General features: G+C 33.1%; 4 protein-coding genes across 6 annotated transcripts; 1 reads left to right on the forward strand and 3 right to left on the reverse strand.

Annotated features, from left to right (window-relative positions):
- Nucleotides 1-9,009: 9,009 nt before the first annotated feature.
- On the reverse strand, nt 9,010-12,030 carry LOC136975261 (uncharacterized). Its single transcript, XM_067270295.1, has 2 exons — nt 11,498-12,030; nt 9,010-10,346 (listed from the first exon to the last, which is right to left on the reverse strand). Exons 1-2 carry the CDS (start codon nt 11,950-11,952, stop codon nt 9,569-9,571), a joined length of 1,233 nt encoding a protein of 410 aa, XP_067126396.1. The 5' UTR covers nt 11,953-12,030; the 3' UTR covers nt 9,010-9,568.
- A 3,379-nt stretch (nt 12,031-15,409) lies between these two features.
- Nucleotides 15,410-23,828, forward strand: LOC136975241 (cyclin-dependent kinase 2-associated protein 1-like). Of its 3 annotated transcripts, XM_067270272.1 has the most exons (3): nt 15,411-15,477; nt 22,072-22,159; nt 23,420-23,828. In XM_067270272.1, exon 3 carries the CDS (start codon nt 23,424-23,426, stop codon nt 23,772-23,774), a length of 351 nt encoding a protein of 116 aa, XP_067126373.1. In that variant the 5' UTR covers nt 15,411-15,477; nt 22,072-22,159; nt 23,420-23,423; the 3' UTR covers nt 23,775-23,828. The 3 variants fall into 3 exon arrangements, with proteins under 3 accessions (XP_067126372.1, XP_067126373.1, XP_067126371.1); XM_067270271.1 differs by lacking the exon at nt 22,072-22,159 and having other exon boundaries at nt 15,410-15,477; XM_067270270.1 differs by lacking the exons at nt 15,411-15,477; nt 22,072-22,159 and adding an exon at nt 21,230-21,282.
- An 82-nt stretch (nt 23,829-23,910) lies between these two features.
- Nucleotides 23,911-88,540, reverse strand: LOC136975240 (uncharacterized). Its single transcript, XM_067270269.1, is given in 34 exon segments — nt 23,911-26,141; nt 26,213-26,375; nt 26,586-26,679; nt 26,743-26,839; nt 26,929-27,014; nt 27,087-27,210; nt 27,308-27,383; nt 30,855-30,974; nt 33,956-34,068; nt 37,650-37,798; nt 37,871-38,008; nt 39,718-39,782; nt 39,850-40,006; nt 40,130-40,157; nt 40,159-40,245; nt 40,348-40,437; nt 40,516-40,638; nt 42,720-42,911; nt 42,994-43,113; nt 43,181-43,261; nt 43,327-43,418; nt 43,498-43,591; nt 43,675-43,706; nt 45,923-46,024; nt 49,598-49,679; nt 50,121-50,204; nt 51,255-51,352; nt 51,435-51,552; nt 52,835-52,940; nt 53,759-53,889; nt 53,991-54,095; nt 54,709-54,786; nt 63,259-63,332; nt 88,324-88,540. Coding segments are annotated over 33 exon segments (3,531 nt in total). The 5' UTR covers nt 63,286-63,332; nt 88,324-88,540; the 3' UTR covers nt 23,911-25,862.
- A 14,603-nt stretch (nt 88,541-103,143) lies between these two features.
- LOC136975229 (E3 ubiquitin-protein ligase SIAH1A-like) lies at nt 103,144-104,022 on the reverse strand. The gene has a single exon (XM_067270258.1). It carries the CDS (start codon nt 104,020-104,022, stop codon nt 103,144-103,146), a length of 879 nt encoding a protein of 292 aa, XP_067126359.1.
- Between the last annotated feature and the right edge of the window lie 4,332 nt (nt 104,023-108,354).

Raw genomic sequence — 108,354 nt, forward strand, 5'->3', positions numbered from 1 at the left:
ACCTTAGGTAGCCAAGATGGTGGCTTGTCTGTAATTCCAGCAAGGAAACAGTGGGATGCATGTTCTAACCTAACCTAACCTAAACCTAACCTATTCTAATAATTTGGTTGCTAATAATTATGGTAATTTATTAGAATAGGTTAGGTTAGGTTAGGTTAGAACGTGCGTCCCACTGTTTCCTTGCTGGAATTAGAGACGAGCCGCCATCTTGGCTACCTAAGGTAACATTAACTGGTGGATAAATTGGCTCTGTGATTGTTCAACCACATTGAGAGGACAAAAGGAGAATTGTTGAAAACAACATACATGGGAAGTATGGTAGGGGAAAGCTGAGAAAGTTTTGGTGGAACAAGTGGATGAGTATCTGAAAGAATGTAAGGTGTTGAGTGAAAGAGAATGTAAAAAAGTGTGTTTAGAAGAGGCACAGATGTGTCTGAAATAAAAGAGGTGTATCTGCACAGAAATGGGTACAGAAAGTTGATGAATGGATTTATAGGATTGTAGTCTCTTTTTATCTGCTGTTCACCCTTTTCAGATTATGAGTTTGGGTGTGTGTGTGTGTGTGTGTGTGTGTGTGTGTGTGTGTGTGTGTGTTCAGTTTTTGGAAACCTCTTTGCTGATTGCATAATCTCTGACAGAATTTGGCCTACTTAGTCTCCAGACCTCACTCCCCTGGATTATGGGAAGTTTTACATACAATATTGCAATTTTTCCTACAGCAAATACCAGAAATATCCCCAGAGGTTCCCTTGATTATGGGACCTCTGAGGACATTTCTGGTATTTGCTGTCGGAAAGATTGCAATATTGTATGTAAAACTTCACTTTTATTAACCTCAGAAGAGTTGCATGTCAAGTTGATCCTTAGTATTACAGATGAGGTAAAAACAAAGGGACTTCTGAAAGCTAGACAGAAGTTATATTTCTGGCAATCTCCTTGTGAAGGGCAGACAGCCTTCTATTGTATGTAACTGCCATGTAGATGGTGTCATGGGAGCAATCTCTGGTCTATCAATTGTGGCAATTGTGTAATGGAAGCATATGATGTCCTGAGAGTAGCCATGTTGTCTGGCATATTGGGTGATAGTTTGCAGCTCATTATTCCTGTAGCTAATAAATTAGTTGTATTTGTCAGTTCTATAATAATAATAATTTCTTGTTAGATTTAATTAAATATTAAATCTACTAATGGTTAGTGAAAAATATATTAAGTGGTTCTTAAAATATGACTAAGACAAATAAATGCTTCTCTGGAAGATTCAGTCAGATTCTAGAAATTTCCATATATAGCCTGGCTTGGATATATTGGACAATATTCTTCATTTGGTCATCCAATTGTATAATGGCCAAATCCATGATAGGTATGTTAAAATGCACCCTAATATTTAAGAATTTATATAGAGGGTGTTTCAAAAGGCAAGAAACAAATATAGAGCAAAAATGTATAATAGTAAAGTCTTTATACGGTTGGTTTGGTGCAGTGAGGTTCTGTCTTCCACAGACTAATCTACTTCGAAAGAAGGTATTATTAGTGAAGAAAACAGGACTTTAGCAATTAGGAATATTGAGATATATATTACATGTATAGTTTTCAACAACACAAACAACTGTATATAAGTAAGTTAAGCACCAAAAAATTTATCAGGAAAATGTTAATAAACAGCTAGCAAGCATTTTCTTGTTTTATTATTATTATTGTACAGGTTAATAATGCTTAAGCATTTTCCTGTGCCCAAACTTTTCTTCTCCATTCTGTTTTGTCTTGACAATCCTCCTCTGTCAGTCCTTTGTGCTCCATAGCTTTTGTTACTTCCTCTATCATGTAGTCCACGGCCTTCTTCTCCTCCTGCCTGCCGGAATCCATTTCAATATCTGTTGTGATAGTCTACTAGTCTACCTTCTTCCATCCTCTGAACATGGTCTTGCCAGATTGTTTGTTATGGATATAGTTGACTATAGAGTTTTGATAATCCATTTTTTTCTTAATTTCCACATTTCTCACTTTATCTAGTTTTGAACATTGAGTGGATCTTCTCAAAAAGTCCATTTCTGTGGATTCTAATTTAGATTTAAATTTTGAATTTAATACCCACACTTCTGCTCTGTATGTTATCACACTTAGAACTAATGATTTATATATGTTTATTTTTGTTATTTTAAAGATTTGCTTATCCCATAGGATTCCATTTAACATTCTTATCATAGATTTTCCTTTCATAATTCTGTCCCTAATTTCAATTTCCATCCAACCATCATTAGTAATTTTTGTTCCTAAATATTTAAATTCATCACATCCTTTAATCAGTTCAATTTTTCCATTTTCCTCTAAAACTAAATCATGTATATCTTTGTTCCAATTACTATATAATTAGTTTTTTCCATATTTATATTTAGTCCCCAGTTATTGTATTCTTCTTTCAGCTTTCTGGTCATCTGCAAACAATAATGTATATACAGTATTGTCTCCAACCATTAGACCCATACTACTACATTTTCTCTTCCACATTTCCATAGCCTTTTGAATGTAAATTTTAAATAATGTTGGGGAAATACAACAACTTGGCATAAACCTTTAGTAACCAGAAATCCTTCAGATAATCTTGTTGCTGTTATAATTTTAACAATAGAGTTATGATATAATTTTTTAATATTATTTATTATTTTCCTATTTGTTGTTGTGTTATCCAATACTTGCCATAATATTTTTAATTGGTATACTATTGTATGCCTTTTCTAAGTCAATAAATAATAAATGTGGAGTTTGATTTCTAGCAACTTTTTTCTCAATAAGATCAAGTGTGGATCTTCCACTCCTAAAACCTGCTTGTTCCTCATTTTCCATATCTTTGTATTCCTCTTCTAGATAATATTTTAATAATTTTCCATATATCCTGCTGAATGTACTGTACATGTAACAGTAATACCTCTGTAATTCTTACACTCATCTTTTTTGCCTTTTTTGTATATTGGTGACAGATATCCAACATTATAGTCTTGTGGGATATCTTCTTCATTTATACATCATTCCATTAAGTTTTTGCAAATTCTAAGTAACTTATCAGATCTACACTTAATTAGCTCTGCTGGTATTTCACCAATGCCACTAGCTTTATTATTTTTTAAAGATTTAATTATACTTTCAATAAGTTTCTTGTTTTAAATTGCCAATTTCAAGCTAATGATCTTCAAAAACTCTGCAGAAACTGATAAAAAAAAAAAAAAAAACCATTCAAACACTGAAGGTTCTCAGGATTGATGGTCACTGTCCGTGTGATATTGTGTGTGATGAGAGAGAGAGAGTAAACCTAAATGCCATAGACTGTCTTTCATGCCAAGTGGAACTGTGTTAAAGTTGATTTGCCACATTTTTTCTAGCTGCTTTTAAATCTTCCCCTTCAAATATTTAAACTGCTTCTTGCAGGAAGTGTGATGTTGTTAAGACACGCACGTGGTGATTTATGATCTAACAAAGAAATACCAAGAATAATATAAAAAACGGTTTTTATTTACACCCGTGGTCTGTACAATAGTCAGGATTCCTATAAATTCCGATGCTCCTCGTAAACCGTTCGTACGCTTGTACAATCAATTAACACTAAACCCAGACAGAGCTCATTTACGCGATTCCCGCGACAAAAAATAAAAGATAAACGATCAATATAGATCTATCGCGGTACAAAGAAGTCTTATATCTAAAAACTAAACTAAATTATGCTAATGAAAGAAAAAGAGAAGAAGGAGAAGGATAGAGAATAGGATGAGACAAGACGGGTACCCAATATTGGTGAACACTCTGGTGGTGGTGGTGGCCGAAATACTTCTTTCTTGAGGGTTGAGGGAAAATGTTGTGAATATCTTCAATCAAAAACTTTCCTATATCTTTTGAGAAGTCCTGAGATCAAACTATTCAGTCTTAGCTTGACTAATGTCTCTCCAACTGATGCTAAAACAGTCTGGAGAACACTGCACTGCGTCTTCTTCCTCCGACGCCCCAGCCAAAAGTAGCTTATCCTTCCTTACTTTTACCCTCAGGGTTACCACCTTTCTTTTGTTTTCGAAGTAGGTGACTCACCACCCATATTAAGAAGCTTCTAGAAGTTGAAAGACAAAAGAATCGAGAACAAAGAAAGAAGAAAGTATAGAAATATATACATATATATTAGAAATATACAAATAAATACTGGTGTACTACCACAATGTAGAAGGTGGACTTTGTCAAAATGTACCTGAACATCATGGTTAGTGTCATATATTGCCAGGGCTGTAACAGTAAGTCCTTTATTGAAAGAGTCCCAATATTCCTTGAGGTGGATCCTTAGTGGTCACCCTGTAGCTCCAGCACACACCAAGTTGTGGTTAGATCTATGATCAGTAAGGTGGATAGTATAACCCCAAGGAGGAGCCACATGTTGAATCGATCTGTAGAGTTATGGAGGAGGGTGAAAACAGACTTCTGAAAGTCAGGCAGAAGTTATTCTGGCAATCTCCTTGTGAAGGGCAGACAGCCTTCTATTATATGTGACCATCTTGTACATAGTGTTGCAAGAGTGATATTAAGTCATGTTAGTTGAGCTGGAATGGAGGAGTATGATAGTTCAGCTCATTATTCCTGTCTAGAGCATCGTCTTAAGGAACTCGCCATGCAAAGTCCTGTATATGTTACAGTTTGTGACTACATTATATCTCTTGCAAGGAGAAACTTAAATATTTAGAGAAGTGGGAGATTTATAAAGCAGCTGGAAAAAATGCAGCAATCAACTTTCCAGGGAAGAACTTTGCCTCTAATGGAAGACATTCTATGACAGTCAGGTTTATTTTCTCCTCCTGCATCATCCATAGTGTCACATGGATGGTGATACCAATTTTGAAGACTTATAAGTATTTGAACTATTTTTTATCAGGTGTGCCCAAGTTTTCGAATGTCATTAGGCTGATTATGACCATTTAACATGGAAGAAAACATTTGCTAGTCATTTATTAACATTTTCCTACTGTATTTTTTGGTGCTTAATATAAAGTTTTTGTGATAGAAATGGTACAATAGTTGAAAGGTGGTATCTTATGATTCCTCTGACTGAGAAGACAACCTCATAGATGAGTGTGTGAGGCTTCACATTGAAGGTTGGCAAATAGGTGTATTTCAGCCACATCATCATGTTAGTTATCCATGACTCAATGTTGGTGAGAGGAGATTCTTGATATGTGAAAACCTTTCTAGTACCTTACACCTTCCATGTTGCATTGACTTATTACACAACAGTTTGGTGACTCATTCCAATTGCCTCTTGTACAAGAATTAGTGTCATAAGATCATCTCCAGCCTTGTCAATACTGTTGATGGCTGTTAAACAAGACAGATAAGAAAATCTGATTCATGTGTAATGTCTTGTGAACAGACAAAGCATCATTTATAAGTAATAAACACAACTTTTGATCTGCACTTTGATCACCAAAGAATCCTCATGCAACACAAGCCATCATTTTATCACTGATTCAATATCAATACTGGGCAGGTATTAACAGTTTATTAGGTCCTTTCATAGTGTAAGATAGAATCAGCAGTTCCAAATATCTGGATTTTCTTGAACAAATTTGGATTGTATGAAGGAAGTATACAGTTCTAAGATAGAAAGTAAGGAACAACTTACAGAAAAAATTCATGCTACTGCAGACTAGCAAAAGTATGACAGTATCAGTTGCTGAACAACATTCAACATTTAGTTTGTCAGTATGCCAAAATGTGTTTGCATGAGAGAGGATGGAAATTTTTTTAAATCTGCTCCATTAATTAATTAAATTCAAACGTTTTGATAGAGTATTTCCTGTTTTGTAAACTAGAAGCATGCATCTGCTTATTCAGTTTTTAATGATTAAAATGATTACATAATCTTTGAAGCATTGTATTTACTAAACCACAGAACCACAAAAACTTTCTATATATTATTTATGCTGCACAAACTCCCCTATTACTTCCTACTTGGTTGACCTTACCATTTTGAAACACTATATATTTTATGGTTGAAGTCTGGTGCAACAGTAATCCTAGACTTATCTGAAAAAACCTAGTACCCAGTTCAGTTTGCAAAGCTTAAGATAATTTGATTTTAGATTTGCTCATCTTGCAGCAAATCTAAAATCTTGCATCTCCTCATGCTGTATTTATGCAGATGTGAGAAGAAAACAAGCAAAAGAAAACTTTTGGAATCAGAATTTGCACTCTTGATGCAGTAGAGGGAAAGAGACTTCTTGCATGTAATGCATGAGAAATGCAATTCAACCTGTTGAATTTTCCCTTGTATCTTTCTCTCCTCTCCTGAGTTGATGCACACAGTAGTTCAGGAGAAATGCTTCCATGCAACAATAACAATAAAATGGTGTGGAGCATCCTGGAAATCTGTCAAACGTGAAGAAAATGGCCCAAGAAGGTGTAATAAACACTGGGAGGCCATAAATAAAAGGACGGAAATTTTAATATGGTAGTTTTGTTTTATTTTTCTTTAACTTATTTAACTTTTGTTCTAAAACTTATCAGACTTTCTATTCCTGCTTTTGCATGAATGCAAAAGAGAGGAAAAACAAGAACTCCTGTAGACATGCAATCTTGGTTCACTCAGTTTCCCCCTTTTCTCTCTTCTCTTGAATTTGCATAAATGAAGCTTTAGGTTTACCGACATGTACTAAGCAATCTGCAGATTGTCTTATTATTCAGACTATTGCTCTACTAACTATTCTAGACGATTTCAAGTGAAGTGTAGAGTGCACATTCATTCAGACATTAGAACCTAAAAATTTCTTCCAGTATTTACTCCATCACCATCAAACATCTGCTATTTGTTTTTCTGTCAGTTCATTCTCTTATTGTCTACATTAACTTTTTTTAATACTTGAAATCAAATTCAATCCTGCAACTATTTGGTAAATATTCATGATCCAGATAGTGTAGTCTAGAGAGAGATCCTGCCTTCAAGATCCACTCTCCTTTCAATCCTGGCATCAAGCTGCTCTTCTTGTTCCTTTCTCCCTATCCTCCTCTCTACTGTAGAAGCTCATTTTCCTACATGTTCTCATCTCCTGTGTTTCCTCCTGCATCCTGCTGGTTTGTGAGGAAACAGGCTCACACCTCTATCCTCCTGACTTGGGGAGCTAATACTGTAAGATGATTACAGATCTTTCCAAGATGGGCCACTGATAATTGCCAAACTGGTAATAAACTCATAAATATTGCAAACTCTGACACATACAAACCAGGAAATTCAAGAAAAATACATAAAAATGGATCAAAGATTGGAGGCCAGGGTTTCTTAATACTGTATCATAATAATGTCATAATCATACATGACATCACTCATTATTAGGAGTCAAGATCTGGAGAAACTTTAGCCACAATAGGACAATTGCAAATTTTTCAATGTCTTGGGCATATTGCCGAGGTTGTCTGTTGCAAGTTGGACAAAAGTATTTTGCATTACACAATCCAATGATTACTACTGAACCAGGCTTTGACCATATCATATATGGAAAAAGATTTTATATCATCTCATTGATGTATATAAGTCCTAAGAGTCTGATCAATAGCAAAAAGATAAAAAATATTTTAATACAGTAAACCCACTAATAGGAGGTGAAGGTTGTCCAAGTTAGAAAGATGTTTTCCCTGACATGATAAACAAGGTGGATATACAATACAGCACAGTAATTTATTAGTCAGTTCTACACAAAAGTTTTACCGAACTTTAGTTGGTTATACTGCTGAATTTATTACAGGAAATGGGCTCAAAAAATTTCATGCAGCATGATCTACTGTAATTTAGTCTCTAGTAACTTACTGACTACAGTAACATAATGTACTGTATCACAAAGATTGCCAAATACTATAAATAATTGTTAATGGTAATCAATTAAAGAGAAAAAATCCAAACTGGAACAATGTAAATATTAGTCGTGTCGGTAACCTTTGTTTTATTCCAGTATTTCTTAAAAATGACATGTTTTTGAATAGGTTGACCGTCCTACTTTGGATCCATTAGTTTTAAAATTTAATACAGTAAATTTCGAATATAATTGAAATTTAAATTCGGTTTGAATGTAGAAAACAATAGAATAAGCTTTCTAAATGGAACCCGAGTGATGGACCTGAAGCAAGATGGTCAAACTGTTTGAAAACATTTGTCGTTTTTAAGAAATACCAGAATAAAACAAAGTTTACCAATGTGATTAATAATTAATTATAATTTTTCTACGGTAAAAAAAAAGTTACTGTACTGTACAATTTTTCAAAAAATTGTCTGAATTCGTTAGGGTTTACCATATTTCATTTTCATAATTGTTTGTCAACTTCAATTATGATGTGTCCAAAATAATAATTTATAATAATATGCTAGTTTAAATTCCATTGAAAAGAAATATTAAAAAGATTTATCATCAATTCATGTAAAAAAAACCACAGATTGTCATGAATTTTGTTTTAATGTCTAATTTTTTCTATGGCTTCTGAAATTGAAATAACTTATATGACATAATGGTGTAATTATTATATAAAAGTTGTGTTCAAAATGAAGCAGTAGTGTGCTCTAGAGTGCTATAATTGGTGGTATAACTATTATTAAATGCAGTTAGGTAACACTTAAGGGCTCTGTGACGTAAGGGGCAGTTTCTTCAGAATAGTGTAAATATGGGAATTTAATTACTGTAATTTTTGCACCTAAAATTTATCTGGAAATCAGAATGCCTCTTACATTGTGAAGAATATTTTTTCCCAATAACTCTACACAAAAAATCTCATCTTATAAAGCAAAAGTATGAATATTTTTTGTGTTCTGACTAGAAACGATTCGTTTTAAATACAGTAAACTTATGCTATATTTCTAAACAGTGTAAGTTTATATTTTTCTGATTATGTCATTAATTTGCTTGTTGCACAATGACAACACTACACTATATTATAACAGTATATTAAATAAATAACAAAATATTGCCTACTTTTGTGATTCTTTATGATTTATTTTTTTTATCTTTGTTACAATTAATAATTTCCATTTTTTTTTTTTTTTTTTAGATTACTTTTGGAATGATTTTCCTTTTTTGCTTGACATTAACTTTGCTTACCACAGAAGAAACTTTTAATGTAATTACTGACAATTTAAAACTTTTATTTAATTTCCTAAACTTTTGTGAATATAGAGGTGCTATGCCATAAACTTTAGGGAACCCTTTACAATATTTTAGTCCTGTAAACAACTGCACCAAATGAAAGCTGGTATCTATTAGAGCAAATTGTTCTCTCAACTACAAAAACCTAAGTGTGTGCCAATTTTAGGGTTGCTAATGCAAATAGCTTATTGCACTCTTGTGTTCAACTTGAACTTTGTTACTACATCAGATATATTGTAAATATAACCATGGAACAAGTTTGAAACTTAACTTGAAGTTAATTTTAATAGCATAAATATTTTGTGAGGTGATCATTATTACTTTTATATTATTTACATATTAATACAGTAGTTTTTAATATGGCTAATGGTACATTCAAATGCTATATGATACAACCAAAAAATTATTCAATTATAATGCTAAGAATTGAATAACTGATCGGCTATAGAATTTCTTTTTTCAATTCCTTGAACGTCGGTAAGTATTGCACATTCAAAACTATTGTAATCATTGTCTATGTCAGTTACGTCTATTAAATCGTCATTCATGATACACACATTATGGATAACGCAAGTAGTTTTTAAGCAGGATGGAATTAAATCCAACCTGTTCATGTCTAACATTTTTAAACGTTGGAATCGTGTCATTAACAACTTCAATGCTTTGCTGATAGGTCTGTGCGCTTCAGTCAATGCATTATTTAAATGTTCGTGTTCTGCGATCAGTTGTTCTCCTTGATATGGTGTGATTAGCCATGTGTGAAGTGGATAACTGCACGGTCCGACTAGGTAAGATCCTTCGGGAAACATGCTTTGATCATCATTAGCTTGTTTAGATAATTCGGAACTTTCGAATGCTTGTTCGGCCGTTAATGATCCAGGTGATTTAGTACTGCAACTAGTAAACATCATCTTGTGATTGCAAGTTGCTTGAAGAACCACAGTTGTAAGTCCTTTGCTATTATTATAAAATTCCGGTAAGGCACGTGATGATTTTATATTTACGTGAATATTATCGATGGCACCTAATACCTTTGGAAGTCCAGATATTTCTTTAAATGCTAACATTTCATCGGTGGCTTCTTTATCTCTCGGCCATTTTATAATATCTGGACTAACTTGATCCATCAAAAATATAATTCTCTTGAAGCAGCTTTCAATAGTTGATTTTGGTACCACAAACCTTTCTGATATAATTCTGGAATAGAGGAAAAGCATAGTTATTATTATATTCATAATATTCTTATATATAACAAGCATATTCTATTTATTTTCTAACTTCACAAACAGTAATAAGAACTTCAGAAATCTAATTTTTATTGTGGATTAATTAATTAATTACCTACGAGTAAAATGCAAATGTGTAAAAATGCTAATCAATGGATTATCTCGGACTATAACTCAGCTAATCCAATGGAACTTGTACTAAAGTAAGGCCACTATTTTGTGTTAACATTAGTTATTACATTAAATTTTGAATGTTCTGGAACAGTTAATCTATTCCGGAAGAATTGACTTGAATCCATAACTGCTTATTGTGTAGCTGCATTACCATTTCTGTACTAAATAATACCACAAAAATGTATTTACTAAATATATTCTGGTTGGAATTTTATATGTTTACTGTTTATAAGGTTAAAAATTACTTATAATTACTTCCTCCACCACTTGAGCACTTTTCCAGCAACATTTTTCTTCTTGACAAACATTTTTGGCTCCCTCAATAAGCCTGTCTCAGGTCTGTCAAGATTTTTAGCTTCAATGGAGCTGAAAATTTTTGTTGAGAAGAAAAACATTGCTGGAAAAGCACTGAAAAGTGCATTTTTATGATTTAAACACTTTTCTGACTTTGATTCTTTTAAAGGTAATTTGTAGTAGTGAATATGTAAAAAATCCTTATATGCGATAGTTTGTACATTATCTTTCTTTTTTAAACATAAACTTATATACAGTGAACCGCCATATAACGCTCTCCTCTAGAATGCGACTAAAACTCATACAAAATTCTAATTTTGTCATCCAAGGTATCTTCAACTTCCACGCTAGGTTTAAACTTGCATAAATCATCCGATAATGCACCTTCTTATAACACAGAACCAGTCCCGCATTGTACGAGACTCCGCCATATTTCACTTTTAGTTTTAGTTGAGTGTCTTTTATCATTAACGTGGGATTGCTTACTTTGTGGGAATATTGTCATATACGTTCATATAAACAATAAACTTATATGTTAAAATTTTGTGACAATACCTGCATATTTCTCTTTAATGTTCACAAATGATTTATTATTCATAATTAAAAAGGAAAACGAAGATGTTCAAATTACAGACTACTAAAAAGATTTTATACCTAAATGGTTCTTGATTAACCAGCATCCACACCACAATAAGCAATTGTTTGGTGAAGGGGACGGCAGGTCTTCCAGATTTTCTCTCAATTTCGTGATTATAGCGAAGGGCCTGAATTAATTTTTCGAATGTTGTAGTTGTCATTTTGAACTGAACTTTAAAATCACTCAACAGTTCTAAAGATATCAAAGGTTGAGAGGCTTTATCAGTTTTCTTTCTGTTCTTTGATATTCTCCTCCGCTTAACCGCACTCTTTAACTCTTTATCGCTTGATTCACATACTTTTTCAATGTTTTTACCCGCATCACTTTTAACACGTGCTGCCTTTAATAATTCATCCGCGCTGTAAAAGACGAATTCCTCCTCTTCGTCGTTATCTTCGATAAAACACTGATTGAAAATCGTTTCGGTCTTTATTAACGTAGCAATTACGGTACCTAACACGTCTACATCCATTATAAAATCTCGTATAAACGGCAAAATCTATAAACGAGTAACACAAACGTGAAAGCCGCCATTTTGTTTTCACTGTTAAAAAAAGTTGGCAAAACAATAAACGGAATAATTTTAAAATATATAAAGAAATTTTTCCTGTTTTATTACTCGAATTTATAATATTAAATTATAGTTAATATTAATTTATAAAAATATTTCTATTGTTTTTTAATTGTAAAAAAAGGTTATTTCCAGCAGGATGCGCTTTATAACCAGAGTAGAGAAGACAGAAGAATAGAAGGCCGCGTTTCTTTATGCAGCGAGAGTGTAGCGAAATGACGTCACGAGCAGTATTGGCCAATTAGAAACCAGTTTCAGTGTGTTCGCTATATAGCGCTTCTCAAGCGCTGCATAAAGAAACGCGGCCGTAGTAGAAGACAGTGAGAACACTTTCCCCGGTTTAGATGAGCCGCGTTTCTTTATGCAGCGCTCGAGAAGCGCTTTACAGCGAACACACTGGAACTGGTTTCTAATTGGCCAAAACTGCTTGTGACGTCATTTCGCTACACTCTCGCTGAAGAAACGCGGCCATGGCATTACCATGAAGATTCTCAAAGCTTTCGACAACAAGGCCAAATGCCAATTACTTAACATTTACAATAAAATCTGGACAACAGGCACCATCCCCAATGAAATGAACAAAGCAATCATTCCCATACGTAAACCAGGTAAAGACACGACGAATGTCGCCAATTACCGTCCGATTGCCTCGACATCAACAATCTCTAAAACCTTCGAACGCGTGATCATCAAACGTTGGCATAATCTTGCTCATCAACAACAATGGTTCAACTATAAACACTTTGGAGGCCTTCCGGGCAAGGGGACAAGAGACCTCCTTACCCACATGATGATCCAGATACACACACTGCGCAAAAGAGGTCAATTCCTCGACATCCTCACCCTTGACATACGCAAAGCTTTCGACTCTGTCAAACACCATCACATTCTTCGCAAAGCCATTGCCAAAGGCCTCAAAGGCAATTCTCTTATATGGTTAAAAAATTTATTATATAACAGACAGGTTATGGTTAAATCGCCGCTTCCACAAACGCATCATTAAACAATACTGCACTTACATCAAGAAAGCTACTTCTGACCTCCTCTTCCAATCCATTATTCAGAACATTCACGACAATTCAGGTGCCTCCCTTGTTAAGATTCTGTTCATTCACTTCACCCGCTCCTGACTTCTCCTGCATAGCTTCAACCTTCCAATTTTCCATCAAAGGCTAAGTACACATTAGGCGTTGGGCGTTGCGTTAACACGCGTTTACCTCGGCGTTTGACGACCGTTAGTAGGGCGTGCGCACAGGCTCAGTTTGGAAATGGATGTGAAAGTGATTGCTTGTGCGTAGCTCCTCTATCGTCGCTATAAAAGACGACGGCAGAGGCAAAGAGAATTTTGGGTGCACCCAATATTACGAGATAGACTGACGCATGGAATGTTTGTGACGTTGTATCCAAAACTAAGACAACATGAACCCAAGGTTTTTAATTATTTTAGAATGTCTATAAAATCATTTGACGACTTACTCCATATTATAAAAGTGGATATTACTGGTGAATCAACAAATTTAAGAGACTCAATTTCTCCAGAAGAAAAACTCGTTATAACGTTAACGTGCGTCCACTCTACCCGAAAGCGCGCGATCGAATGTATACAACAAAATGGTAGCGCATGTATCTCAAAGCGCGCAGCTGACGCCCGCGCAACGCGCGTTCTAACCAAAATCTGTCAACGTGCGCTTGGCCAGAAGCGCGCGTTTACGAGTGTATACCTATGTGGAAGTCTCGGTTCTTTAAAACGCGCGCTTCAAAACGCCTAATGTGAAAATAGCCAAATGTCGTTTAACATCACCAATGCTTCCAACCACAACATCCATCTCGACGACCTTGCATTCCAAAATTCCAATCTCCCTGACACATTCATCCAACAGTCCTTTAAGAAATGAAAAGCCCACCAAAGCATCAACACCATAGTTGCCACTGACGGGTCGAAAACCACCAACACCGTGACAGAGGCTTTTGTTGACTCTAAAAACAACATCACGGCCCACTTCTCTCTCTACATCGAGGCCACGATTTTCACTGCGGAAGGATATGCAATCCTTCAAGCAATCCATCATATCTCGCTCAAAAAGTCAGATGCCATCATTTGTTCAGACTTGAAATCGGTTCTTAAGGCTCTCCACGCTCAACACGATAAGTCTCCTACCTTAATCCAAATCATTAATACCATCCTCAACCTTCAGACCAAACTTATCTGGACCCCGGCTCACAAAGGCATTCCCATCAACGAACAAGCTGACAAACTCGCCAAAACCAACCCCCTCAACTCTAACATCACCCACTACATAACCCCGAAGACCTCAACACGCTCATCAAGTCCGACAACGAGAAACACATGAACAACAGATGGAACACCTACCCCAAAAACTATCTCTACCCTTGGTTTTCTAACACATCAGATATTTCTATTGCTGATATCACTAACCGCCGCATCAACGTCCTCGTCAACCGCGCAAGAACCAACTCTTTACTTACGAACCACTTTCTTTTTACTTGCAACATCTGCACCACCGACCAGTGCCAGCACCGGATCCAATAGTTGCGAGGCCCGATTGAATTTTTTTTTTTTTTTTGCGGGGCCCCTCAAACTTTAAATAACAACATCGATTAACAGTTAATTTACATATTGAAATATGTTGTTTTATTTTTCATAACAATATACCTAGATATTTATTTTAAATATCTAGGTATATTGTTATTTTAAATATCTAGGTATTTTAAATATCTAGGTATAAAAAATATTATTAACATGTACTATTTTTAAATATATAAATTTTGATGTGATGCGGGGCCCCTTCAAGCGCGGGCCCGATTGGCACCAATCGCTCCAATCGCCTCAAATCCGGCTCTGACCAGTGCAATTACTGTCCAAACAAAACAGACACAACCACACATCGCCTCAACAAGTGTTCAAAATTCGACATCAGTAAAAAAATCCTCTCCAATAAGTCTTACAAAAAATCATCTACAGTACTCAATATCAGCGACTGCCTTCAATTTTTTTTTTTTTTTTTTTTTATAACTCTTTCCGCCCTGTGGGCACTAAGAGGGCCTTTTATGGCAAGCCCATTATGGGTTCGGCCAGGCCTACAATGGGCGGCCGGGTGGTGAGGGACGGGGACCGACATATGACTGCCTTCAATTAAACCCGAAAGACGTTTGCCTTCAATCCTTATCCATCTTTTTTAATGAATAAAAAAATTCCTACAACTACTAAATCAATCTTTTTCTCACATCTGTTTGACTGCCAACGGACAACAAACATGTTTTCATCCACTTTTTTTTTTCCCGACGTTGCTCACTTATTATAGCCAACGTAGCTAACGCCTAACTTCACCACCAGAGGGCGGCAAGCAAGCAAGACGGTGAGGAGGGAAAGTGTTTGTTTGGAATCATGAAGTTAATTAATTAAAAGTAAGTAGTAATTTAATGTTGAATTCGTGTTTTTTATAATGTTTTTTTAATTGTAACGGGATATTAAGTTAATTAATTAGTATTTATTTGTGTATTCTAACAGTTTTTATTGCCCAAAATGGAGGCAATGTCAGTTTAATTACCTTTGAAAGGGGGGGAACAGCCAATGTTAATGAATGATACATATAATTTGTAAACATGGAAACACATTTAATGATCTCATTTACATAAACAAAATTAAAAGTTTCAATACATAAAATTTTAATATCTATGTTTAAAAGTCAAGTGTCAAAATGAAGTCGATCAATTGACATTCATTATAGGCAAGCGCCAAATCCGACAGAGGGCGCTCAAGATGGCTGCCGAAACAGGTAAGGAACCGACCGTGTGTTTGTTCAATGCCTGAGCCGATTCAGTTTCCATCGGTGACGACTACTGCGATGATCAAATGGAGAACAAATCATTGAATTTATAAAGTAAATAATTAATAAAAAGTACATGGCCGGCGTTATTTACATTTAATAAATATATAAAAATATAAATACGACTATACAAAGATAAAACTTTGCTTCTGTTTTTCAAAAGCAAGTTTTATCTTTGTATAGTCGTATTTATATTTTTATATATTTATTAAATACATTGAATTTATGTCAAATTCTAGACTGTATCGGCGACAGGAAACGTTGTCTTGTAGAAGGTGAAGCCGTTTTGGATGCTGGACATATCGTATTTTGTGGATTAAACTCTAACAACAACACTGAAAGTTCATGTTGTTGCTTTAGTGTTGCAATCTCAGATATTGTCATTTTAATACATCTCAATTACGGGGAGAATGCACGTGCAAAGAGGGGCTGTCTGGTTTTCGTAAACATGTGATAGCCGAACATAATACTAAAATGAAAACAGAAAACGTAAATTAACTTATATTTTCAATTAAGAATATTTTTAAAAATTTGACTGGAAAGTTATCTCGACATATGTATATGAAGATAGAAAATTTACCTATTTTCTTTCCGATCTGCGTACAAAAACAATTTTTCGACAGGCATGTCCATTTACAAAAAAAAAAATTAGACATTTTTTTCTTTTTATGTGGACGGCTTCAGATTTTCAAGAGAATAATTTTCAAACTTGAATAGGAATATTACTGCTACGTCATGACTACATAAAAATTATTATTTAAAAATAAAATAAAAGACTATCGTGTGTAGAATTAAAACACTTCTCACCTGTTAACGTGTAACAGGTGAGAAGTGTTTAAATATTTTAAGCAGTATACACCATGTTCTAATATAAAAACATAACTATTATGATAAATAAAACTATGTTCAGTGTTGTTTGTTGTTGTTAGAGTTTAATCCACAAAATACGATGTGTCCAGCATCCAAAACGGTTTCACCTTCTACAAGACAACGTTTCCTGTCGGCTTCTTACCTGTTTCGGCAGCCATTTTGAGCGCCCTCTGTCGGATTTGGCGCTTGCCAATACATTACTGAGTTTACCGAAAGAACCGATGCAAGGTACGGATTCGGCTCTGAAAGAGGCGGTTGGAACCTTGACAGAACCATAGACCGTGCCTGCGGGAGTAAAATAGTCAAAGATGCAAACTTTTGGGTTAATGTTGCCTATGGTTCCAAAATGGCGGCTCGTCTCTGATTCCAGCAAATAGAAGAAAGGAAACAGTGGGGACGCGCGTTCTAACCTAACCTAACCTATTCTAATAATTTTGTTGGTAATAATTATGGTAATTAGAATAGGTTAGGTTAGAACGTGTCCCCACTGTTTCCTTTCTTCTATTTGGTGGAATCGAAGACGAGCCGCCATTTTGAAACCATAGGTAAACCAACTTTTGCAAGATAGCCCACTGAAATTAGCCTGTCTGGAATTTGGAAGACACCCAAAGAAGGGGGTAAATTTTGTAAGTGAAAAAATCCGGAAGTGTTCCTCAAAACAAGGCAAAAAATTTCTTTGTAAAAAGGGCTGGCAGAATTACAATTTAATAAAAAGTAAAAAAACATTACAGATGGATACTAGTCCAATCTTCACTGTAATGTTTTTTTACTTTTTATTAAAAAGGCAAAAAATTGACTGTTTTCCACTTTACTACAGACTATTAATTAAGGGTTTGTAAAACACTGAATACTTCCGGCATGGCAATTAAAGTTGTGCCGTGCACTCCATTATGCCTGCTGCATATTTAATCGACAGTCATTGAAAAAACTGGAGGCGACTGTCTCGCCGATGGTCACAATTAGAGATGATCCTTTGACTTTTGGTCGTCTGGGGAACTAAAATGTTGGGGAGTCCAAACTCCCATTCTGAACTGCACTTTTACCCAAAACGATGCTAGCCTTGCCAAACACTTATTTCGTAAATTACTATTCAATAGCCACAAATACGTTTGTGGATCGTTTATCCCCACTTTGGAGTAAAATTTTATTAATATATTGTTCGTATCGGCTCCGACAAGACGGTTTAATCGGTTAACTGAGCACAGTACATACTTGCTAATCCAGTTTCTCAGTTATTCAGCATACCCCCATTGTAATATGGTACAGCATAAAGAATCGGTACTGAAGGCTGAGCCGTGTCATTCATTGCCTTTAGCCTAAACACACTAGCACTTTCATTAACCTGGCATCTTTTTGTGTAATGAATGGCCAGATTAGTAAGAATCTAGTATGGTTGTTAGCTGAGGATGATCAGACGCTTAGTTAGCCAATACTTTTTATCTGCATTTTATTGAATTCAGCTTAAAAGAAGACAACCTTCATCAATTCCAGCAAATGCTTTAATTAAATAGACAAACATTTTTGGCCCCTAACATCTTCGAGTGTAGCTGTTGTGCGAATCTATATGCATTATTATTAATGTGTGTTAAGAACTTGTCAATGTTTGGTTTAGAATTGCTTAATTATAATTGCCAGTGGCAATGCTAGCCAATATATATTGGAAGCTAGCATCAGAATCAGGGCAAAATTGAATTTATTATTAAAATTTGAAAATCTAAATCAAACAAGTAATTCAGTTTTTTTTCTGTTTATAACAGAGGGAAGGTATGGCAATTGGTCAAAAAATGACCCCCAAGATTTTTACATTTTAAAACTTGCGACCTTGAAATGTCAACAAATGCAAAAGAATTTGGGCAGTTTTTCTGTATGTATGGATGTTTGTATGTGAGGGAGGTACTATTTTGTTCACCCCCTTTCAAGTTTCATAACTCCTGTGTCTTTTGTCAAAAATTTCTGAAATTTTGCAAGGAGGTTTGTATATTAGGGACATTGATGCTATTAAATTTTGGTGGTTAATTAAATTAATTAATATTAATTAATGCTTCTAGTTGTTTAAATATTATTTTATTAATCTATTGTGACTATAATGTATTAAAATAGGATTTATTATGCTGATTTATTAACTTGCGGATGAAATTAGAGATTGAATCAGTCTTAGTTTGAATGGATAGATTTTTATTTGCACCTGCATACAAAATTTTCTTGGTTGCATCAGCTAACATTCAGAACGCGTTATAGCTTTTCTTAATCACTACAATGTGTTGTGGTCAAATATCACGAAAGCCACAACACGAATTTTGAGTTAGCCACAATGCATGTGCCCATTTTTTTCACTCAATGAGCGATTTTGGTCTTTGAGCCTAACAGATATAGGCCTACTTCACGTTTAACGAAATGTGTACCTTTCACTATTGACTCTAACATTGCTAGAATTCACCTTATCTTTTTTTGAGAACTAAATATTTTGACCAGTTAATATATTACAAATATTTTAATGCTTTATTTATCAAGATTGACTTTCACTTCAAATTCCGTCGGGAAAACTTCGTTCGTTTACCTACATTTTTACTCCTTTTTATTGTCTAAATAATAATTACTATAAAATGGCAAAAAGCTTGAGATTTTGTTATAAAAGCTTTTTTTTTATAACAGATGGGACCCCACACAATTTTATTAAATTATATTGTGATTAAAATTTAGAAAATAACTTTTATAAGATCTCATAATAGTCGGGAAAGTTATGCAATCCTTTGCCAGATTTTTTTTCTTTCCCTGTTGTCGTGTTTAAATAGTACTATTGTTAAGATGCCCTCTATAAATATAATTGTTATTTCATGTCGGATGTATTTCTTTTCTATTATTATCATTAATAAAGAAGTTGTGTTATAACTGATTCTCTTATTATTTCATGTCCGTTCTCATTGCAGCAACATGCTTCTGTGTTTGCATAATTTTTCTGAACTGATCTTATATGTTCTTTAATTCTTATTCCCAATTTTCTTTTTCCTATATTTAAATGAAATAAAAGGAGGAAGAGTGGTTTAACCTTTTTTTTTTTATTTGATCTGGTATTAAATTTATATTTTCTCATTATTATTATTTCATTTATCCATTCTTCTAACTTTTTTCTTGGATATTCATTTGATAAAAATATTTTTAGTAAATTATTTTCCTGGCTCTATTATACATAACAAAGGGAAAGTACAGTGATTGGTAAAAAAAATTACCCTCTTCCCAAAATTTTTAGTTTTGGACTTGGGAAACCTTGAGAAATACAGGAAAAAACCCCAAATTTTATTACTTGTGGGAGGGCACTATTTTGTTCATCCAGTTTACTAATAACTCCTGAAATTTTGCAGGGAGGTTTGTTGATTAGAGGGATCAATGCTATTAAAGTTTGGTGGTGAAAGGTTGCAAAGGGTGGGATAATAATAATAATAGTCTGTATCTCTGGTAGGGTTGGACTTAATGACAATTTTAGTTGTTATTAACATTTATACTTTTTTTTTTATATATAAAACCTACAAAATTGAGCATTTTGCCATTTTGAAATATATTTTTTATCATAGTTATAAGCTTTTTCTTAATATATAACAGATGGCATTGCAAAAATTTTAAATGTTGCTAGATTTTGCTTTCTCTTTTTCTTGTAGTTCTTACAATCATCTACATTCCTGTTATAAAATTTAATCCCCTCTATCTCTGGTGAAGTATTGTTTGAAATCTTGTATGTGAAAACTTGTTAATAAATATTAAAATAATGAAATTAGGTATTGATTTGCAAATTCTTTTTTATGTTTTAAAATAAATTTTTCTTTATAGTTTTGCTAGGCATTTTCATTTCATATATTGTTAGAAAAGTCTTTTATTTTATTTTGACGTCTTTATTCTAAACCTTTGTCACCAATGTTAGATCTTTTTTTATATTTTACAAATAATTGTGATGTTACCAATAAAAATAATTAAAAGTTTAGTAGTCTGCTTGATTTAAAGTCAAAAACACTATAATTACGTGTGGCATTGCATGCGATTCTAAGTGCATCCTATAAGAATTGCGTGCAAAGGCATTGAGCAATGATGTTCACTCTTTCTAAAGATTTTACACTGTACGTGTTAGCCTTGGCCGACGAGACGAATCGGTGGCGGTGTTTTGTCGAGTCGGCTCAGATTTAGTGCTCTGCCCTCCGCGAGATTCGGACGACCTAAGCCAATTTACCATTAATAATGATTAAGCAAAATTGATTGCGAAAGAATATATCTACGCATTGTAGTCGCATAAATTTGAAAGATTAGATTTTATTTTTCTGCCATACTATCTTACTTATCTAAAATTGGTATTTTGGTAGAAAACACTAGATTATCTGTTGCTCTGAATTGTGTATTTATATGCATTATGTTCAATGAGTTGTGTTTGAATGAACCATTTTGCACAATACTAATATGCAAACTCATTTCTTTAGGTGCAATTGTGGATGCCATACTTATCTTCAAAATTCCCTCCATTTTCTGAGAAGTATGTTGTTTTCCTGCTTAACAAAATTAAGTTTAACTAGAATTTAGTTTCTTTGAAATAAATTGTGAAGTAATAATGCACTGACAGAGAATGCAAACAGTGTTGAAACTTTTTCTTCTTTTTGCCAAATTAACTTGGTAAACACTTTCTTTGATGGACAGACATTGGCAGTTAGCTTATGAATAAAAAAATATTGAACTTATTGTTCTACTTTACAAATTCTGGTTTATTTTTCTAATTTTGCATGTATAGAAGTAAAACGTTAATTCACATCTGTATCGGTTTCAGTTCAAACTTAAATTTATTCTGTGATGCATTTGAAGCGGTAGCTTATGTGGGTAAACACTAATCGATTACTTTCTTCACAAACTTTCAAATTGTTTATGTAGGGTTAGTTTAGACGAAATATATTGACCATTCCTCGAAGTAGTGCCATACACATTTGTTATTATATACCGGATATTTGAAAAGTTACCATGCAGTGAGAAATTTGTAATGACATTGCATGCGACATTTGTAATTTAAAGAGAGGTTGCAGCTGACGTTCAGCACTGCCTTCACTGTCAAACTTCTAGGCTTATAGGGAATTTGGAATGTCGAGCAGGATTGACAATGGCGTTTGGAACATCAGTGGAAACTTCAGCGCCATCTTCCTGTAAGTCTAGAACGTCTGCTGTTCACGTTTTCTCGACGAAAATGTCAGCCGTAACCTCTCTTAAATGTCATACGTATAAGTTGTATGTCCCGCATTTCCACTTTGTAGTAGACTGTGTTAATGCTTGCTTGCAGACGTTCCAGTTTTTGGAAGACAAGTCTGTTGATTGTGCGATCTCTGGACCTTGCTCTCTCGGCATTTGCCATAGGAGACTGCAACATTGTAAGTAAAACTTCGCTTAAACCTATTCCACTGCATGGTTTTCAAATCCCATATAATATGTTCATTATTCTTTATTTTTGCAAAGTTTTGTTAGATTTTATTAGAATTGTAATGAAAACTTATGCTCATTAATTTTGTCTTGTTTTAGAAAAATATTGTTGCCGATTAGTTCTGAGGCTGTCAGTAAAAGCTTGCATTACAAAATTCTACAGTTGGCATCCGAGAAATTCTAATTAAATTCACCGTATCAAATGAAAAGGATTTAGATTTTCTGCTTAAATATGTAAAAATGTTACTTCGGAATACATTAAACTCTTATTAGCCGACAAAATTCAGTTAAAAACATTTTACTCCTCAGGTATCACATTGGTAAAATGATATCTATAGACTATTCAGAGAATAGCCCAAATATCAGTTTAACACCAGAATCGTAAAAAAGAAAGTAAAATGGCTTCTCTTGTAAGAAGCTATTCAATTTGGAAAACTACTAGCCACAAAAATCATATCATTAAATGATGATGGTATTCAGAATATATAAATATATACATTGTTAATATTTTGGGTAAGTAATTTGCATTTTATATCACCAAATTATCCAAGAATACAACTTCAAACACAATAGTTATTTATTAGCGATGTGTCAACTAGAATTACAAAGATGAATGTCTGGTGACTTATCCAAGGAATTCTAGCAACAAGTGCTACTTTCCACCATTATATACTGTATATTAATTCCAGCTGCAGCAGACAATAAGTGTTGAACAGATATGTATTTCCTTTAGCCATCCATAGGATACATTCATTTTATATGAGGTGCATCTACTGGAATTTAAAAAAAAGTGTTTGGCAGAAATGATTCAATTTAGTGTCATCTACAAAAATCACAGAGGAATGTAATTTTTGGAATGCACTGAAGTTCCCTTCGGTTTCTGAAACCATCTCCTTTTTCCCAAATTAAAATTTGCTCTAAAAGGGAGACCATTTTGGATTTCTGACATCAACCAAAATTCCAACACTCACTGCTGTCTTTTAAACATTCATCAATTACTGAACATTGGCTTATTTCCTTTTTGGGATGATAACTGTCTTTGCATGTGTATAATAAAAAACAAATCAACTTGAGAGTTTAAGTCTGTTTTGGCAATTGTCATTTTACCACAGTTGCCCAAACAGATTCTGTGATAAATTACACATTTGAAATGCATTTAAAATCAACACGATGTAAAGTTTTTCAAATAATTTTTCGTTTTTGTATTATAGAATCATGGACGACGATTGCCATTCTCCCAATCAGGCCACACTGGCGTTCAGTAATCCTGGAACTCCCCGAAACGATCGGCTGAACGACGACATCAGCGGAATGGTTTCCTCTTCCACCTTTGCAGCCGTGGGCCAGACCACCCAGGCAGCAGCAGCAGCCTATGGCACCATAAGACAGCAGCCGCAGTCCAAGTATGCGCAGCTCCTGGGAGTCATCGAGGAACTGGGCAAGGACATTCGCCCGACTTATGCGGGAAGCAAGAGTTCCGCAGAGAGGCTGAAGCGAGGCATCGTGCATGCCAGGATTCTGGTCAGGGAGTGTCTGATGGAGACGGAAAGAAATGCCAGAACCTAATTTAATAATTGACACAGAAGAGAATCGTGAATAAAATTTTTTTTTTAGACTCTATCCGAGTACTTTAATGCTTCCACATGTCCGCGAATGGAGAAAACTCTCTCCCCAGATTTAACGAGAAACGAAGACCAGACAATTCGGTTTGACGTTTTTATTTTCTTAACTGCAAAAATTCAATATGGTATTTTAGCACTATTAATTATTGGTTTAGTAAGAAGATACAAGGCCAATAACAGTTAAATGCAAACAGATTTTCCTCGTAATTTACGTACAGCTAACAAATCATTAGAGTTATTGTTCTATAAAATGTGCATATTATTTAATTCGTGATAATTCTAATCTAGTAAACAAGCAAAATGTGCAAACAAATATTCTAAATGATCAGTACATATGTATATTTTTATATAGATATATATAGTTCAATCCATTGAAATACCGTAGAAAATTATTGGCACAGTTTCGGTTATACTGAAAATTAAGCAATCTTTTACAATTGCAAGAGGAAGCCAAACTTCTGAAAGACCCAAAAAATGTAATCTCGTCTGTAAGCATTTCCCTTTTTTTCTTTTAGCAAAATATACTTTGGCTAGCAAAACTGTACAGACGAACTCTCTCGGCAATAAATAAGACATTGCTAGTGCTAAAAAATCTTTGCTCGGCAACTAAACGCAAAAGAAAGGAGGTTACGAATTTGAATATGACGAAGCATTTCACAAAAATACAGAAGCCGTTTTTCATTTTTGTTTCTATGAAAGACGTACATTTGAACAGTTTTTGACATTCGATATGACTACTCGGTGCCCGCTTCTCATATTTTTACTACTGGTCCGGTGTTTAGATTCGTTGGCAGCAACGTAACTTGGAACACGAATAAAAGTTAAGTATATATATACAAATGGTGGTATATAAAGTATAAACAAAATTTTGGGGTAATGTATGCGTAATCGAAAACGCTTCGGATTGCCACTCGGAAGAAATGGCTTTGCTCGACACAAAGTGCAAAGCACTTCAGAGGACGAGGCAGTTGAGCGAAAATCCTACTCGGTGATGACATGTCATTCGTACGTATTGGTAGCACCATTGGAACCGAATATTTAAAAATTAAAAATATAATTGATAAAAACAGTCATTACGTAATAACATTTAAATAAACTATAAAAATAATATACAAAAAATTGGGTTAGGATGGGGGGAAAATATTAAAAAAATCTACCATCTTAACACAATGATTACAATAAAAAGCATTGTTTACATATTTTTACAGGCTATACAAACTGCAACAAGCTTGCAGCAATTAACATTGCACGTCAAGCAATTATGCCATATATAATTTATGTTTTTTTCTTGCATAATTAAAATCACATCGCATAGCTTCTAGCTTTTTCTATCAAGCTTTCTAGTTCGGCGAATTCTATCCGGACTCAGGAATTGTACGTTTGAATTCGTAAGAGATCGAAGGCCCGGCGGATAATTAGAATGTACCTTTCGTTCGAACGAGATTGCTTACGTTTAAGTGTAATTTTCGGACGAGACATAAATAATATAGAAGAATAAATGTGTTATAAGCGTCATAACCAAATAAATGCTAATCAAAATATATTGCCAACGAATATTCTCCGATAGTTAATTGCTTTTCTTTGTTTCCCATTTATTCCATTTTCTTTTAAGAAGGCAATCATTAAAGATATGTTTGATGGAAGTTTAAATTTAAGGGAATATTGGAACAAATTTTGGAGGAATTAAAATAGGTTTTTCCGGTTTTAAATAAATGCATATTGCATCGTATATCACACCAGGTTCTTGCTGTCGTCAGAGAAGACCGTTATCTTCCGTCGTGTTCTGTTCGATTTTTATCCAAGACGCCGTTTGCAGGTTTTTGACCTCGGTGCGGTTTTCTGCACGGACCGTCTCCACGGTTTCTAGACCGCCATCTTGTCGCCGGTGAAAAATGTTTTCATCGTACAATAGACAGAAAGGTGGCCAATATCGAAAGATAAATTGCACAAATTGTGGCAGAGACAAAACTGTAGTAATTTGTTATATCTAAGCCATTAACTCATTGCAACATCCGTAAAATTAAAAGTTTTGTCAAACTGTCGTGCTGTACGAACTGTGACTGTACGTTACCCGTTGACCATCCGGTTCCAGGGTGATGTCTTCCGAGGACGCCAGGTTCACTATGATGCTGCCGCTCATCTGCTGGCTCTGACTTTGGCTGCGACTCAGGCTGGTGTGACTAAAACAGTCCTCGGAACCAGCCGTCCCGGTTTCCGGACAGTCGTCCGATGTCAGGCTGTGTCCGTCCGGAGGAGTTCCTCCTGTGTTGTAACTGATGACTGCCGATCCCCTGTAATTATCACCAACGGCCTGCGGAAAGATATGGAAAGTGAGTCACTTTGAATGATTCAATGATTAAAAAAAGTGACAATGATATTTACCTTTAAAATTTCAAAACAAATATCGCTTTCTAAAGGAATGGGTTCTTCGTTTTCTCTATTAAAAATTATGACTGCAATGTGGCTAGGATGAGGGATCGGAAGTGGTATAATAAGCTTTTCAGCTTTAAATTCATGTCTTTTTCTCTTCCAGGGATACCAAGATCTAGGAAAATAACACATTAAAACCAATTACAATTATATTCAAATTAATCTGCAGAGGAGTGAGCAAATGCAGTCATTGGACCATCAGAAGCCGAAAAAGGTCACTTATTGCCACTTTAAAACTCAAATGCCAATTTATTTTACATGCATACATGCACGAAATTAAATATTTACTTAATTTCAAACTAATAATAAATTCAAAATTTCTTACTTTTGCTTATCTTTTTTATGGGAGGCAGAATTATAGCTACAGAGAGGACTGAAGGTCGATAGATCGAGATACGGTGAATGAACGTGGATATTTCCTATCAAAATATTAACAATGTATACATGTCTTCATTCCCTCCACCATAAAAATGAAACTTTACCTTTAGGCGTATGGACTGCACGGGTAACGTCGATGTCTGTGTGAAGGGACGCATTCTGCAACATCTCCGTATATCTATGTAGATTATCCACTTGAGCCTAAATAAAATTAATATATATTTTGTAACGTATTCTAGTTTCAAAAGAAGTAATTTAAAAATAATTTCAACATAACATCTAATACTCACACCCAGTTCGTACCAAACATTATTCTCTTCCAAAGGCGTCAAGAATTCGGCAGAAAATAGTTCAGATAACATCTGCGCAGCAAGACCTACATTTTATAAATAGCTCAAATTATAATTTTGCGAGATTTGTAGCTCATTTCACTCACTAATTTACTCACTGGGCCAGTCTTGGTAAGACAACCCTTTGGATTCCCAAAACTGAGTTTCTGAAATTTGCAATCGACGTAAAACATGAGTAGGATAAAATTTTTCAAGCATGATAGCTGCCTGGCGAACTGTTAACTGAAATAAAATTTGATAACAGTTAAAATACCTTAATTATAACCCATTGTTAACACATTAATTAGAATAGATGAACAGGCTTAAATTAGATTCTCACATGCAAATCTTGGCTGCATAATTTAATTTTTGATCGTGTTGAAACGTTCAGTCCCGTTTGCAATTCCTTCTTTCTCCTAAATAAATATTGGTTTATAATTTAAAATAACAATAAGAAACATTTACTTGAATAGGTAGAAACTCTTATAATTAAAATAAATTTAACAAAAAATAATTGTAAAGAATAAAAATGTACTGTACTTCTAAATGAAAACAATAATCTTAAGTCCATTCTCTTCCATAAAGAGATTTCCTATAAAACAAAATTCTAAAGAGCAAATATTAATTAATTATTTGGCTATTAATGAGTGAAATTTGATAAGTTTAGAATAGAGAACAAAATCTACAACTACTGAAACCAAATTACTGCTGCTCTGTACAATGCATAACAGTAATTTGGTGTAACAAGAGGGCAAACAAAGATTTTGTGGATGTGGACAAAGAATGAAGTTGTCTGCTGTGAATGGACTTGTGGCACATCTGGCACTGAGATTTGTAAGTGATTGGTTTAGATATATGGACCAGAATAATTTCACAGCAAATGACGTGGTGACTGTGCAAGAAGTATCACGATGCCAGTGAGATTACCAGTGACGAGTGTTGCAGCAACCTAAACAATTGTCGACATCCACCGGAAAGGATAACGTTGCAAGAATGGAATTTGTGACGTGCATCAACAGATGGGCAACTGCTATAGATCTGGATCTCAGTCATGCTCGAACACACCAAGTGATGTGGTGGATTATTGTAAAGTATTGACACAATGGGTGCTTCGACAGCTCGATGCCGATCACAAGACTTCCAAAACTAGCATTAACACAACTTTTGCAGTAAAAGTGGGAAGAAAGCTGGTTTCTTCTTCAAATTGTGAGTGGAAGAGAGCTAATTTGCCATTTCATCTTTAAATCAAAATTTTTGTCCTTGGAATGGAAACATCAAGGTTTCTGGATCAAAAAAGATCAACAGGAAAGATTCTTCTCACAGCATTCTAGGATGCCAAAGGAAAGTTTTTACTAGGCTTTCTTGAAAGTGGAACTGTGAATGCCAATAGATATTGTGTTATACAGAGAAGACTGAAAGCTGCCATTCAGTGAAACAGTGAAATAGGCCTTTCCAGTTTAACAGTCATCCTACTTAAAGACAATGCAAGACCCCACATTGCAGCAGCAGCACCCCATGTCAAATTTGGTTGGAAATATTTCTACCACATTACAGTCCAGACTTTGTGCCCAGTAGTTTACACTTCTTCCCAGCTTTGAAGGTGCTAGGAAATTGGCATTTCACTAGCAACAAAAAAGTGGAAGAAGCCATTTGAAATTTTGTCCTTATGCAACACACAGACTTTGGTAAGAGGGTTTCTTTAACCAGGTGAAGCGATATGACAAAAGCATCAATATGACAGGAACTACATCAAAAGTGAAAGTTGAAAATGTCTTCCCATTAATAATATACTTGGTCTCCAGAATAAAATTCCTGTTACTAACAGACCCAGGCACTACTTGTATATAAAATTGAAGACAAAACCAAATTCAAATTGGAGCAAAAACTTCTTAGATATATGTTCGTTGTCAGATTTTTCTCTTTCCGATTCAATGACAAGCATATACTCTAAAACATACAATTTTTCTAAACAGTTTGCTCCAAGAAAAGTAATTTAAGTTGAATTAGATTTGAGAAGATGTTGAAAAAACTAAGTAATTTTATTAAACATGTTTAATGTTTTGAACTTAATAAAATCATGCAGGGTACATAGTAAAGTTCTTAAAACACTGACACAGTAAAATGAGAAATACACATTAGCATACAAGAAATACACAATTTATTCTCTGCGCTCAACATGCACTTTAGCATTTTACACTTTCTATTCACACTATTCACATATGCAGTGTGTCTTTTCATACTATTGGGTTGTTCGGAAAGTTCGTAGCGATTTTTAAGAGAAATAAAAGAAATTGTTTTAATACTAAAAATATACTTTTATTCCATTATGTATGCGCCATTGTTTTTAATGACGTGTTGCCATCTATGGGGCAGCTTCATGATACCCTCTTCGTAGAACTTTCCAGTTTTTTCCGCGAAAAACTGATCCACGTGGTTTTTGCAAGCTTCCAAAGTATCAAAGTTTTTATCATGAAGGGAATTTTGTAGAGAACGGAACAAATGGTAGTCCGACGGGGCAAGGTTGGGTGAGTAAGGGGGTGGGGTAAAACATCCCAGCCTAGTTCCAATAATTTTTGGCGTGTTCGTAAAGACGTGTGAGGTCTGGCATTATCTTGGTGAAACACAATGCCTTTTCTATTGGCCAGTTCCGGACGTTTTTCTTTAATTGCCATGTTCAGCTTATCCAATTGGGAACAATACTTATCAGAATCAATTGTTTGATTCTGTGGAAGCAGCTCATAGTACAGGATTCCTTTCCAATCCCACCAGACAGTGAGCATGACCTTCTTTGGATGAAGACCGGCCTTTGGAGTTTTTAATGGTGATTCATTTTTCTTACCCCACGATCGTTTTCGGCTGATGTTGTTATAAATGATCCACTTTTCATCACCTGTCACTAAACGCTTCAGAAAAGGGTCATTTTCATTTCGTCTTTCAAGAGAATCACAAATGGAGATGCGATCCAGTAAGTTTTTTTCCGTTAAGTCGTGAGGTATCCAAATGTCATAACGATTCACGTATCCAAGCTTCTTTAGATGTTGAAATACAGTACTGTTTGATGACTTCACTATGTCTGCAATCTCTCGAGTTGTGTAATGAGGGTTTTCATCCAATAATGCTTTGATTTGGTCCTCTTCAATAACAGGAGGTCTTCCTGAGCGAGGAGCATCTTCAAGGCTGAAATTACCCGTTTTAAATTTTGCAAACCACTTTCGAACAGTTGATTCTGATACAGCACTCCCACCATAAACATCACATATCTTTTTTGCTGTTTGTACAGCATTTTTGCGTTTACGAAAAAAGAAAAGAAACAAGTGTCGATAATGCACGTTGTTCGCATCCATTTTTGCAATGAGCCAAATTAAACGCTATTTGAATAATCTTAACGGTTTTTTTGTAACAGACGCGTCTCAAGGTCATTTATCGTAATATTCATTGGTTTGTACAATTCTAATCATTTTTGCGTCAATCGGTGTCTCAACTGTCGGCTATCAAAAATCGCTACGAACTTTCCGAACAACCCAATAAATTGATCCTCTAAGACTTTGTAATTGACTTTCTTTTGATATTGTACATCAATTTTGAGATAGAAGCTCTTAACTTCCAAATTTTATTGTGAGGTGGTCTCGTCTTGTAGCACATAGTCACTTTATTATAACTATATATCATGTTTGTACTGTAGCTATCTGTGTTCGTCAGTTATGTAGATGTATAAGGAGCTTACAATGTACAGCATGTACTATACTGTTTATATACATTAAATATATATAACAGAATGTTTTTTTATTTCATAACTGCTTCAAATTTTTATAAAGTTGTTATAAATTTATCATCTCTTCTTTAGTTTATTGTTAAATACCACACACAAAGAATCAAATTATAATTACCTGTCAACTTGATCTTTAAGAGCAGCTAATAAATCTTCTTGTTCTTTCTCTAACTGTCTATACACTCCTTCTTTACATAATGTGCCAGAAAATGGTTGGAAACACTGCTGCATAAATTCACTGCAGAGGAATGAAGAGGAAATAAAAATTTTAATTAAATCTCATAAGTAATTGCTTTTTAAAAGTCATCACTACTACTACTACTACTAATACTACTACTACTAATACTACTACTAATACTACTACTACTACTACTACTACTAATACTACTACTACTACTAATACTAATACTACTACTACTACTACTACTAATACTACTAATACTACTACTACTAATAATAATAATAATAAACATATATTTATTATTAACAAATAAGACATATATATGCATATACAGGATTAGTCAAAAGTCTCTTGCATCCTTTCATTCCAAAAGTACTGAAATTATATCAATTTTGTTTAGTTACATAATAAGTTGTGTGAAGAATTGGGTGGAACCTTTTTAGTTGATTTTGAAGATGGACTTACAGTATAATACTTATTAAAATTAGCCTTAAAATATAACTCGGTAATCCAGTACTTTGTTTGGCTTTAATTAAACAATCTGGTTGTGGATGGAATGTTTACAAATCATGAAATAAAGCAAACTTCCATGCAGAGGAAAGTGCATCTGTACCTGTAGTATTTAGATATTTTCCTACAGCTTTTTGCTTAAATATTTCCATACATCCTTCAGTACAGTGAATGTAACAGAGAAGTGATCTTTTTATAACTGTAGCTTCATCCTGCATAATTTCAGCTGTCTTGCAAACCTCTAAGACTGAGGCATCGAGTTTATTATGCACACTATAACTTATTTATATTCATAAATGTGTTTATTTAAGTTCCTACTAGTAGATCCTGTGTATATAGTGCAAATCTCCACTTTAATGGGTATCAGAGAAACTGAATAATACATAAAAATAGGCTATATACTGTGATCTAGTACCTACAGTACCAAGGTCGGGCTGTTAGCTGTAGTGGAGTGAAAGAATGAAGTGTCAGAGGGACCCAAAAGCATAGGGGACCAGTTATGGGTCAATATGGCCCATATACTTTACATTAGATCCTATTACATAAGACTGTTTTTATATTACAACTCTGTCATGAAACCAGACATTAAACATCAAATCATGAAATCTTGAATTTATAAAAAAAACTGAAATTTAAAAAAGATGTTTATTTCTTCTTGTAAATTTTAATTATTTTATGGGAAAAAATTTGATCTGATAATTTCACAAAGAATGAGAACAGTCAATAGTAAACTCATTGCTATAGGTCATTGTTATTGTCAGAATTTTAAACAACATAGTAATCATTTTTTTGCAGCAGCTTCCTTTGTGTATATATTATTTTATTAATAGAAATTACGTAATATGTAGAAGCATACATTAATGCAGTTCTTTATCTATTTCGTCATCCAATTTGTCATAATCAAAATCCCTCCCTACAGGATAAGGTTATCATCAAAACAAAGATTTTATAATGTGCACGAAACCAAAGGCATTTTAAATAGTATACAGTGGGTGATTGGTTAACAAACATAATCCGTTCCAAGACTTTGTTTGCCATCCAAATTGTTCATTAACTGATTATCGATTTACCATTACCATTACCATTTATCATTACCATAAAAACGATTATTTGGATTTTATAACGGAATTTGATTAATTTGTTCTGGAAACTCCAAAAAATAAAAAATATTTTATTTTTTGGAGTTTCCAGAGTCTTGCATTTTTATTAGTCATGTTTTTTCTGTTTGTGGTGGTTAAAGAATCTTCCTAATGGCGATTGCTTTTCGCTCGTCTTCAGGATTTTTCAGAAGTAATTAATAGCATTGTAATTGTAGAGATCCCCAAGCCTATTAACCTCAACCTTGTTTGGATGCCATTCTAAGACTGTTGTTCTGACATCCTCCCACTTCTTCAAAAGATGTTTAAATTGATAGCAGATATCAGCATTAATCCTCTTTTTCAGAAGAAAACATATTTCGCCGAGTTTCATGGTGTTCTTCATTCAAGAGTTCTTGGCATTCTTCTGTTGTCAGATCAGTTTCAGGTTCCATTATGAGCTCTTCAATGTTCTTTATTTCTCAGATGTGATTTTTGTTACTCCTTAAGCTGCTTGAGTCTTCTTGATTATACTGTATCTTTCTTAGATAAGATTGAACTGTGGCCTACTGTAGACCTGTTTAAGCCATACTGCCCAGCAACATCAGATATCTTGTGTCCACTCTCTACCTTTGCTATTATACTCTCACCTTTCGAAAATAAAAACCGAAGCAAAACTTACGAGTTCCCACTTGACAGTCTTTCAAATACTATAAAAGAATTGTTTCTGTGAGAAAAATAAAAGGCTGGAATTACAAGGGAGAGTTTCAAAGTTTGGATGAATACTATCCGATCAGTATATACCAGGTTGAGCATCAATGTCAATGTTCCTGCACTCCGAAAAGTTTTGAATTGTTGCCTGAAGACAAGGGAAGACCAATTGGTATTTGTTATTTTACGTCGCTTCTTTTTGTGATTGTTCTGTGAGGTATTTGTTATCCTAACGTGTTCATTGTCCAAACAAAAATCTTTCGCGAAAGTGTTCATTAACTAATCACAGACTGTATATTGAATGACAATCAAGATAAAGTTTATTACCATTGCTTTAGAAATGATAATATGAAGTAAAGAGTTAGTGGTATTCTTTTTGGCACGTTTCAAAGTGGTTCCAAACATTCGGCATTTGCTGATTGCCAAATGATCGAGTTTCTCCGAAGTATTTGTCACGTGGCGAGCATATACACGATTATTATGCCAAGCATCAGTTCATTGTGAGAATTATCAAATGCTTGTCCAAGATTCGTTCCCTTTGGTCTGACACAATATACTCATATGGAGTGGGAAATGGAAAATACTGAATATTTATTGAGCAAAGTTGAGAGTAAATCATGCAAATTACTCAGTATTGGCCAAATGTTTGCTTGGCATTTGGCAAGTACCAAATAGTGCTGCCTTTATATTTTAATTTTACAAAATTATTACTTAACAACAATAAATAACATTCATATATACCTATAAACATATTGCGGTTGAACTATAATTCTTTCCACTTCTTCACGAAAAGCATTTAACTCTTCTGTTTCCAATTTGGCTTCAAAAGCTGCTAAAGCTTGTTCTGGTCTGATCTGCATTAAAAAATTGTAATCTTTTAAAGCAAAATTAAGTTCAACATCTTATTTTATTAAACAAATCATTTTGCAACAATTAAAATTTATGTTCATACATAGCAATATTTAGTAATTGCGACTCAAACATTTATTTGGTAATTTTATCAATATTTTTTAAATGATTAAAAATAAAATTACAGAATTCATTACTGGCAATACTAGTTGTCAAATCTAAAAGAAAACATTTCCCTGTGTACAATAAAACAATTTGTTAGTCATTCAACCCCACATCTGACATAGAAAGGAGTTTATGAAAAAGTAATAAAATGATTGCCAGTCCCCCACTATGAAGGACAACAAACTGCTAGAGTGTATTACAGTACTTTCACAGGAGAAAATGCTGTATTCAAAGCTTTACTACCCGGAAGTTGAAAAATAATACAATCCCGTGAAATTTAACAAATATGATGTCAATAAGTAATTGATGAAATTATTTGTACAGATAATGTTTTATAATGGCTTTGTTTTATTCAGACACACAGATATTATTCCTATATAGATTTATTAATTATAATAAACATATTTTAATGTAATTTTACACATAATGTAACACATTAATTAAACGTCTGAAACAAAAAAGTAATTGAATAAAGTCCCGCCGCCATATTAATTAATGCACCCCATTGCATCAGATAAAATAATTTATAAAAATTTAAATGATAAACACTTATATAAAATAATTGACTTTATCTGTTTGCAATAATAATGTAAAACACATTATACTTATAGTTTAGCATTTCCGATAATATTTAATTTATTTTTGAATTTTAAAATCAAGAAAATAATATTTTTTAAATTAAGTTTTACGCATTTATATCTGCAACTTCAAATAATACAAAGATATAAGAATTCATCAAAAAAAGGTAATTAATAATAATTAAAATCGAGGAAAAAAAATATAAAACTTTCAAGGTAAGGAAACTTGTAAAAAGTCAGGTAGGTGATTACATGACGCCCATCTTTGTGTAACCAAATGGTTGAGGTTGAAATAAAAGCCTAAACTTCAGTAGAAGTAAAAACAAACATTGGCGTGTGTCTAGGACAATAAAGCTGAACGGGAGCAAAGATGAAACATGACGCAATGCAATTTATGCTAATTACTTTCTAGTATTAAAAATTTTAAATCTTCAATAAATTCTAATTAAATTAAATATTTTTCTGACTGAGTTTGACTATAAACATATTGAAAAGCTAGATTAAAGTGAAAATAGCGGTTTTTCGACGTTAAATATTTACAAATTAATTTTTTAATTTGGTGCCGGATTGACTGTGGGTGTGCAATTTATATTCGAATGAGCACGCACATGACGGGTTTCAACTGGTTGGAACCAAATGCTTCATAGCATTTATTTATATGTTTCTTGTAGCTTGAATGTTTGAAGATTGCATGGAAACCTTTACTAGATACACTGATGTTGGAAGTACACAACATGCAGAAAAGCTCCAAGTCAGACAATCTATGTCCCGAAGATGACACCACAAAACCATTTGAGTTAGTTTTAAGAAGCCAGCCCTCCTTACCGTGTATTTTGCCTTGCTCATGGTTTACCAGTGGCATGCTGTAACATTTGATGGTTGGGAAGCTGTGTTTCTGTGAGAAGCCGACTTCCAGGGGCAATCAGTTAATTGCACCTCAGACTGATATGCAATTAACTGATTGCCCCTGGAAGTCGGCTTCAATATTATCATTGTTTTTCACATGTATATAAATTTGTAATAAAATAAATAATGCAAGTATAATAAAATACTAATTTTAATTAATTCAGAGTATGCTAAAACATGAAAATAATCACACAATGTGTATTTATATTATATAAAATACAAGAAAAGTGGCACTTTCACAGCTTCCATGGACGGTACGCCACTGTGGTTTACTTTAGGTTATAGTTTCTGTCGAAGTGAAAAATGAAGGACACCGTTAGAAAGCAGAAAACCATGGTGCATGCCAAATATATAAGCACCCACTTAAAACCAAACTTTTGTCTTTGTCTAAAGATTGTCTCTACAGAAGTTATTAAAATTTAGGATACTAGTTTAAAATCTTGTACTTTCTGGCCTGAGGTTCGCTCGATATTTAATTTTACAGAGTGCTAGAAAGATACAAGCTTTTAAATGAGTGTCCTACAACGTTTTATTTAATAATAATAGTAGAAATGAAATTTATTACTGCTCAACAATTATTACTTTTGGTTTATCTATGGTAGTCAAGAATGAGTGATGTCATCGTTTAAGCTAAAGAAAAATAGTAGAAAGACGGTTGGGAAGGAAAAGTTTGCTTAGCAACTACTTCGGAAAGTATTGGATTCTATACAATTTTCCATTGCTAAAACACGAATTTCTACTGTTAGTATTAAATAAAATCTAGTTCTTTCTTTTAAATACAATGCTTAAATAAATACAAATGCTAAAAATAATGCAGTACAAAAATCAATCTTAACACCGAACTTATGCCTTAGTGCTGTGTGATTGTATCAAAGCATCGCAGAGATCAGTATTTCACAAGGATATAAGCAAGGAGAATTCACACGCAAATTCCTACTGCATGTGCAGAGTAACCTTGGGAAGCTCCTCATTATGTTAGCCTACATACATGTGCATGTGTAGATGACAGTGCCTTATCATGTCGTGCACAGTCACATAAGGCGTATGGAGGCATGTTGATCAGTATTTCGCACCCAAACACGCATTTATGAGAAAAAATAATTCCACATGGAAATTAAAAAAAGTGAGAAAAGTGAGTTTGCCTCAGAAAAAGCTAAAAAAGTGAGTCACTTTAAGCCCTGCATAAGAGATGTCTGTCATCCTATTTGTTTGTGCACTTAAGAACTCCAAATCCCTCAAGTTGGTAGGTTGTACCTTTCCCTATCATCCACTGATGCGGTATTATCATTGGAAGAGAGGCAAGCAGTTGTCACTATGCTTGCCTCTCTTCCAACACAAGTGCCAATGTCCTGGAATGATAACTCATATTCTCACAATTTTACCCTTTCTCAAAATCCAAAAGATTGATGTAAGACTTATCCTCTTTGCCAAGGCACATGAGTATCTTACAGTAATCTACATTAGTGGAACTGCCAGCAGTCATTTAATATCTGCCCTTTGCAGTGCCATTTACAGCTATTGTAGGAAAGTCCAGGGGGTCTAACTTGCACACATTATTTATATCTGTGCTGCATTTAAAATCGTTTTTGCACCCTATCATGACTATTTTCAGTCCAATATTACACTGTTTTCCCTTTCCCAGTTTTTGCAATTCTAATGGCCAGCAACACATACATACATACATACATACATACATACATACGTATACACATCATCTTAAATTTCTCATTTATCTTCATATTAGAGATTTAATTTGCCAAATTTTTGTGGGGCTAAAAAAAACCTAATAAAAATTCAGCAATTGTTTGAAAGTTCTAAATTTAACATTAATTAATAATAATGAAAAATGGTTGAAAAATCTAATATATAAATATAAATAAAATATATAGTTAATTTGTTCTAAGCTAAATTTTACACTATTATTTCAATACACTAACCTTAAAATAATGTCCGTCGGAAAGTCCAGGTCCCGAAATTCTGCGAACAAGCCAACTATCACAAGCTGGTATTCTTCCTCGATGTTTGATGAGCAAATGGAACATGAGGCCATCCCATGTAACACGTAAACTACATCTTAACATGGCCACTAACGTAATCATAATTCTGTTAATTTAGCACATACTACAAATAAAAAGAATCTACATATAAAGTTACTTACTGATTAATACAAAAAACGATCCTAGAGGACATATTATAAAAGCAATAAAAAGAGCTAAAATTGGCTGCAATATCCCTTGAATTAATATATGCCAAAATAATGCTTCTAATACGATACAATTCTTATTTCTTGCAGGAGCTGATAAAAGCAAAAATATTTTGAGTAAAATTTTCATGAACAATCTATTTATAAATATTCTAAAATTAATATTAAACACAATAAATTTGTTTTTTAACTATGATATCAATCTGTAGAAAAACAAGACACATGGCACTAAAGAAAATACATCGTCTTAAAATATTTAATTTGTGAATATGTCAGAAAATCAGTTATAATTTCTGCTGTCAAAACACTTTTAATTTTATTTATCAACTTGAAACTGACAGCAGAATCAGATCAACTGAAACTGAAAATGAATTTAATATGTGGCAACTTAAAAGTATAAGTAAGAAAGACCTAACTGGAAAAATACACAGTGCACCAACAGTATATTTAATAAATCATAAGGTTTTTGACCTAATACCATAGGCCTTCATAGGTGAAGTACATCATTTAAAATAAAACAAACATAAGCATATTAAATTCAATGGAAATAATTTAAAATTAAAAGATGTTCTAAATAGAACACACTCACAGAAAAAATGAAAAATTAATATAAACAAAAATAATTATTAGAGGACCAAGTTCAGGTTACATTTCATACATGGACTTCCATGCTGTAAATAAGGTGTCAGCATCCCTATGATTGATACAGAATAGATTTTTATTCGCTGTAAAAATTTCTTATATTTCTAAGAACCTAACAGTATTAGGTAGGGTTCTTAGCAGATCTAATGATTTCAGCCTCATCCCACTTTACTTGTGTATCTTGTTCGGCAGCTTAAGCCACTAAGGCGGTATCGAGATGCCTTTCCACTGTGTATTTATGTTCCTTAATCCTTTTCTGCCAAAGTATGTTATGATTTATTAAATATACTGCTGGAATTACCAGGTGCACTGTTTCTTTTAAAAATATAATAACTGGTTAATCATAGCTTTTATTTGCATTGTAGTGAAGATTTTTGTTTTGCATTCAATATTTGTCAATACACAAGATGTGTCTGCTAAGTTCAGGGATTAAATTCATAAAAAATAAGTTTTTGGCAGAAATGATTCAATCTAGTATCAATCTTCAAAATACACTCCTCCTTGATCTTTACAAATTTAGTAATTGACACAAGCACTTACAAAAAATCTTTTTGAAATTTCATTTAGTTTCCTCCATCTGGCTTTTTGAATTTCAAAATTGTCCCCCTTTGAAAGAAAATTTTAATTTAGGGGGGAAGGAAGTGGTTAATTGGGGCTTCTATTCCTCAAAATAAAATTTGCTCTGAAAGGAAGACAATATCAGTCAATTTTGAAAATCCAAAAGGCTGGACAGATGGAACTAAATGGCATTCCAAAAAGATCCTTTCATGGAGCGTAGACAAATTATTAGAACATGCAAAAATTTGTGTAGATCATGGAGGAGTGTATTTTGAAACCATACTAAACTGAATTATTTCTGACATGAATGCTAATGAATTCAGACAGTAATAAATTTTATATTTGATAACAGTTTTTAAGCATTAGTTTATTTTGTGAAGATCATGGGATCATGGCAGAAGAAAGTTTATTTCAATTATCAGAATGAAATAATAAATTGTTCATGCCACAACCCTATGTTCCCTGGAAAATAAGCTAAAACTTTATGGGCAAAATAGATTAAGGATCTTTTAATGAAGTAAATGATTTGAAAAATAAACTGGCAATGCATTTCCTTAATGGAATATTAAGATTTTTTGAATGTAACAAATGTGAATACTTACAAGGACTATCAAAATCATAGGCAAACATCATACATAAATGAAAAAGCAACGTTGATAAAGGCATCCTAGAAAAATATTATAATTAATATTTTAAATATAAAAACAAAAAGTGATGTTAAAACAAATATTTACCAAAAAGGTGCGAGAACAGCAATAACTAAAGAGAGTCCAGATGAAAACAAACAGACTGACGGAAACGCCAACAACAACAACAACGTTCCGAGAGCTCCCTTCACCACGTAATTCCATGTGCGATTTAAATGACGACTAAATCCTTTACCTATAAATCCTGAAACATTAGTTTTAAGTTTGTTTTATATTTATACCTTAAGAAGATTACCGTAAGCAGAATAATGCAAAGAATTATTTTGAAATTTGATATTACATCTATATTAGTTTGAAATGATTCTACCTGTATCCGGCCTCGATTCGAATTCGGTTTCTCGATTTTGATATATGCCTCCACAGTGCGATGAGCCTCGAACATAGCGTATGTGTTAGAGATGATTTTCTGGGATAAAGTGTGCCCTAAAGGTTATGAGAACAAAATTCCATTAAAGATAAAAAATAAAATCTGCACATTAAATATAGCTTACATGGTAACTATGAGATATTTATTAAAATATTCACATCTAGTTGGTTAAGCTCCAAATCAGGCATAAAAGGTCGAATGGAAAACAGAGCACGTAAACTAAAGGGACTGCACCAAGGTATAACAACCTAGTAATGATAATACATGACATATTTATTACAAAAAGAACAACTGATATGAAATCTACATTAAAATAAAATATTTACTCCAAATAAAAACATGGCATTCCATGCCCATGCCCATGTGCGATAACAATAGTTCACCCATCTCCAGAAGGGCCATCTTGTAGTAGTTGTGCGTGTTTTCTGCTTTTCAACTAAATATACTGGCTAAAATGCAAAAATATAAATGCATCTATTAAACAATTAAAAATTATGTTATTATAAGTACATATGGAGTGTCCAGGAAGTCACATCACTCCACTTTTGTTATTGTCTTGTTCCCATTCTTCAACTCTTTGGTTATCTGGTGTTGTCAAGTGCTACCAGATAACAGGAGAGTTAAATAATGCATTGACAGGCATATTTTTTCTTCTCATGCCCAATTATCTCTGCAGTCTTTGTTATTCCAAGGAAACTCATTCTAATGTTCTAGATAAATAAAGTGTCAGGTATGTTCTGATACTAAACCAAACTATCACTGCAATTAATTGGACTATTATATTGCTATTAATAACAACTAGATATTAAGTAATTTGGTAATAGAGAGAGATATTAGGTGCCATCTCTTATCTAAATTAATAATTATAATTTTTTAATAATTTATTAAATAATTTAGAACAGTTTGGAAAGAAAAGAACTAACATAGAGTGAGATTTAAACTTGCAACCTCCACTTACCTTGAAGTAATTCTTTGCTTCCAGATGTATTTAAACTTAGATGTAACCATTCATGGTTACTCACAGCACCAGTTAGGGATGACTCTTACGCCCACAACCTATGTACTCCTCTACTATGGCACTTGTCCAACTATTGCCATAATTAATTCTGCTATTAACAACATAACAGCCCAATTAATTACGACAAGAGTTTGGTTTAGTATCAATACACTGGGCTTTGGGATGTTTATTACATATATATATGTTCTGATATATAATGTCACAATATATCCTCTACAAGAATTAAAAACAGGAGAAGACGTGACTTTCTGGATGCCCCCATACAAATTAATATTCAACATTATGTTCATAAATGTTCCTAAAAATATTCTAGAATGTAATCAACTGATGCATTACATTTTATGTTTATTAAATTAATAATAAAAATGTTTTATTTTTATATTTTCATATATTAATATTTCAGATTCATCTAAGCAAATAAGATTTATATCAGGTGTGGGCAATCTTTCTATTTGTGACTGAGATAAGCTAGGTAAATCTAAAATCAATCTAACATGGCAGACAAAAATAATACATGTTTCAACTCAATAATACTTGTAAAGGAGATGTAAAGATAAGATCTTTGTTCAACGGATACGTGGAATTTAAATTACATTAGTAGCAAGTACAGTCCATAGAAAAACTTGTAGGTAGTTTAAAGCTGACATCATCCAAAAATGGATGGACAAAGTGAGAACATAACGCAAAATGTAGCTGGATAATCTACAATCTTTCCAATGCAGATTAGATACGTAAAGAAGCAATTTTAGTTTTAAATCAACTAGAAATCAGTATTCCTCTACTGCAAGAAAATGGAAGCAAACGAAAATGTTGCCAGTCATTTCATCAAAATATCACCAGATTTAGCTAAAAAAAGTCGTATCTTTAAAGCTAAAAACTGTAGTTTTAACTTTAAAATAACAAAAAAAGTATTTTGATTTACAGAATACTGACATAAACCTATCTATGACATATGAGGAATTAACATTAACAACAATAAAAAAAAAAATAAAAAAAAAACACAATTTTTATCATTACAATTGTATATTTATAAGTAATTCCACAGCAACAATTAGACTTTATTAGTTTATAATGTCATAAAATTACATAGAAGAGTGCCTTATTTTATGTGTCTGAGATCCAAGAGTTAATCTGACTGCCTAGACAGAAAATGAAGTAATTAGATCCATAAGGCAAGGAAATTGCATTTGAAGTAACTGCAAGCCACTAGACTTGTGCAAATGGTTGCATATCAGAGGTAGATTTGTATGCAACAAACCAAAATCATACGGTCACATACTGGAGGTGGTTTATGTCCCATTAAATCAATGGAAAAATTTTGAGGAATTTTCTGCTGATCACAAAGGAAGGTTTCACTGTGCTATTATTCATACAGTATGGTCCACATTGTATGATAATAGGTTTAATAAATGTTGATTTTTTATAATTTAATATAAAAATTGATAGTTTAAATTGTGGTATTCAATGTATTAAACACATTATAAATTTGTTTTTATAAAAGTTATAAAATACCTGATTAGGGTCAGACCGTGGTTGAGCAAGAGAAGAAGAAGTGCGATTTATAACCGTAGCAACGATTTCGTTCTGTCCTTGAAATACTTTTCTTACACGCCAATGATGCGGACACCAAATCTGAGTTCTCCAATAAAAAATCCTGGTAGGATTTCGTACTCGGCTTAATTCTTGTTTTAAAATAGGTTCTCTCTATTTCAAAACAAAAAAAATTTTTTTTTTAGATGCCAAAAAAGTTTGAAAGTATTTTAATATCGATTGAACAGATTGTAACCTCTCTCATAAATGCTAAATCTCTCTGCAAAAAATACACCGTTTGATTAAGATTATGTTCCCGACACAATGCTAGAGCTTCTTCATGAGCATCCCATGCATGATCCATAATAAACTTCATCTGTAAATATTAAATTTTAAGTATGTACACTTTCTAAACTGATATTAATTTGAAAAATAAACCATACTTCTGCCGAATAAAACTTTTCTCTCATCCAGGGATCTATCAATGATAATACTGGATGAGTTTCTTCTAACGTCTTACGTAACTGTGGAAGAAAAGTATACATTTTAAAAAATTCATTGTGTCCTATCATGTGTATATACAACATACCTGAGCAAATCTCTGAGATAGTCTTCTCTGTACATTATCTACAGCTCTATGCATTAAAATTACTGACTGTGCTTGTTCAACTAACAACAGACCTATTGTAAAGCGTAAAATTATTATTAATATTTTTTATACTAAAACAAAATCGAGAAGACAATATTAATATTTGATTACCTATTCCTGATCCAAACACTTTAATATCGGGATGTTCAGAAATTGAGGTAAAAACTCTCTGAATATATTCATCTAAAACCACGATATTGGCTTGCTGATAAAATGAAACAAAAAAGTCACTTTTAGTATGTAAGAAATTAATTTGATTGTATATTACAAAGCGAGTAAAGAATTTACCCTTTCTATATCTTCGTCTGGAATTTTTTTACCTGTAATATAACATTATTTTTATTTTGATTTTAAAAATGGTTTAAAAATATGTAATGTATGAATTTCTAGTTAAAATACATGAATGTTTGGGACTCAAAATGTTGCCAAATGTCTTAGTCACCAAGAATTTCTGTTATTGACTTTTTTATTTTACAAACACACTTCACTTTTTCACTTTTATCTTTTATTAATGTATTAAACATACATAGCCTGATCCCACATATGCATTATCAGGTGAAGACCAGAGGTAACAGAATAACAAATTTTGTACATTGGTAGAGAAAACACATTCAATTGTGTGATTTGAGTTAACAGAGAGTTAAACTATTTACAAACAAGTACATGTTGTTTTACATGTAGCATGCCCAGTGCTGGCAAGAGAAGAAGGCACAACAACAAGTGTGATTACAAGGATATATGTGGAGATGCGTAAGGAAAATAAATACAAGGTTAACATGAGGAAGACGCAAAGAGTTGGTAGATCAATCGACCTGGTTACAGTAACTCCTACCTGACGGTCGTGGCCCAAAAATATTTCTTGATAATCCTTTGAAAGAGGTCATCCATTTCTTGCGTGTTAAGAAGTTCCCAGGGTTGACGAGGCCAACTACCACCGTTCCTGATAACAGTTAATTTAAGTTTGTTTCGCTCGGTCTCAGTTATAGGGCAATCGAAGATGTAATGGTAGCTCCCATTGATTTTATCACAGAAATTACATTTGTTACAATTTCCAATGGAGAACCTATGCTTATAAGAGTTAAACCTGCCACGATTTGTAAAAAATTGTATGCTGTAATGGTTGTTTTTGATCCAATTGTTGAGAAAATATTGTTGTATATCTGGGATGAAGCTGTATGTGATGGTATGATTGTCTTCCTCCCATTCATGTTGCCAATCGGTAAGAAGATCTTTGAATAGTAATTTCTTCACTTTCTTAAGAGGAATTTTATTATAGGAGAAAGGGAGGAAATCATTTCTAGCTGCTTCTTTGGCAAGGACATCTGCCCTCTCATTACCAGCAGTTTCGGCATGAGCTTGAGTCCAATTTTTTTACAAACACACTAAACTTTAAAGCATAGTTAGCAAATACTACACTTAACAGCCTTAACCTAACCCATGTTAAAATTTTTCTCTGTTATGTGTTGTGCCATGTTGAATTTTTCTCAATGTTAAGTCTAACAAAAATTATGTTTTTGAAAGAAACAAAAAAATATTGTCTGAAATTATTTTTTATTTTGCACAAACAAAATAGATATATTAATAAATGTAAAAACAAAAAAATTATATTTCAGAAATTAGTTTTAATATAAAAATCATAATAACTAGCGGCATCTAGTTTCAAAAACATGCCAATGCTGAAACAATATATCTTGGGTCCACCAGTCAAGGTCAGCAGGTCATGACTCGAGATATGTTGGAAATCACATGGGACAGGTTGCGCTAGGTTTACACTGTCATATGAATTACTACAAATTAATACTAACAAAGAGAAATGCCATTTGCATTATACTATGTATAATGCAAATCGCATTATATTATGACTGGCAAAAAAATTTCGTTTACAAACACAAATTTTAAGGAAAGAGTTAATTAGTCAAACAAACTGAAGTTTGTTAAAAGTTGAGATACATTCAACTCCTAATGAACCAAATAAACTGGTCAAATGGTTGACAAAAGCACACGGACTGGCAGTTCCTATGCCAATGCAAACCTAGCTTTACTATTGTGAAAAGTATGACTTATGAAATTGAAATACTGTAAGTACTTGATTGTGTCTCAATTTCAAAAATAATTAAAATATTTTTTTATCAAATTCACTTTATTTCTGGTTCTTCCTAAACTTTGTTATAAGTAATTTTATAAGTAAATGGTAAATACACCAAAAATAATATATTTTGGGAAGTGTATTTCTTTCAATTAATATTAGAATGAACCGAATACTCCAAGAAGAAAATTTTCGGCATTATTCATTTACAGTGATTTAATACTACCTAGTAAAAGCTAACTTCTGCTCGAAACTATGTCACAACTTTCAAAATAATTTTCTTTCATGTAATTTTATTTATAAATTTAATAGTAATTCATAATGTAATTGCTATGGTATATCATTCAATCAATCATACTTTTTTGTAACAACATTACATTATCGTGATATTCCATACAAATTTACACTAAGATAAATTGATAGAATTAAAATAATTTAAACTTCACTAACTCTTTAATTCAGCAATTATTTTCTCCCTGAAAGGTAGGAACCATCCTCTTGATTCTTTTTCTAATATTCCAGCTATAATTGGTAAAACTTTCCTAATTACATCTAAATAAAATATAAACAGTTATTAAGCAAATTTGTTTAAATTACATTCTAGTAAAGTACAATTATAAAAATTAACAGCATTTAGTATAATTTAAAATAAATTAATGTAATTCAATTTATAGAGATTACAGAAACTTGTCTAATTACATATACATAATAATTAAGCTTACAGAATTTAAAAAAACAGCAGCAGACCTACAATGACTGAAACGTCTATTGATAGAAAGGATTGAGAGCTATAGACCTTTGAAAGGTCTGTAGATTGCATTTGTTTGAGGTCTGTGGATCTCACTCTATTGTTTATAAATTTCTTAAGACAGAACAGGAATATTACAATACAGAATGCAGACATAAAAAAAATTTAGTACATCAATTGAATTTTATTAAAAGATTTCAATCATCAGTCTTGCCTTTAGTAAAAATAGATTGAGATTTGATTCATTTTACATTGGAATCAAGTTAAATTCTAAGTGTTATATAATGGAAAAAAGATCCCTCAACTGATTATTTAAAATAAGAAAAAGTTTTATGTGCATGTGCCATTAATAAATACAATATACAATACTTCAAAAATTTTGTACTACTATATATTTTTATACAAAAGCTAAAATATACATCAGTAGTGTATCTCAGAAACAACTATATGGGTTGCAGAACAAAATTTATTATTTATTATATTAATTTCTAGAGAGAGTGAGTAGCTTCAACAGCTGTTTAAGGTAAAGATATAGTTCAGGATTATTTTGTATGGTTACTATTTTACCCTAATTAATGAATGAATTAATGAATTGTAACTTGCATACATGCTTAAAGTATATTATTTTTATCTTAATCTAAATTACGTATCATATATTGTTTTATGGAAATGATGCAATATAAAAATAGCTAACCGTGTATCTGAAAATTAAGCGTGATCTTATAAAGTTAGAAAAATTCAGTAAACGACAACATCTGATCAAATCATAGATCAACTATGTATGGTCATTTACAGTTTCAGTCAGATTATTATTTATATAGTATATATATGAAGTAGATATTGACATGAACAATTTAAACAGATTAAGATGACTTATAGAGGTAATAAGTTTTGTTTTGTTTGATCTATATAATTTTTTCTGCAAAAATATACTTCTTAAAAGCAATGAAATAGGATACAATACTAATAGCCTATTCACAACCAAGGATCATGATTATTGGTTAACTTCTAACTCTACTCTTGATCCTTGGTTGTGAATACTTGTGAAGTCATCAATTTGCTATATTATACTGGTGATGTCTTTTTGGTGGTCCAGGGAGTTCTGTAATGTCACCAAATATTGGTAATTGTGTTTGGAAAAACAAGTCTAGAAACACAAATTTACAATTTGTTTAATTTGACATTATAGTAAAAGTTCTTAGGGGCCTAATGTATTTCATTATTTACTGGGATGGACTGAAAAGTTTCCTGAATTGCCAATAAGGAAGTATTTTGTTTGGAAGTTTTCTGCACTGTATTACCAAATCTTTTGTATGTATTGACTCCAAATTTCACATTGATCTGGCAATACTTGTAGTTGGGTTTTTACAAGCTAATCTGTTATCAGAATCATACTTGAAGTGAGATAGTCTATGTGCCTGTTAATACATGGAAAAAAATAAAAATTGAGCCATTATCAAATTTTTCTATTTGGAGTGAAAAAGCGCAATGGAAAAATCTAGGTTGAATAGTGCTCTTGGAGATTTATCACCTTCATTTTACCCGGCAAGTTTTTGGGTTTTGGAATTCATGCGTGGCCACACACACAAGTGATGAACCACATTCAGGATATTCAAAAACTGCTACCTTGCCAGAAATTGTGGATAAAATTTATGACATAGTGCTAGATTGCAGAATCAAAGTAAAAGAAATTGAATAGGCTGTGGGCATCTATTAAAAGCAATTCATATTTTGCATAACAAATTGGGTTTAAAGAAGTTGTCTGCAAGATGGGTGCAGTATTTGTTCAGTCCAAAGCAAAAATGCATTCAAGCCTGAATTTCAGCCAAATTTGGAATTGTTTAAGAGGAATAAAATGGATTTAAAGTGAGGATTCATGACAATGGAATGACAACTACACACTGAAAACAAAACTTCAATCAAAACAATAGATTGGAGATAGTAAAGTTCCAAAGAAGGTGAAGACTGTTCATTCGGCTGACAAGGTGATGACACAGTTTTTTGGTATGCCAAAGGATTTTGTTAATTGAACACCTTGAAGAAGGAAAAGCCAATACTTTGTAATACTTTTGAATAAGCTCAGAGCAGTGATCAAGAAAAAAATGCTGTTTCACCATGATAATGAATCCAGTCATTCAAATGAGGACATTCAGCAGAAATTAAGTTTTAAATTCCACTTCCACCATATTTACTAGATTTGGCTCCTTCAGATTTCTACCTATTCCTAGCTGGAAAGAGAATTTGGTCTGATGAAGAGGTCACTGAGGCTGTAAACAGCTATTTTCAGGACCTTGGAGAAAACCACTTATGGGAGAGAATCAAAAAGCTGGCAAAACGTAGGATCAAGACTGTTAAGATTTGAGGAAATTATGTTGAAAAATAAAGCATAACTTTGGAAATCATTCATTTTGTTTTCATTGTCATTCTGGAAACTTTTCAATCCATTCCCATACATGTAACAGAATTTGTGAAATAAATACTTTTCAACACTACATCTATTTTTAATTCTTAAAAGGAGACTTATTACAACACATCGGTAATCATTTGTACAACTGGATATAAATTTTCCAACCTTAATAAGTTTGATTTAATCATTGAATTAAGTTTAAACCTGATAAAGAGCTATAAAACTAGCTGGAAAACATTATTTATATGATATTTTTCAACTAAACAACAACTAACCCGTTACATATAAAGACCAACCACTGCTGAATTATCGGGCTAGCAAATGGCTATAGTAATATTAATAATTTAAGTTAATTTGGTACTAGAGTTAGGCGTTAGGCGCCATCTCTTGCTAAATTTAATAATTAGAATTTTAATTAAATAATTTAAATAAATTTAGGCTTAACTGGAAGAAAAGAATCGGCGCGAAGCGGGATTCGAACCCGCAACTTCTGCTATCCGTGCAGACACGTTACCAGTTACGCTACCCGGACCTTCGGTCCGATCTCCTCTTCCAGTTGATATAAGATTACCGTACGACCATCGACGGCTATATTAAAAAATATCATTTGTGCTGGATTTAAAAGATTATATCGTTCATTGTGTACTTAATAATATTAAATATAAATCATCTACGAGCAGAAAGTGGCTTGTGAAGTAAAAGAAAACTAGAAATTACTGATTTATGCAATATACTTGTATTAAATTCACAATAAAAATTTTAACATTTACTGCTGTTTTATTGTTTAAATATTGGTTCTGAATCATTAAACTGCAATTTTTTATAACTAAATATAACTTAATATACTAAAAATGAAAAACTTTCTACTGATAACAATTGTACCAAGTGTTAGTCTGTTTTTAGACAGCATAAAAAAAGTGTGAATATAAAATTCTTCACAATTTCAATTATGTACATGATTAATTTTTACCTTTATTAAATAACCTGAGATCAATCTCATGTTTCTTTGGTGTTTGATAGAGATAAGGTACAGGAGGAGGATGTTCATTTTCCTGCAATAAAAAATAATATATACTTCTTCGAAAGCTTCAAACTTAATTAATTTTCTAACTTATTCCACGATTTTAAAATGTAATTTATTTATATTGATATAAACAGACCATTTACACAGGTCAATTAGAACATTTAACTTATCTCCAGTGGATTTATCTTCAATAATGGAAATTATTGTACTGTTTTTATATAAAATTTGTTTTTGAATAAAAAAAAGAAACTTGGTTTTAATATGTGTGATATATGCTATATATTACAGAAAACATAATATTATTCAACATATTTTTTGGAATTAATTAAATGAAAATTTGTGAATAGCAATTGTGAAAGGCGTCAATTAACAAATATAAATTGCAGGTTATACAGTTCGTCTATTGCATTTTGTTAATAAAATTAATCTCTTCAGATGTATAAATATTTTAATTTTCAAGCAAACTTACCAATCTATATTTTTCCATTGTTTGTTTTCTAATTTGATGTTTAACAAACTGACACAAATTATCTAGGTCATCTTCTAAATTTGGCTAAAAAGAACACAAATGAAAATAAATTTTGTATGCTTTTAAATAATAAATAATTAATTTATACAATATATTCAATAAAAAAAAAAAATAATGTCATATTTAAAAAATTAAGTAAATTGAAGTTGTACAAAAATTTATTTTAATCTGTGTAGAGAATAATTACTTGTTTAACATTCATTTTGCATAATTATGTCATAATCAGTGATATAAAGGATGCTTTGTAAAAAGTTAGCAAGCAAAATATTGTATATTTTCAGTTTCATAACTTAATTTTTTTTTTTTTAACAATAATGATACATTTATAAGAATAAGCCTTTTCCAAAATTATACAAAATGGAGTGAAATGACAAAACAAGGCAATGCAACACATGGACAATCTGCCAAGAGAAAGGTGTCTCCTGGTAGAATGTTCCATGGAAAACGGTCTTATTTAGGTGTTACATGTAAAGAGTCTCCAGAAAACTCTATGTAGCCAACCAATTGGCGAGACAAAAACCCTCAACCGCTACAAGTGTTTGGTAGTTTAGCTGCTTGTCCACTGGTGGAACACTACACAAAATGAATAAAATTTTCTTATATTTTATCTTTATTTTGTGCATTTTTGAATGTTATGTGTTTCTGGCAATTATAATAAGCTTATATTAATTTAAATTGCAAAGAGATAGTTTAGTACTTTTATACATTAGAGGGAAGAAGATAAGAAAAAGTTAATGAAACCATTTAAGATAGTAGCAAAGTTGTCTTTTTTCCCTGCGTATTTTCATAATACCATGGTGCATAAAGGAGATCTTCATTTAACACAATTTTAAATAATCATTTTTCAATGATATTTCAGCATGAAAAATAATATATCAATTTAAAACATTTTATGCTATCTTCGACATATATCTGTTGATAACTGCATGTTATGATTACAGAATAATATAAAATGTGAAAAATTTAATTTAATATAAAACTGAAGTAAAAAAATTTCATGAAATTTTAGAAAAATATAACAGTTAGAACAAAAATTTTTATTTTATATAAAATTAAACTACTACTAGACATTACCTTAACTGTTAATTCAGCTACTAGATACTTGCTTCTTTCTTCTCTTATGCGAGCATCTAAATTTTTTGCCGCAAGCATTGGTATTCCAATAAATGCATCTGTTAAATATAAATCATGTGTTTTTTTTATTGACCGAAAAAGATTTAACGACATAAAATAAATTTACAAAATTTAAATTACCTAAAAGAAGCAAGCATCCTCTCAACAAGGCACGTACTGACTGCGTGACACTAAAAAAATGAGAATGAAGTCGACTGCGGGCAGTTACAGCAATTAACCTAACAGCAAGAGCAATGTCCTGAAAGGTAAATAATAATAAAAAAATCTACATTAATTTTCAAAATTTACAAATTATAACATAAGTGCACGAACATAAAATAATTAACACTGATTAATTTTCGAAAGATTTTAAACACCAAAAAAATTAAAGTCAGTTTATTTTAATGACATATAACATTTCGATTAATTTACTCTTTATTAATTTAATATTTTATTATTAAAATACATAAAAATCCATATATTTATTTTCAGTTCACAATATAATTTATTAATACTTAATTATTTCTTAATATGAACTGTTTTTCTTGCAGGTCAAATGAGACAAAACTGAATGCTGCATGAAATAAAAATTAAGATATGAAACGATACAAGTACATAATATTTATCAACATATAAGTCATGTTATTGGAAACATACATAAATAGAATACACATAAATCAGCTGTTACCTGTATTTTTTAAATAATGTTTTTCTAAATAATAAAATATAATTTTAAATTATTTAGCTTAAGTATTTTCCTTTCATTATATAAAAAAAATTGATAAACTGTTAAATTAATGTGAGAAACATTTGAAAAGTTCCTAGAAAATGTAAATAAACAGACGACAAACTGAATTTACGGTTTTATTTTTCAATATGTATTTAATTTAAGTTTCCATACGATGTCATCTAAGCCCTTCTTAGAAGTTAGTGCTCTTTGATTCTCACCACTGCACTAAAAATGCTTCACTCAATCTATTGACTGCCGGTGAATGCCTTTAATGTCTTCTTTTAAATTTGGAAATGAAAAAAATCTGATGGAGCTAAACTCAAATACCTGATAAAATAAGTATCAGCAATTATTCTAAAAAAATGTTTATGAAAACCTTACCTCATTTAAGGACTTGTTACATCAAGGAGTAGCACACAAAAACTTAATATTTATATTTATAAATTTATTAAATTTTACAGATTTGTGTTACGATAAATATCTGAAAAACGATCATCATCCTCTAATTTTTGTGCACTCCTTCTCCTTGATGTAACAAGTCCTTAAATGAAGAAAGGTTCTCATAAACATTTTTCAGAATACTGAAAGAAGTGTAAGAGATAATGGTTGTAAGTCTCAACAAGATTATGCTCACATCAATTAATAATAAATATAGTATTCTGTTTATGAACAATAACTACTTTCCAGAAACTTTTCGAATTCCCTCTGTATTTTATGTCACTGATAACATGTCAAAACTAATTCAAAGCAATCTATTTATTTGTTAACATTAAAACATTAATCATGTTACATATAAATTACAGATAACTACCTGAAGTAGTGTCGCATGTATCTTCTGCGTTCCTTTCTGTAGCAACTGACTAAGCCGCCACCTGTGCACTTGTCCAGGAAAATTCAAACTTTCAACATCAAATTCCCTACAATGAATTTTAAGAGCAATTACTCTTACATCTTACATCATCAAATTATTAGACATTACCCCTTAATATATTAATAATTAAGAAATTGAAAAATGCCCAATAATTTGATGATAATGCATCAAAAATGATATGTAAAAATTATCTACCAACAAATGCATTTAAATAAAGATTAAATCCAAAAAATTATATATATACATATTAACACAGAAAAGCTCCAAACACTTATATAATACTCAAATAATTTTATTTTAGTGTATATTTTAATGGGATTTGTAGATTCTGATACATTTAAATTCAAGCACTGTAAAATTCATACAACATATATAAACAGCTAGCATATAAGGTATTTATAAATTTTCAACAAGAAAATCATATCAGCAATATTTAACTTCCAAGTACAGTAGAACCCTGACTATCAAAGCCCCAATTAACCAAAATTCCAATTCTGTATTATCTGAGGTAAACCTACTACATTACTTTTCTTATACTGGTAATCATACTTTTTATAAAAGTATATTTTATACTCCTATAAAAAGAATCTTAAAAGAGATATACCATATAAATCTTTTATATTTGTAGTTTTTAATTCAAAATGGCCCCATCCATCCATTTCATCAGAGTTTTCTGTTATCCGAGGTAACATCAGTCCACGTTACGACGGATAATCAGGGTTATATGTGCTTAGATCAAAATTAAATTTATAAGAACATTCATATTTGTTGGTAATATTCAAAATAAACAATTACAATAAGATTCTTTTACAAATTCCATGTCTGATTGTTGTGCTTTAAATCTATATAACTGAAAGATCATACCCTGTATCACAAATGCTTTGCAAATGTTTCTCATTTAATTTCTGAGGATTTCCTTTGGGATCAGAAGCAACTGCATCTAATTCTTCAAAAGAAGGTGTCACAAAAAGATCTCGCAGATTTAGTGGCTTTGACTAAAGAGAAAAAATGACATCAAATATTAAATTTTTAGTTTTTTATTAATAAAGATTATACTTATTCTAAGTTAAATATGAAAAAAAAAAAAATAACAAACCTTCCTGTTATTGCTGTCACCCACTAAATCTGGTGTCAGAACTGCCAAAGGAGGTGGCAATACTATTGGAAATACTCCCCAATGATACAGAACACGCTCTGCAACCTATATTAATAAATATTTATATACATTATTTTTGTAAATAATCATTATCATTATCTCCAGTTTCTCCAAACATAATTTAGAATTATTTTTAAAGTTAGGTTCATATATAGAAGTTATGGTATAATGATAATGTCTCCTTTCTTTCTAGCAGGGAAGACTATATAAATAAAATGTGACAGTATCAAAAGATAATTTGAGTCTTCTTATTTAAAATCTAATAGTTTTGCTACTGTCCATTAAATAATGCCAAAGTAGTCAATTGTTGAAATGAGGATTACATTAGTGTGTATACATTGTAGCATTTTGTGAACAAGTTCCTAAATAATGAAAATATTCACCAGAGATTCACCAGCATTTATAGAACTTATAGAAATATAACGATCAATGTAGTATCAACATGGATCCATCTATTGTTATATAAAGAAAACAGTAATCTCTAGTCCAAATGGACTTTATTTACTTTATTCAGAAATAAATAGTTTGATTTAATTTAAACATTTATATATTTATTAAATTATAAAGTGGCAACACGGTCTTAGCAGTAATAAAAAACAAACTATTTTCTTTTGTGTTGATTTTCTAAACACAAACATATAAATAATTTTCTACTAACCTTTCTTATAGCGTCCACAACTTCAACAACATCTGAAGATGCTCCTTCTAAATTAATATTAAACTGAATAGGTTCTCTCTGAAATAACAGTAAAATTCATTGAATAAATAGAATCAAAAATATAATGTAATATAAACATTCTAACTATAGTCACATAAATGATAATATTAAAATAATCAATGAAATCAATTATTGAAAAACTGTACAATTTTTAAAAAAATTTAAAATAGTAAAACCAAATGTCTAGAACTAATTTATATAATTATGTAACTTTTTAAATATCTGCCTGTTATCTTAAATCATAATCGAAAACTTTGGAAAGTACTGTTGGCCATTGCTGTTTGCATTTGAGATGATGTTTATAAATAGACAATTTAATGTTTACAATTACTTACCACACTTTTTTTTTTATACTTTTATCTTCATTCATAACATACTTTAAGTGTGGATTAAAAGAGGAAACAAATTCTCTGACCACCATTGTAACATTTTTGTCCACAGGTAATTGTTCACAGTAATAGCTAGCAGTTTATTACAAACATTAGAAGATACACACGACTAAACAAAAATAACCAACAGTATTTTTATGGTATGACCAAGTAAAAAAAAACAAACACATTTTTGCATCTATGTATGAATGATAATTTTTCATAGGACCATAAAATATCAGCAATGCACTCACCAGAGATCCTCTTTGTTTGGCAAGCAGCTTTCCATTAGCTAGGTGCATAAAATGATTCATACACTCATAAATGCAAATGTGAATAAGCAGTGGAGAGTGAACTCTCTCTGTGAGGGAAGCAAATTGTATAAATACTAACTGTATCAAAAATAAGTGTGTCCAATCCTCAACCTCAGTTTATGTGGTAAATCTGTTTTGCGTACTTCAAAATTGTGTAAATAGAGACTAATATTTATATGCCAAATACAGGAATCGATTCCAAAGCTTCATTTTTAAACGAGATAAAATGAATAAATATGAAATTCATTCTGTATCTTCTTTGCTTGATAAAGGTACAATTTTCTTCTCTTTAGTATAAAATTTTATGCTGCTTCCATTAACTTCTTCGATCACAATTTTTCTAATTAGTTGGCTAAAAACATTGATCTTATCAGATAAAATCAATTATCAAAGCTTGTTTTATATTTATGTTTAACTCTTTATAAATTTTCTAACATGATGCTTTGTTGAATGTATACTCTGTGAGAACAAGACATAATACAAAGTTGAGAATCCTAGTTATGAATAATGTGTACAGTGGTGGCCAATTGTGTAGGATCATTAACAATTAATTTCAAAACAGAGTTGTGTGGAATCTAAAACTAAACAAATGAAACTAAAATTCAGGAAAAATATTAACTTTGTTTTCATTTGATAAAATGATAACCTTTATTTCATAAACAAAACATTACTTTTACTCAAGCAATGAATGATGTGCAACAGGTTCAATTTAACCCTGGACAAATGTTTAGGACCAATAACAAAATTTAGGAAAAAAAACTAATATTTTGTTAAATAACCAAAATTTTTTATCACAGATAAGGAATGGCAGGGCATGGAGTCCACCAATTGTTGCAAATGCTCAGCTGGGATGTTTTTCCAAGCTTCTTGAATTGCCATAAATAGCTCGTTACTATTCCAGTATTTTTTGTGTTTCAAAGCAGATTTTACATCACCCCCATAACATTAGGTTTAAATCTGGTGATTTGGCTAGCCATTCCATTACTCTAAGATGGTTGTCCTGAAATCATTTTTTGACAACTTTACAGGGAGCTTTGGATCATTGTCTTGTTGGAAAATCCACTTCAGAGGCAAATTGTCATCAGCAAATGGCAGAATTACGTCTTCCAGAATTTGTTTATATTGAAATCAGTCCATTATCCCATTTATGAGGTGAACAGGTCCAATTCCATACAAAGAAAAACATCCCCACACCATTGAATTTCCACTCCAAACTTTACAGTGGGTTGAATGCAATTAGGACAAAATTTTTCAGCTTTTTGTCATCTTATGTATTTGTGACCATCACTCCTAAACAGATTTATCTTCCTTTCATCCAACCACAGCACACTCCACCAGTTTTGACTTGTCCAAGTCAAGTGTTGACAAGCAAACTTCAGATGAGCTTGTCTATTTTTCAGTGATACAAGTGGCTTCTCCCTTGCAACTTGTCCAAATAGATTAAATTCATTTAATTGATGCCTAATGGTATGGGTACTAAGTTCAGGCATCCAATGTTCTATCATTTTAAATTTGAGATCAGTTGATGTTAGTGTGCGATTTTTTCTGCTATTCTGTGAATTCTATGATTGTGCATTTGGTGGTTTTTCTCGGTCTTCCAGGTTTAAGACGATCCAAAAAACATCCAGTTTCTTCCCATAGCTTCACTGCACAAATACATGTTTTGCTACATCCCAATGTTGTTGCAATTTTGGCATAGCTGATATTTTTACTATGAAGACTTACAATTTTTTGACAAAGTTCAGGACTCAAATTCTTTCCCCTGCCCATCTTGAAGCAGAAAATATATATTACTTTAATTACATTTTAATGTTTCGATATGTTTTAGTAAGTTTCCGGAATGTACTGACTTTGTACTGAATGTACTGGATTTATTGTGACTGGTCCTAAACTAATGACCAGATGTATGTGGGTGTATTGCCGAACAACTCGTAATTTTTCCGCAACAAATTTTATTGCCAATTTTTTTTTTGTATTTAATCAATGAATTTTGCCACAATCATGTTTGGTACTAAACAATTGGCCACCACTGTCAGTTGAAAACAATGGAAACACGATTACTTCATAATATAGGGTTGAACCAAAAGTTCGTACGGGTATTTACATAATCGCCTCTTTGTGTCACCTCTGTCATTCTTATCAAATTTTATCTTGTTTAGGTTGGTATTATGAATACAGTTTAACCCGATTATAATGTCATCGGATGTAACGACAACCCTAATATAACGTCAAATTTTTATCAGTCCCATGATTTTATTATACTAGATAATGTTAAAAAACCCACTTGTAATGACAAAAAACCCTGTTTTAATGTCATATTTGAAGCACTCCCAAATTTACAAAATTAGATTACAAATTTTATTTAACAAAAAAAAAAAATACTGTGTTCAGTCATAGGGTCAGAGTCCACTTCCTAAAATGACTGTGGATGGTACTCTCACCACCTGAATTGGATGACCACACTTTTAAACGATCTGATGATCAGTTATTATGGTATTATGTACTCATTTTTAAATTACTTTATGCTAAATAAAGTTGTTAAATATTCTATTATTTTTAATATAACATACCATATCAAATACTTTATAAAGAAATAATTGAACCATTTTTAATTGTCATACATTAGTTTAACCTTTAGTTGTCTTTTGATTCGACATTATTCTCAAAACTGGAAGTTCCACCATTATTGAAACTTGGAACAAATAGAAATTTCTTATAAAAGGTAATTTTTAAAATTTTTAATTACATCGATGTATACTTAGACATAATGTAAATAAAATTGATTTAAACACGTAATTTGCATTTTTATACATATGATAATAAATTATCATCCTAATAAATACATTATACAGTAATACCTCGGTTTTCGTTGACTGGTTATCGTTGGTTTCGGTTTTTGTCGATTTTTTTCGCAGAAAATTTGTCTCGGTTTTTGTCGGCATGTCTACCTGACCTCCTGCTAATTTTGCAAAAACATAGGGCGATCCACACATTTTCCTGTTCAATGTGGCATTGTTTCTCATTGTGTGAGCATTACCCAGTGCATCTAGCAAAACAATTCCATTGCTTTCCTTACCTTTTAGCTCCATCATGGAACCAAAGAAAGTTTCCAGAACCAGCAGCCCTTCAAATGCCATGTTAAATGCTATGTTAACCTTCAATTATTCTTTACATTAGTCTTTTATATTCATTTTATATTAATTATTTATTGTTTTTAGTATTAAGCACAATATTTATGCTCTATAAAATATGTTTTTGGTATGTATTTTGAAGTGTCTAGAACAAATTAATTGGATTTACATTGATTCATATGGAAAAAATTGCCTCGGTTTTTGTCGATTTCAGATTTCGTCGATTGTTTTCGGATGGATTATTGATGAAAACCAAGGTATCACTGTACTGTATTACCGTTAAGAAATAATTTTACGGTAATACATACGATGTTAAATTAGAATGGATTTTATAACAGATTCTTGAACACACTTGGTACTTTTATGGGACTGAAATTATGACCCTGCAAATAACAACACTTGGTTATAACATCAAAAAATTGCCAGTCTCATGGATGACATTATAGTCAGGTTAAACTGTATTTGCATACTTAACTGTAACTAAACTTAATACGTAAGTCTAGTTACAGTTAAGTACGAAAATACAGTTTAAAAAATACAGTTATTTTTTAAAATTCCATTATCTTTTAAGGGTGGGGAAAAGCATTAAAATGGAAGATAAGAAGGTGCATTTTCGACATTTTATGTTCTATCATTTCCAAAAAAGAAGAAAATGCAACAAAAACGATTGGCATATAAAAACATGAGTTTGTTGATTCCTTAAAAATATCCCAAATATTCGTTGTCAGATATTTGGCTATTCTTGGATACACTTCCGGTTATGATGTTTGGTTCCCCATCAGTTAAGTGAATGAAACCTTATGAGAGTGTTTCTGTTTGTGATTCACTTTTAAAACGCAATGAAGATGATCCATTTTTAAAGCAATTAAAACAAGCAATGAAAAATGGATTGTTTACAACAATATTCAACACAAGAGATTCTGTTACATTTTTTTTTAACCACATACAGTCAAACCTTAATTTGAACATAACTTCTGAATTGCTGGAATTGTCATTAATTGGTTGGGCTGTCAACTTTAACAAATTAGGAAGTTTAGAGAGTTGACCATCTGTGTCTCTCTAATCTGTGGCCGGCTCCTTTCAAGTAGCTTGTTTGGCAACTGAATTATCGTACAGCAACAGATGCAATTATGAGATCAAAATTCTGTTTGTGACCTGATTTGTTCAAAACCTGCGGTTTGAATGTACTCGAATTGTGTTAATCGTGCAATTCAAGTACTGCATAAATTGAGAGTAAAGTGAATGTTCTATAATAAAACTCATTGTAATTCTATCATTATATTTATTTTAGGAAAACAAATACACATTACTAAACACCATCTGAATGTTTTGTGGACTCTTGAAAACTGATCTGAGGATTCCCAGGGTTCTGTAGATCTGTTTTGGGGAATGTCGACATAACTTGTCAAATAATCTAAATATCAGAATAACAATCTACTAAATATTATACCCTCAGTGGCCAAACTGCGGCTCTTCTAGACCCTTACGCTGCAGCTCTTATCTCAGTTATAATTATATAACTTATATAAAGTACAGTTTTGATAGATAACTACTTTTCGTCATTTTCTACTAATTTAAATTACTAGAAAATGATTATCCATTTTAAAAGAACTTTATTACAATTTCCACAAACAAAGCTTATATTCTTCCCATTCATAACAGATATAAGGCATTTTAATATATTAGTAAAAATCTTCATTTCATGTAGTTTTTGACTGTCATGTGGGTAGGTCGTCAAATTATTTTATTTAATTTGTAAATTGCTCGACGAGTGGGTGGTTTGACATCTGGAAACTTTCCAGAAAATATTCCTTTCATTACTGCATAGTTTTTATAATCTTTCTATCATTTTTATAAAAGAAATACTTGATCTAAAAATAACTTTCACACTTTGCAAATATGTGAAGATGTGTAGTCTGATACAGGAATCTGACTTTTTGTCTGATATTTGAAGTAATTATTGGGTTGGTTGTATTTATTATATAGTAACATGAACACATCATGATTAAATGCTACATTTGGTTATGTTTATAGAAGTTTGAGGTGGAAAGAATGGTGGGGTGGGGCCACCTTCGAAACATTAAAATGCATTGTCATTGGATTTGAGGATGTTTATAGGTATGTATATATATAAAATAACAAAACATTGACATTATTAGTGAAAAAGTCTGTTAAACAATTAAACTTTGGGTTGATAAACCCAACTAACAACACATTTATCATACACTAGCCAATGTTTATTCAATTATTAAACAAACATTGACTGGTATAAGATAAGTCTGTTGTTGGGTGAGTCTACAAACCGAAAGTTTGATTAAACTAAAACACAAACAAAAGACATTGATATACAAATCTGTTACATGAGTTTGTTGTTGATTATTTATCGCTTCTTGCTCAGCAATACCTCAAAAGTATCTTGTTTTATAAACAATGCAGCTTCTAGAAAACCCCTTAAAAACTTGCAATATACAGGATGTAACAGGAAAGACGGTGACAACTTTAAAACCCTTTATTAAATATAACATGGAAAAAGTAACAATTGTTGTAATACAATGCATGGTGGGATGTGAAATGCAAACGTAGAAATACAGTAAGCACAAAGAACATGGAAAATAAGATGTTGCTTTAATCACTGATATTTACAAGAAATAATGTTTCATATTTACAAGAATCGTTCAAATGAACAATCACCAACTACAATCATGCATCACAATGGTGATGGAGTGATTGGTGTACACTTTGGAAGATACAAGGCATGTCACATAGTTCTACAGCAGCAGTGCTAATTCTGGCGACAAGGTTTTCAGGAGAGTCGATGGGCATCTGAAAATGCATATCTGCCTTCTCAGATTCAAATACTGTTGCATCTTTGCAGCTGTACAACTTCCGAACGACGATGTGTGCAAAATGCGGCCCTTCTCACCAGTGAACATCCTCTTGAGGCTTCTGACCATGCATTGTATTACAACAATTGTTACTTTTGACATGTTCTATCAACACTTAAAGTTGTGACCATCTTTCTTGTTACACTCTGTATATAGACAACTGATAAATTTGATTGGCCAATAACTCAGTAAGTTGTCAAAATCACAGATGTGTGTGTTAATTTTTAAATTTACGAAATCTGAAAATTTCTGTAAAGCCCTTACATTTGACTGGTGAATTTGTATTTAAAAATAAGATCATTAATTTAGGTGCAAAAAATCATTAAAATTTTGAATTTTATGCTGTGCGGAGACATAATTCTATATAATATCAATCTCCAACTTTGTGATAATATTGTCAATCCCCTTGCAAAAGAAAGCATACAAAATTAGACATGAAAATAAAATCTCCAAATCTGAAATTTTGGGTAGCAAAATGATCTCTCGAAACTAATTTGACTTGGAAATATAGAATGCATAAAAATCTATTGGAGTCAATCGTTCTGTATCATGTCAAAAGTCTATTGTGTTATGCAAGGAAAAGCAATATAAACAATTTTAAATGTTGTTAAAGAGCTAAAGTTGTTATTTGTAAATACATCATCTCCAGAAGTCAAATTTACTTACTAAAACTTCATTTATGTACTTGATTATTTACTTTCAATATTAATTGAAATATATATCCTGTAATTGTAAGTTTGTTTTGAGGTCATATAAAATTTATAAAAATAAATAAATTTATTCTATAATGACATTCTATATTCTTGTATGAATAGGGGTATTGACGATCTGCAACTTTTCTTGCTATGTCAACTTTAATGGCTTTCTTAAGAGCCACAGAAGAATCACTTTTCCCAATTTCATTTTCTACAGGTTCTACGGCAAAAGCTAATGGCTCAGTGGAAAGCTGCTTTGGGGAACATTCATCAATTATTAACACTTGTCAACAGAGGACGACCAGAGTCATTTTGTGATCTAAAAATGGCAGAAAGAATTCCCAAAAATATGACTATGCAAACCAATAAAATAATCAAAAATAAAATATTGACTGCAAATCATTTTGTAGGAATATCTGTTTATGGTTCTTAGCTTTTGTAGAATGCAGCTAAGCATTCTACAGTGCAATCATAAACACCCATGTAGATTGCCAAGTGGTGTTGCCATTATTTAGTTCCCAAAAGTTCCACCCATTTCTCCAACTACTGCAAAGAAACTTTACAATCACATTGTATAAGCAAGAAAAGCTTCCCATTGAATACCCGTTTTATGTTCTTGGAGTATAACTATAACTGAATTGGAAGAGGCAGAATGTCTAGAGAAAGAGGAAGATCCAAACATCTATAACTGAATCTGATGATTGAAATTAATGTAGCTGAAAACACTCGTTTATTAAAAACTAATGCTGGATTTTAAAGATTTATTTATTTTTTCACTTTAAATTATTATTAATAAGCATATTTTTATTAAATATGATTTAAAATTTGCTGATAATTAAATTTATAACAGCAAAAAAGTACTTAAATGATAGATGAATTAGCAAGATCAAATTCTAATGTGCATTAATTCTATTTACTTGTATACAAATAATAATAATAATTATTATTATTATTTGTAATAAGTAATAATAATAATTATTATTATTACTTTAAATAAAATAAAATTAAGTATATAACACAACAGAATTGTTTTAAATTATCTTATTTACTTTACATTACTTTATCTTTAAAATTGGTTAAATTTCAATAAATTTTACCTGTGGTTCCTTGACTTCAAAATCCATTTTTTTTTAAATTGTTATGTTAAGATGCTTCAGACACATCTTTCTCTCTAAAAAAAAACAAAAAGAAAAAAATTAAAATATTAATAAATTAACTCTTTCTCAGTCAAGTTTTTTCTACAATGACCATTCAAAAAAATCTAGCAACGAGTTGCTTAACTTTCCCAGCAACATTTAAAATTTTGGTAGTGTTTATATTTTATTAAGAAAACTTATATTTTTAATTATTATAAAATTACAAGAAGCTTCATTTTGAGGGAGGGAGGATTTTATAAGAATTTGTAAATGCTAATAACGAGTAAAATTGTCATTAAGTTCAACCCTACTCGAGATGACATACGCGACCCTCCTTTATCTCCTCAACATGTGAACTTTCAACTACCAAAACTTAATAGCATCAATCTCCCTAATACACAAACCTCCCTGCAAAATATCAGATATTTTGACAAAAAGAACAGGAGTTATTAAGCTTTAAAGAGGGTGAACAAAATTGTTCTTCCCCAAATTTTTTTTTTGCATTTCTTGAAGTTTCAAGGTCCTGAGTCCAAACAATGAAAAAAATCTTTGAAGTCATTTCTCGACCAATCACCATACTTTCCCTCTGTTTTGTATAACAGAGCATGGAAAATAAAAGTGTCAATTTTATTATTTTTAACTATTTATTATTTATTTAACAATTATTAACAATATTTATAAATAAAATAATTTTGTTTATCGTTTGAAAGAAAAATACCAAGAATAATTTACATAAATGCTGTCAGATTCCAAAATAAAACTAAATTTTCTCACCAAAATGGCAAGATAATTTTTTAATTTAATGCCATCTATTGGAGAAATAGCGAAATAAACATTTGATAGCAGCAAACGCATCAGAGAGATTAAAATTAGTTTTGAGAGCATTTTTTGCAACAAATGTATGATGTACCTCAAAGCCAGAGAAGCAATCTGCACGTAAACATATGGGATGCAACAGCGACTAAAAAGGGGTTAAGCTATAAAATTTTGAAATACCAAACAAGGCTAAATAATTACTGTAAAAATCAATTTGGCAAGAGGCAGAATTACTTCCTGTCAAATTGTTTAGTATTTATTTAGCCTTACAGCCTAATAAAGAATCCGATTGCTTATTTGTATTTGAAATTAACTATCGGGTTGCATTGTATTTACTACACAAAATTTTCAACTTAATAATTCTGATAAAATTCTTCTCATATTTTCATATTACAGTTCATAAAATTCTTAAAAAAAAAAAAAAATCTAGAAATTTATTACCGATAGAATAAATAAAGCACTTAGAAATTCCAAAGTAAATCTGGTTATTGTTCATCAATTCTATGCACTTAAGTAATTATTCATTATGATTTTAAGTTATTGTTAAACACTTATAGACAGTGAATCATAAATTAATTGATCATAAAAGTAATTGAATGAATTAATTTATTTTGCTGAAAGGAGGTTGATTAACCTTGTCCAGAAGAAAAAGAAAAATGAACTCATATAAAAAGTAATCAATAAAATCAATCAGAATTAAATATTCAGAAAAAAATAACCAGTCTTTCGATCATTTAATATTTTACAATTATAATACTCTATCTATCTACAAATTTATGACCAGTCTTCTTATATTACGAATGTATAATTCACTATGTTATCACTTCTAATTATTGGCTATGACTGAGAATTTATCCGTAAACGCCAAGTTTATCCAAGTTATTTTGATCCTATACGATTAAACTCTGCTTTAAATTTAAAAAAGAAAAAACAATTTCTAAACTAACATGACAAAATAAATGAGAAAATTATTCATCCAAAATTCAATGCAAGCAGGCATTGTTTAGCTTGTCTATATTTCACGAGTGAGTAGAGATGACCTTCAACGTGTTGTTTTCTATTCAAATTCCTCAGTATTTATTGAATGTTTTAAATAGGATTACTCATTCAATAAAATACTTTACATTTTTCCTCTTTTAATATCATGGCCAATGCAGAAGAAATTTTATTTCGATTTAACTTGTTAATTTTTTTAGAAATTCTTCCTAACTAAATTCGTATTCAAAATTATTTAAATACTTCAGAATTTCCTTTTTAAATATTCAAAGTGGTAGTTTAATTTTAACTTCAATTGTTAGAATTGTAAAAATACAATATTAGATGTTTGTTTAATGTCATAAATACGCAAGCTGCTGAAATGAATTCATTTCTTAGAGAACTTTTTGCCAATTTACCAAAAATTTAAACAACAGAATTAAAAATTAATTAGTAATCTTATTTATTCAACATAAAATAACAAATTATAGCTTAATCAACAGTATTAATTCTTTTTTTTAATCGTGAATTTAATTAAATAACAAAAATATATTTTTTATTTAAGCAATTGAACAAAGCAAATAAATTTAACCGTACAAATCAAGTAACATGGAAAATATTCGAAAATATGAATTAAAAATGTTACGCAATTCATTATGAATTGTCATTTCATTTTGTATATTCGTTTTAATTTAGTATTTTTTATTTATTAAAATAAGTGTAAAAAGAATTAAAATTGTAAGCATTCCTCTTTCGGCACTTCCTAATTCAGAAAGTTTATTTACCAAGGTCAAATAAAAGGATTTTAGTTATGTTAATGTATTTAAATGATCGGTCTCAATAGCAATTATTTCGTAACTCATTTTAAACCTATTATTATTCTTTTACGTATATTAGCTACGTATTACCATTTTCTTGGCAGATTTTTAAAAAAATCTAAGTAAAATTTATGCACTTGTCTTAAATTTTTATACTAAAGAATGAATGTTAAATGCACTAAAACATAACGAATTATACATAAATTATTTAATGATAAATATAACTCAGTTGTCAATTATTTATTTTTCTTATAAATAACTTTTAGAATTCAATATAATATACATAAATAGTTATGTAGAAGTCACACAATTATAAAATTTTATGAGATCGATCTGGTTGAGAAATAAACTCAACTAAGTAGAAAACAAGTCCGAGTGATAAATTAAATAAGGCAAGGCTTTGGTGAGAGAAAATTCTGGTTTATTACCTCTGATTTTAAAGAAAAAACAATTAAAAGTTATATAAACTTGAAGATCTATTAATTATAATTAACTACATTAATTATTTATTATGTAATTCATTCAGTATTATTTGCCAGCTGTGGTTTTTAGCAATAGCTAGAATATAATTAAAATTAGTAGTGCCAGCAATTTATACTATTGTATTACAAGCCCTAATTAATTCTTGACATTTAAAGCATTGGTTAAGACTGATAACTGTTCTAATAACAATTTGAGGATTAATGTCAGGCTATATTAAGGCTAATAACTAATTAGACATAAATTAATATGGCTAGAGGTGAGCAGCTTAAATAAATTTAATAATTAGAATTTCTAATTAAATTTATCAAGAGCTGGAAATTTAACCGAAATTGATTTATATCTAATTAGTTATAAGCCTTAACACAGCCTGATAAATAATCTGACAAATTGATTGACAGTTTGAATATATCAGGAAATTGTTTATTATGTCTGTATTCAAAGAAAGATTTAACCAAATATATTTTTTGAGCTGAAATTTTGAAATTGCAGACCCATCTATTCCCACACATCCATCTGTTCTTCCTTAATCTTGAGAATGGAATTAGACAGATGAAAATCCAGATCAGATATGAAAGTTTAGGGGCCGGAGGCAACGATTAACTATATAGGAACTTCAGGTCTGGGCTAGAAGTCATGTAATTTTTTTAATTAAAAGATGATCAAAAACTGCAGCCAGGTATTGTGACAATGCCATATCGATTCTATCCTTACTCTGTTTTATTTTTCTAATTAGCTAGTGGTAAAGTGGCTGCCATTCACTGTGATTGCATTGGTTCAAGACTGTTTTGATGATAATAAGTGGCTGATAACATTATTTACTAGCCGCTATCTTGCAGGAACACGTGTTTACTCTATAGGAGTAGTAGTTGTCCAGAACATAGTGACATTATTTTTGTCTAACATTTAATAGTAGTAGTACCAGTACATCTCATTGTAACATTATTTTTGTCTAACAGTAGATCTCAATTAGTTTTAATATAATGAAAGTTAATCAAAGAAACAAAAAGTCAGCACCCCTCTTCTACAGTATCAATAAATAGAACATTAAGCCATAATCATAGAACTGTATTCAATTTAAAAAAAAAACAATTTATGCTGTTATTTAATAAATAAAAATAGATACAGTATTAAAATGATAATTCCAACAATTATTTATTTAAAGTTTTGAATGTTCTAAAAACATCTTATTCAGAAGTAACAGTCATTGTTTATTAAGTTACGGAAATGCAACACTTGGGCAATCTGTCTAGGGGGATGCCTTCTGGGAGGTCTTTTTCAGGGTAACTGGTCCCTATTCAGGTGTTACAGACGTGGAGAAAATCCGAAAAACTCCATGTGGCCAGCCTTTCCTGGTGAGGCGTGAACCCACGACCAAACTCCCAGTGTTCACGGAATGGAACTGCTTGGCCACTGGTGGGCCAAGTATGTCGTAGAACAGTGGTTCTAAACTGTTGATACGCCAACCAGCATAAAACATTTTTTAATAAATCTATAATCAGTGCCATATTTTAAAAAAATAGCAAAAATAATTATTAAACAATACAGAAAGGTAATAACTTATATTTTTGAAAAGTTATCTTAAACTAATCCCAATTTGTCAGTTATAAATATTTTCAATGCTCTAGTTTAAACAGATAACAATAAACAGCAAGCTGATCACAACAAATGGCAAGATTTTACACACAAAATATAGAACTGGATTGAGAAAATGGCTTTTGATTATATTAAGCAACTGACAACATTAACTAGTAATCACAACAAGCAGCAACTGCCGTATTAAGGTTTAAACTTCTAAGTATTTAAAAATAAATCATTTGATTATTCCACGAAATTATATTAATTAAATTTCTTTTATATTTCTTGCACATGTAAATAATTTTTTGTAACCTATTTTTTGATAATTATTTAATAAATAAACTAATGATAATAAATTTCAATCCTAAACAGTTTAATTCAAATATAATACAAAAATAAAACATTAATATAAAAAGACAACTACATATTAATTTAATATATTCTGGAAATTTACATTTAGAGAAATTATCATCATCTCAATAACAGTTAAAATTTGTGTCAAAGTAAATATATAAAGAACCTATTTATTTAATTAAACTCTTATTTAACAAGTTATTTATATATATATATATACACACAAATACATAGACTAAGTGTAAGATTGAAGTATATAACATACATATTTTTATACAATTCTAAGCAAAGCTAGCATTAAAAAAAGATATTCAGATATTCAGACACACTGTATTTCATTACAAAGTTATGTGCATATATATATATAAATAATTAATTAGAATTTTTTTCAAATAATTACAACATACCTGTACAAAAATAAGTTCTTATAATAAAACATTTTGAAAAGTTGGACAGATTTCAAGTTTATCTTATTAAATGACCAAGATGATCATAAGGCATAGCATGATTTTTCATATTAAAACAATTAAAATACAACTTACATACTTCGATGAATTACGATAGCAATCTCTTCCAATAAATTCAAAATAATTTTTAAATACTTTAAAATTTAAAAATAAAATGACAAACTTAAGATTTTTATTATTGAATTGGAAATTTTAAATACAGAATGTTTTCAAATTACAATCATAACTTACATATGTAAATCATTTGAATATCAACTCAAACCCGATTTTTTAGTTAGCCAAACGAACTGGTGAATTATCGGGCTCTAATATGGCTACGTAATTAATTAAATGCTAAATAATTTGTCTAGAGGTAGGCAATTATTCCAGATAATTTGGCAACTTGTACAAATTCATGGAAAAACTGCATGCCTAACTAGAGTGCCAAATTATTCTAATCATTAGTAATTATCCAAATTAATGCTTAATTTAGTTAAATTTCAGAAATTATAGTTAAATAAGAAATAATTTCTGATAAGCATTTAAAAGTATTATGTATTTTAATGTTTATAAACTACAGTGTTTGAGATTTAAGAGAAAATTTGGTATAATTGAGTGTGTTATTTATAATTTTATTTTACAAACAGGATTAAATAATTATTGTTTATTACAGTTGTAAATAATTAGCAGATTTAGTGTAAGTTTCCATGTGGAAATGTAGATGTAATGATACCACTTACAATATAAAATGCTTGGATTTCATTTTCTAAGTTCTGTGAAGCTTTGTTTCTTGTAGAATTATTGATAGCAAAAATTTGTTTTGTAAATTATTTCTCTTGCAAAACAAATAGAAGTAAAGAATGACTAAGATTAAGAGGTTTTAATTAAAAATTTTAATGTTTTCAGATATTTAATCTCATTTTCAGTACAGTAATACCCTCGACTTACATCAACCTGGAGTTACGCGATTTTCAAATCTCGTCGATTCATTTTTTGTGTAACAAGTTAGGAAAAGATGGATAAGCATATCATTGAACACACATTTTGTAATAAAAATGTTTGTAAACTATAAGAAATGAAAAAATGCTAACATTATTTCAAAATGATTGAAAAGCAGTACAACTCCCCTTAAAAATCTAGCATAGATCATTTTGCTTCTCAAATCTTTCTGAATTTCTTTACAGGGCATCAAGAATTCTTTGAATCTCCAATATGTTCACTCTTTAGATCATGTTTACTTCATGTTTAAAGTTCAAGTTAAGCTTGGTAACTGAACTGATGCTTACAAAATGATCAGTATACTCACATGTCATTAGTAAGAAAAAATAAATAAATAAATAAATAATAATAATAATAATAATAACTCTCCCGTGGTCACCACCTGGTCGTGGTGGGAGAGCCCAGTAATTTTACTGATCCATAGGGCAATGCAGGCTGGAGCACAAGCTCCTGGTAGGGACACCCATGCCAGTAAGGTCTATGGGGAGAAATGAAGCTAAGAGTGACCACACCCACATTCTGTGGAGATATTTATTATGGTGATAACTAGATCAAAGTGTGATACCGGCTCGGACGTCGCCCGGGTTAACAAGGTCCGCGTTCGTGGGTTAGGCAGAGGCTCACGTTCGAAAAATAGGCCACAGTCTCCCCTGGTTACCGGTGGCGAAAGCAGCACCGGCCCAAGCATGGCTACTGCAATACCCTCAACAAATATGAGGAACCAACCCAGCCTTGGTGTTTCTGTGGCAATGCATCCACAGACCACAAAGGCTGGAAAACCACGCCAACGGATGAAATGGACAGTAGAAATGAACGAGTTTATCATCCGTACTTATTACATGATCACAAAACTTGAAACAAACATGACAGCGTACAGACAACAACTACACCATAAATTCACACAACAGTATCCTCACTTCACTGTCACCGCACAAAGGGTTGTTGATCAAAAAAGAACAATTATACACAACAACCTTATTCCACAAACAACACTTGAACTTATCAAACAACAGGTTGCTGATCAAATACATCAACAGACAGAAACATCTAACATTAATGAAGATCACGTAACCTGTCAGGATAATCCAGTAACAAGCATTGATAATAACACACATACAACAATTACCACTAATGATACTACAGACACTTCCTCGTCCATCACTGATAACATAGACATGGATTTAGTTAATACGCTCTCATTTATATTTCAGGAAACACTCACTAAATATACAGGTATAGATCCCACACAACGACCACGAATACCAAAAATCAACACATCAAAAGAAGTAGGAAAAACACTAAATTACGTAAACACTCACTTACTACCACACTACATTCATTCAATTTCTACACTCGCAGACATTCATACATTAGTTTATGCTGGAGCAGTCACAGTAGTGACACACCATGGGCTGAAAGTACAATCACAGACAAACACACAGAAAACAAAATTCTATCACAAGCCTGCCTGGCAGAGAAGAATAGAAATACAAATAAATGACATTAGACAGCAATTAGGCAAGCTGACACAATACGCTAAAAACAACATAACACCCAAATTAAGGAAACAGCTCAAAAACATTTTCAAGAAAATAAAAACACACACAAAACATGAACATCACAACACACACATTACAGAATACATTGATACACTAAAACAAAAACTTGCTGCCAAAGCACGTAGACTCAAACGATACAAAACATGTACACTACGAAAACAACAAAATAAATTATTTACAAACAATGAAAAACTCTTTTACAGACAAATCAATAACAAAGCAAACACTGTTACACAGCACAGTGGCACACCAACAGAAGAAGAACTCACAACATATTGGTCTTCTCTTTGGTCCAGTGCTGTCACGCATAATGCTGATGCAGGCTGGATCGAGGAGGAGAACAGAAACTTGCACAACATACCAACTATGCCCTGTGTTGAAATAAGCATACATGATTTCCAATACACTGTTAACAGAACACACAACTGGAAGACACCTGGTGTAGACAACATTCACAATTTCTGGTACAAAAAGTTTACATCACTGCACCAGGAACTAGCTAAACATCTAACACACATCATCATCAATCCACAAGACATGCCAAATTTTCTTACCCAGGGCATCACCTACATGAAACCTAAAAACAACAATACCACAGACCCCACACAATACAGACCAATTACATGTCTTCCAACACTCTACAAATTATTGACATCCTGTATTGCAAACAAAATATACAAACACGTTGAAGAACACAACATTCTAACAGAACAGCAAAAAGGTTGTCGTAGAAACCACAGGGGATGCAAAGAACAGTTACTCATAGATTCAGTCATTCTACGGCAAGCACACAGACAACACAGAAACATACACATGGCATATATAGACTACAGAAAAGCATTCGACAGTGTTCCACACAGTTGGCTGCTACATATTCTACACATGTACAAAATACATCCATCACTCATTGCATTCTTTCAAAACACTATGCAGCACTGGAGAACAACACTACATCTCAGGGTTAGTAACACTTCCATACAAACAAACCAAATTTTTATTAGGCGAGGAATTTTTCAAGGAGATTCCTTGAGTCCTCTCTGGTTCTGCTTAGCCCTGAACCCATTATCCAACATGTTAAACAACACGCAATATGGTTACAATATCAGACACGAAAAAACAACACAGTTTACACTGTCACATCTCATGTACATGGATGACATAAAACTTTATGCATCCACACAAAAACAACTTCATCAACTCCTACAAATCACACATTCATACACCAAGGACATACAAATGGAGTTTGGCCTAGACAAATGCAAAACACTTCACATAGAAAAAGGAATCCTGAAGAAAGAAGATTTTGCACTTGGAAATGGAGACATTATTGAATCCATGGAAGAGGGCGAGTTCTACAAGTATTTAGGATTCCAACAGGCCAAACTAACAGAACATACACAAATAAAGCAAAGATTAATTAAAGAATACCAAAGTAGGTTAAATGCTATTCTCAGAACACAATTAAATGCAAAACACACAGTTAAAGCAATAAACACATATGTCATCCCAGTACTCACATATTCTTTTGGAGTTATACATTGGACTCACACTGATCTTGAGCAACTCCAAAGGAAAACAAGAACAACACTTACTAAGCATAAACAACATCATCCTAAATCCGCCACAGAAAGATTAACCCTTCCACGTAAAGATGGCGGACGTGGCCTGATTGACATAGTTAACCTTCACTACAAACAAATACAGTCACTGCGAGAGTTTTTCTACAAAAAACAAGAAACATCACAATTACATAAAGCAGTAACTCTAGCAGACTCGAATAACACACCATTAAACTTACACTCACATCATATGGACACAACACAACATATAAAAAGCATAGACACCATTAAGCAATCGTGGGCTCGAAAGGCACTCCATGGCAGGCATCCTTACGATCTGGCCCAGGATTTTGTTGACAAAACTGCGTCAAACAGCTGGTTAGCTCGGGGATGCCTCTTTCGGGAGACGGAAGGATTCATGATTGCCATACAGGATCAGGTCATAAATACTAAAAACTACAGAAAACACATACTCAAAGATGCAACACTCACAAATGACACATGCAGAAAATGTCACATCATGCCAGAAACTATACAACACATCACCTCTGGTTGCAAGCTCTTGGCACAGACAGATTATTTACACAGACATAACCAAGTAGCAAATATAATACACCAAGAGCTTGCAAAGAAACACAAATTAGCAGACATCCACGAACCATACTACAAATACATTCCACAGACAGTATTGGAAAACAACACGCACAAAATGTACTACGACAGAGCCATAATCACAGATAAAACAATTTACCACAACAGACCAGACATCACACTCATTGACAAACACAATAAAATCACATACATTATAGACATATCCATTCCAAACACTCACAATATACAAAACGCATGCACTGAAAAAATTAGCAAGTACACAGAACTCGCCCAGGAAATAAGGCATCTGTGGAGGATGGATAGGGTGCTTATTGTACCTGTTGTTCTCTCCTCTACAGGTGTCATACCACACACACTACACAAAAGCCTGGGCACATTAGAATTGAATAGAAACACATACATCACTCTACAGAAGGCCACTATATTGAATACATGTCATATTGTGAGAAAATTCCTGAATACAGACACACACACTGATACACTTCTTTAATTTCTGTTTTGGTTACTATGCCTTGACTTTGGTCCGGCATAGTACTTAGCCACCGGTGTTAACCGAGTATATCTAACTTAACCCAACATAATAATAATAATAATAATGTCCCTTTCAACATTTAATTACAAAACTTTCTAATTATATAAAGAAAACATTAACTTTGTTTTGTTTTAAAACACAATATACTTCATCAGAAATCAAAATATTAAATAATATAGTAACATTATAAAATTGTTTATAATGGTTTCATTAACTTAGTTTTTGATAAAAACTACAGCAAAACCTTGACTAGAAGAGGAAGAGAGGAGAGGAAGAGAATGAGGAGGAAGAAGAATCACAATTGACAAGATATGTCTATATAAAATTATTACACAAAATTTTAAAAATCAATTTGTTCTATTTTAGAATTTGAAAAATACAATCTCAGAACACATTTAACATGACTAACTTATTCTCATAATTAAAGAACATAAAAACATTTCTTCAAAATGTCTATCAACATCCTTATATAATTTATGAAAGAATAAATAATTGCTGCTAGATTGATGAATCCAGACATTTGAAGAAACAATTGTTAAAATCTGTAACAACAGCAAAAGTGTAGATGTTAAAAGAATTATCTAGTTTATTTTGTGTATTCAAGTTATAAAGTCTCAAATATTTTTCTTAATAATGGGGTCAGATAGACATGGAACATATTTTCAAAGATGGACCAATTCGTTGGAGATGAGGAAGACAGAAGGCAGCATCATCCAGCTCGTAGAACACTTGTGGCACAGCTGGTATCAAAAATCCGACTAAAATAGTTTAATTATAATTAGATTCTTATTCTGACTGATTATAATTATAATCTGATAGGCAAGAGACGAGAAAATTAACATTCATGCGTTAAACTATGTAAGAATATCGCTATAATTATATTCCTCACCCTCAAAAGTTAACTCATGAAGATTTATTCTACCATCAGCTTTACTTGGGTAAAAGAAAATGAAGGGGCTATTGCGTTTCTAGATCTAAACATCTCCAAATCCCAGGGAACTTTATCGTACTCAGTGTTCCATAAATTCAGCTGCATACCGCCTTTAATCCCTGCTACGGCATTCCAGCCGCAGCATTATGTTAATGCAGCTATCGCCCCATTAATTAGAAGGGCTTTTTTGTTATTCTCCAATCAAACAGCTGTCGACATTGAACTTAATGCCATTCGCTCAGCAGTAAATACGGCGGGGTACACTAATGCCAAGTATAGGTACGTCTTAAACAAGGTCAAAAGATTGCTCTTTCCTGCCACAGCATTACATGTTCCAAAGGAATGCACGGTAGTCCTTCCCACATTACCATTCCATAGTCGAGTCACCATCTGTATTTGCCATGTTTTTAGGCAACACACGCTTTTTCTACCAGTCTCTCCACGGCCAAATCTTAAGAGGCTACTGTGTAATGACAGGGATGCTACCTCTGTACTAGAGAGGTCTGGAGTTTACTCCATCCCAATGGAAAATACTACATCTGGTATTCACACCCACTACGTTGGTGCGACAACTAGAATGTTAGCTTGTCGTATTTCCGAACACCAACTTTCCATCAGGGCAGGCAAAGGTAATACCGAACTAGCAAGAATGGTGTTACAGCACCTATACACCCCACTGTGGGACCAGGTGGTGATGCTCAGGCATTGTAATAACAGGAGCATCTTGGGTTTATTTGGGAGGCCTTTCTTACTGCTGCACTAAATCCGTGCAACACACCCACGCTTGATTTGCCTGTTATGTGGGTCAACTTATATAACAGATTAAGGCAACACCTCTAGCTCCACGTCTCAGTATTTTATAGCACATGCGCTGCGTCACCACACGCGCATGTTTAAATTTCTTCTCGCTCAGTTCCATCGTTGGTCTTGTTCCAAAGTTCTAAAGCGGTTTGTTCATTTCAAAAAATTTTTTGGTTCGGAAAAGGATTTTAACCGTTATTATCTACCTGACGAAGACGAAAATAGTTTCGTCGAAAGCGCTAGTAATTATAGTGATATTTGTACATAGTTTAACGCCTGAATGTTAATTTTCTCGTCTCTTGCCTATTCAGTGATCAGCGTGAAGTCCACCATCGTAATAATCTGATATAAAAAGTACTGTATATTCCAGTGTATAAGACAATCCCTGACTTTTACAGTTAAAATATAGAGTTTGGGATATACTCGCTGTATAAGACTACCCCTCTTCCAACGCACACCAAATAAAAGTAAAAAAAAATCAATTTGATTTCAATATGGTAATTTTAATTCAAATGCTTATGACATGCAGGTACATAGCAGGTAAACTGTCACTTATAAACATAAGGCTGTTTGTCATGAAACAGGAAAATTCGGCGGAAAAACACACGCGATAATCGCTATCGTCGATTGTGACCATCGTGAGCATCTTTTTCGCTATCAATTCTTTTCTCCCAATAATTTTTTTTTTTAATTTCAAGAAAAAGATCAATTCTAGCCCGATTTTGAAGCGAGATGTCGCAACATACTGGCCCGCCCTTGTATCCTATTACTGTACCTCCTCCTCTACCTATCAGATCTCACATATGCACGCCTGTGCTGCTTCACTGCAGTTCTCAGGAGCGAGATCTGAAAGGCAGAGAAAGAAGTATGGTAATAGGATACATACAAGGGCGGGCCAGACGAGTGAAAGATGCGTGTTTTTCTGGGCACGGCACCGCTCTATCTCTATCCATACCCTGGGTGTCCCGGCCGACTGCAGCACCCGCCCTATAAGATGACACCCAGTGTATAAGACGAACCCAGACTTTTGAGAAGATTTTCCTGGGTTAAAAAGTTGTCTTATACGCCGGAATATACGATACATTATAAGAATAAATAAATTATTTAAAACAATGGAGTCAGAATTTATTTAATTCAAATTTTTCTTCCTTTCTAACTTATGGAGGACATAAATCAAAAAGGAGAGAAAATTTGATTTTTCATGTACTTGCTTATAGTACCAGGGCCGGATCGTCGCATAGACAAATGAGACAAATGTCTAAAACCTGTTTTTTTTTGAAAGACCCAGTCAAATTGTCTATTTTGAAAAGATTTGTAAATAAGATAGTTTACTTTTCTGAATTTTTAAGTATATAAATATGAATAAAGTTTATTCATATTTATATACTTACTTTTTTAAACTATCTTAGCTTTAATTTAAATTATTTTTTTCATTATTCAATTTACCTTTCATGGGTAAAATATTATATTATTTAAATATTAACCGAAAAGGTTAAATTAAACAATTAATATTTTAAGGTAATATTGTTATTGTATAACTACTTTTGTTAAACATTTAATAAAATAAATTTCAATTTTTTTAAATTTATAAAACAAACTATTCAAACTTTTTTAAAAAAACTAAAATTTATTGTTGTATATTAAATATTTTTTATTAATAAAAACTTAAGATTTGTTTTAGTTTTTCACATTATTTAGTTTTGTTTCATTTACTGTTTTATATTTTTTGTGTGCTCTATTTCTTGTGAGAGAGGGAGGGGCCCCGATAAGAAGAAAATGTCTAGGGCCCCAAAGTGGGTTAATCCAGCCCTGTATAGTACAATTAAGTAAGATAAAGATTATATTGCACATTTCATGTCTTTGATATTAGTGAATAAAAACGAGTTCTATACTAAAGCTAGAATTTTTTCTATAGTGATATAATTTTTTTATATATAATGATAATTTCTTATGCAACTGAAATTAGGTTTGCTTGAAGATCTTTTTTTCCTTCCAACGTCAACTGTTCTGAGGAGCCAAAGTGTTGTTGCAGAGGCATTTTCATTGTAATCAATTCAATACTTGGTATATTTAGCAAAAAATAATTTAAAAGAATGAAAATTTCAATAAAACAATGAGTCAACTGCCAAAAAAATCATTAAATTCTAAAAAAACAAAGACAAGTTTGGAGAGGAAATTTTGCACCTTGGAGCTATACATGTTAAGGATGCCAGAAAAATAAATTTAGTTGAAATTTTTTTATTATATTAGTTGATGCACAAGTAATTTAGACATTATATTTAAATTTGTCTAAATAATACAGAACAAATGACTGGAATAGTTTAGTAAATTTGATTTCAAGTAGATCAATTTTCACATTACATATTAATAACAAGACAGAAAATGTGATATTTTAAACAAAGCAATTATATCATCATTTTTCTATATCAGTTGATCATTTCAACATATTTTCAAGTGATGTTCATATAAGGAACAGAAAAAAAGTTCAAAGATTACAGAATAACAGTTTCATGTGTTATAATTTTCTTTTATTGTTATTATTTTAATAGAAAATTTTGATAAAAATGATAGACCAATTAATGACCTTATTACATTGCACTTTGCAATCTCAACAATAAGTAATTTTATTATATATATATATACATAGTGTCTTCCAAAACAAATGCTACAATTTTAAATTACTTTAATTATGTTAATTATTATCTGACATTGTTGTAATTTACATTGGTAAACTGTCCAAGTTCCACATTTGCTCATTACAATTTCTGAATGCACGAACCTCATGTCATGCAGCACACATCCGACCGATACTCAAATTCTTCCTACCTTCATTATGGCATATATGTTGTCACTTTTTGTACAGCAGCCACAATTCTACATCTCCCACAAATTACTACTGATGAGCGATACCAACTTCACAAACTAGAGAACAAAATGCATTCTGTGCTGAGGAGTTGCAGTTTTCATTTATGACACTTCCTAGAGATAGTAGATAATAGATAACAAGATATTTGAATCCAGATGGGAGATGAATTTGGATGGATATTCTATTGAACAGTGTACTAGTTCTCGAATAATAATTAACATAATTATGGTAATTTAAAATAGTAGCATTCATTTAGAAGACCTTGTATATAAATGAAAAACTTCTACATAATAAATTAGGAATAGAAACTAATTTATTTATTTACAATTATAATATAATTATTTTTATAATAATATTGAAATAATACTTAATCTTTAAATATATAGCAACTCAAACTAAATATAAAAGATTTCAAATTTCTGAAATAATAAAATTTAGCAAACAAAATATATTTTAAAATATTTCTAATTCACCTTGTTAAGAATTAAATTATTACATGTACAGTAAATACATTTCCTTTGTTTATTTGAAAAGTTTTACTATAATACAAAGGTTTCATTTATTTATAGAACAATGTTTTAGTAAATACAGGAGTTTGAAAGGATTTGTATATATATACAGTATATAAAATAATGAAAACTTTATTTCAAAATTACATATGCTTTAATCATCAAAATAATAATAAAATAATTTATGAAAATGATCTTTAAAAGCCATTTTTACAAATATTTCATGCCAATTTTGATGGCTGGAACAAGAAAATGGTCATTGCTTCAAAAACATGAACTTTCTTTTATATGAAGTTTCAATCTCAACATAATATTTATTATATTTACTGAAATGACTTCAAAATAAAATATATATTTGTGTATTGTCTATGTTCTCAATTGAGAAGAAGCAAGAGTTTGTGCCATGCAGATTGTAAGTGCAACTTCTTACTGAAAATGTAGACTTTTAGATATCATCTTGACCAATTTGCTGAGTCAAAATCAAGTCCAATATTAATACAAAAAATACATTTATGTAAAAACCAGATAACCGGAGTGGTTAGTATTTGGGTCGCAAACATTTTCGTAGCCTCTTCTAGGCTCTTCTTCAGGCTTTGTAGTAATAAATCTACGCCGATCGTTGAATTTCGAATATATTCCTTTTGGAAAGAACCGTGTTTCGAATTCCCTAATTTCGGTTCTTTCCAAAAGGAATATATTCGAAATTCAATGATCGGCGTAGATTTATTACTACAAAGCCTGAAGAAGAGCCTAGAAGAGGCTACGAAAACGTTTGCGACCCGAATACTAACCACTCTGGTTATCTGGTTTTTACGTAAGTGTATTTTTTGTATGAATTTCCGGTGTGTAAAGAAGATTGAGAAGTCCAATGTTCTCTTTGCGTTTATATGAGTCATAATTAACAGTGAAGTATTTGATATTTCCAATATGTTCCCTTTTAAAACATGTTAAGGCACCAATAAAATCAAAAAGCACACCTTTCGTACATTTCTGACATTTACACACACAACAAATATAATTTACAGGCTTGCTTCAGACTACTTGTATCTTGTATAAAACCTTGGATAAAACCTGAGATCAAGTAACTTATCTCAGGTTTTATCCAAGAAATTTCAGCTTTGAAAAGATAGTTGTATTTAAGGAATCAAGAAAGAAGATAATTTTTCCATTGTTTTAAAATGAAAACTGACTTAGACTAATGTGCTGTTTCATCAAGACTAGAGTGAATATCATTATAATGATGTTCACTTTGGTCATGATGTCCTATTTCAATGCAAAATAGGGTACTCTCCACTGGCATGTGTAGGAGCCAAAAGATGCTTAAATCTAATAAAAACACCTACATATACAATTTTAGATTTTGGCCAAACAATTGTCAGATTACATTGGGCTATATTAATGCTACTAATTTATAATTAAATAGCAAACAACGTTACCAGAACAGAGGCAATGTAAGCAAGAGTTGCAGGTTTGAGTACCACTTAAGGCAGATTTTTTTCTTCCAAAACCTTCTAAATTGATTATTAAAATATTAATTTAATTATAATTATTAAATTTATCAAGAGATGGCTCCTAATGCCTATCTCTACACCAAATTTGACATATGGTTAATAATTAGCAGCATTAATATATCCCAATATAATCCAGCAATTGTTTGATGTTTAAATCAAAAGATTTGATGCACATATTAAAGATCACACATATAGTCTATTACCAAATTTTTTGAAATTGTCTTAAAAATATAAAATATATTTCACAAATTCCATATTCATTTCATAGCTTCACATCAAAATTTCATTACAATATGTTTACAGGAAATTAAACAGGTATGCTAAAGTGTTAAATTCTAAAATTGATATTCTTATGAAACTTCTATGAATCTATTTATTAGAATTTTCTAAGAAAAACATAAACAACACCATAAAATGTTTACTTATGTTACTGCTGTAACATTAAGTAAACATGGGTCAAAGTCACTAACAACAGATGAAGCATTAAAAAAAATCTAACTGAAATCATAAAATTAAATAATAAAATGGTTTATTATTAACTTTTATCTTACTCTCCAAAAATTAATTGATGTTTACACAAGCTTTTAATTGAATTATTAATGAATGAATAAGCTTTTAATTGAATTATTAATGAATAGTATCATTAAATAAAAGTACTATTGTATCAATGTGTAGGCCAGAAATACCGAATCTGAAAGAATTCTTCTTCTATACAACAAAAATGTGAAGACGTTTACATTTTATTAAATAATATTCACAATAATAATTACGTATAAATGACAAATTACTTCAATCATTGTAGGATTGTATTATAACAATATCTCAATATAAAATATTCCAAAGATGGATAAAGTCATTAAAACTAAGTAAATTTCACAATTTAAATGCCATTTTTATGAATTTTGTAGTTTTATTTAGTTTTTTTTCTTTAGATTTTATATTCAGTTCACTTAAATCACAACCTTTTCTTTAATTAGTTTATTTATTTATTTTAATTAAAATAAATTCATTTATGTATTGACTCTTATCTATACTAGTGTACATTATTATGACAAATTTTTATAAAATGTTCATTAGTATCATTAATAAGAGAAGTTTCCATTTATAATTTTAAAATCACAAATGAAGAGTCTGTTGGGAAAAAATATACAGATTTATGATTATAAACATTGACCGAGATTTATATACTGCTCTTTCAAGCAAACACCATTTTTCAGTGAGAAAATATATTATGTTTTTTTAGAGGTCAGTTTAAATATTTTGGTAAACATTTCCGGATAACGTCTACATCATCTCAGATCAAGCATAAAATGAAAATAGGAATTTCATTAAGAAATTCTGAAATTCATCATTATTTTTATTATGACTCTCAGACTGCCGTTTAATATCAGACTTATTATACTGAGACAAGGAGATTAAAAGGAAAACAAGCTCATTTTTTCTTTCAATGTATATATTTAATTTTTAATCTACGCATCTCCTTGTCTCAGTATAATAAGTCTGATATTAAACGGCAGTCTGAGAGCCGTAATACAAAAATTTGAACAATCAGACGAGAAGCAGTTTCAAAATACCTTCGTTCTTTGTTTGATGCGAAATTTTTTCATTTTATACTCTATCTGAAGATGAATATTGACAGAATCCGAAAACATTTATCAAAATATTTAAGCTGATCCCTGAAAAAATAATGTAATGAAGCTTTTTTAGTCATAATTTTCTCAATTAATATTAACGATTTCAACTTAAAAAATTTCGTACTTCATACAAAATTTCACACCACATATTTAAAAATATTAATAAGCTACACACAGAAATGAAGCATATATATATATAGCACAGAATATATATAATTTCATTCTATGCAGAAATATTTCTTACACAGTTTTCTAAATGAACACATCATTCTGTTTTAATACATTAAATAATGCAATCGGGAGTTGAAATAAATAAATAAGTAATTTATCATCATTATTTATTTTTACAAAATAATTAAAAGTATTGTGTAAAATCTAATTATTTAATAAAAAATAATAGCTAAGCTGTCGTCCATTCAACATATACACAATGCATTCTTCTGGACATCATTATTTATACAATTTTATTCGAACTTACTGTATCTATATTTTATGCTACATCACTCATATTTGAACTGTATAAATCATAAATTTTATTAGCTAGATCTAGCTTTTATCAAATTATTTAAACAAATGTTTATACTAAAACATATATTTTTTAATACTATAATATTTGTACTTTCATAATCATTTGTTGGAAAATTAAATTTTAATCATTTATTTAATTAAACATTGCAATTTTTGCATAAAAATTAATGTAATTTTATATTATTCTGAAACCATAAGAAGTAAATTATTTTATTTGTTGCACCGTTAATTTGGTAATTTAATTAAACTAAAATTCTTACCATTTTAAATTATTCTTAGCAAGCACTTTCGTTACATTTGTTGGTATTAATTATAATAAATAATACTTTGTTTACATTGTTTTCGTGATGTTAACTACAGTTTCATCTTATTATGTTTACTGTATAATTCTTAATTAACTATCATCTAGACTTCTGCTATTTCTGATAATGTCTTTCTCTCTCTCAACAACAAGGTCATATATAATGAAGAGTTTAAACAATTATAATTCCAAATTTTAAGAAAAACATCTTAAAAGTCCTTAACTCCTAAGATTAAATAATTTAAGCTTAATTTTAAAAAATTTCCTGCAGATTTTACAACTTTCTTTCAAAAATAACAAAGTTAATTATTAATATAATGTTAAATGCTATATTCTAATAATTAATTAAAATTATATTTAAAAAAAAAAAAATACTTTAAATAAATTTGTTTAAATTAAAATTTATATTAAAACCATAAACATGAATAGAAGTATAAAAGAGGAAACATATTTGGATCCGATATTCTAATTCCATTAATAAAAATAAAGATAATTCAACTATAGAAACAGATTGAGAGAACCGATTTTATAGACCTAAGTTTTAATAAATTTCTAATTTTTCCGGTAGAAAATATTCTAAAATTCATTTCATTTAAAAATTATCTCCTAAAAATGGGATAAGGCTATGAAGTGCTTGACAAACACAAAAATACCTTTGCAAAATGAGCATTTCAAGCAGACCTAGCGATATTAAACTTGCTAAAAATTGTCAATAACACAACTGAAATGGTAAACAAGCTATGCTATTGTCTTAAAAAATATCAAAATGTTTGCTTATTTTAATCATGAATCGGTTTTTTACAGCTACATTAATACAGACATTTTAAGTCTACTTTCAACACATAAAGGATTCAATCTTAGAAAAAAAAAGCATATAAAAATCATGAAACATTAGTATTAATAATTGGTTAAGCAACTGTTTTTATTTCTTAATTGAAATATTCTGTTGGACATGCTCTAAACAAGATTTTGTAAGGTTTCATATCCACATTTTCCTAGGTCAGCAGAATTGCTGTTTTTAGGTGTTCAACCGATGCAAACAAATAGTTATCTGCATATACTTTTCTCGGAGGTTTTCCATTGAACTGAAGTTTTGGGAGCAAGTTAATCAATCCAGAACCTCAATATTGTCATTCTGAAGCCATACCATTTACTGTGAATAGAATGGATGCTTGCATTATCTTGCTAAAATGTAAAGATGTGTTTTGAAGAAATGGCAGGAGATGACTGGAAACTGCCAATTGGCTCTTTGAAATGGATGACTCAGATAATCACTGAGCCATTCATTTTTGATAATGGTAATTTTCCAGCAACTCTAATGCCCCTAAACTATCATAACAACTTTACTAAAATTATGCCTAGAAAAAGAGGTTTGCTTCCTAAATCATGCCAGTATCCGTTCAATCCATCTGAATCTTCAAAGTTGAACTTCTTTTTATCAATGAAAATCTGCAATCACAGAAATCAGTAACATGAAGCTCTGCAAATTTAGATATCAATTATAAGTCACCCTATAGTTTTCCACTCCCTGTTCAGGTTCATATGAGCAAATTCCAGATGATGTTTTGTATGTAGGTCTAAGTTTTGAACAGGTCTTCATTTTGGCTTGCACACTGATGTAGAACTCAGTGTACAGTTTTTGAGAGACTTCAAGATCTAGGCCAGAAAGCCTAGATCTTTCTGGGTCTTGAAGTCTCTCAAAAGAAGTAGCCTTCTGGATATCAGCTTTGTGTCAAATTTAAAGCCATTCTGATAATTCTTTGCTGATCTGTTTGCAAAAGTTTGAAAGGCCAACCTGCCTTTATTCTTGTCTGTAAATGCATGGATTTTTTAAGTAATTATGGATTATGTTTGTTGATATTTCAAGAATTTGGCAATGTATTTATAATCTTTGTTTTCATCATATAAAGCACCAATTTTAGCCTTTTCCTGCTCTGTTAATTATTTTCTACATGACATCACAATGTAACAGTTTCATCGCCAACAAACTCAACAGGAAATGAAAATTTCTTTTAGATATTATGGATGGCTATACTTACATACAGCAAGAAATCACAAAATGTATTTTTTCCTTCTACTGTTGCAACAGTACTTTCTTATACTTGTAATTACATAAAATACAATGTAAACTACTATTGTACACAAGTATTATCTCACTGAATTTATTGTACACAACTCACTGAAAAATGTGAACATGGTACAAAACCATTAAACTCAAGGGGTGAGGAGTGTCTGTATTTATGTTGAGCACAGTATAAAAATTAGTATCATCTTAATTTATTGATTAAAATAAAACACTCATTTAAAAATATTTTAAATAAATAATTGTTTTTATAGTTTAGTATATTTATTATTTAAGTGTAATAAATTCTAGTTTTTACTTATTTACTTATTGTTAATTTAATTTAATATTAATAACATGTAATAATTTACATGTATATATTTTATAATCTTTATAAATCATTATAATATTAATAGATATTTTGTATTATTTATTCTTTATTCTATACTCTTATAAAAGGTAATGTTCGAAAAAACAAGCAATCACTTCTTCCTGAAGAAAACAATAAAGAGTAAAAGTTAATGAAATGAGATAAAAATATCATAAAAAATTACATAATATACAATTTCCTTTCACAGAGACTCTTGAAAGTTTTAAAATCTAAATGGAGCTCATCGTCAAGTTCGTTTAATGAATAAATAGCACACTTGAAAAAAAGAGCATTGTATGATACATGATCTGTCTCTTTGAACGTGTATATGAATGTTAATGTTATGATGATCACGAGATGGAACCCAGAGATGAACTCTCATCATGTGGTAAAGTCCCATTAACCACCTGTTATCACTGTACAAAATCTTAAGAACAGGTATAAATTTTTATACTGTGTTTTTTCCAGATTCCGCAATTTATATACTTATCAATATTTTAATTTGAGGAATTATCAGAGATGTCAATCATGTTATTCGTGCATTTTGACATCATGCTTCAACAAAGCTATCTGAAGGATAAATTTAAATATATCTTATTAATCAGATGTCTGTAGTAAGAAAAAAAATTATCAAAGTTTGTAATCTATAAAAACAACCAATAGCTTAAAGATTACATGCATCAGGAATACATATTATGCTTTTGCTTGTACAGATTTGTATCTGAAGTTTTACTTACTATAAAAAAATTCAATGAAAAAAAATTTATTGCAATTTTAAGAGCATTTGTAATGATTAGATAAGTGATATGTTTTCCTAAAATCTGTTAAATATAAATAATGATAAAATTTACTTGAGAGGTTTGTCTTCATGAAAATTACTTTGTATAAAACAACGTACAAAAGTAATCTATCTTTTAAAGAAATAAAATTATAACAGACTGTTTATAGAAGTGAATCTTTTTATTAAATTTTAAAATTAATTATACAAAATACCTACTTTTATAACATGCATTCCATTGTTTAAAAATCCTACACTTTATATTGAAATTTTACTGTAAAATGTGAAATAAGAATTTATAAAAATATGAAATTTTAAAACTGCCATATAGGATCCTTGTTAATAACAATTTCAATAACTCAGAAGACAAACAGGTTTCTGTTATTCATTTATGTTACAATTATGCATTGCAAGCCAGTAGGCCCAGCTGGCCCCTCTTCAGATCATTACACAAAATAGCTACACACTGATGTTTAGACAGCATTTTAATTTTAAACTTAACTTTTAACTAAATATTCTTATTTCTTTAAATGATTCCATAATATAATTATATTTCCTTAGAAAAATTAACTTACATCGCTTGTACAGTTCTTTTGCTTCAAGTTATGCAAATCCTTATCAGCGGCATGGAAGTTGTTTCATGAAAACCCAAAAGCAAAAATTCAATAAGGTGCACATAATCATCAGCACCTGCAGACTATAAAAAAGAAGGGGGACAAGCTATAAAAAGGGCATCGTATATACATTATGCAAGAAGATACCTGTATATGTATGTGTATATATACATATACATACAAGTATCCCTTGATTAATGCTGTAATTAATCCCTTGATAATAAAACAACTTCTCGCACAACCCCTGGGAAGATAAATCAACACAAAAAACCTTTTTAATATCCCAGTATGAACAGATTTGATTTAATCCCTTGATGCTACATTGTTTATCAAACTTGTATTAATCAAATACAGTGCTACCACCTAACAATCACAACCCACTAGAACAAAGTTTTAGTTAATAAATATTTTTAATTTAATTTTATCAGTAAAAAACTTTTTTTGTGATAAAAATGAATGAGTAATTTAAAAATAAAATTAAACCTTAGAGCTCCCTTGGGGATTAAGAAAAGGGCCCCCAATGTAAAGGCCCATAAAACATAAATTTACATATAAGACTATATTTTAAACATTCAATTGCATACAGAGCCATCCCAGAAATCCCCGGCATTCACTAATACACAGTCCCGCATGTACGAATGTTCCAATTTTTAAATAAAACAAAAATTAAATTTTATTACATTAGTTGTATTTCAAACATAATAGAATCAGTTAACATCCAGATGCATCAAGCAGCAGATTCATCTCAATCTATCCGTAAAAAATCTATAAACACTTAATCTCGTATCCTTTGGTACGACAGGAAGCTAATCGAGTAACCATCTGGCCAGTTTTTAATTTATTACCGCGTAATTAAACGAAGAATGTTTCCGTACATTATTAAAATTATACAACGCCGAATGAAAACACAGTCTTTGTAATATATGTTTTTTGCATTGATTTTAATGTAATTAAATTAAAAACTCATTTTTCACCTAAATCAAACATTGAGGAGTAAACAACAATTTCATTCAAGAGCCATTCCGTTGTACACTTCCATTAATCACAATTAAACTGGACATTTAAATGAATTGAAAGATACTGAGTAATTCGTCTGTAGAATGGTGACAGAGCGTGAATAAAGTCAAACCACACGTCAAAACATTTATATTATGTTTTAAATGCGAACACGATCCAACCACACCACAAATTAATTCAAATATTTACATAACCTAGAAAAACCTATTTCCGTCATTTTAATGGATAAATGTAATCTGGTAGCATTTATTAGTCGATGAATTAACGTAATAACGCGATAGATACGTTAAATAATCCGTAAATATTAAAATTTCACGAGATTTTTAAGGTTACATACGACTAAATGACATTTAGTTAGCGAATTGAAGAGGCTTACCGTTAATCAGCATGGTGTTAGTTTAAATTACGAATTCCCTTTATTTACTCGGTCGTGCGACATAAATGACAGTTTATAAACACATTTAACTAATTTAATTCGACACTCTAACTTAATTTCTTAACATTTTGACCTAGAAAGGAACTCCCCTCTCTACATAGTTCCTACATTGCTGAAAAAACTCCTCGATAAGTCTCGAGCTGTTTATGCCGTAAGTCGTTATCGAAATTCCTCCAAAATTCAGCCTAAAGAAAAAATTATAAGCGATTCTGCGTGAATAAAACGTTTAAACTATTTTTATTATTTTTAAATTGATTATTGTAATATTAATATTAATTAATTAACGTGCTTTTTTAATGTGGAAATCATAAAAGTATAAGTGGCCTGATAGCCGAGCGGTCACCTACCGCTCTGCGGGACCCGAAATCGAATCTGGATCGGTCGAAAAATCCTCGGGAATTTTTCGGGGAGTGATCCGTTTGGATATGTCGGTCCCCGTTCCTCACCACCCGCCACCTTATTGTGGGCCTGGCCGAACCCATAATAGGCTTGCTAAAAGAGGCCCTCTTAGTGCTCACAGGGAAGAAAGAGTTAAAAAAAAAAAAAAAAAAAACGATAAATGAGTGATATACGGTACAGTATTCGAGGTTTTTTTTTTTTGTTTTTGTATTGTTCAACATGAAACGAAATGTGTTAAATTTTTATTTTCATCTTTGATGTTTTTGGTTTATATGAGGCTAAATTCCATAAAGACGAAAATTATACTTTTATTAGTGTAATAATGATTGGAGCCGGTTCCTTAAATTTTATTTCCCCGATTCTCCTCGACTTTATCTTCTTTTTCTTTTCTATTTTTTGATTTTTCCACCCTGTGGGCAACAAAAGGTTTTCTAATCGTACTCATTATTAGCTTGACTAGGTCCACAATAGGATGATCGGGTGGTCAGGGACGGTGCTCGATATATCCAAATAGACCATCCTTTGAAAAATTTCTGGGTTTTTTTACCTTTGCGGATTCAATTTTGAGTCCCTTCGCAGAGCGGTAAGTTGACATCTTAACCACTCTGTCAACCTCTTGCTAAATGCTCCACGCTTTCAAATTTTCTCAAAAATATTCTAAAAGAACAAGGCAAATTCAATAAGAGATTATAAGCACTGCCAAAGAAACATAACGTAGCTTACAAGGTTAATACTAATGATATTAAGAGCTATACAGAAATGCAGCCTTATAATAATAGTCATTCTTGCCAGGTGGCATGTGCATTCACTATGTGGTTTATATAATGGCGTCGTCCATATTAACTGCACCACAAACGAACAGCTGGCTGTGCTTTCGATTTTTGACAGCCGAAAGCATTGCATTTGCTTATTAGCTAATGAGATCCATTGCAGGGTTGCATGCACAATACGGAAAGTCATGCAAAAAGCTTGCAAGGGGATTGAAAAATTCGAGAGATGCCAAAAAAACTCAGAAGATGACAATTTTCTTTAAAAATAAATAAAATAAATATGAAAATTAAAACTATGAATTTAAACTTAACTCAATTATTTATAATAAAATTGAGAGATGGGAAAAGAGATCATTATAACATCTTCTCTAATAATAAGTGTCGAATATATACTGAATTAATTGCGGTAATCTATATATATAATCGAGACGAGTTGATAATGATAATAATAATAACAACTCTCCCGGGGTCACCACCAGGTCGTGGTGGGAGAGCCCAGTAATTTTACTGATCCATAGGGCAATGCAGGCTGGAGCACAAGCTCCTGGTAGGGACACCCATGCCAGTAAGGTCTATGGGGAGAAATGAAGCTAAGAGTGACCACACACCCACATTCTGTGGAGATATATATCATGATAGTAACCAGATCTAAATGTGATACCGGTTAGGACGTCGCCCGGGTTAACAAGGTCCGCGTTCGTGGGTTAGGCAGAGGCTCATGTTCGAAAAATAGGCCACAGTCTCCCTTGGTTACCGGTGGCGAAAGCAGCATCGGCCCAAGCATGGCTACTGCAATGCCCTCAACAGATGTGAGGAACCAACCTAGCCTTGGTGTTTCTGTGGCAATGCATCCACAGACCACAAAGGCTGGAAAACCACACCAACGGATGAAATGGACAACGGAAATGAACAAGTTTATCATCCGTACTTACTACACCATCACAAAACTCGAAACAAACATGACAGCATACAGACAACAACTACACCATAAATTCACACAACAGTATCCTCACTTCACTGTCACCGAACAAAGGGTTGTTGATCAAAAAAGAACAATTATACACAACAAATTAAAGAATACCAAAGTAGGTTAAATGCTATTCTCAGAACAGAGTTAAATGCAAAACACACAGTTAAAGCAATAAACACATATGTCATCCCAGTACTCACTTATTCTTTTGGAGTTATACATTGAACTCACGCAGCAACATCAAATAAAAACAAGAATAACAGTTACTACGCATAAACAACATCATCCTAAATCCACCATAGAAAGTTTAACCCTTCCACGTAAACATGGCGGACGTGGCCTGATTGACATAGTTAAACTTCACTACAAACAGAGACACTGTGAGAGTTTTTCTACAAAAAAAACAAGAAACATCACAATTACATAAAGCAGTAACTCTAGCAGACTCGAATAACACACCATTAAATTTACATTGACAACGTATGGACACGACACAACATATAAATATCATAGACACCATTAAGCAATCATGGGTGCGAAAGGCACTCCATGACAGGCATCCTTATGATCTGGCCCAGGATTTTGTTGACAAAACTGCGTCAAACAGCTGGTTAGCACGGGGATGCCTCTTTGGGGAGACGGAAAGGATTCATGATTGCCATACAGGATCAGGTCATAAATACTAAAAACTACAGAAAACACATACTCAAAGATACAACACTCACAAATGACACATGCAGAAAATGTCACGTCATGCCAGAAACTATACAACACATCACTTCTGGTTGCAAGCTCTTGGCACAGACAGATTATTTACATAGACACAATCAAGTAGCAAATATAATACACCAAGAACTTGCAAAGAAACACAAATTATTAGACATCCACGAACCATACTACAAGTATATTCCACAGACAGTATTGGAAAACAACACACAAAATGTACTACGACAGAGCCGTAATCACAGATAAAACAATTTACCAGAACAGACCAGACATCACACTCATTGACAAACAATAAAATCATTTACATTATAGACATAGCCATTCCACTCACAATGTACAAAACACATTCACTGGAAAAATCAGCAAGTACACAGAACTCGCTCAGAAAATAAGGCATCTGTGGAGAATGGATAGAATGGTTATTGTACCTGTCGTTCTCTCCTGTACAGGTGTCATACCACACACACTACACAAAAGCCTGGGAACACTACAATTGAATAGAAATACATACATCACATTACAGAAGGCCGCAATATTGAATACAACATGCCATATTGTTAGGAAATTCCTGAATACTGACATTGACACACTTATTTAATTTTAGTTTTGTTTTGGTTGCTATGCCTTGACTTTGGTCCGGCATAGTACACAGCCACCAGTGTCAACCGAGTATAACCCGCTACACCCAACATAATAATAATAACCAGCGCAGAGCCCAAACGGTTAGGAGTTGAGAGTTGAAATTTGGTACACAGTTAGAGTACGTCACGAGAACACACACTAAGAAGGGATTTTTCGAAATTCCTCCTCACGGAGAAGAGGGACAGGATTAAGTGGAAGGACAATGGAAGTGTCAACAATGGAAGTGTTAAGAGTGTGGCCGCCAGTGCCAGAGATCCCGAACACTGTCTGGCAACACTTGCCAACGAGAGTTGGCTGCGACGTAACTGTAACTGATACTAAATTGATACGTCTGTGCTGTATGTCTGTGTGTTAATTACTACACTTTAATTTTTCTTCTATGAAGGGACAGCTGCCCCTCCCTGTCCTTCCCTTGTCTGTATAGCCTATTATTAGTTTCCTTGGCCAGTTATAGTCGTTTAAACACAGTTTTTGACTAAATACGAGAACACTGTTTAATGTTTCGTTGTCACTTTGCTACGGTAGACGTCACTGTCGTGATTCTATGCACTTTAGACGAAGTGGAAGAACGAATCTCGAATGTTGTCGAAGTATACGTCCGAAACTTGGGATGGAAAGTCAAGTCCAGTCGATTAAGTCGTAGCCGGGTGAAAGGGCAATTCCGAGTAGAAGTGTCATATTCGGGTGAAAGGTCACTTCCGGGTAGCCGTGTCACATTCGGTGGAAAGTCGAAATTGCGTAAGAAGGGCTCGGCAAAAAAAGGGTTTATGTTTTCCAGCAGAAAAACAACCTTTTCCACCAAGGCCTTTTACGCTCGACGGATTCTTCCACCATATCTTCGGATTCCTTTCTGTCCAGTCTCGTCTCACGTGATCTTGTCTCGACCGTCTAGTCCGCAACTTCGGAATATCAACACTCCAGATAACGGACGAGAGACGAGACGCTGTCGTCCGTAGTTACGACGACCACCCGTTTAACGTCGGGTGTATGCGACTCCTGCGCATCTTTCGGAACCACCCGTACTACACGAGGCCAAGACGAAACCTCATCCTCTGGTTTGGCATGGCCCGAGGTGTGCCACTTCTTCAAATCTTTGAAATTATCTATTCTGCAAGAAAAATGAGCGAATTTTGTGAAAACACAACTTGCATTAAGAAATATTTCTATTGTAATCTCAATAGTAAATTTCGAATGCAAAAATGATTGTTTTAATTCCTTGAATGTTATAATAAAATCTTTATTTATTATATATAAAACTTTTAATTTTAACCTTTTCTACAAATTTTAATGTTCGATAGGAAAATTAGATTATAAGAAATTGTACTATTCTGTTGACTTCCGTAATACAAAACATCTGTGAAAATAGAGAAAACGAGACGACGAATTAACTCGAATTATTCTAATTAATTAAGAATCATACGAAATATTAATGCATATACGTATGTAATATAAAAACTATAGCGAGGAATAACAGATTTAAAGTACGCTATTTATTAATTTTCATTTTGCTTTAACAATTCCACTGAAAAGTTAACAATGAAAAGATTAAATCTGCTCCCCCAATGTGAACGAAAAGTCCGATTCCTCCGAAGTAAACCGATCAATTCTTATTGAAAACCACCGCCGCTACTGATGATATTTTGCTTATCAAAGTTAGAAATTATTTAAATCTAGAAAGATCATAGTCTCAACTTACTTAAACAATTGTTGCAAATGAAGCAAAACTCGAAAAAACACTCGCAATAAATAATCGCACGAGTGAACAATAGATCCTCTCTCAACAAGAACATTTTATCGTTCCGTAGCGACTCTATTTATTGTTAAAAATTTGGATTTTTGTGAAAATTTTGTGATTTTCGTGCCTCTGTTTCTAATCAGTGATTTTGACCGATTATTACATGAGCTTGTCTCGAGTCTTTTACTTGTCCTCACAAATACGAGCCATAATCAATTCATATAGAGTTAGGATATGCTCGAATACTATTCCAAAATAAGGATATAGTAGGAGAAAAGATAGAAAACGGGATTAGAATTATAGTGAACAACGGTAAAATCTTGCAATACGAAATTATAATTCGAATTTGTTTTACATCAATTAATGTTCCTGTTATTTAATGTTTTACTAAAAAGATTTCTAAGCCTCTAGGCACGTAAATAGAAATTTTATAAAGTGTTATTTCTCTTATTGAAAACATTGGAACTTTATTTAAAAATAGCAGTTGCAAATCTGAATACAAGTATCTACACCTATATTTACAAGGTATTTCGTGTAAGACGAAACATAAAAATAATTCAGAAAATTTCTCGTAATAACAAAAATGATGAGACCAAGTTTATTATTTCTAAGAGGGTTTAAAAAAACCCTTTCAGAAATAGTAAACTTGTTTTTATACGCATGCTGATAACGATAATAATAACTTAAATAAAATTATTATTTTTGAAAAAAATTTCGAATGTTTACTATTTTTTAATAGAAAATCCAAAAAAATAACAACAAAATTGGGGGTTCTATTTGAAATTTTGAAGTTCCCTGCCCAACCTGAATGAGAAATGGAAAAATTATGGTTAATTATAAATTATTTTTGATATATGTTACGCTCAAAGACCGAAATCGCTCATTGAGCGAAAAAAACGACCACAACGCATTGTGGTCGTTTCAAAACGGCCACGAAGCGAAATTAGTGTCGTGGCTTTCATGATATTTGACCACTACGCGTTCTGGTGGTTAAGAAAAGCCATAACGCGTTCTGAACGTTAGCTAATGCAACCATGATACGTAGGATAGGTTGTAACTTATCAACGGGCGCATTGCAAACACTTCCGGAGTTTGTATTGTGTTTATTTTTGACCAATGCTACCGTTTCTAGAAATTTCCTTTTTCTAGAGTAATTTCTACCTCTCAGATTAATGTTTTGGGTAGTCTTATATTTAGGGTAAATCTAGAGTAAAACTACCCAGCGGCCGGATGGCCGAGCGGTCAAGGTTAGCAGCCTGCCGCCCTGGGGGACCCGGGATCGAATCCGGACGGGTCGAAAAAGCTGCAGGAATTTTCCGGGGGTGGTCCGTCCGGATATGTCGGTCCCCGTCCCTCACCACCCGGCCGCCCCATTGTGGGCCTGGCCGAACCCATAATGGGCTTGCTATAAAAGGCCCTCTTAGTGCCCACTGGGCGGAAAGAGTTACAAAAAAAAAAAAAAAAAAGGGTAAAACTACCCTGTGTTCTGATGCTATTACTCATCGCTCCACAAGTTTCTCTGGAAAAAGTTTTAGCCTGAAACCATTCTATTTTTCCCTATAACTGGAGAGTTTTAGGATAGGACAACAGAAGCTAAAGAAATAATGCAGATTGATGCTAGGTACTGTACATTGATACTTCGGTTTTCGTCGATAATCCGTCCGAAAACAATCGGCAAAATCCGAAACCGACGAAAACCGAGGTATATTACACCCGCGTAGGATTTCGCTTTTCTCAACCTTTATGCCATTGAACTATTGGCACTCTCCATAACAGATGTAAATTAATACCTCTGATAAAGCCTAAAAATTCTAAGACATTTTAATTATTAAAATTTTCAATAACAATGAATTAAGATTTGTTCTGATTATTATTTCACAATGCAGGGATCTGCGTCATAGAATCGTCCGTCTTATTATTTGGTTTTTTATACGAGCTTGAGCTCGAGTTCGGAGAGTTTTCTCAATTTAGGGTAATGTAAAATTCCCGTGAATCTTACAATATTAGTGCCCGAGAAGTGAATAGATACGATACTTAGTGCATTCCACATTTATTTTACATAAATCTCACATATATACAGAACAGGGTCTAACAAAGAAAGAGGTCACTGCCCTCGGTTACAGAGTTTATATATCGGGCGTCTCGCCCTCGGGCGCAGCGCTCGACGCGCCCTTTACATGTCGTAGTAAGACACGACATGACAGGTAATTTTCCGCAGTTGAAATTGGTTCGATTGTTTTAGTTAGGGTGCCTAATGTTGATAGTGAACGTGCAGCTCTCAGAAATGTTTTATCTGTTGTTATGAGCATTAATTCATCAGGTCTCTATCAGTTAGGAAACTAGGAAAGTCTTCTCGATCTGTAAGCTGCCGACATATGGGGGCAATTAGTTAATTGCACGTCAGGAAAAACCTAGGGACCGATCGTATGTGGGTGGTGGCGGCAGAGGCAAAGATGACAAGTGTCTTACAATAACCGTTTATTTTAACCTCAAAACAAACTTACAAGGTAGGCCTACAGTACAAGATGTGATCTAGATCGTCTGCGGCAGAAGGCGCTCCGGATGACGGCGATCGGAGAATGCTGTCGGAGTCGTCGGTAAAGCCCCGGGGCAGTCGGGTAGGAGAGTCCGATGGGGTCGGTGACGGACGTCGGCGAAGGAGTAGGTGGCTGGTTGGAGTACCGTCGTCCACTTCCTGGTAGAAAGCTCCGTCGTTCTCCCTTTCTGACCTTGATACGGGGGTTTTTATGCGATTTTCCCCCGAATCTTCCCTCTTGATTGGTCTTAAGTCCCTTTTTCCTTATTTCGATTGGTCAGTCTACTGTTTCTAAGCAAGACGAAAACCAAATTCGGCCGGGGACGGCGCCCGGGCGTTGACAGCTATTCACATAATTTACACAGTTTGCCCCCTCTCGCGGACATCGGGCTGAACCGATCCGCCAAACGTTCTGTGGCTGCCCCCCCCTTTCGCGACGATCCCGGGCTCATATGGTCTACAGGTGACCTTGACCATCTGTCTCTCTTCTTTCTCCCCTTTTTTGTTAATTGTTTACATCTCGACTCTTGTATACGAGCACCGCGACATTCCCTTCGTCGTTTATTACCGCGTTGTGTTTGTTTTAGAAGAAATGCTTTACAGATGTCCGGTTTATAGCCCGATGCGCGTTCTTGCTCCGATTGACTTTCCGAAATTTCCCGAGGTAGCGATCTTGTAAACAACCGAATTCTCGGCGCCATTTTAGGATCTTCACAGGGCTCCCGCCCTTTTAAAAATGTTGCTTACATTTTGGCAACATTTTACCTGGCAGCTCGGCTGCCAGTTCGATCTCCACTTTGCCGGAAGTAGTGATCCTATTTTACTTCTCCCCGATGAGTTCCATTTACTCTTGCCGACCACCGTCTCCGTTCTTGTTCGCGACAGATCAATTTTTGTGTTAATTGTTAGACGGACCATATAGCAAAAAAAAAGGATTTAATATAAAACATATATATATGGACAAACAGAATTTCAAACTACACTACAAAGAATACAATATGATAGACGAACAAGGACAAAAGAAAAAAACACATACGGCACATCCAGAAGTCGGGGCCTTCGGGTTTCTTTTCTCCGGTCTCCGAGATGTCCCCGCCCGGCAAGCATTTCATCGCGGGTTCGGAGACCAGCCCCTGGCTCTCCCCGCCGCTGGGCACCTCTGGTCCCGCTCTTGTGGATGCCGCTGGGGGAGCTCCCGCATCATTCCGAAAATTATGGTTTCTTATACCACGGCACTTTGTTCGACTCTATAATACATGCATCCAACACGCAATCTTTCCATCTGCCTGGAAGATTGCGAGAGTCGTACCGGTACCAAAGTCGGGGTCCCCTGATGAAGCAAGGCCTATTTCATTGCTGTCAATGCTTGGCAAAATACTTGAAAGGTTAATCACAAATAGACTTTCCTGGTTTGTTGAAAGAAATAAATGCCTCAGTAACATCCAATTTGGTTTTCGACCACAAAGATCGGCGGAGGACGCAGTAGAGGATATGGTTAAAAAATTAAAATGTTTACTTGAGAATAATAAGTATGTCCTTGGAATTAGTTTAGACATAACCAAAGCTTTTGATAGCGCATGGTGGCCGCTCATCAAACTCCAACTGCGAAAGATTAAATGTCCACGCAATATCTTCCAACTTATTCAAGATTATCTACGAAATAGAGCGGCTGTTCTACAATATGGACAGCATTATGTAAGAAAATCAGTTTCCAAAGGATGCCCTCAGGGGTCAGTATGCGGACCCTTACTTTGGAACATAACCTTTGACTGCTTCCTTAGAGAAGACTTTGGACAGGACCACTCTACTGCTTATGCGGACGATGTCATGATGTTGATTGGTGGTCGCTCAAGAGCGGATTTAGAGAACAAAGGCAATCTTTTGATTCAAAATGTATACAACTGGGGGATAGAGCATAAACTCCATTTCAATCCCATCAAAACAAAGGGAATAGTTTTTAATAAACCAAGAGGCAGTAATCTATACCGGCGACCACCTCATCTCGTAATGAACGGAAATGTCATCAAAGTGGAAAAAACATTGAAATATCTGGGAGTATTTATAGATTTTCGACTAAGCTGGGACAAACACATCGAGTTTATTACAAACCGCACCGGTCTTATTTTTCAAGCTTTCGCACAGGTAGCGAGGAAAAATTGGGGCCTTTCCACAGACGCAATGGCCATTATTTATGATGCTATTTACATCCCCATCATCACATATGCATGTGGGACTTGGGGATGGGCTACTAGTAAAGTTCATACAAAACGAAAGTTAATATCGTCACAGAGACGTGCCCTACTCCTACTTACTAAAGCCTATCGCTCTGCGAATAATCAAAGCCTTCAAGTGATAGCTAGAAGGCCACCAATCGATATGTTTGTTATTCAGCGATGTAAATTACAGCAAGTTAAATGGGGAAATACGATTCAAACAACCTTCCGAAATATAACATATGATGAAGTCGAATGGGCATTTCCATTTTACGAAACAACTAACCCAGATATCTTAGTATATTGTGACGATAATAATGTTCAAAAAACCGACATTCAAATTTTTACCGATGGTTCAAGAATAAATGGTATGGTTGGATGCAGCTTTGTTGCGTATATTAATAATGATGAAATTTATAATCAGACAATTAGATTAGACACTTGCTGCACGGTTTTTCAAGCAGAAATGCTCGCTATTAAATTGGCAATAAATTGGACTAAGGATTCATATGACAATGCTTATATACATATATATACGGATTCCCTGTCAGCACTTAATATTATAAACAGTCGAAGTATCAAACACAAATTCGTGTTAATAACAACCACTTGGCTTTTTTCCACCTTTATTTAGTTGATACGGTACTAGTAAACCTGAAAATGTTCAAAAACACGTAAATAATTTAAAGAAAAAGTTCATACTAGACGGATACCCAATTAGATTGATAAATACATGGGAAACACAAATAGAAAAATCAACCTATGAAAAACAAATCCAGGAAATAAAAAACCAAGATATAAAATACAAAAGTTTCCCATACATAAAAGGACTCTATGAAGAAATAAACAAAGAAATGAGAAAAATAAATATAAAATTGGCACCAAAATATCAAAAATTGCAATCACGGATAATAAATAAAAGAAAAAAACAACTTAATGAAAACATCGAAGAATCCAAAAACGTCGTTTACAAAATACCATGTACTTGCAAAGACCCACATACCTACATCGGAGAAACAAAACGGAAACTAAAAATACGAATAAAAGAACATATAGCTGATATGAAGCACCAAAGGATGCAATCCGTTTTCCACGACCACTGCTTAATAAATAATTGTAATATTGATAAGGACAACACCAAAGTTTTGTATAAAGAAAAAGACATATATAATAGAAAGTTTAAAGAAAGTTTTGCTATAATTAAATCAAAAAATTGTATAAACAAAAATACAAGTATAAATATTAATAAAAACTGGTTAAATATATTATAAATTTTAATATTAGTTAAAAATACAATAAATCTCAATATCTTACCAAAAATACCGCTAGGAGGCTCACTTCGTTTCAACCCATGTAGTTATGCAAATTTTAAATGTCGCAAAACCTAAACAACGTTCAACAGGGGAAAGTTCAGACTAAAACTTATACCCAAAGTTGGTCTACAAATTTGTCCTTTAAAAAATTTTCTGGATTCTGTCTCAACATAAACGAGCCAAAAGTGCTCGAACGACCTTTGAAAATGTACTGTGTATTAACCATCTACTAAGAAGTGCAAGAGAACAACAAAGTAAGAACTTGTCCCAGTTTTATTCACAGTTAATGTAAATTTATTGTTATACTAAATAGTTGTACTTTTTAACTCAAAACAGATGTAAAAGAATTTTATAACTTTTATCCTCGAGTTTGTAATGTCCAAACTTACCGTGTACAAGTGCCATACTGGGGGAAGAACTGGTATGTTATATACGTTTAATGTTTATATAACTTGTCGGTAAAAACGCTGTATACATTATTTTATATTATTTTAGTTGACTGATGAGGGGCATAAGGCCCGAAACGTGTACCGTATCAACTAAATAAAGGTGGAAAAAAGCCAAGTGGTTGTTATTAACACGAATTTGTGTTTGATACTTCGAAGAATAATACAACACGGTTCCTTCACAATAATATTATAAACAGTACTAAATTGCACCCAATTGCTGAGGAGATTAGACAATTAATACGCTTATCTAACTGTAATTATACTGTTACCTGGGTTAGAGCCCACCAGGGAACAACTGGAAATGAAAGAGCTGACACCTTGGCCAAGCAGGCTGCAGAGAATACCTCTTTGATAATAAACTATAATAAACTCAGTCAGCGTACCTTACGACGAATGTTATGGGAAGACACAATGTACAATTGGCAAGATAGATGGAACGAAAACAGAAGCCATATAACTTATGATTACATACCGGATATACAACAATTTTATAAATTAAAATGGTTTACCCCGAATTATTATACCACTCAATTCTTTACTGGCCATGGGAAGTTCGCCAGCTATCTGGCCAGATTCACTAATAGGACATCGAATGAATGCCCTACTTGCCATATCATAGATGGCTCGAAACACTACTTCTATAATTGTGTAATGACTGAGAGAGAAAGACAAGAACTAAGGGTACTGATGGAGGAGCTTGGTGTGAGATGGCCATGCAACTTATCAGATATTTGGATAAACAAAAATGTTTACAATGCTTTTATAAAACTTGCCAAACAAACTGTTAAAATTACAAATCAACTCATATATAATTAGTATATCTTTAGTATAAAATAACTTGGTGTATCATTGCTTATATTCAATTCCATTTACATACTACATCCATTATTGATATTCTATACTCAATTTCTCTTTAATAAAAGTGTCTATACTTTGAGTGAAGCGATGACCAGGTGCTTTCTCCTAATCAACTAAACATTAACTATCTTAGTGATTGCCCTACGAAAGGAAGTACTGTATTAACTATATGTACTGACAGAATACATTTGTACTGGCGAGTTCTAACTACCAGCTTGTACCGCAGCCTGTTTTATTAATTTGAGTACTAACAGAGCACACACTAAGAACGGCAATCTGTGTACTGATAAAGCACACTCTAAGAAGTGTAATACTCACCAGCTAGAAATGTACTTTTAACAGCTTATGAAGGAACAGAGAAATTACTATGTCAGTGTCAACCCTTACGGGTGAGATGCTTAACGAACAACCTACGTTATTAATAAAACGTTTCGATGGAGAAGTGCTCCTTTGATATTGAACTTATAGGTGTGGTGAACTACTGTAATCTTCAATGGTCTCGTCGGGAGCAAACCGACCGACCTTTTTTTTTTTTTACAGTGGTGTTCATTAATTTCCTTCAACGCGCTTGGCAGGTTTAGTGAGATCAACATGTCTATAATATCTTTCAACGAATTCTAGACTTTTAGTTTAGCTTTCTTAATTTACCACTTAAGTGCCTCAACGTCCTCCAATGTGTCTTCAGTATGTTCATAAGTGTTTTAATGTGCTTCGTATGCATTAGTGTGCCTAATAGGCTTAGTGCTTAGTGTGTTTCAATGTTTAAATCAATTCAATGTGCTTGAGTGTGTCTCAACATATCATTGTGGTGTTTTCAATGGGTCAAGTGTGCTTCGAATAAGTTTCGGCAAGCTCCTAAATCTGTGCAATGGGTTTTCTCTGTGTGCCTCGATATCTTAGTGTTCAGCGTGTTTCAAGTAATCAACGTGCCCTGATGTATACGACGTGTTTTTAACTGTAGTACGAAATTTCAGTTTTTTGTGGAAACCAATGTGTTTATGTTTGCTTCAGTTGTGCATTGAGAGGTGCTGCTTTTAGGTCGTCCCTTAGTGCGTGAACTCTACATCGTCTGAGAGTTGCGCCTTGTTAAAGGCAAAGTGTCTTAAACTATAGACATACTGGATCACCTGTAGACCACTCATCAGGCATTCTCCATTTTGGATCTCTGCTTTTCCTACAGGCAAACATTTCGACATTTTAATTGCTGAATAAAACTATGACTACCACGGATGTGCCTACAGTTTTCAGCAACTATAATTACCTATAATAACTATAATCTTTTTTTTTTTGTTTTGTTTTGTTTTTTGTTCATTTAATTTATTCATTTAAACACTATGAATTATTATTACAAATACTATATTGTTCTTACATATACATATGTACTTATTCTATTTATTCTTTAATTACTTTAACTGTACTAATGTATATATATATTTACTCAATGTTACTCTATTTAATATTTTACAAACCTCTCGGTAATGCATACGCGGGGCCGAGAAATGTACTTTTGTACCTAAATAAAGAATGTATGTATGTATGTATGTATCATTCCGAGGCCTCTTCCCATGCCTCGCGGAGCCCAAAGGGAAAAAGCCCCCCTTTCCTCCGTTCTCAGAGGCTCCTGTCCTCTTTCCTCCTCACGACGTTGGTCGCTCTGGGCCCGGAGTTTCCTCTCTTGAAAATGCTTCGCCCTTTGCGCCGCGTACCTCGCCGCTTCCTCCACTTCCCGCCTTACTTCAGGGTCCACCTCTCCCTGCAGGGGTAGGACCACCATCTCCGGAATAGCCTCGTCGGGGGCACTTCTAACGCGGGCGATAGCGTGCCGCACCGCCGTCGGACATACGTGGAACTTCTCCTCCTCTTCTTCTTCTTCTTCGTCACTCCACCCGAAAAGTTCGGCCACTGTATCTAAATCCAACTCTTCCAAATCCCAGGTTTCGGCTGCTTCCGCCATGTTGTCTACTCGTGCTTTTGTTTCGTTGTCTGCCAAATATAAAGAAAAAGGTTTTATTGGTTAATGACGTAGGCGTCCTTTATTGGCGGGTTCTCTCCTCTCTTCCCCCGTCTCTTTTCGGAGATCGGTTTCTATTCGCGATTGGGGTTGCCTTCTCAAAAAGAGGAGGTCCGTATTTCCTGGCGTTAGGGTCCTTTATGCCGCTTTGTTTGTTTCGGGCCTTTCGCCGCCCCTATATGTTCCCACTGGGTAAATGGTCGCTATCACCGTCAAAATGTGATTCTCGAGCATTCTCTCCAACATTTTTATGTTGAGGGTTAAGCAGTCCTTCATTCGCAGGGTGGCCTTTAGATCGTCGGTTACGCTCTGAGGAGTGGACTCCCAAAGCATCGTCTTACCGCGCCCGCGAATCTCGATTCTTCCCAGGAAGCGGCCCGACTCTTGTCGGCTTCCCACATTCTGTACAATGATATAGACGGGAGAGTTTTCATCGCTGGTTTCCGTTTTAAAAACCTGGACAATAAAGTCTCGCTGATGACAGTGGAGATGGGTTATCCATACGAGGGGTTGAGTTGCTTCCAACCCTATGAGGACTAACTTGACAGCGTCGTGATTTATGTGACCTATGTGAGGGTGTCGTTCCGTCAGGTGGGGGATCACCTGTTGATACACGCCCTCCCATGTGCAGACTTCGTCCATTGATGGACATAAGCACGTTCGATACGGGCAATCCTGTTCGTGGGCCTTTCTCTCTGGAACAAGTCCTGTTTTCGGACAGCCGTTACCTCTGTAGACACACGGCAAGGCCACAATTTCGGCTAGTCTCTCCAGCGTCAAGTTACGGTAATTCCTGAGTTCTCCCCGGCAAAGCGGGCATTGACGGACGTACAGCGAACATCGGGAACATATCGTGTGTCCGGCCGGGCATTGAAAGGTAGGGGGTTCCATGTAGTCGTAACAGACGGGGCATTCAAATAGGGAGACCAAGGCAGGATCTGGAGGTGACTCCTGGATCGGATCTTGTTCCGGGTTTGATGTTTCCATGGGGGGCGTCACAACTTGATCTTCCTCCATATTTTCGTCTCTACACAAAAGGAAAAGAAAGTTGGGTTGAATAGAAATTTTCTAAGCCACGGACAACATAAAATACTATTATTTAAGATGATTTAATTCTCTCGCGCCGTTCTATAATCGTCTCATTTGGGTAGGAATGGTCTCAATTCTGACGGGAGGCGTCACTACCTCTTCCCGTTTGGCTACGGTTAACTTCTCCCTTTCGTCTTTTCTTGCTTCCGGGATACCCGACGATGGTCCGGCTTCCGCAGTTACGGGTATCAGTTCGATCATTTCCACGGCGTCCGGTTCTATTCGCTCTTCCCGTCGGAAAGAGGGGTAAGGACTCGCAGATCTTCGGGTTCCCATGCAGCGTAATAGTTTGCGGCATCCCCAAGCGATTAAAAGTGTCGCCAGAACAGTAACGCAAGAGGCTATGAGGATCGTGTTCCATGCTGAGACGGGATAGTTTAACACACTCGGTGTCGTCGAGAGAATATCCGTGTTAACTGATTTTATTTCTCGGCTTATATCTCGTAATTTCCATCCCGGAAATTCCAATGACCAATCGTGTTCGTTGGTTCGAAGGACGTTTAAGGTGACGTTTTCTTGGATATAGTCCCGTAGTATCTTCGCTTCCGTAAGATTGAGAACGTCCGGTATTGCTGGTATCACATAGTGGTTTCGGAGTGTAACTTTAAAGGAAGTCCGTGATTGGAAGTGTGACGTGAGTCGCACGCCGGGTACGTGGCCGGAACAAGTCATGGGCAACTTAAAGATTCCTGTGTTATTTAGCTTAATCATCGTAACTGGTGAACGTCGTGGGTTTCTCAGTTGACTACATTCGATGACTAAATTTAAAGGTGACGGGGTGGAGTATATCCAAGTTCCTTCCTCGTCGATACGGCGGAACACTGGTTTTGGATAAACTGACACCTTTCTTTTACACAGTCGGTTTACAGTTGGCTCGTCTGCCATGAATAAGGCGTATTCACACGATTGATACGGAAGCTTCCAGACTGCAACTTCCGGTGCGCAGATAGTGGTTAAGCCGTTTGTGCATTTTTGCAAGTTGTGGGCCTCCAATAGCATGTAAAGCTGCCGATTCCTGGACAAGGCGATGTACGGATATTCGGTTTGATAATGAGCAAATGTCTTCGAAATAGGGAAATAAGCGGGGAATTTCACTACCTCGTATAGATCAAAGTATCCTTCCGGAGTAATTAGTGGGAATTTTGCGAAAATTCTTAGTGTTGACGGAAGTGCTACAGCGGTAGTGGTTATCCATTGATAGTATTTAAAGACATTGTCTTCATTTAAAGTCTCGATCAGCGAAATCCCGCTGGGCAAGTGTTTGTTTACTTCCGTTAACGCCTCTACCAATTGTGACCTTGGCAGGAAATAGGAACTAAGTCGGTCGTTTTCTAGCATCTCTATCGCTTGTCTTAGGTTCGTGATGCCGATTCGGAATTCCATGACGGCATTTTCGGCGTATCGAAGTGCAGTACTCACGACGAATGTGTAACTGAATACCTGAAGTTCCTTATCTAAATAGTCCTGTCGTCGGATCATCATATCGATGTATTTCCGGTTGTCCTTGACCGCTTGAAGGGTTTGGTTCATGACGGTTGTCTGGGCGTCTAATATGTGTACAAACTTTTGTTGGTTGCGGGATAGTTTGTCTATCCTGCTATTCATTGTTTCCACCTCCTCCGAGGTAGCGGTTCCGAAAAGGAATTTTAAGATTTTCCCTCCGACGTCGATTAATCCTCGTTTTGCTCGAGAGGGATTTCCTAGGGTTACGGTGGATTTTAATTCGTTGTATTCCGCCTCGAAGTCGGCGAGGGATTGTTGTAAGTTTGTCAACTCCGCGTCGGCTAGAGTCCATAAGGGCTTCATGGGATCATCTTGCTTCTGTTTCCCTCTTCTGACGACCGGAGTTAAAGAGGACAGGTGACGATGTAATCCACGAAGGTAATTGTCATATTCTTCGAACGATATTTCGATAACCATGGTCCACTGGCTCGTGGTCATGAGGAAGTTTCCTTGGTGAAGAAATACGACACCTTTGGTCAAGGCGGGCACAATTGTTGACACTTCATACACAATGTAACTTATCAGCACGAACAAATATATTGTTACGGATTTTTCCATCGTCATCTATCAAAAAGGGAGTCTTACATTACTACTAGTCCCGGTTCGCGACAATTTGTTTAAATGAACACGCGTATTTACAATGGACCTCTCTCCGCTTAGGAGATGATAGCCTCTCTTTCGCAATAAAGAGGAGCTACCATTTACAATTGCCAAATAATCCAGTCGGAGTGGGAGGTGGCAGCCGCGGGTGGCCCTCGCTTTGCTGAGTCATTTCGGCAGTCTCCGCTTCCCGCAACGCCCCCACTTCCGGCGGTATAATTCCCGACGATCTGGGAAGGACCCAGGGATATTCGCTTACTGGTCCTTGGCTTCGGAGAGCATAGTTGTGTGTAGGTTGGGACGGAGTTGCGGGTTGATCAACTCCTGTGCTTTCGGCAACGTTCGTGGTATCTAACCGGCTTTGATGCAGCGACTCTAAAATAATTTCATCCCAAGGGTCAACCGGTTCCGTCTGCGGTTGCGCTTCGGTTGGTATTGATGATTTTGCGTTTTGCGCGTCGGGGAGTTTTTCTCCTGCATCGGAGGGTACGAACTCCATCCTAGCGATTGCAGGCTTCAATCTATTAGCATGAGTATGCAATTTCTTCCCGGATTGGATGTGTTGGACTATGAAGTCTACGGGGCTCGTTTCCGCTATTATCCTATAGGGACCGTGCCATCGAGGCGCCAATTTTCGTTTCACTCCCGCGGGTGTAGCTACCTCATTAACGAAGACTCTGTCTCCGATTGAAAATTTGTATGGCTTGTGCTTACGTTGATGATAGGTATTTCTATCGTTCGCGGCCTTTTCCGCGTGTTCCTGAGCTAATTTATGAGCTGAGGTCATCCTCACTCTCAATTCGCTCGCGTAATTTTCGTTTATGTCATATCGGGGTCGATTCGGTTCAATGACGATATCAAAGGGGTAGGTCGGATCACGTCCGTACAGGAGGAAGAAAGGTGTCTCGTTGGTACTTGAGTGTACTGTAGTGTTGTACGCAAAGAGCGCATACGGGATCATCTCGTCCCAGTTTCTCTGATCCGCGTCGACGTAGTGCGTTAAAATGTCAATTAGTGTTTTATTTAATCGCTCAACCATTCCGTTGCACTGGGGATGATAAGCTGTGGTAAGGAGTCTTTCCACTTTCAATAGCTCGCAGACCTCCTTCATGACTTTGGAGACAAAATTGGATCCTCTGTCAGTGAGTAATTGTTTTGGGACCGAATGTCTAAGAATAATTTGCGTGACGAACGCTTTCGCCACTGTTTTCGCGGTAATATCGGGCAACGGAATCGCTTCTGCCCATCTAGAAAAGTGATCGATAAAGACCAATAGATATTTGTTGCCGCTACTAGTGATAGGAAGGGGACCCTGGATATCCAGTGCCGTGCGTTCGAAGAGCCTCGACACTCGAGGGAACGTCTGCAATGGGGCTTGATGTCCGTGTTGGGGCCTTTTCCTCACCGCACACTCTTGACAACTATCACAATAATGGGTGATGTTCTTATTCATCTCTGGCCAAAAGAACTGTGTCTGTAATTTCTTTCGCATCTTTTTCTTACCTACATGTCCCGAACTAGGGATATCGTGAAACAGTCTTAAAACGTAATCTATCATAACCTGGGGTACGACTATTCTATCCCATTTCTCGTTTCTCTCGGGATTTTCTTTTCGGTGATAGAGTGTTTCGTCGGCGTCTAAGTAGTAATCCGCGATTTCTCGATTTGTCTCCTGGGAGGACGAGTCTCTCAGTAATTGTTGTCTGATTCGCTTACAAAAGGGATCTTTTAACTGTTGCTCTTTTATTTGCACCTTACTGTATATAGGTTGCATTTCGCTGATCTTTGCCACGGGCATTCGACTTAGCGCGTCTGCGTTCGTGTGGGCCTTGCCTGGCTTATGGATTATTTCGAATTGATATTCTTGTAACGCCAAATTCCATCGACTAAGTCTCGAACTTTCGTCTTTAACATTAATAAGCCACCTAAGGGGTCTATGATCCGTTATTATTGTGAATTTTCTCCCGTAAAGATAGGGTCTAAAGTGTTTGATTGACCATATCACGGCCAAACATTCCTTTTCTGTGGTGCTGTAATTCCTTTCGGCTGGTTTTAACAGCCTACTCGCATATGCCACTGGGAGTTCTCCCCGTTCATCTTCCTGTGATAACACAGCGCCTATCGCAGTGTTTGAGGCATCTGTTGCTAACACAAAAG

This window comes from Centruroides vittatus, unplaced genomic scaffold (genome assembly GCF_030686945.1).
Source record: "Centruroides vittatus isolate TY-2023 unplaced genomic scaffold, ASM3068694v2 contig_367, whole genome shotgun sequence".
NCBI lineage: Eukaryota > Metazoa > Arthropoda > Arachnida > Scorpiones > Buthidae > Centruroides > Centruroides vittatus.

Excerpts from the sequence above, each read along its gene's own strand:
- LOC136975241 (XM_067270270.1), top strand. The coding sequence starts at position 21,242 with ATGCCATACTTATCTTCAAAATTCCCTCCATTTTCTGAGAA. Across the intron at positions 21,283-23,419 it reads TTCCCTCCATTTTCTGAGAA|AATCATGGACGACGATTGCC; the intron begins GTATGTTGTTTT and ends TTTGTATTATAG.
- LOC136975261 (XM_067270295.1), bottom strand. The coding sequence starts at position 11,952 with ATGGATGTAGACGTGTTAGGTACCGTAATTGCTACGTTAATAAAGACC. Across the intron at positions 10,347-11,497 it reads GTTAATCAAGAACCATTTAG|AATTATATCAGAAAGGTTTG; the intron begins GTATAAAATCTT and ends CCTCTATTCCAG.
- LOC136975229 (XM_067270258.1), bottom strand. The coding sequence starts at position 104,022 with ATGGAGGAAGATCAAGTTGTGACGCCCCCCATGGAAACATCAAACCCG.